The sequence below is a fragment of the Phaenicophaeus curvirostris genome, chromosome 1 (genome assembly GCF_032191515.1).
Source record: "Phaenicophaeus curvirostris isolate KB17595 chromosome 1, BPBGC_Pcur_1.0, whole genome shotgun sequence".
Lineage (NCBI taxonomy): Eukaryota > Metazoa > Chordata > Aves > Cuculiformes > Cuculidae > Phaenicophaeus > Phaenicophaeus curvirostris.
The window spans coordinates 27,884,749-28,028,927 of record NC_091392.1 but is presented as its reverse complement, the minus strand read 5'-3'; the positions used below and the strand labels follow the sequence as shown (position 1 = coordinate 28,028,927).

The following is a 144,179-nucleotide window of genomic DNA, read 5'->3' as shown; positions in this document are numbered from 1 at the left end:
ATGTGGAGGCAGGGGTGGCTGCCGAGGTTGTACAGGAAGCAGGAGCCCAGGCTTCTCTTCAGCTCATCCTCAAGGTGTAGGAGGAATCAAAGCTACTTCAGAACATAATGTCCGTGCCGCTGGTGCTCCTCGATGGAGTGTTGCTCTGGACGCTGTGGCAGAGTGTCTTAGGGGCCTGATTTCTCCTCCCAGAAACCCTCCTCAGTCTCCTCCTCGTCACTGCTGGAGTTTCCGTGCTGGCTGCCACTCTCCCTGGGCAGCCAGTAGAGCCCAAAGAGTATGAGCAGGATTTCGGCACACACCCAAAACCACAAGTTATGGAAGATGGCGATGAACATGCCTTGCAGGGCAACTTTGTCTGGGTCTGGGCTGCTCTGCTCCATCTCCTCCAGCCAATCCATCATCCAGTCCTCAGGCTCAAACGAAGGGTCTTCAACGTCTGCAGAGGTCTCATAACCAGCTCTGATTGCATACGTCACGACACTCATCAGGGTCATGACGTGGCTGACGTCCAGAGCCATGGCCTGGAGGAGGAGAGAGAGAAGAGGCTCAGCAGGGCTGGGTGGGAGGGAGATGGCAGCTGGGGCACTGGAGACAGGAGACCAAGGGACCTGTGGAGGTCAGGGAGATAGGGCAAGGGTGCTTGCAGGTAGCAAGCAGAAGGTTTGTGAGTGCTGCGAGGATGGGTGCACATCCCTGCAGTCCCCTGGGCTCCTCTACACCAAGCCCCGAGGATGGCCTCTGTCTTGCCCCAAGCGCTCTCCACAGCGGCTGTGCCCTCATACCAACCTTAGAACCCTCCCCAGGGGCCGGTGCTTTTTCCCTGTCCCTCGTCCAGCACAGCCTTCCCCACAGCTGCCACACTCACTGCTGGCCTGAGGCGCAGTGCTGCAGCGGTGCTGCTGGCCTGCCTTCCTGCTGGCGAGCCTTGTGACACGCTGATGTCACGGGCACCGGTGTCCCACGACGACACTGTGCCCAGCAGCCATGGCCACTGTCCTTGGCAGCGTGCAAAGCACAAACCCCGGGGCCACAAATCTACCCCAAAAAGAGCAGCAGGGGTGCCAGAAGGGCATCCCTGGCTTGCACAAGTTGCTCCACACGCAGCTGAGACACAGGATCAGGCTCTCGGCTGCCTCCATGTCACCAGCAGAAGTAGCGAGGATCCTTGGAGGAGTAGTTATTTCTCATGATTTCATACACGTCCCTGTGGCGTTCCCACTTCTGCTGCTCCAGCCTATGGTAGACAATTACATACCTGCATTGTAGGAAGGGGCTTTTCAGTTCCCAGCCCAGCAAGAAAGCACAAACCTATTTGTCAAAGGAGTTTGGGGCCATATTTATTTAGTGGCCTTATTACTACTGTGGAAATAAATTAATGAGAAAGAAAAGGCAAAGCAGACAGTTTTTCCTGGTGAGCAGCCCACCCTAGCCCTGCTGCTGGGCTCCAGGTCCCAGCTCCCTCACCAGCTGCAGGAGAGGCAGAGAGGAGCCTGTGGCACAGACAGAGCAGAGCAAGTTCTGCCCTTGCCTGCCCGAGGTCTTTGCTCCTTGGGAGCCCTGCAAGCCAGCTCCTCCTTGCTGTTCCCCGAGGTCCCCTCCTGCTTGGGTAAGACTTCGTCCATCAAGCCCCTAGAACAATGAGGAAGAAAAAGCCTTTCCCTGGGCAAGCATAAACTGTGCTGCAGCCCTGACTGCAGGTGTCGACTTTTCCCCTACGAGGACAGACCCAGGCCTGAGAGCATATGCCGAGGCACCTGGCTCTGGGACACCCAGTGCTCCTGGGGCAGATCCTCTGCAGCTCCCAAGGGGCCCGACCTGACCTGAGAGGAGAAGGGAACCTGGGTAAGGGCCACGAGCAGCCTGCAGTACCCTGTCTGAGTGTGGCACTGTCCTGCTGGGCTTCTGCAGGGCCAGGGAAAGCCTTGTCAGACAGCGGTCATCGGGAGAGAAAGGAGACGACTGGAAGCTCCCATCATGGCTGGGACTTTTCCTGCCTTCTGCTCCATATCCTCCCTCCCATCCATCTAAGTCATCATGCAATCCTCTTGCTGCCACAGGGTGGGCTCTTCAGCATCTCTAGAGGTGCAGTGACCCACCCTGAGTGCAACCTGCACAACGCTCAGCAGGGTCAGGACGTGGGTGATGCTTGGAACTATATAGTTGGAACTATATGATCTTTAAGGTCCCTTCCAACCCAAACTATTCTATGATTCTATGATTCAATCCACATTTACCAGCAGAGGTACTGCAGAGTTCAGAAGCTGCATTGACTCCAGTGACTGGTTTTTGCAGTCCTTAACTTTACCAGTTACTGTTACAAGCACAGATACCTGGCATCTTAGAAGCGGCTTCAAAGAAGCTTTGCAATAAATGTTTCCAAACAAAATCTTAGGTCAGAATTTGCCACTTTGTCATAATTGCTTTATTGCTTTAGAAGTTAGCTAGGTTTTACTTACAGAAATGGTGTAATGTAGGAATGAACAAGATTTATGACTTAACCGTAACCTTGTTTTCTCTAATCTTGGAGCCACTACGTTTAAATTGGACCGTGGTCTAATTTTAGAGCAGATATGATGGATCCTGAAGGAAATTTTGATGAGAACTGAATTGACTTGCGGTGTCCCAGGGTGAGACCTAGAATTGATATTAGCAGCAGATGTTTGCAGATCTCTGAAGAGATTCTGTATAAATCTAGAACATCTAAATTCAGATTTGCAAATTAAATCTCTGATAATTTATGTGGGATTGACTACTTGAAGAGGAGGAGAAGAAAATAATAGCAACCCTCTCCCTTTTTCTATAAATATACCAACGTTAGAATTCTACCTTCATTTCGATGAAATGCTGTTTCACCATCTGGTAAGTCAGTATGCCCAAGACATTGCCTATTGCTGTTTCACAGCATGATTACAACTTTATAACACAATCACAAACTCAGAGGCAAAACCACAACTGTTCAAGCCCATAAAAGAAGTAGCTTACAAGAAAAAAAATAATCAGTGGTATTAAGTATTTTGTCAATTTTGTTAGCAACTGAAAAATAGAAAGGGGGGCCTTTTTGACAGGAGACTGTTTTTAAGATAATATATTTGCATAATGCTTGTCTTTTAACACTATAAAAAGCAACAAGACATCATAAAAGAGATATATCCATTGTTCATGAATTAAATAATCTGACATGCATGTGGAATATTAGACTGAGCTAGATTTTACATAGTCATAGTGTTTTGGTTTTTTGTTTTTTTTTTATTTTTTTTTTTTAAATAGAAGCAATTATTATTTGGGATTTTTTTTAACTAATCCTGTTTCTCTGAAGGCTGATTCATGGTATGATTCTGCAGTCAGTAAATTAAATGTTTTCTTATTAACTTTGCTGTAATTGCCACCTTATATTACTTAGAGTGCTGAGAGTAAACAACTCAGACAGAATTATCCTGTCACATCTGTGGGGCTGACTAGACTTAAACGTCAGTCATGACAATTTAGGTTTCTGGTAATGCATGTGGCTTCTCCAGGTCCCCCTCTGCTAGAAGCATGGATGTTGACTGAGACTGCTTACCAGATCTGTGTTTGTTTTGAAAGACAAAAGTAATTCAGAAAAAGGCTAATGTTTTCTATTCTTCCATCTTGTTTTTTAGGCAAGAACTGTGTATCTCAGCACAGAATTAGTGACTGGTTATAATCCTCAATGGAAGAGGCATAAAGCAGACTATCCATCTACCTAAATAATGCATGGAAAAACCATGCTACAAAAATAATACCTGAAACTTGGTTAATTAAAATCACATGGATCTCTGTGTTTCTTCAGCTCTCCTGAATATGTTCCAGGTACTCTTTCTGTAGGCTTTACACCCCCTTCCTGAACATAAACCTTCCTCTCTTTCCATGAAAAATTGTGATGAAGGAACTGTGTTGTTCGGTGCAACAGCTCTGCAGCTGCAATGTGCAGCTCTGGAATGTAGATGAGATTTTGTTGCATCAGTTCTAAAGCTCTGTTGTCTCTCTCCCGCAGCCCCCTCACTGAGAAGTTAGAACATCTCTCTCTCTTTCAATACTAAATAGGTTTTTCTTTCCAACTCTTCTTTAAATGGAGTTTTTAAAAAAGTCGCAACTTGACCAAGCTGCCTTTGTATTTCTTACTCTATATCTTCATTTTTCTTAAAGATTATGGTGTATTTTGGAGAGAGTGGGTTATCTAGTAATAGTGTTAATGTAGCTATGATAGGCTGAGGATGTAAGAAAATAAAGGTTTATAGGTATAAGTAACATCTTTTAATTATTTTATTGAAACATTCCATGGAGCAATGAAGGCTTCTTTGACATTGGTCTGAGGCAAAATGGTGGATGCTGATACAAGACTTAGTTAATATATATTTAAAGGAGGAAAATATAATGCTGATTTATAAAACTTGATGGAAAAAAATTACATTGTTCATTGCAAAACAGATTCTTCCTCACCAATTTAATATTTTTACATCTTACCAAAGATATTTAATCTTTGCTTTCACTGTTGATTAACTTTGTTGATTAACTTTCTTATTTTTCTTTGATCAAGCTCAATTTGAGCTCAGAAAGCACTGATTTTTAACCAGTGATATGATCAGGGAACTTTAAGACAACCTACACAGACCCTTTGGATCTTGTTTTGGCTTTCTGGCCTGTTACAAGTAGATTAGAGGTCAAGATTTTTATATTTAATACTGTTTAAATATGTATCTTACTGTGGTAGATAGTATTATGAGTCAACTACTAATCTAATTACACAGTCTAGAGCCCATTCCATTTTAATTCAGACTGCTTCTGTAGATTCACTAATGTAAGTGCAATTTTAGATTTATTTTTATTTTTTTGTAAATTTCGAACTTGATCAGCAGTTTTGTAGTCACTGTCTGCTAATCTTGTAATCCATGAAGGAATTCACTTGAAGAAGAACGAATAAGGTATTTACTTTACGTAAAGGATGCTGATTCAAGTTGTGTTGTCCATGTGTTGGATTCTGTGATCAGACCAGCTTCTCATTGTAGTTCTGTGGAGCATTACGTATACTGTAAGACTGCTTCAACATGAAGCAAAAGGGCATTCAGAATTCAGCTGAGGTTCTTTACAGTTGCCACAATCCAGAGAGAATATAATGGCAAGCACTAAAGGAACATTAAATTGGAATAGAAAGACATGTAGATGATATTTATAAAAAATATATTACATTTTCTTTCTTGGACAGAAGCATTCAATTTTCTGTATTTGTGTATCATTTTTTATCCCTCTATAGTATTTTTACTCTTCTCTGAATCAAAGTATTACAGTCTTTTGGTTGTCTTCTTATATAGATGCCTTTCACAACTTTGTTTTCTAATAATTCTCCTGGCTGTCCTTGCACTTGTATGTTCTTTATGTGTTCTTTCTCTAAGTCCAGAAACATAGGAGAATCATAGGAGTATCATAAGAGAACACCTCAGTGATGTATAAAAAATGTTGAAATGCGTTCTTATTTCCTTTCAGCATCTTTATGGTTTCTAATACTACTTTCATTATTATTTGCCACAATCCATTGAACTGTGGTTTTAAACTTAAACTTTTGGACTCGATGATCCGATGGGTCTCTTCTAACCTTCTTATTATATGATTCTATGATTAAGACCTTTTCTTTGGTGAGAGGTACGGTTAGTTTAGAATTCAATGCATTGTTTCTTTCTGCACCCATTGCCTTGCATTTGCCCACACTTACTGTTGTCCATTTGACGTGAGGACTTAGTCTGATTTACTCTCTCCAGTTCTCCAAGTAGCTTTGATGTTGCTATAGGAAGCATGCTTATCCTTGATTTACTCTCAGTTTTGAAGAATTAAGCGATTTTTCGAAGACAATATACATTCTGGATATACATACACTGATACTTGCAACCTTACATTTGCTTAACAACATATTTTTCCCTGAAAGTAAGAAGATTGTATCTTCGGGAATGCTCTTAGAAGTGCTGTGGTAAGCAACCCTTCTTGGAAATGTCAAATGTTCTACTTCATGTCTCGGCCCATTCATTTTGAATGTTGGAAAACTCAGTTCTTCCCTTTTCCTGAAACGTATTTGAACTCATAGGTCTTAACTCCAGAAGCAGGTAATTTTATCTCAGGGAAGGAGTGCTCTCAATCTCTGCTTGAAATTCCTCCACTTTTAAATGGCATACTTAAATATTCTGTGGCTGGAAAGAGAGATTGTGTGTTATAAAATGAGACTCCAGAATTAATCCCCAATAATTTGTTTGTTTTAGTATTTTCTATCAAGAAAAACTGCGTGCATTGCCTCTATTGCTGGAGATGTGTAGGTCTCTTGTTTTGACTGTCACTGCTGGATTTAAGTACATGTGTTTGATTTAAATTCCACTTTGGACACCTACATCTTTCTATGAAACTGGAGTTAAATGCTTCCTCATGTTGCCAACAACAGAACAAGCATTTTAAGAGCTAGATTTTGGACCTTGGCACTGAAAACACATGTTGGAGGTACTGAAGTACTGCAATGGTTGTCTTGCACACATGAATGAACTTTGGGGCTATTTATAGGCTTATGTGTGTTTTTTTTTTTTCCAATTAGCTCAAGCATATGATTTGATTAATCATCATTATACATTTTGATTCCTTTACCTAACTTCAGATTTGAGAAAGCTATTGTAAACTCACACCCTCTCAGCATATGAACACCTTGTTCTTATTTCTTTTTAAGTCAATGTCTGTAGGAAAAGGAATGTTCTCATGTGGTTTTTTTTCACATTATGAAAAGTGTTTCTTTAATGTTAAAAAAAGGAGATTCTTGAGCTCCTTTAAATTGATTGGGTTTTGGTGGCTTTCCAGTGTATTTTTCAAAGTACCTGTTTAAAGGTTAATAGACATAACTCTTAGGAATTATGATCTAAAAGGAAGCCTTTGTTATCTCATCATAATATATGCTTCCTGTGGGTCAGGGTTAGATGATAATCCATTAAGTTCATCAAGTCTGCATTTTCATTTAGATGCATTTAGTTATACAGACGAAGAGGAGAATACATTAGCATTTGTGTGCTACAGTGCCAGCAGTCATGCAAGATGATAATGCAGCTTTTCTAGACAACTAGTTTCTGAATTATTTGCATGGATTATCTGATGAAGTGAGACAACTAGACAAAGTACCCTGCTGGACCTACTCTTCAGGAAGAGAGAAGGATCTGCAGACAATATCAAATTGTTCAAATGTGTTGATCTGGCTGAGGGAAGGAAGGCTTTTCAGAGGCATGTGGATAGGCTGGATTGGTGGCCTGAAGCCAACTGTATGAGGTTCGACAAGGCTAAGTGCTGGGTCCTGCATTTGGGACACAACCCCCCCCCGCAATGCTTCAGGCTTGGGGATGAATGGCTAGAAAGCTGTTCAGTAAAAAAGGACCTGGGGAGGCTGGTCCACAGCCAGCTGAACAAGAGCCAGCAGTGTGTCCAGGTGTCCAAGAAGGCCAACAGCATCCTGACTTGTGTCATAAATGGTGTGGCCAGCAGGAGTAGGGAAGTGATGGTCTCCCTGTACTCAACACTGGTGAGGCTGCACCTTGAATATTGTGTCCAGTTTTGGGCCCCTCACTACAAGAAATGCATTGAGGCTCTGGAGCGAGTCCAGAGAAGAGCAACAAGGCTGCTGAAGGGTCTGGAGAACAAGTCTTACGAGGAACAGCTGAGGGAATTGAGCTTGTTTAAACTGGAGAACAGGAGGCTGAGGGGAGACATTATCACTGTCTACAGCTACCTGAAAGGAAGTTGTAGAGAGGTGGGTGTTGGTCTAGTCTCCTAAGTGACAAGTGATGGGATGAGAGGAAACAGCCTCAAGTTGCGCTAGGGGAGGTTTTGATTGAAGATTAGGAAAAATTTCTTCATAAATAGCATTGCTAGTCTTTGGCACAAGCTGCTCAGGGGAGTGGTAGAATTACCATCCCTGAAGGTATTTAAAAGATGTGTAGATGTGGTGCTTAGGGACATGGTTTAGTGTTGAACTTGGCAGAGCTAGGTTAATGGTTGACCTTGATCATCTTAAAGGTCTTCTCCAACCTAAACAATTCTATAATTCTGTGATTTTTTTTAATATTGTGGAATTGTAGGGTTATAAATGATTGCACTTTACTGCTCAGTCTAGTCATTACTAGGAAAATAAAACAAGTTTCCTGCAGTAAAATGTATCAGTTTTAGTTCTGGACTGAGACTGTTTTATGCTTAGCCACATATCAGTTTGAAATGCAGTTTAATGAGCCTAATTCCTTCCAAATTTAAAGATTTAGCTTCTGACACATCCAGACTTTTGCAGAAGTACTGGTCTGAATTTTGTGGCCTGTAGTTACAGCTAAGACTTGAAGTGATGTGGAATAGCAAAAGTTCCTCTGAAGTCTCTCAGTGCCATACAAAATTGGAATTGCAAGCATGCACCCCTGCATTGAGGGAGCAGGCTTCCTGATTTATGATACAGTTACTTATCAAATAATTGAAGACGGATTGCTGTCCCCGTATCTTGCTTTTGTTTAGTTTAGCAGAGCTCTGGCTGTCTGGCGTAGCTGTTTAGAACACTTTTCCATCCATGTAAAAGTTCAGACAGTCTCACTTTCCATAGCAGTCAGCAGCAGACTCGCAGTGGAGAAGCAGTGTTTTATATTGGAGATGTGAAGAGTCTATCTTCAAAAGGTATATTATATCTATGTGTCTGGTTAGTATGCATTTTGGTGATATTTGCACAAGTTATGCTTGCTAAAAATTAACTTAAACTATGTTGCAGCTCTTGATGTCAAGGCTTATCTAAGCATCAGAGCGACAGTGCCAGTACTTATTCATTTATGAGGAAGCCAATTCAACTTCAGTGAAAATTTATAATCATAGAAAATTTCTTTAAATACAGTATATTTTTTTTTACTAGAGTATCAAAAAATATTTTCTATCAAATAACTTTGAAATATTTGAAAAGAGGCTTTGTGTGGTGGCTTTTCAAATAATGTTCCCCTATACAGCTTGCATACTTTTATCACAAATATAGCAGAATGGAGGAATGCATAAAGTGTCCTTTGCATGACTTTTTACTTTTGTATTTAAGGCATTGACACCTAAATTGTACTTCTTCTTTTGTGATCTGATGCATTCTATTTAATTAAAGCGTGTATTAAAATACTTTTATTTTTTAAACTATTCTCTGATTTTGACTACTGATTATATGCAGAGAATTAAAAAAAAAATTACCCTGTGGTTATTTAGGAATTATTTTTGTTCAGAGAGTGGAAATCTGTTCCTCACCTTGATTTTTGTAGGACTGGAAATCTATTACATTGTCACCTATAAAAAGGAAAAGCCTACTAATTCCATTGGTGCTTCTTTTACTTTCTCTGGGGCAATGATTATTCTGTAGACAACAGAGACCACATCTAGCTGCTACTGAAGCCAGAAAAGTCTTTAACTTTAAATCTTATTGGACAGTGAATTGTGTTTCACTAGAATGGATGACAGCTTTTAGATCAAAAGTACCCATATGCTGCTGGGATGAAGATGTGTATTGACACCCTGTTCTGTCCATTCTTTGAGTGGAGAGCACTGCTATAATGTAATAATCCAGTCCCGCAGCCTCAGTCTGCAAAGCCAGTACTGCTACTGATTAAGCATCCAACCAAAACTGAGAATTTCTGAGAACGCTGAGATTTCAAGAACTTTGTGTTCTCGTTAAACAAAAAAAATCAGTATTTCTAGAGTTCTTTTCCATTTCAAAGTTATTTAAAAATATGTTCCATTTAGAAAGTGAAACTTTCTCTGTCTTCTCTCCTGTTCCTGATTCCAAACTGAGATGAATGCTCCCGCTTCCTGCAGCTCTTGGGTCTTATTCCTGGAGTAAGAAGATCTCTGTTCCACCAGGTTATTCCCTGGCTGTGACTGGAGGCAGTGTGACTATAACTTGTATGAGGGCTTCAGCTGAGGAGTTCCTGTGAAGTATTTGCAAGATAGCAGTAGCTGGGAGAAGAAAACTACTTGAGGTGCTACAGAGCAGACAGCAGTCAGCATCCTCTGGGAGGTGCTACTGCTTTACAGAATTGCATTCCCAGCTCAGACAGTGTGGGGCATATCTTCCTCAGGAAGCATGGAATGCTATTTATTCTTAGTTTGCTTGGCGAAGCTGAGGTGGAGCAGCCTTGAAAAACTGTCCTCTTAAAAGCATTATACTTAAAGCAGCAACACGTTATATTTACTCATTTTAGACCAGCTCTCTGCGTGGCACTGTGAGAGTATTTAGAATTAAGGCTAATTTTAAATATATAAATATATGTAATCCTTACAAATGTCCCTTTTTAGTGCAGAATGAAACATTTTAACCAGAACGCAACATTATGTCTACATTTAACAGTCCTTATGACAACACACACATTTATGATGATACTAAACAAGAAAAATACCTCACTTCTTTTTATCCAAGCCTAGCTGCAAGTAACTTGTTTTAACTGACATAATTATGACCACAATGCAGCAAAATCTGAGGTGACCCTCTGTTCCTTCAGAAGAGAAATAATTTAAAGAGAACAGATTTACCAGCAGTAAAGTAAGTCTCCTCATATTTTTCTTGCCAATCTTTCAGATGCTCAGGACTTACTTTAGCTTGCCAAAAAGAGCCATTATTGCAGCACTATAGTATTAGATTTTAATTTTCTCAGTGTAAATATTTAAGATAACTACTGTGGTTACCTTAGTACTTGCTTTTGATCCCACAGGGACAGTTACTCTTTGCAGGTCTTGAGGAGCATTCTGCTTACGATACTGTCAGCCTCTAGCCTGGACAGGCGCACACTCTCCTGGGTGGAAAACTGCATCACTTCAATCCATCTCAAGTATTTAGCTGCCTTTTAAAGCAGCACTAAAATTTTACAGTAAAAGGACTTTATCTTAGTATTATTTTTAAGTTTCCGACTTTAATTGAACTTGTAGCATCATAATACTGTATTTTAAAAACATTCTCAAGAGGCATTTTTAGTTTACATTGAAGTTCCTTTTATCTTTTAATGGTATGATACATTAATGCTGATGTTCGTGAGATTTTTTTTAAAACTATGGTTATCTAAAGAAAAAACTACTGAATATGTGACCCAGTTCTCAACATTGTTTTATAGCCGTAGTGCCCAGAAAACCCAAGATTCCAAAGTTTGGTTCGGAGCCTAATTTTAACAAATCTATTAGCCCAGGGAGTTTCCAAAGCTCTTGAGGTGAAGCTAAGCTGATTTTTTATGAAAGCAAAACACACACAACTCTTGGGCCAACTAGTGTCTGCATGCCAGCTTTCAGTCTGGGAAAATATAAACAGCAGTAGAAATAGGAAGAAATATTTAGCAGTTGCATAGCTTTGTGCAATTGCATAACACATTACTGAACCTTCTCAGCATAACAAATTGCTTCAGATTGAGGCATGGTGCTAACTCTGTAGGTCTTGGTTGCTATGTCTGATTACATGGCCTTGCACTGTGCCCTGTTGGTGGCAGCTTTACTGCCCTGATTCACTGGATCACTAGGTTCTTCTACAAATGATGTGGCATTTTATCTGTTCGGGTCAGCTGAGCAGTCAGACATCTCTTGAGTTTAGCTACAAGACATATACATCTTGTCAACGTCTAAAAATCTTTTAGCCATGCCCTCCTGCAGCGTGCCCTGCGTATCCTGTAATAAAATCCTCTCCGATCTCCTGTTGATTTACTTAAATTATAGGATTCATACACTAAAGATTTTCACTCTGCTCCTTCAATAAGTAGAAAACCCGTTTGCACTGGGATATTCCCAAACCCAATGGTAATACAGGAAGAGCTGGTCTTTACTGTTTGGATTAGGGTTTTGTTACTTGCAGACTACAGCCCTTGATTCTAAGAAGGATTGTTTTCTCACATGGCAAGACCGGAACAAGACAAAGTGTTCTCCACCAGAATTAAATACACTTTAGTGTATAAAGTATATTTCAGACAATATCAGTAAAACAATTGAGATGTGAATCCTCCCAAGAATACTGGGTAAAATAAAGGTGATTCTGCAGCACTTGGTTTTAGGCATTTTATAGCCGAAACCACACTCTGAAGTAACTTGTGTGCCAACAGCTGAGCCTGGGCTTTGCTGTCTTGTCCCCCAAAACTTAATCCAGAAGGTTGTGGCTACAAGCCTTGACTTCCCAGACAATGCACACATCTGTTACCCAGACCTAGCCAGTAAAAACAGTGAGTTCTTGTGTTTGTGAAGGATCACTCCCCTGCACTTCAGGGTCTCTCCACATTCACCCAGGACTTAAAGTGGTTTATCTCAAATAGTGAGTTACCTGGGAAATACCTACACCATGCAGTGGAGCCTGCTGCAGAAGTTCTGGAGTTTTTCAGGAAACACAAATAAGCAAGATGAACTTCGCAGAGAGATTTCTAAGCAGTTATTTTGTATTCTTATAGAAGTCAGAAAGGATATTGAGAGCTACACAAAATAGTAGAATTTACACAGCTAATTTCCTCTTGAGTGTTTTTGAGGGATTTGATCTAGACCTGGACTCTTTTGACAATCAATATAGCTCTGCTGCCTGAGAAAACTTGTCCTTTAAGCCTCTCATCTGAAGGTTTAAAATCCAACTCTGACACTTGTTTTCACACTCTCAACCTTAAATTTTCTTTTGTATCTCTGTGGAAAACACAAGGAGAAGCAATTTTCCAACCTAACTCCCTGTACAACTTCTTCAGTTATTGATTGTGTCATAAAGAGAGGATCTGGTTCCCAATTTTATGTCCTGCAGCATACTAGTTCTGATTTAAAAAAGCATTCTAGAAAACAAAAAGGACAAACTTTGGATTGCACACGTAACAGAGAGTTCATAACATGGAGATTTCATAGCTTTAACATCTGGAGACAGCGAGTCTGAATTTTGTTGGAGGTAAAACTCTATTCAGTACTAGATGGATAAAACCAAACCATCAGAGTAATTTTCATTTCAATCAATAGAAGAAAGTGGTAGGCATGAAGTGGTCTTTGTTTATTTTTTGTGAATCATATCCTGATTTTGTGACATCAGCAGAAGAAAGACCTGACTGTATTAGAGGTTGCTGGTATCACAGTATGAAGTACATCTAGCTGTCTTTCTGCATGTGCCAGTTAATGCTTTAGCATTCTACCATGACATGACCTGCTGGTGCGCACCTACCTCCTAGTCAGCTTCACCTGTTCTGAAGATCTCAGAGATATACCTGTGAAATTTCAAGCTATATCACAGCAATTGTGGACAGAATCTTGAGTCAGCCTGTTTAAAAAAAAAAACAAACCAAAACCAAAACAAAAAAACAATAGTAGGTGTGTGCTCGGCTTGTCTAGTATAAGAAGGTAAAATATAATAGCTAATTTAAGTTAAACCTATGGCATTAACAGTCTTAAATTTAGTCACTAAAACATGGCGTAATTTTAAGACATTCTGCAGACTTATTAAGAAAATACTAATCATATTTGTGGTGTAGAAGAGGCATTTAAAGGAATATTGAGGACAGTATTTCTTCCTCCTCCAATTCAAAATCCATATTTCAACTTAGATGCTTTGTATAGCCATAACAGGGGACTTGCCTGCCTCTCATGTGCATACAACTGAGTCCTTACAAGAAAGCTCTCTGTTTAAAAGGCTGGGGGGAATGTTGCTGATAGCAAAAAAAAAAAACCCAAAACCAAAAAAAAACCCAAAATACCAAACCAAAAAACCAAAACCTCCAACAAAACGGAAAGCGTAGGTAGAAGAGGACAGCAAAATACCAATTAGTCCAAAACAGCATGGGGAAATTGAGAGACCCCTTGTGACTAATGACTTCAGGAGCAGCTTTGACTCAGTGCAATTACTAAAAACTCATTTTAATTCAAGGTATTGAAGTCTTAATAGCAGTGCAGTTTACCTTATCGGCTTTAGCAGATAGTGGTGTGTACTCCAGAAAAGTCTGTGATTGTTATTTACTTCACTGTAGTAATTTGTTGTACCTTTAAACAAAAAGAAAATTCAGACTATGATGAGATCAAGTAGAATTGTTCACAATGCACCGTGCCAGCTTTACAAGCATCATAGAATCACTAGGTTGGAAAAGACCTTTGAGATCATCAAGTCAGGTCTTATGAGGAGTGGCTGAGAGAGCTGGGGTTGTTTAGCCTGGAGAAGAGGAGGCTGAGGGGAGACCTCATTGGTCTCTATAAATACCTGAAAGGAGGTTGTAGAGAGGAGGGTGCTGGCCTCTTCTCCCAAGTGACGGGGGACAGGACAAGAGGGAATGGCCTCAAGCTCTGCCAGGGGAGATTTAGGCTGGACATTAGGAAAAAATTTTTCACAGAAAGGGTCATTGGGCACTGGCACAGGCTGCCCAGGGAGGTGGTTGAGTCACCTTCCCTGGAGGTGTTTAAGGCATGGGTGGACGAGGTGCTAAGGGGCATGGTTTAGTGTTTGATAGAAATGGTTGGACTCGATGATCCGGTGGGTCTCTTCCAACCTCGTTATTCTATGATTCTATGATTCTAAGTCCAACCGTACCTGTCTACTACTATACCATATCCCTGAGCACTTCATCTAAGAGTCTTCGGAATACCACCAGGGATTATGACTCAACCACCTCCCTGGGCAGCCCCTGCCAGCGCTTGATAACCCTTTCTGTGAAGAAGTATTTCCTGATGTCCAGTCTGAACCTCCCCTGGTGCAGCTTAAGGCCATTTCCTCTCATCCTATTGCCTGTCACTTGGGAGAAGAGACCAATACCCACCTCACTACAACCTTCTTCCAAGTAGTTGTAGGCAGTAATAAGGTCTCCCCTCAGCTTCCAGGCTAAACAACCCCAGTTCCCTCAGCCGCTCCTCATAAGACCTGTTCTCCATCTCCAGCCCCTTCACCCTTGTTGCTTTTCTCTGGACACGCTCCAGGACTTAAATGTCTTACTGGTAGTGAGGGGCCCAAAACTGAACACAGTATTCGAGGTGCAACCTCACCAGTGCTGAGTACAGGGGCAGAATCACTTCCCTGGAACTGCTGACCATACTGTTTCTCATAAAGGCCAAGATACCATTGGCCTCCTTGGCCACCTGGGCACACTGCTGGCTCATGTTCAGTCAGCTGTCAACCAGCACCCCCAGGTCCTTCTCTGCCCAGCAGCTTTCAAGCCACTCTTCCTCAAGCCTGTAGCACTGCTCAGGGTTGTTGTGCCCCAAGTGCAGGACCCAGCACTTAGCCTTGCTGAACCTCATACCGTAGGTCTCAGCCCATCGATCCAGCCTGTTTGGATCCCTCTTCAAAGATGTCTTCGAAGATATCTTCAAAATGCATGTATCCCTTTGGTCAGTTTAATCAAATTTTTCATTGTAATGCAGAGGAATAGTCATGCTCCTGTTTTCTGCTCTGCTTCTTCCACTTTTATTGTTGTCTCAGATGTGTGTGTCACAGCAACTGAGCCGTTACAGTTCATGGGTAATCTTTGTAAATCTTTGATATTTTAGCAACTGTTGTGTGAAGAGCAGAGGCATTGCTGAAGCAGAGGTAAGAGCTTCTAAAAGATTGAGGTCACCACAACAGGAATTCCTATGTAATCTTTGCACATTCATGAATTACAGCTATTAGCTTCACCTGGGGATCATATTACAGCGCTGACTTTGATAGAGTGAAGTTGATACACCCTTCAAATGTAGACTGGCTCTTTTGGAAATCTAAATTATACACATGTACTCAAGACTACCTTGAAACCTGGCATGTCCTGTGCTGATGCGCAATAGCACTTGTGACTCAAATTTAGGCAAGAGTCTTGAAATTCATGTTTTGTTTCACAAACAGGTATTTCTTTAGTGCTAGTAAGTGAATCTTTTGGGAAGATGTGACCTACAAATGAGTAATCTATTTATATCTCAAATGTTCTTAGTTACTCAACACTTATCCTAGTCAGAGCAAAGCACCTTGTCCCCCTCTGAGGGACCTTTATGGAAAGCTTAGTTTTCTTGTTAGGGAGACTGGAGTGGGGGCATCTCCGCAGACAATAAAATGTGGCATTGTGAAGTTACCATTCGAGAATGACTATGGTGGAGACAAACTGCTGCCACTGAACAGCAACATCATCCAGCCTGTGTAAAGTTCGTGCTCCTCATTGACAGAAATCAGTGTTGAATTTAGAAATGACTGTTGGAGGAAGCTGTACTTCTATTTACTTAAAGGAAATACCTTATGACATTATCTGCTTTACATGGTTTACAATTTAATAAATTCAGAAAGGAGATGATGTTTGAATGTTTGTCAGGGACAGAGATTATAGAATGAAAATCTGGTAAGGAAAAAACTTGCAATGAAGAGAAAGGTAAATTATGAGAAATCGTGAAGTGTTGGGGCAACTCTGGGGACCAAGTGACCAGGATAATACTGGAGAAGTAGGAGGAACTGGGTTGATGTGGGATAGAGGTCAGTTGTCTCTTGCTGGATCTTGAAGGAACTCATCTCTTGTGAGCCTGTGAAACTGGAGTCCTGCGAGATCTGACATTAGGCCTCTTACTTAGAGGCTAGGAGAGCCACTTGCCACCTAATCATCCCACTTTTCTCTTCCCAGGCTCCATGTTGAGCAAGCTGAGGGGGGCATTAGACACCACAAAGCAACTTTCAACTTTTGCCAGCCATTTTTTTGGGTTTTTTTTCAGTGAAGAATAATGCTGGCAGGCTCCAGCTTCCTGCTTCCTCTGCAGGTGCTCAGCACAACAGAACACAGCCAGATGGGGGGCAGAGGGCAGGGGTCTGCTGCTGAGTTATAGGGGCTGTTCTGGGCTCTCCTGAGCTTTGACTGTGATATTGCATCACCCACACTGTGAAAATTCACCCTCTGAGGGTACGTGTTTTGTTTTGGCTGAGTTGTTTCGTTGGACTGCCCCCCAAATGTGTCTTGGAGGTTACAAAACAGTTTGAGAAAGTGGTATAGAAAATGAATGCTTAAAAATAGCTATTTCCCTGTGACACTGCAGCAGTTTGGGTAAGATGGCAAGTCCAAAACTAAAGATATGTCTTCACAGGGGTATTTATTTCATGTGCAGCTTAGCTACTGCTCATGAACAGCTGCATTTTATAACTAACAATGCAGAGTAGTTAGTGTAGTGACTGCCAAGACAATGTTTGTTCCTGAATCTGTTTTGAAGGTGCTTTAAGTTCACTACTTATGGATATACTACAGACAAAGGTACATTTTTAATGTATGGCAGTCCTTCCACTGTGTTTCATGCCAGGACCATGTAGTCCTTTCGCCTTCAGGCCTTATCCGGCTGGGAACAAAACTGTGGCCATCTGGCATCTTCATCATCAGAATATGGCTACTTCAGTGCCGTGTCAGCCAGCAAGGGAGAGATCTCTGTGACTTGGGGAAAGAAGGAAATGTTCAGGATAGACCTGAGAGGCATTCCCTGGTTTAGGAATACCTGAACCAGGAGGCATCTGGGCTAGCCTGTTTTATTAACACAGTGATGTAAAAGTGAATTGTATAAGAGTCAAAGAACAAACAGCAGGTTTCATGAGCAGCAAAAATCAAAGGAAATTAGTTATCTGTGGATTTGAATCTCTCAGCTAGATTCTCTGATGTTTGATGACGTTACCCATGATTTACACTCCAGCAATAAGGACATAAGTCAATTCTGTATGCAGTAACTAGCAACTGAAGTAGTTTCAGCCTTTCATTCAAGAGAGACGTTTGCAGGAGGTCCCTCTCCATCTCCTCTGCATACTTTCATGAAACTCATAGGAACCTAACATCTTTAATGTCTCTAAGCTGACATAAAATGAGATTGCTATTCATCACTGCATTAAAAAGTTGCTGGGAAGGTAAGCATGCACACGCACAGGGTTACTATCTGTCATCTCCATAGGGAACTGGGCAAACCCCAGACTCCCTGCTGTATTTTTATTGTATCCTTGTTCTGACAAGCAGGATGGTGTTTTATCAGAGAGCAGCCTGCAGTGAGCCTCTCTCAGCTGCTGACAAATCCAAGCCTTCTGAGGGAAGGGCAGCTTCTGGTTCACTGGACTGACAAAAGAGTGGTCCAAGAAGATTCTGGCATCAGCAATCAATCTGTCTACCTTGGCGGTGTTTTTAGTGTGCCGCATACTAGATTTAGGTTAATAAAACCTTACTGTGAAATGAGTTTCTGGAGCAGCCTAGAAGTGAGACATCATTTAAAGCCATTTGATTCAGTTTTATCTTTGGGTTGTTGCGATGACACTTATGACAGATGACTCAGAGTTCTCTCATGGCGACAGAGCATTTAATTACCTAACAAGGCAATTCTACAAGGAAATCCTACAGGGGTTATTATAACCAGTGAATGAACTTTGTACCTATCTGCAGGATGAACTGAAGGTACAGCTGTAACATTGCCAGGCAGCACTCCCTTTTCATCTGCTCCGCTACATCAAGCTACACCCTTACATGCAAACAGCATTTTGTGAGGGAATCAATCTGCTTGTGTCTTGCTGAGTTTCCATTTGCTTTCTTAAACAAGTACATCTGTGCTTTTTAATACTAGATGTAGTCTGCCAGTGGAAACCACTGTACAATGTTAGCTTACTTCCTGCAGGCATGCAAAACATGAAATTTCTTCCCTGGCTTTCCCAAGTCTTTCCCTGCCAAAGTTTTCTGAAAACTCTTCTTCCCTCTCCCATTGCAGTGATGGAAATCATTGCTGCTGACAGTCAGCTCTTCTTAACCAATTGTCTGTAGCAAAAAATCCCTGACTTGCCCCCACTGGCCACACGTCACAGGAGCACAGAGAGAACTTGGGGAAAACAAGGAGAGGAAGCAGCTTTTTGTCTCCAGAGTAGGAAGATGTGTGAATCTCCTAACTGAAGTATGTGGGTCTTTTAAGTCATCCAAATAAGTTAATCTACCTGCCTTCCACAGTAATGGAACATGAAGTATTAGTGCCGTCAAGGACAACTTCCTCCTTCCTCACAATTCTGAACAAGGAGAAAAGGATCATAGAATCACAGAATCACCAGGTTGGAAAAGACCCACTGGGTCATCGAGTCCAACCATTCCTATCAAATACTATACCATGATCAAAGGAGGAAGGTTTGAAGAACATCTAGTAGTTTAAGAAGGCTGACAGCAAATGTTTTCAGGACTGTTTTGGGGATATCTGAAGGTTGGAAAAAGAAAGATGAGGGGTTAGCCACATTACAGCTGAAGAAAATCTCACCATAATCAACAATGTTTGGGAAAACAGGGGTGAGCAAGTATCACTCTTGTAGATAAAGAACAGGCAAATGGCTTCAGTGGAAAGCAGACTGAAACAAGATACTCATTTTTCTTTTTTTAAAAAAAAAATTTTGTTTTCCTCCTGTCAGCCCAGAAGCCCAACCTTATCCCACGCTGCATCTAAAGAAGCATGGCCAGCAGGTCAAGGGAGTTGATCCTGCCCTTCTACTCCTCTCTTGTGAGACCTCATCTAGAGAATTATGTCCAGTTCCAGAATCCTCATCATGAGAAGGATATGGAGATGTTGGAACGGGTCCAGAGGAGGGCTGTAAGGATGATCAGGGGGCTGGAGCACCTTCCATTTGAGGACACGCTGAGTGAGTTGGGGTTGTTCAGCCTGGAGAAGCAAAGGCTCCAGGGGAGACCTTATAGAGACCTTCCAGTACCTGAAGGGGGGCTACAAGAAAGCTCAGGAGGGACTGTTTACAAAGGCCTGTAGTGATAGGACCAGGGGCAATGGGTATAAACTGGAGAGGGGCAGATTCAGAGTAGACCTAAGGAGGAATTTCTTCATGATGAGAGTGGTGAGGCACTAGCACAGGTTGCCCAGGGAAGCTGTGGCTGCTCCATCCCTGGAGGTGTTCAAGGACAGGTTGGATGGGGCCCTGGGGAGCCTGATCTAGTAGTGGGAGGCGTCCCTGCCCATGGCAGGGGGGTTGGAACTAGATGGTCCCTTCCAACTCAAACTATTCTATGATTCTGTGATGATCCTGTCACAGCTTATGCTCTGCATAAGGCATTAGAAATGAAGATTTGTTTTGATGGCTGTATGAAACAGGACATCCCGCTGAGGGTTCTTCTCCCACACAGCCTCCTGCTTCTCAGGGTATCTGAAACAGTAAAGTTGGAAACTTGTTATCTCTTGGACTTTGACAAATTCATGCAATAGTTTCTGTAAGCATCAAAATATAATGACTTAAAGACATTAAGTTTAAAAGATTTCTTCCTTGGTGTAATTTTTTACAGCAAAATGATTTTTTAAAAATATTTTACATCTATATAATTGAAAAAAGTTCTATAAAAGCATAAATCTCCGCCAAAGAAGTTCTACTGTCATATTCAACTATTTTCATGAAATATCTAAAGTACTTTAAAAAAGCTCCCTGATGCTTTCATGAAATATAGATGCCAGTGTATAAAGAAAATAATCAAGACCTCCATGAAATATGTTCTAATTTAGGCAGACTTCAAGACAACACACACAGAGTTTTCATGAAATTGAATGTTGCATTTCATGAATTGTTCACACCCCATATTTTATAATATTCATTAAGTTTCATAGCAATATTCATGACATTTAATAGCAAAGTTCATACAATATTAAACAAAGCATAAAAAAACCATCACAGCCACAAGCTTAATAAATCACAGGAGTATAAACTTCCTTCTGAGCTGCAAGAGAACAGTCTTCTCACTTCATTTTTCTTAGGTTTCATTAAAGAAAGACAAGCAACATTTCATGGTAGATTCACAAAACAAGTCTTAAAATTCTCACCAGCCATTCATAGGCTAGCCGTTCAAAATTACACAAAGCACGAAGACAGCACAGCCATAGCTTCACTGGAATTTATTTTAAATTATTAATAATAAAAAATAGCCCCCTCCTGTCATAGCAGGAATGCTGCTCTGACAGCCTTCATCAGAGACTGCATAATGTTCTTCTGGAGAAAGTAGCTTTCTAGTTGTTCATAATTTCTACCTCTGTGTCTTGAAGCATACAATCTTAACAATAAAAGGCTGTTAAAAAGAAGTCTTGAGCCTTGCAACTTGCCTTTCAGCTTTCCAAATTCATACTTCATCCTTAACTTTACAGCTAATTAGACATTAGTTCACCAGCCATTCAGGAAAAGGCTTTGTTGATCAGGAAAGGAAAGCAAAAGATAAAGTGGGTCTCCAGAGAGAAGGCCATCAATTCTACCAATTACAGCAGCTGTGGGAAGAAGGAGATGCTTTATAAGCACAGTGCATTAATGCTGACAAACACAGCACTGTGCTAAACCTTACCTTGGAGCAAGTGATTCCACTAACAAAGACAGACACATAGCATAACAGCAAGGAAAAGTAGATAAGGTTCTTTAATCACTTCCACCTTGTTGAAAATATATCAGGTCCTACGTGCAGCAGCTGTGCTTTCCTTATATCAGCAGAGCACAATCCCATCACCAGCCAGCCAGCAAACAAGCTGCTTGGGCCCAGCTGATGGCTGAGGAGCAGAGGCAGCAGGTTTCTGGGCAATGCTGGTGACTGGCATTTGCAGAGATTGGGAATCTGGTGTTAGTGCGCTGCTTCTCCAGTATTGTTGGTTGTTTATCTTATCTCTAGGCACATGATCTGTTTCTTGATGAGTTTCTTCGGTTAGGGCAGGTCTGGGGAAATGCATGCCTCCGCATCTGAGAAAATGTTTTCTCCCTCCTTAGTGTTGAAACTGATTTACGCTACATCAGGGGCATCCAGGAAAACTTGTTACTGGACACCGGTCTGTAGCTCCTCTTCTATGATCTCTAGAGCTGTCAGCAAAGCTGCTTCTTGTTGGCAAAGCAGGGTGGAGGCTGTAAGGAGCAGGCTGTCAAGTGGAGCTCAACAACATTGTGTGGGCATCAGCAGGGCTGTGGAGTGGATCATTGCACCTGACACATACACTGGTGATGACCTGGAGATGATTGGCTTCCTTGGGAGGAGAGAGGTCATGGAGATGTGTTAGCAGCTTTTGAAAACCACAGCTCAGTGAAAACTAGGCCTTCTTTTAAGTAAGGCCTTAGGTAAGAAGGTAAGAAATCTCTTCTGGGTTGTTTCTCTTTATTTATTTGTTTTTCAATGTTTTGCTCTACTCAGCTATTGGCGCCTGTGGATGGCACCACAGCACAAAACATAACTATTAGTGTGTGTAACTGCTCCTGAATAAAAAAATACTTTACCTGCAATGCTAAAGGACTCGAGCAGTATGTTTTGCTGGTGCAGGGATGTGTTGTGCATGCGGAGCAACGGAGAGAGACATAGGGAATTCTTCTAGAGTTTATTCAGTGCCTTCTTAGGGAAAACTGCCTCTGATGGGAGTTTGTAAGAAACTAGCTAATAATTTGGCTCATGATGATTAAATTAATAGAAAGAAGGCAGTGCTTTGATCTAATTTTTTCGTTCCTCCTGAGAGGAATATGCTTATTTGTCAAGAGAGACCTTAGAACACTCTCATATCCTCAGCTCACACTAGACCAGTAAATGAAACCTTCAGCTTTTCCACAGGCAAAGAGCATTTGGGCTGAGTAAAGTCTTCAGGATAGTTTACATGAGCACTTGAAGCAGTTGAATCCCACGTGAAGGTTTTTCTCCTGTCTGCGTACGAATGAGAGATCTACTGTTGACATTTGTCGTTCAGACTCCAACACTGACCCTTTCTCTGTCAGCAGCAGAACTGCTTCACTATATAAATACTTAATAGTAGTGTTTAATATTGCCAGACATAACAGAGCTGTGACACAATATAGCGAAGCGACCTGCTTTTTGAATGTGTTTAGTGGTTGAGAGAGGAAATTCTTATGCTTACTACTTGGAGAAGGGTAGAACAAACTGACAACCATGTGTGTGGGGGAAAAAAAGTTGTCATAAGGTACCGGTAATGCTTGGAAAGTGCTACTGACAGTAGGATGTTCCTGTGAAGCCATTTGGTGCCAGCTCATTAGAGGGCTTTGGCAAGGATATTTGGCATAAAATAGATTTTTATTTAGAACTAGGGACTTTTCTGCCTTGCTCTTGGCAGGGAATGAACTTGCAAATTAAGCTGTCTTGTAATGACATTACCTTGTATTATGAATCATTTTAGAATTAGAAACATTGATTCAAGTAAGAAATGAATACTTCTTAGGAAGTGGAAAAAAATGTACAGCTAATATTCAGGGCCTGTACACATATGCATGTGAAGAAAGTGTTGCATGCTGTCCCAGCACTGCAGCAGCATGTGGCTTCTAAGGCTGTGCTCAACACCTGGGTCCTTGTTTTGCTAAGGTTTTTTGTTACTCCAATGGTTGCTACAGCGGTTATTTTTTTCTTGGGTTCAATTTCTTTAAAAACTTTTCTTCTTCACTGGATGTCTCAGGTGGCTTAATATTAAAATTTGATGCTTGCCAGGGGCTTAATTTTCAATTAGGACAAGTTTGAAAAGTCTAGGTTAGGAAGAAGAAAATTTTAAATATAGGGAGATGGTGGCTGGGCATGCGATGCCTCTCTAAATGTTTGATGAAGTACAGGGCTCTGTTCTGGCTGCCTATACTCTGCATGGGGCAAAACCCCACAGGGAAGGTTGTGCATTTTTGAAGCAATTCACTAAGTAGAAGTTTGGCTTGTTTCCTAAAATGAAACAAAGCAAAATAAAAAAAAAAATGCCAAAAAACAACAACAAAAAAAACAGGGAAAAAAATCCCTAAAACATTCTTATAAGAAATTGATACATTCTTTTTATGATCAGCATCTTTCTCTCAATGTGCCTCAAGCTCGCACAATTACAAGAGGAGAGATCTTCCTTGGTATTTCCATGCAAGTGTTTCTTTAAGATCAAAGACACCATCCAGTCCTCTGAAGAAAGCCAGGTTATGGACCACTACAGCTATTTTCCTCTAGCCTGAGCATACAGGAATGTAATATGCTTTCCTGCATGTCTTGTGCTTTAGCATTCATAAATGTCCTTATGAAAGCAAGTTTTGAGTCACATGCTGGGATACACTGCAGGGAAGAATAATATCAATTATACAGCATGCTTAATCATGAGAGGAAATGGATTTGACTAACTGAATATGCATATATCAATTCAAAACAAAATTATGAGCTTGTCCTGATGTGCAAAACGCCACTGGTGAAAAATATTTTAATATATTACTGCTTGACTTCTTGAATGTGTGGTTTATGAAGAGAAGAAAAAAAAAAGTAAGTAATTTAATTTCTTCTTGCATTGTATTATTGTTGAAGTTGCGGATATTTTTCTAGCTTGGAAAAGCATCAACATGAAGCTTTTAAAGCACATTTTGACATTTAAAATGCAGCTTCCTGTGCTTGCGTTCATGCATGGTTTCCTGCGACAAAGAGTGGTAAGTAAATACTCGCTGCTGGCTTTCCTGCATACGCTATGAGGCTGTACAGGATGGGATTTGTTGTACACAAGAACAAGCTGCTTCTGGAACCTCACACCCCCTTACTCGATTAAATCAACAGCTGTTTGGCAAGGAGACAGGAATTTTCTTATTTACCCAAAACTCAGTATTTACAGCTATTCCCCCATGGCGTGGGTGGTCACAGTACATTTCCCATGGCTGCTCAGTGAGAACAGCACCTCCCACCCGGTGTTAAAGTCGTCTCTGGTGCAGCATCTCTTCAGGTCCTCCTTGCAGCAGTGCTTCAATTCACATGGTGGGTACGGGCTGGCTCAGAGAAAGGTGATGTGCTGTACTTGAAGAGTGTCACACCCTTCTGAGTAGGGAAACCTAATCCCAGACAGCTTTAAATACTGTTTAAAGTAGCTGGCATGTTGAAGGTTGAGGCTGGGTTTCCAATGTCCTCAGCGAGTTCTGGAACCAGTCATCTAGTTAAAAGGGAATGTCTCTTTCTCCTCTCATTAGTTCTTGTTTGGAGCATGTTTGGACATCTTGTCTAATCAGAACCGCAAGGTCAGGCTCTGCAAGGAGATGGACAAGGAAAAAAATTAGATTTAGAGGTGTTCGTAACCCCAGGCTGGGTAGCTTGCTACACAGTCCCCTGCAGACTGTGGGCTTCCCGCTGGACACAGAAGCAGAACTGATGGGACACCAGCATTTCATTGACAAATGCAGGCACTGGTGCAGCATTCAGACCTGGGGGCTCTGGAAAGGTGAGGTATAAGCATTTTGAAATTGCCTTGAGGATCTGAACTTTGTACCCATTCACCGTAAATTGCTCTGACCATGACCTTAGCGCCAAACAACAGCCTTACTACTCATAGTGCCAACTGGCTTCTTGCCGCTGCCTTCTCTTTCCCTCGATATGGATTTAAAAGACCATTTTAACAGTGAAACAAGACTCCAGAAAATATCTTGGAACATTTAACTCTAGAATGGACTCCACAGTTCCCAGTCCCAGGCTGCTTGCCCAGCTGCAGCTGGGTTTTCAGTTGATGTTATTGACATTCATCAATCGCATCCTGCCTTGCTGGTGCCCTGGAAGGCCTGCTTGCAGACTTTGCCTTCTCCACATGTCTGGGGCTTGAAATCCTGGCTGTGGGGCAGCGCACACTGATAGGGGATGGAGACTGCAGCCAGCCAGCTGGCATTGTCCTGGCAATGGCCAGCAGGGTTTCTCCAGAGCGTGGCATTGCACACACTCAAATGGGCAGGCTTGCTGTGCAATATGTGTGTGAGCTGCAGGCAGTTCAGGTAAGGGAAGGAGCCATTTCTGTTTGCTGAGGAAACCTTAACAGAAGGCTAAAACTGGGTTAGATTTTCTTAGATGACAGGATGATGTTCACTGGAAGAACGTTGGCTGTGTCCTACCTTTGTATCCCCTAGAATCCAGAGGGTTTAAAGTATGTTATGCCTCCCTTTGACGTGTCAGTAAATAAACCAATGTTTATTGGAATGTAGGATACCTGGACTGGCAGACCCACTGGCTCCCACATGAGTGCTGGGATGCTTTCATTCCGCAGCCTGCAAGCTCAATGCTTATTCCCCAGCCCTCTGGTGGTACCATTCTCATTACGGCTTCAATTGAATGGGGTTTGGGACACATCTGCTGCCTACAACAGGAGCTGTATCCGAGCTATGGCACTCTAACTGGAGATTTCTGATGTGGGAAAGACAACACATAAATAAATGAGAAGTGGAAGATGGATGAGCTGGAACGAGCTGTGAACTGACAGCTTTGTGACTGGTTGCAACTTATTTCCTTTTTGTGGTCTAGAGCTGAGTGCCTCATAAATTCTGAAGACACCAAAACTGTAACTAACGCTACTGAAGCCGTGCTAGGATCCCTGGAAAGATAAAGAGCAGCCACTGTAGCTAGAAGAGAAGACATTGAATACAGAATAAGTTCTCTCCCCCAAGTAGTTTTTGGGGAATCACTTGATTTTTGACATTACAGGTTGAATCGGCACGCTGGCACAATTGTGGGAATTTGGGGTCACTCAGTGACCATCCTACAACCTCATATAGACCTAAAGATGAAAACAGTTTCACAGTTTATGGCACTGGGGTATATTACAAGTGATGTTAAAGATCCCGGGAGCCTTAAATAGATGGCTACTAACCCTCTCACGCTCTGTCAGCCATGAGGTGATGCATGGTAGACACCACTCAGCAACCACTGAGCAATGTGCAGGGCTCAGGGGCCACTTTATGGTTCGCTCACTGAGTAGACAGGAGAGCTGCAGGTTTTTGGGAAGGAGAAGAAAGTAAAATGAAAGCAGCTGTGTTGTGTCTGGTTAGAGCTCCACCCAATCTGGCACCATGTTTCTGAAAGTGGCCAAAAATAGGGTGAGCCATAAGAACGGGTCAAAGACTTTGTAGCTGAAAGGAGTCCTGAACTTGGGTTACTGTCTTTATGTCTCGGAGCTTGTGGTACAGTTGTCTCCCATGAGTCCATCCCAGATCTTCTTAATCCACATAAGCATCTGCAACACCCTGGGGCAGGACTCGCAGCTTACCTCTCTATGAAGGTTATTTAGTGAAAAGCTGGGGAAATAATCAGAAAATTAACTATGGTAACAGTACTGCAGTACTGCAACTTGATATCTAATGTCACGCAGCCAGCAACAAACCTCTCCTGGGTACATGCAAGTGAGAGCTGCTAATTTTCCAGTGGCAACAGCTCACTGTGCAATTGTGCGTGACCCGCTTCCCAGCTGTCTTATGCTCCTTTTGTTGTTTCCTCAGAAGAGCCGCAGGAATTCAAGTAAAGTACTAGCTTTTCAGATAGTTTGGCTCTGGCTTATTTTGCCCCTTCACAGAAATTCTCTTCAAATAATAAAATTTTATAATATTGGTTAGAAGGTTTGGAGTAGGTTCCCAAGAACCCCACAGTTGCTAAGAAGAAGCCTGGTATCCCCAGCAGGACAAACTGCTTACTGAGAACCGGAGATGCCTGAAGACTCTGTACATCTATTACAAGTCTCCAACAGAGACACTTTCTGTATTTGTAGATGAGGTAGGCTTTAGGTCAGTCATCTGAATCCTTCTTTGTAGTTATCTTAGCTGCATTATTTTTATGCACCTATGCCAAACAAGCAGACATTAAAACATATTTGACCTCCTGCCCTAAATCAAGCAGTCTTGTGGTAGCTCTGAGTGCAAGACGAGTAGGATGTTGTTCTTTCGCAGAGCTTCCTGCTCCCCTTCCAGACCTGCTTTCCATCCTTCTGTAATTTGGGTACCTTGTCTGTGCGTGCCAGCACTGTATTCTGTCTGAATTCACCAAATCTCTTATCAGAACATGCTTGATCTTTAAACAATCTCTTTCCCCGAGTAATTTTAGATATAAGAAGCCTACATCAAATTCAGCAAGGAAGATACCAAGTTTCCTCATTCAGAGAAGAATTTGGAGACTCACTTGAGAGTACAAATGCAACAGAGGCGGAGATCTGGCCTAAGTGATCAGAGCCATCAGCGATGGCAGAAGACAGGGAACCTTCTTTAGTTCTGCAGCAGATGTTTCATGCACAGACACCACCGTGGGAATATGCCTGGTGATATGTAACATCCACTGTTGCCTTCATATTATAAAATACCCACTGTTTAGCCAACCGTAGCTGTACAGCATTATCTGCTTTCACGGACTGTATTAAAACTACAATAATCATATTTTTTTATGAGCTCAGAATGGATACTCGCCCGACTATCCTGTTGGTCTGTTAGAATGGGCCATGGCATACTTCTGGCTGGGCTGATAGCCTTAGCTGGCAGTGCTTGTGAGCTGGTGTGGGATGTATTCTGTAGGCACTTTGGATGTTGCTGCCCTGGTTTAGGAGCTGAGACAGTCTGATAGTACACATAGACCACTTCTGTAAGAAACAAAACTCACCAGCCTCTCTCTAGGTCTGGGAATGCTCTTCACCAGGCCACAGCACTTCCAGCACTGCATCTGACTCATCAGATCATATCGCTCTTCCTTTTGGCTGGTTTGTTTTTTTCTTTACCCCTTTTCCTTTTCTTCTGTCCTTTCCTTCCTGGGAAAAGAAGTAACCTTTCTCTAAGGATAAAAAAATCTTTATACTCTATGCAAAACAGAAGAAATCATTAGGGCTTTCAGCTATATAAACCTAATTTGTCAGTGTTTTTCCCCCTCCCCATCTCTCTTAATGGATCTCTTATGCATTTGTAATGCACTTAGTACCATGGTATCTAGGGACCTTATACACAATTCATAAAGCAAAATTATTTTTTTTTGGCAAAAAAAATTCTACTTCTCTTCAGGCTACTGCCAATCTCTGAATCAGGCTGATCTGTTTGCAACAGAAGCCAAGTCATCTGTTTCATACCCCCAACACAAACTGTCTTACAGTATCTTGTCTTTGCATTTGTGGGATGGCTAAGCTGGGTTCACATTGACTTATTTTAGCAGCTATTAAGTATAGAACTGTCTGCAATCAACACACTTGGCTGCATTTTGTTAACAGAGAAGGTCTTGTGGGAGATGATGGTTGGAGGATGGCTGGGGCACAGCAATCACGAGATGATAGAATTCTCAGTTCTAGGAGAAATAAGGAGGGGGTCAGTAGATTGGCCACCTTGGACTTCCAGAGGGCAGGCTTTGGTCTGTTCAGAGGGCTGGTCAATCAAGTTCCATGGGAGACAGTCCTTAAGGGCAAAGGAGCCCAAGAGGGCTGGATGCTTTTTAAAAGGAAATCCTGGCAGCACACAGGAGGTTGTTCCAGTGTGCCAGAAGATGACCCAGTGGGACAGAAAGCCAGCTTGGCTGAGCAGAGAGATCTGGATGGATATCAGAAAAAAAAGGAAAGTATCTGAGCTTTGGAAGAAGGGGCAGGCAACTTGGGAGGACCTCAGGTATTAAGTGAGATCATGTAGAGAGAAAATCAGAAGGGCTAAAAACCAGCTAGAACTTAGATTGTCCAATTCTATGAAAGATAATAAAATATCCTTCTACAAATGTATCAGTAAGAAAAGAAGGGCCAAGGAGAATCTCCATCCTTTACTGGACACTGTGTGAACAATAGTGACAAAGGATGAGGTTAAGGCTGAGGTACTTAATGCCTTCTTTGCCTCAGTCTGTAATAGTAAGATAAGATGTTCTCTGGGTGCTCAGCCTCATGAGCCAGAAAACAGGGAGGAAGAGCAGAACAAAGCTCCTTTGATCCAAGAGGAAATGGTTAAAGACCTCCCGGGCAAATTAGATGTTCATAAGTCTATGAGGCCAGGTGGGATCCACCTGAGGGTACTAAGGGCGCTGGCAGATGTGCTTCCCAAACCCTTTTCCATCACCTTCCAGCAGTTCTGGCTGACTGGGAAAGTTCCACTTGACTGGAGGCTAGCTGATGTTACATCCATTTACAAGAAGGGGTTGAGAGAGGATCCAGGGAACTACAGGCCTGTCAGTCTGACCTCAGTGCTGGCAAAAGTCATAGAACAGGTGATCCTGAGTGCTATCGTACAGCACATGCAAGAGAACCGGGTGATCAGGCCCAGTCAACATGGGTTCACAAAAGGCAGGTCTTGTCAAACTAACCTGATCGCCTTCTATGACAAAGTGACTCGGCTGCTGGGTGAGGGAAAGGCTGTGGATGTGGTCTTCCTGGACTTCAGTAAAGCCTTTGACACAGTTTCTCACAGCATTCTGCTTAGGAAACTGTCAGCCTCTGGCCTGGACAGGCGCACACTCTCCTGGGTGGAAAACTTGTTGGATGGCCGGGCCCAGAGAGTGGTGGGAAATGGTGTGAAATGCAGCTGGAGGCCAGTGACAAGTGGGGTACCCAGGGCTCAGTGCTGGGTCCAGCCCTGTTCAATGTCTTCATCAATGACCTGGATGAGGGGATTGAATGCACCCTCAGCAAGTTTACAAGTAACATTAAACTGGGAGGAAGTGTTGATCTGCTGGAGGGTAGGGAGGCTCTGCAAAAGGATCTGGACAGACTGGACTGCTGGGCTGAGGCCAGTGAGATGAAGTTTAACAGGGCCAAGTGTCGAGTCCTGCAGTTGGGACACAAAAACCCTGTGCAGTTCTACAGGCTTGGGGAAGAGCGGTGGGAAAGCTGCCTGGAGGAGAGGGACCTGGGGGTGTTGGTTGACAGCCGACTGAACATGAGCCAGCAGTGTGCCCAGGTGGCCAAGAAGGCCAATGGCATCTTGGCTTGTATCAGAAATGGCATGACCAGCAGGTCCAGGGAGGTTATCCTGCCCCTGTACTCGGCACTGGTGAGACCGCTCCTCGAACACTGTGTTCAGTTCTGGGCCCCTCACTACCAGTAAGACTTTGAGGTCCTGGAGTGAGTCCAGATAAGAGCAATGAAGCTGGTGAGGGGGCTGGAGAACAAGTCTTATGAGGAGCAGCTGAGGGAACTGGGGATGTTTAGCCTGGAGAAAAGGAGGCTGAGGGGAGACCTTATCACTGTCTGCAACTGTCTGAAAGGAGGTTCACAGAGAGGTGCATGGCCCAGCCCTGGCTTGTCAAGAGCAATGCTGGCAATGTTTCACGAGAAGGGAGTGCAGGAACCTCCCTGACAGTTTTTGAGAGGAGCAGATGTGCAGATCTGACCTCCTTAGCATTCATCAGTGTCACAGTATTGTTCTGCTTCCTTCTCCCAGGCTTGATCTCACTTACACACGAACCTTACACTAAATTTAAAGACAGATTTCACTGGAGATGACAAATTTGACTAAATACAAATTCTAATGTAAATTAAGTCTTCAATTAAGTCTCTATAAAATAACATCTCAAAGCATAAACAACATTTTTACTAGCTTGTTGACTAAGTGATAAAAATGACAAGGCAAATGCTGTACTAATAATTTAAGCTAAATTTGCTCATTTTTGTTAAAATATTAAACTATGGCTAATTTTTACGAGTATTTTCAGTAAACTCTGTTGCAATTCCTAGCTAAAAAAGAAATGCCCTGAAATAAGAAGACAAAACCAGGTAATTCAAGTGGGAGCACAGAAACTTGGGAAGAGACCAAGGCATAAACAAAAACATGAAATGGAAATGAGTATCCAAAACAGCAAAATGTATTTAAGCAATATCACAAATACAGACCAAAAAAATCTATTTACAAATGTAAAACCAGTATGTCCTGTAAAAAGCCTCCCACAGAAAAGATATTTCTAAACAAGAGATTCAACCAATACATTGTCTACTGCTGGCAGCAAGCATACTTTACACCTAGTGTAGCATTAGTTATCCCTTTGCAAAACAGAGAAAATTTAATAAAGGTGAAGAAATTATTTCTGGGAAAAACTTGAATGAAAGGATGGACAACAATCACAAGGCATACAAAGCATAAGGAACCGCAAATTTGTAACTCTTGGTAGTGCAAAAATGAAGAAGAATGGGACGTTAAAGATCATCCAATTCCAACCCCCCTGCCATGGACAGGGACGTGTCCCACCAGACCAGGCTGCCCAAGGCCCATCCAACCTGGCCCTGAACACCTCCAGGGATGGGGCAGCCACAGCTTCCCTCAGCAACTTGTGCCAGTGCCTCACCACTCTCATTGTGAAGAAGAAAAGCAGAGAAAAACACTACTGTGAATTTGCAATCTGATTTCCTGTTAAAGAAAGACTTGTGTTTGTAGGACTTTGAGAATTTGCATGTTTCAGCAAGGCTGATACAATATAGGAGGCAAATGAAAGAGTCAACATAAAATTACTGCTGTAATATAAGTTTATAACAACCTTTATAACAAAATGTCTGAATATACAGTACAGAGAGACAAGCCTCTCAAGAAAAAATTCAGATTTTCTCCATCCAATTAATTCATAAGCCTGTTACCGCTAAAGAAAAACAACTTGTATGTAACTGAAAACATAGGTAACATTCTTTGGGATTAGATTTAAATTTCTCTTTCAAGTTCGCGGGAACTGCAGAGGGATAACTCCCCACTGACATTAGGAGCTCCTGGTGTGTTGTCTCTCCAGCACGTGCCCAGGGCTGGGTGGAAACCAGTGGAGGTGTGTGAGTGCCAGGAGCCAGAGAAAAACTCCAACTGGGAACATGGGTCATGGGTAGACACCTTGATATTAGTGTAGAAGCAGAGAATTAATACTATTGATTCCTGAGAATCATCCCACACTCTGAGATTTATTGTGTTTTTCAAAAACACACAAGACAGTCTCTCTGTCCAAAAAGGCCTCACAGTTTTGAATGGTTGTAAACATTTCTTTTAGTTTAAATCAGCACTTTCACCATGCCTTTGCCCTTTAAAAAAAAAAAAAAGATCAAAAATAGGAATAGCTTAGCTCCTGTTAAAACTATTTCAAATCCAGAAATCTAGAGTTCTTTAACTCAGGAAACTGAAAAAGAGCTACAAACACGTTATTAGTTTTAGAGTCTTTTTGCTGTATTTTTGGCTGACTCTTTATGTAACTTTCCGCAAACTGCTAAAGATCACCCAGTCTATTCTACAGAAAATGTAACAGTTCGATAAATAAGCTGGAACCATTCAATAATGGCAAAAGATCAGTATCAACTGTTGTGTTCGTTCTGCCCAGAGCTAGGTCAACCACTGCACTGCAGAGCAGATACTCTTAGTCTGCTCACAATATCAGGACAGGTCAGGAATCCCACTTTTCTGGTTCCCCTTGATGTACAAAAAGAAAGATAAAGATGATGTCCATAGAAATCTAACAGTAGCAAGTACAGAACAAGATTAAACCATTATAATTAGTCAGAAGTGTAACAGTTGATGTTCAAAGCTTTTCCAAACCACAGAGGACTAGCTCACTGACTCTCAAATGTTCACAGGGTTACAATTAGTAATTACGATTACAGTGTTGCGGTAAAAGGACTGCGTTAAACCTTTCTAGTGCTCTAGTTGGAACAGCTTACGATGCTTTATGATGAACTTTTCCTGAAATAGCAGGCCAAAATAATGGTGATTTTACAAACCACATGATTGCCTTTTACACAATCTTTTTTCTCTATGCTCAAGGGTTGTTGCCCAGAAATAGCTAAAAATGCCTCCTGCAGAGGCAGCAGCGCTGCTTTTCTGCAACATGATGAATGCTCATTCACCCTAACTTTAAGTATACAATTTATGTGCTTGAACGAGGAGTTGATGTACCCAGCCCAAGCTCCAGAGGATGACTTAGAATAGAAGTGTTCTAAGTTTATTAAACATATATAAAGGATTTGTTTGCCTGACCTTTGGCATATAAAAGCAGACACAAAACAGACCTAACAGGCACAATTACAGAAAAATTCATCCTAAAACAGAGATCAAATGAGTTTTCCTCTGGAAATATTTATTTATCTTTGTTAAGTACCAGTAGAGAGCACTTTGGGTCACTGGCATGGATTCAGATATTGAGCTTTCGGAGATCTGACTTAAAATGAGATGACTCCTACATCAGGCTTCCACAATAGGAACCTAAGTTGGACACCTGAAGCTAGATGGTGTGATTACCCTCTGTCCTTACTAAGAACAGCAACCTCTTGAATCCGTGACAGAGGTGCAATCACACCATTTACTTAGAGAAGACACAATGGAACTGAGTCTTGGTAGGACACCTCATTTCATCTCTCATTTCTTTACCCTCTTTCACTTTATGGAAGCAATTGAAGAAAGGCAAAGTGGGGCTGGGGTGCTGTCTTGCTAAACAAAATTGTGTAATACACACTAATGAAGGAACTAACTGGCTGTCACTTGCAAATTGTACAGAATCACCATTTTGAGGTTGGTGGGTACAAGTTACTCTGGCTATTGCAGATCTCACCATTTAATCACACATTTTGCTTCCAGGAATTACTAACATGTATCAGTGTTAACAGATTCTCTAACTTAGCTGACTAAAAAGTCTAAACAGAATTAGAAAAACCTTTGATGGCAAAAACTTAAAGACCTCCTCAAGTATTCTCATCTATTTAAATAAAAAATTAATAAGTTATATTTTAGACAAACATCAGCTAATGCCTAACATTTTTATTAAAATACTGATGGGAACTGGAAAAAAGTAAACTCTAGGTCTATTGCATTGCACACAAATATGTAAAAAAAACGTACCACAAAGTGTACTGTCTTAGCTGCTTAATTGTTTCCCTCTGTATTTTCTGCACTTGAAAGAACAAGATCAGAAAGCTAGGCAGCTTTTCAAACTGAAGAGGAAAGGCTGGAGTGGGATTTCTGAAGTCCCATCCAGCTCTGTAAGCAAAAGGATTAAGATTAGGACCTTGTGGTGAGAAGAACAGAGTTGAGGAATACTCAGGATTCACTCTTGTCCTAAGGGCATAATCTATTCTTTCTGATAAACTTTGCTCATGGTTTTAAGAGATAATGAATTAATCGGTCCAATCCTACATTCAGCATTTTACAGAATCAAGGTCTTAGGCACAGCAAAGACTTCAGATAAACATGGAAGCAAGGCAACACTTGCATTTCTGTTTTTTATCTACGGATTATTTTCTTTGTTAAATACCTTGGGTTTTGTTTCTTTTTCTTCAGGGTAGCTTTTCAAAATACAGACTAGTAAGAGCCTGGAAAAGACAGAACTACCCTAACATGCGAGGGAAAAACTCTCAGCACACTTTTTATTCCACATATGTATTATCTGCTGGGGAATATTAAAAAAAAAAATCACCAGCAAGATCTTGAATTTCAAAAGTAACACTGAAACCTTTTAAAATTGCACTCCATAAAACATCCACGCAGAATCAGAACAGTACAGGGTTGTGTGATTTCCTTGTTTTCTGTGGCAAATTTCCACTGATGGCAGTAGAGAACTGAGGCAGGACCTGAAGATGTAAAAGCAAATAAACCTAAAAAATCTTGATAGCTACTTATGTACAATGGCTATTCATTATTCTATTTTTTTGGCTCAGTGCTGTTTTATAATACCCTTGACACCACCGTATAATTTCATAGAATTTCAAGGACATATATATTGATTTGAATATTAGCTTGGTTCCTTTCTGGTATTTGAACCTTACAGTGAATATAAATGATAAATAAGCGTACTATAACATTCACAGGAGCTGTTGTCCATCAAACTGGTGACTCCAAATGAAGGCTGCTTTAAATAACGCATATGAAGACGCAAACTGTCTCCAAAATGCATGGTCATATTAAACGTCTCTAACATATAGGGACCAGTAACAAAACTCAAATCTACCCTCTTCTGCTTAGGATCACAGTTTCTAACTGTTGCATATACTGTAGCTGCTCAAAGAGCTGAATAAAGTGAATGTAGAAGATTTTTTTTCAAAGAAAAATAGTCATATAAAAAATTTTAACACGGTAAAGTGAGGAAGTTCCCAGAGCTCTCACTTAATTTCCTCTTTGGTTCCTAATTAGGATTTGACGAGTTTGAAACCTTGTCCTGTGTCCAGCACTGTGGGAAGAAACCAATTCATTTTCAATCTTTTCAAGCACCTAAAGCACGCTTTACAGACCCAGAACAGATTGAGACCACAAAACCAGTTTGCCAAATGTACTAATGGATAGGTGATACGTGGGAAGTATATCATCCAGTGTTTGGCAACATCGCTTCCTGTTGGCAGATGCAAAGTGTAGTCGCTCCAGTGTTTTGACACACCGTACACGGCTTTTATGGTACGGCCCTTCTCGGACCAGCTGATGTTGCTGTCAGGATTACAGTTGTACTCAACCCATTGCCTGGTGAAGTCACCGAGCTGTGGAGGGTCTGCTTCCTCGATGTCTACAACTTTGGCCATTTCTGCTCCTTGCACTGCAACATACTGGTCATTTACTTTTCTTACTTCTTTAACCCAAGGCCGGGAGTTCTCACAGTCTAAAATGATGATGAGTCGAGAACAAAAGGTGCCGTTCTTCTCTCTCCACCACTCCAGAAGTGTGTCAAGTCTTAAAGCATCACCTCCTGCCACAAGGGAAAAACATTTAATGTTAGCAGGAAGAAACACAAATCTCTGTAGAATTTTGAGTGCAGGTTCCAAGAATCTCTTATTTCAACACACTGGACAGGAATAATACTAGTTTTCAACTGATCCTCCCTGCTTGTAGATGTTGCAGATCTCCACAGAGGTATTAAATGATTCCACTTGACTGGCAGTATCAGATGATTTCTTCACAGGGTGAAAGAAATTACAGCCTGTTGAAGAAGTTTCTCCCCCAAAAATGTAAAACTGGAAGATTTCCAAAGAAAATCAGGAAATCTTAATATACAAACCCATAGTAACGACTTGTATTGGTACATGGTCCCCAAATTGCTGTAGTTACTTACAGCAAAGATTTGTATAGAAGCAGTTTCCCATTCCTAGGTAAGCCTTCTGCATCAATGAGCAGTAATAATTTCTTTATTTGTTCAAGTTTTAAAGCCTTATAAATAAACTTCATTTTAGTGTAACTATGCACAAGTGAGGTGATTTCAAAACAGAACTGGATAGAACTACCCAAAGAAAACCATCTCATACTTCATACACACGCACAAACACACGCTCAGCTGCTAACCCTGGTGACCTGAAACACATGGACTTATCAGCCGGCACAAGGTTTAGGCACCAAGCTGTGTACGAAATCTGTATGTCTGGCCACATCTGGCCCTCTGGCAGGTTTTGCAGGCTGAAGCTTCAGCAACAGAGACAAAGCTTCATTAGCCCAGCTCTTGCCTTTGCCTTCACTCAAAGAACACGACCTCCCAGGTCGTCTGACTGCTCATACTTCATGCATGACTGGTTAACAGTTTCTTTTATACACCACTGTGTTACATCTCAGCTTCCAACAACAGGGAAACATCATTAGTGAACTAATAAATCCAGTAAGCCTCCTTTTAAAGGTGTCATAAAGCAAGGACTATGCTGCTAACTGCTGTGATGGATCATGTCAGAAGCTGTCAGTAAGACACTACTTTGTCTTAGATACAAATGTTATATTTCATTGTTGCCATCTCCATCCTCTTCACAGGCTGGAAGATGGTACACATTACTAAGGCTGATGACCAAATGTTCCATCTTTCATGAAACACCACTCTCCAGTACCTGTGGTACAATTATACAATCAAACAGCCTTCATCTTTTCAGTTTATCCTTCAAGTTACATTTAGGAACAGTGCTGTCTGGAAGGAGTGTCAGGTTGTGCTCCACGATTTATCTAAAACTAATCACAAAAAGAGGATGCAAGATGTGGCAGCTGCCTGTTCCTCTCCTCTATGTAGCTATACATAACTCCAAGTAGAAGATGAAGTTGTCATAAGCACAGAACTGAAACGCAACTTTGTGAGAAAGTTGAATGCCGCTGCACTTGCACACTGTACCTTTAAGTATAGAAACTTCCCTTTCATTCTGTGGGTTACCTTGGCCCTTACCCTAAAAGTAAAGACAGAACTTAATTTAGGCTACAGCTATTTGAGCAGATATACAGAGATTTAAGCTAGCATGTCACGCTCCAGGCTAGCCAGATGTAAGCCAGGACTAGGCTGGAAGCTGTCTAAATTTTGCATTTAGCTCCATATATTCTGTGTGTGCTGTCAGCTGGAGCACGTGTAGGAGGAAAAGTTTCACTGCTAGCCTGCTCCACACAATGTGTGGACACACTTGGCAGCCGCACAGGACAGCATCTGCTCTTATGGACAAGCCCACTCTATTCTTGGAGAAGTCATTCAGCTACTCTGGTGTACATAACTTGCGCTCAGCTCTGGATACAGCTGTGGGTTTTTTAAATCACTGACAACAAGGCCTTCGAGAAAAAATATATGTTGCTCGTCAACAGGCCTAACGGTTAAGGCACAGAATTGCACCAGAACAGGTACATGGCCTCCAGATTAAAACTGCCTGTGCCTGAACGCCTCAGCACGACTGCACAAAAAGCTCAAATCTGTCAACACTGTACAACAGCAGATGCTCCTGGAGAGAGGCTGCTGACAGCCAGGAGCTTGCAGGCAGAGCTCTATCCATTACAGTGGCTTCTATCCCAGGAAGAAAAAGAAGTTGCAGATTCTCAACATATTTACTAAAAGATTCACTTTTTGCATACAGCAACCTCAGAAGCCCAGTTCCATACCAATGATTTGAAAACTTCAGTAGGTTCATCAACAATTTTCGTACAGCTGAGATAGAACTGACCATTATAAACAGTTTAAAAACAGGGCGGCAAAGGGGGAAATGGTGAAGTCTATCAACATATGACTGGGCATTTATATAGGGGGTTGTAGTCTCGAGGCTACACTGTACCCATAATGACTCCCAAACTCCAGGATGTCAGCAAAATGTAGGTGTTTTTATGATACACAGTTTGTTGCATGTTCGAAGACCTGCTTTTCCATGTATACCTGCCTCCTAATTATTTTATTAATTCTATCTTTCCCAAAAAAAAAAAGTACATCTTAAGGGCGTTCATACAGTCCTTCATGACAACCTAGCTGACAGTGACAAAGAATGCTGTATTTTTCACTCAGAAGTAGGTGTGTCTGTCATGTCCAGGGAATGAGAAGAGATTATGCTTGTTCATTACAGGGAAGAAATATTTCTTGAAATACAAAGGAAATATGTCTTTAGAGCAGAAGGGGATTATTTCCGCTTTACTTTTTTTTGTTGAATTGTAAGGAGAGTAAGAAATCATGCTCAAACTTTTAAGTGTACATCTGGGGTCAACAGTATTTAGACAATTTTGAAAACAGCTAAAAGAATAGTTAGCTGCGAAAGGATTTTTATCCAAGTGACTAAATACTAAAAATTACATGGAAGTTCATACAGTAACATACCCGATTGTCATACAGAGCAAGGTAAGAAAACAGTTGCTTCTTTAGATCAAGTTAACTGCATACAAAAGGGGCTTCGCATTCCTCCACACTCTCCAGTAGCAGAGGCAGTCAGCTTGCAACCTTGCCTATTTTGATGAGTCCCTGTAGCCCCTGAATCTCCCAACAGTCATGTTCTGTATATTACCCTTTCCTCTCTTCCTTCCCTGCCAGGAGATTGTATGAACCTCTTCTCCAAGACTGGTGGCTCTTTGCCATGCTGGACTAGCAGATAATAAACACAACCAAAGGGTCACAGTTTTGCATTACAGTCTAATTTTTTTTAAAGAAAGAATTAATTGCTTTGTAAAGTTTATCAATACAAAAACTATTTATAGAAAAATCCCCATAACAGTTACCTGCCAGTGCCCATTCACCAGTGCCATGTGAGTGACCACTGTAATATAAAATGTAGGTATCATGTCTGGGTCCATCTACTGTCCGAAGTTCAAGGAAAGACTTGATCTTGGAGTGAAGGGTATCAAAGGTCAGTCCGCTTGTAGAGTAGTCACAACCATATGTTTCAATCATGTGATATGCAAAAAATCTTTGGATGGCATTAAGCATGCCAGTGGACCTCAGATTTAACTCTTGCACATGCTCAGGTGGAAGAAGAGTTGGTTGGCCATCAGGACTAAAGAGAACAAAAACAAGTACAACTATAATTTACAATTATTTCATGCTCAGTGGACTCCAGTAATCAGTGATTTTTTTCCTTGAGCTAAATTCAAATTGACTTGAAATGTACAATCCAAAATACTGTATTTGAGTGAGGGACCACTATCTCCCTCTCCCGTCACACTTCTTCACTTCAAAGCGTAGCCTCTACTCAACCCAAAGCTATTTCTGCAGCTGAGAGAGAGAGAGGAGCTGTGACATGAAAATGCTGGGCTTCAACAATTTCTTTAAGTCCCATGAGAGAGCACTGCCCTCACACACAACTGGAAGGAAGGAAAAGCGAGTGCTAATCTGCACAAAACTTCAAGCAAACTAGTCTCCACAAACAGACTAAAGAGAAATCCAAGTACATATTTTGTTCAGATATTTTCAATTAATTTCTCTCTATTCCAAACTAGCCTTTAATTCACACAAACACAGTTCATTCTTACTTGTGCATGCTGTTGAGATGCTGATCTCTGAGCATAAGAAATAAGTTTCAGATAACGGTATTCATAGCTTAGAATATGAAAGTTCTAAGAAAACGAAAATCATGTAGAAATCATGTACATATATAGATATACGCATGTATATAAATGTGTGTGTACATATGAATATGCATATATATAACAAGTGTCTCTGGGTTCCAGTATTCATTTTATTTGTAATTATCTATATATTCTATATAAAAGTATATTTATATATAAAAATATTGATATATTCTCTATAAAAATATATTTATATACAAATATAAATATATAAACATACATACTTATTTTTTAAAATGTCTATGTAGCTATTCATTAATCATGCAAATAAGAGATCTGGTCTTGCAAGACATGCAGTTTTTGGAAGCTCTCAAGCTATATTTTCAGAAAATGAAAAGTATTTGTCCCTCTCCAGTCAAAGTAATAATGGTAACAATAAGGAGCATAACTGACAGCTGTACCAAAGTGGGCTGGTTTATGTTCAGTTACAGACACAGCAAAGATTTGTGGGTAAAAATACGGAGACGGTCTTACTCTACTAATACAAAATACAGCTTCTGTTTTTTATATATATGCATGTGTATATCTGTCCTTCACACATCTTGTTTACAAGCCAGCTTTTAAAGCTATTTTGTTTCTTTACTGGTCTAACTCATTAAATTTTGTACCTTCTTCTCATCTGTCTAGTGCCTTCATGAAGGCTAATGTTCCACTTCTACAATTATATTGTGTGCATCATCATTAATTTTTGTCTCAGCAAGCAAAGACTGGGCCCATTATTGAAGCAGTCAGGCTTTGTTAACAAGGAAGTTTAGTTCTGTCAGGTCCTAAACAGTTGCTCAAGAGTATCTCATCCACTCCAAAATTAGAGGGAACTGCCAGAGCCAGAATAATAAAATGAAAGAATTAAAATGTTGCCATGGAAACAAAAACAATTTACTTTTATTGCAATGTAAATTTGGAAAAAAAAATATCACTAACAACAACGGAGTACTGGGATTTCTTTATAAGACTGTACAGCTGAATACTGTACATGAGGAGCTCAGAGATTTTGTTCTTACAGTATTTTACACTATTTAAGATACTGTGATCTAAAACCAGCATGCCACCCTCTGCTTCTTTGCTGGTTAATTTTTTTCCCTATCCACTTAATCCATTATCCATACACAAGCTGGGCAGTTCTGTCTTTAAGCCTTTCATTTCAACTACTCTGCCCTTCTTGTAACTCAAATAGAAAATTTGCATAGTTCTTGTTTATTGTTTACAAAAGTTCAGTACACACAATTTTAATTATAAGGCTAAAGCAGTATTGCCAGTTTAAAGCTTATAAGAAAAACACATAAATGCGCAAATAATAATAGTACATCCCCCAGCATTTCTCATGTAGTAACATTTATATTGGAAGAAAAATCATCTGTAAATTCACAAATCTAATTTCAACATCCTTTAAATGCAGACACCATCTCATTTAAGAGAATTCAGAATTGTTTTGAACTGATCTGTTTAGTTTATTAAAACTCCTCGTATAAAATATCTGCATTCGGTCAAATTTCCCAATCCACCTGTGTGTGAGGTATGGATTGTGGAATATGCCTATCCATCATGGGTGTGTAAAACATTCATTGGCTTTCTAAAATCAAATTAAATACATATAACAAGGTGGAGATGTAGTTACTTGTTCTTTTTGGAAGGTGAGGAAAAGGAAAAATACAAAAGCTGCCTATTATTTACATTTGTATTTAATTATTGAAAAATACAAGCAACAGCACTGCGTTGCCTGTACAAGCTAACACCATACTTGCACTATGGTGAAGCTGAAATACATGGCACTATACCTGCAAAAGTTGGTGGGAACCACAACAGCGTACCCAACACACGTTCCTCCCAGACAGTTTCCCAGCTCATGGAAAAGCCCGTGAGCCATAGACTCCAGAGGTAAAACGATGAGAAATGCACTCATGAAGATTCCATTAGTTGGCTAAAAGGAAAATAGAGAGATTTAGGTATTGCATGAAAAATCCTTCCTGTCTATTGGTTACAGTTTTATATATAATTCCATGCATTTGATCACACACAATCGGGTCGTGACACATACAAATTATATGTAATGTATACTTATTTTTCCACGTGTTACATGGTGAAGAACTCTAAAGACAAATTAAAGACTTGGGGAGAAGGTGGCTGGTAAGCAGAGATCACTCTTCTGAAAGGAATGCATTTGAAAACACTAACAGCACATTTTAAAAGCCCTGACCATAGCTTAGCTTTACCCATTTAAGCAGGAAAATTAGATGCCACAGAATTACTTATGTGCATAAAATAAGTACATCTCTATACATCTCCAGTATCAGGCCTTAATAAGTAAAGTACAACACAGAATAGTAGGTACCTAGCATCAGATGACAGCATTATTACCAATATAGATTTAACTATTATTGCTTTTTGCACCAAGAGCTATTAAAATATTTTGTGGAATACTGTGTGTCACACAAAAGATGACTTCTGAGAACATTTCTCAACATTACTGCAATTACTGAGAGAGATCATTACCAGCTACATAAATACCAGACGAGAAGGGACAACCACTATGGGACTTTGCAGCATTCACAGAATCATAGAATCATAGAATCACTAGGTTGGAAGAGACCCACTGGATCATTGAGTCCAACCATACCTATCAATCACTAAACCCTGCCCCTCAGCACCGAGCTTTCCTGTTTTGTAGGTAAAAAGCAGTCTTGGAAAAGATTACGCTCATGAACACACAGACAGTTTCTGTGAAAAAAGAAGCTTCAAAAGTTAAGTCTCAACCACCAATGTCAGTAAGATAAAAATGGGCTTCTGAAATGCCAGCTGTCAGTGAAAGGCAGAATAGATACAGATTCATTTTAATTATTGTAATATGATGTGAATGGGTTTAATGAGGCACTAAATGCTTTAGGAAAGGTAGAAATAATATTAATTCATATAATTAAACAAGAATTTTAATATCTATGGTGCATTTATTGAATATTAATTTTTATTATGTAGCAAAGGAAATAAATTCATGGCTACAGGTTTCTGACTTGTGAAGAGTCCCGTGGCTTCTAACCACATCTATGTTTTATTCACCTTCTTTTCATAAATCTACAATATTGATTTTTTAAAAAAATCTGGATATTGCCTTATTATTTAACACTCAGTGATTTGGTGTAGACTGGTAGTTCAGCATTACACATAGACAAAGCCATTAATAATTTGAAAAGTAAATTATATTGAAAAAATAACACCTAAACCAAGTCAGTTCTTGTTGGTACACGGCACTAATTCAACTATATTCAGTTTTTAAACAGGTAAATATTATATGATTTAGTCTGAAAGAACATCCTTACCCACCTAATGCGGTTTTAAAAAGCATCTTGTTATACTTCTGATGAAAGGATCTCACCCATGTGTCCTTGAAATTGCGACAGCAATACTCCTGGCCATGAATAAACACCAGAATCTGATATTAACTGATAACTAACTGATGGCACTATTATCAAATAACTGTTGACTGTTAACTAAGAGGATTATTCTCAAATTCCAACACCTCAAACCACTATAAAACTATATGCAGCTCCTACTATGCTTTGTACAATTCATAACAAATGAAAAGTTTATTTATTTCGCTTCTAGCTTATAAGGACATGAGGACACGACATTGAGCAGACATCAAATTACGTTACAGAAGAACCATGGAGAACTTCCCTCTACCCACAGCCCTGCATACCTTATCGCAGAAGCGCAATTACTATGCTTATTGACTTGCTAACATCTGAAGCACAAAACTGGTTTGTATATAACCAGTGCATCAAAAGGTGATAATACTAGTGTTAATACTGCAATCTGATTTTATGTAATATAATGCAATTTGATGCTTTGGTACTGATAACTTGAATACACAAAGTGTGCAACGTGTGCCTACAAAGCACATATACATTATAGGAGATTCACAATCCCTTTTACGTACATAATTTTCTCAGCCATCTCAGGAGCTGCCTTGCATTGTTCCAGATACAATCCTTTCCCTGTCCCAGTCTCGCCTACATTCAGAGGGTCAGGATCAATGAGTGAGCGAGCCGATGGAATGTATTTAGGACAAGTGCAGAAAACCATTCACATAGTCATTGTTGTTTCAGAGAATAAGGATTTTCAGAAAAATTACCCCAAATCCATACAATTACGTGAAATCAACAGAAGACAGGAAAGCTCAAAAAACTCTAACAATTACGGTGCAAACTCAACTAGTTTCATCATCAATAAGGACTAAAAATACTTTAACTAAGACAATGTAATTTTTATTTCAAATATATCAGCAGAAAGTCCTCATTTTTGTTGTTCAGTTTCCCAAATGCACTCTGAAAACGAAAAGGATTCAGAGCCGCAGCATTAAAAACTTACCAAGATTTGGTTAGTTTTCACTCTACAGAAACTCTGCAAAATTTAAGATTTTGATGCAGTAGTGAAGCTTTAGCTAGATTAGTTCCAAGATTTGAAGACTCAGTTTTGCAGCTGTAAATACTAGAAGGATAATTTGTTTTAAGTTACAAAAAAAAGGACGATTTGGATCCTGTAAAAATTTAACAGTTTGTCTGGAAAAGCTTCCTATTCATGATCAGTTAGTTTGAGGATTTTCTAAACTTTGGAAAGACTAAATGCATGGACTAGGAAGTATTATAATGCATTTTTTTATAACAAATTCAGCTTTTCTATAGTATTTAAATACGGCATACATAAATAGACTATTCCTGGATCTTGTTAGAGCAAACTGCTCTTACACTGCCTTAGTGTTTTGATCAAGTGAACATATTACAAAATAAAACCCACATTTGCCAATAAAAACTACAGCTAAGATAACATCATAAAGAATTACATTATATTATTACTTTGTATTAATTTTATTGTAAAAGTTTTGTCGCAACATCATGTTGTTTGAAACACTCGCTGCACTTCCCTAACCCCCTAAACTACATCCTAGTTAAGCCTACAGTGTTCTACAATAACAAAACTTGAGATCATCACAAAGATTAATAGTTTTCACCAAACTTCTGATTGAGTTTGACTTCTAAAAAACATTTACATTTCACTGTTGAAAGTACTCTTACTTTCAACATGAAGACACTGGCAAGAAAATTCACAAATAAGGAGATAAGGATCCTATACAGAAACTGTAAGGATCATCTTAGCAATCCATCCTGCTCTATATCTTGCTTTGACTTTAGTATTAATGAGGAATGGGAAATACGCTCTGTAGTGCTATGAATCAGCTCATCTCCATCTGAAATTTCAACTTCATCTTCATTTAGAGACCATCTTATTCTATACAGTAGGAAAGTATTGTTAGCATGGATGTTTTACACATATAAAACACCTATCTAATGTAAAGACTTTACAGCAATTTTCAATAGTTTTTATTTAGAAGAAATACATCACTAACAAATTTAAGAATGATTGCTTATGTTTAGGGTAGTTCTTTAGTAAGATAATAAAATATTTTAATTCAGCACTGAAAAAAATTACTGGGGGCATTTTAAAATACCTGAACTACAAAAACTTGAAATAGATAAGAATACTACCTAATTAAGTTAGTAATTCAGTAAGTCTGAAGATAGGTCCCTCTCTTAAGATAACAGCTAACGTGCCAGGTGGAGACTCTTAGTGCTTTATTAAATCCAAAAGATTTGATGACTGGTCCTTAATAGAGCAGATGGCAGCGGATGCATAGGCTGAGCCAGAAAGTGATTTTGTTCCTTCAGCTGTTCGACCCATTTTTATTCTGTTTCTGACTGTACTGGCAATTTCATCCCGCAGTATATCCCCATACTCCAAGTGCCCATCGATTCCAGACACGACTGCTCAAAAAGCAAACAGAAGACAAGGACCATCTCCACAATCTCACTGACAATATGAGAAACTATTTTATTTCTTTTGGGGTTTCTTTCGCCTTTGTCTACCTTCTTCTAAATGAATATTTAGGAAATACACAGCATGTTCTCACTTCAAATAACATAGAAAAGGCATAAAAAATACAGTTCTTGCCTCTGATGACTGAAAGACAAGCAATAAAAGATGGTGAGATTTATGAGTAGTATAATCTTTCCACTTTCTTTAGCTTTTCAAGCAATGTTTATCGTTAAGTGTAACTGTTAAAACATCCAAAGAACTTGGAGATATTTTACAGCCAAGACATTTTATACTCAGAGATAGGACAGCTCCAGTCTCGAGGATAAGTTGGAAGTGGAACAATTCTGTATAGAATGCCCTTCTGATTAACACAGAAACAAATTCCTAAACAGATGTCAACCAAGATGGTCAGACAATCACTGAATGGCTTAGGCTGGAAGGGGCCCCTGGAAACCATCTGGTCCAGCCCCCTGCTTGAGCAGGGCCAGCTAGAGCAGGCTGTCCAGGATTATACGTAACAGGCCAACAACTAGTGAGGCTTACAATGATGTGTATTTATAAGCAGAAATTCTACCCTGCTTTCCATTATCTAAGCTGAATAATGTTTACCGAATTCTATATATCCATATGCACACACATGCATAAGAAAATGTAAAATAAAAAAGTCTGCTTAGTTCCTCTGCAGTGACTCTGCAGAACCAAAGAAGTATACGCTCTGTGATGGAAAAGGCTCGGGAGAAAAAGGATAACATGGTAACCAGTCTACAAGTATTTAATAGATAGCTTATTCCAAATGAAAATAAGATATACCTATTACAGGTAAAAAGAAGCTTAAAGGCAAAATTTGTAAAGTTACAATGTAGATCAGCTACCAGAGCTTCTTTATAACAAATTACTGAATGAAAGAATACTCTCTAGAGAACAATAAATAATCCATTACTTCTGACTATTAAAACAGCCCTAGGAAAATCTAGAAAATATTGTGCAGAAAATAGTTGTCACGTTCCCTGGCAGAATGATTTACTGTGTTGTGTTTCCCATCCCTGATTCCTGTTCAAACTGCAGGAAAGCCTGTGCTTTAGTCATGTGTATTTGTCCCAGCAAAACCGTAAGTGGTTGCCAATTTAAAAGCGCATTAAACGCATTTCTGATTTAATACAAAATTTTGAATTCAGAAATCAATGAGATTTTGACAGCAACCTTAACACATAAATCGGATTCTTTAGATTAACAATTGATAGTTTCTTTCTCTTGTCAGCAGAGATCCCCTTCATGACCCAGGGCCTCTGGAAGCAGTGGTAACAGAAGCAAGGTGTGCTGCCACTGTGGATGTGAGCAGGCAACCTGACATAGCCCCTGGGACAGGACTGGAAACAAAGAAAGCCAAGGAGGGCTGAGCACCTACTGCAGAATGGAAGAAATAAACAGGATATACTGCGTGATTCTGAGAAGAAACGATGAGCACTGAGCAAGAGGGAATTAGGATCCAGCTTAAGAGATGACGCAATAGGGAAGAGGGAATAAAAGTATTAAAAAAGAAACCAGATGAGTAGCATGGCTATTTGAGGAAATATGGAGAGAGGCCAGAGGATTCAACAGGACCCCTGAGATGGGGCTGGAGGAACTGAAGAAAAATAAACTGGACAAAGCCTGAGAAGGACTAGATTAAAAATACAAGTCAGGAAGAAAAGCTGGGGGAAATGAAGAATAAAGACTGGATAATAATTTGCATTCAAAACATTATTTGATTTGCGATGTTAACAGAAGTATGTGCAAATAAATATAGATGTTACTTAGAAAACTTCTTACTATTCAGAAAAAAATCCTGGTTTAAGAGAAGTTAAAAAAAATCACTATCTTCAGTTTTATTAAGGCATTGTAAATTGAGCTGTCAAGAACCACCAGGCAGTCACACCACAATAAAGATTACAAAATCACTAACTCTTCCCTAAAGAAGAAAACACTCATACATACAATAAACTAACTCATCTTTCATGAATAATTCACGTTCAGTAGTACTATTCACCTATGTACAAGTATACTTGCATATCATGACAAATATTATTTCACTAACCCATAAAATTAACTAAAACCAAGAATAATGTACTGAAAGTACTTAATTCCATTACTTTACCTGTCTCTGACATAGTTAATTTTTCTCTTGGTAATATTAAATACAGGTCTTCCAGGGATAATAATTCTCTTTGGCCAGTAATTCAGAAGAAAAACTGTACTGTCACCTTGGCACAGAGCACATAAAACTTCATTTTAAGTTGCTCAGAAAAAGAGTCCTCAAAACCTTTCCAAGATCCTTAATCTACAAATTTTTCATCATTATATTGCCTTCTGAAAGAAGTAGTGCTTGAGTCATTTGCATGACTTCTGCTGGATCTTGTCTCATCCATGAGCCTAATTATGGACTGGCACATGAGGAACTGCTGAAATGAGTAAGCTGGAGATAGAGAGTCCATTGATCTGACCAAAATTACTCACACAAAGGGAAAGGGAGGTGCAGAACACTCACGCAGATCTTGCAAGGATAATATCATTGTACTTCTACCAACAAGTCAAGGCATTTTACCCCCCAGCTAAAGAAGGGATTATTCTCAGCGGCAGACTATTTCCCAGCTGATATGTGCCCCACTGAAAAGCTGTTATTCCATTTTTTAATACAACCAGCTTTAATAAATGACTTCTCATGCCTCCTGAGCTCATCCTCCAGCTTCAGACAGACCTGACAACTCCGCTCTTCGCATTTAAAGCCTAATCTGCTAGAAAGAGATTCCGCTTTCAGAAGCCGCAGTTCTTCCCAAGCACATACCAGGAACTGAGATTTTTAACTCTTGCCTTATTAGAAGGGCTAAGATCTCCTTAAAGAATGGTCCTTGGCTAACTGGGACTTCCAGTCTCAACAGTTCTGCATGAGTCAGAAAACTACTGTAACAGCAAGTTATTATAACTGACTTCACTTTAAAGGCCTTTCCACAAAAGATTTAATATTTTTCTGGCAATTTTAATCAAATGGGATACTCCTAGCCACCAATTAGCAGACAACTGTCTCTTTAGCTCTTGACCTTTCATATACTTGAGATTTATAAGATGCATAGTTATTGTAGTTATTAAAAATGTTAAAATGGCAGATATATTGTGCCTGTAACAAAGTTTCCCATGAAACAGAACGCCTCTTGTCCACCACCCCATTTCTGTTTATAAGTTAACACTCACAGGTGAGCCTGATTCTTTTTTATACACTAAGGATATTTATTTATAGCTGACTGTTGCCAAAGTTTAAGTTTTTAGCCAATTCTGTTCATTACAGGCGGTCAAATGGCAGACCATGAAGCAATTTCAAGCTACCTCTCTTATCAAATGCAGCATCATTAAACAACCTTTCAATACATCTTCAGAGAACAGAAAGTTACAAATAAAAAATGCTTCACCTTCTAGGCGGCACTTAACAGATTTCAAATGTAATTAGCTCTTACTAAAATGACAACATAAAACCCAAACTGCAAGTTGCAAAGACTGAAAACCGTTAATCTTACACATATGAAAAATGTTTCAAACAATTTTAAAGAGCACAAACATGTTTCCAGGAGCTGGTAGGATAGAAGGGAAATATATGTTGAACATTTAAGCAAAGAAAAAAAATCCATAATATAAGAAAATAGGCATTAGGCTGCATCAAAAGTCCATCTAGAAGAATGTCCTGTCTCCAAAGAGGCCAAACAGATGCCTAGGAAAGATTATAATGGCAGATCAAGCACATACGTTTCCTGAATCCTCCAGCCACTGGTGGCTCAATGATTTTCTGAGTCAGAAGTCATTTCCACATAGCAGGTAAGCCTCAGTGAATTTGTTTCCATGAACTTGTTTAGCTTTCTCCCAGGCCTCTGTAACTGCTCAGCATACACAGCATGTCATGAGACACAGACCCAGAGCTGAGTGCTTTATGAGGAACCATGCCCATCTGTCTGGCTCCAACCTGCTTCTTGCCAACTTGATTTCTCTCAACTTTTGTACTGGAACTGATTGACTATTGTCTCTTACTGTTTACCTTCTCCTACATCACATATGATATTTTACATGTTCATCATATTCTCACTTAGTTTTCTCTTTTGCTAACTGAAGCATCCTTGTTTATTCATTTCCTCCATGTAAACTTTTTCATATCTATAATGAATTTCATTGTCCTTCTCTGAACCTTCACTTCTCTTCTTACCTATAGGATGGCAAGTAATAATCTCCTAATAATTCCTAGTATTTAGTTTGCTTTTTTGACCTCTAATAAAGATTTTAATCTGATGCTTTCAGGGAAAGGCATCTAACACAGCCCTAAGACCTCTTTCTCCCACATACTGATGTCACTAGGTTTTTTTCTGCAGCAAAACTTTCTTAAAGAAACAAAATCAAACCCAACCCAACCCAACCTCTGAAATCCCAACCCACCATGTATTAAACAATAACTATTACCTTTAAGGAGGAAAGGCAGAGAGTGTTCTGTCAACAGTCTGTCTTTTTAACTGTTACAATACACGTAAATCACCATAAGGAAAACATGTATTCACTGCAGGAGATTGTTTGCTGCATTACTGTTGATCTTGTTAGATCTCCTGAAACTGAACTCAAAATCCACCACAGGATTCTAAATTAGAGTCTCGAGCCCTTGCATACGCCCTACATATAAGAAAAAATACTATTTTCCTTAAACCTCTAGAATTAAAACAAATGCCCTGCAAGAAGGTAAACTGTGTAGCTAAGCTTTCTTCTAATTATTTTCTAACCTAACACTACCCAGAAAAATAAAGAAAAGGCCACAGTTTCTGGCACTCACTGCAATAAATGACACATCCATTTATTAAATTATGCTCTGACCAGGTCTGATAAAGCATTTCATTTTCTGACAACAGATGGAACAGACACAGTGATCTGCAAGGCAAATATCATTTCTTCTGAAGCAGAAATTATTTTAGTTGTACACAACTGCATTCATAATCTTAAGCTAATTCATTACTACAAATACATGATGCAAGAGATATAAATCTACTAGAAGAAATGTAAATGTAATTATCTACTAAAAATAAATCATTATAAGAAAAAATTGGATTTCCTACAAGGATTTTTGTTTTGGTGCCTTTCACTTTTGCCACTACACTTACTTCTCTTCCCACTGAATAGGCAAATACACAACCTCTCAGACAGACGGGAAAAGCAACAGCTTATCTTATTTACACACAGGACACTACAAATTGAAATTAGCCTCCAGAAGAGACCACTTCTCTCCAGTGACTACGTGGCCAACTTACACACTGGATTTGTTCTGACTGCTCAGTTAGATGGAACCAGGTGGAGTTCTCCATCCAAGTAATTTTAAAACTATGTAATTATTAACTGATGTGTCTGAGGATGCTAAAGGAGGAGAGTAAGGATAGAGAAATTACAATGACTATCTGATAGAGATGGTAAAAAATTGCTTTTACCAGTCATCTAGCATATAAAAATCATAGGCTTGCATTTTGATAAAATCACATAATACTCAGAAGAAAATGTATGGAAGTGTGGGATATTAGCATACTGATATCCCATCTGTTGTTTCCACCTCCCAAACCACTTTTCCATTTCTTTTGGCACATAAGCACATTTACTTCCTCAAAATACATTTTGGGGACTTTCCTTTTGTACTTCCTTTTGGATCTATTTCTTCCTATTGTCCTTTTTGCAAGTCCAGACTAGTTATGCATGCTGATACTTCTCCAAAGAAAGAGCAAAACTACACAGTCACAGAATCACTAGGTTGGAAAAGACCTCCAGGATAATCAAGTCCAACCATTCCCATCAATCATTGAACCATGTCCCTCAGCAACTCATCCACCTGTCTTTTAAATACCTCTAGGTAAGGTGACTCAACCACCTCCCTGGGCAGCCTCTGCCAGTGACCCTTTCTGTGAAAAATTTTTTTCTCATGTCCAGCCTGAACCTCCCTTGGCGGAGCTTGAGGCCATTCCCTCTTGTCCTGTCCCCTGTAACTTGGGAGAAGAGGCCAGCTCCCTCCTCTCCACAACCTCCTTTCAGGTAGTTGTAGAGAGCAATGAGGTCTCCCCTCAGCCTCCTCCTCTCTAGTCTAAACAACCCCAGTTCCCTCAGCCACTCCTTGTAAGACTTATTCCCCAGCCCCTTCACCAGCTTCGTTGCTCTTATCTGGACCTGCTCCAGAGCCTCAACACCCTACTTGTAGCGAGGGGCCCAGAAATGAACAGTCTTCCTCTCTGGCTTGCCTGTCAACCTCTTATGCTTGTCATGAAAAAAAACAACAACCCTCTAACTGAAAAAAAGCCACAAAAGCAAAACCAAAACCATATCAAACAAAAAAACAACACACAAAATCTCACAAAATAACTGTAAATTTCCTTTTCCACCAATTTCTTTAACATCTTGCAGCCTCAAGGTTATTTAATCAAAAAAAATATGCAGGAATGGGCAGCAAATTGTTTTGGAAACAATTTCTGTAAAACACCTGCCATAAACAATATAATTTTTTTATATACTATTATTATATATATGGAATTCATTTAAGAGCTGCATGAGTACAAAAATGATTGTTGTTGGTTTTCAGATCAGCTTAAAAAAGAAAACAGACACTAAGCTCCCTTCACATCTGCAACTGTGACATCACAATATGTACTTTAACTTGGACACTGAACAAGCATTTTGAGAGAAACGTGTCTTTCTGCTAAAGAAAATGTTCTTAATTCAGAAAGGGAAACAAAAATGAAAAAATGCTGTGTAATTGTAGCAACCGGTCTTTCAGAGGATATATCCTGCGATGCAAAATCAGATTTGAAAATGAGACACTTAGAGCACATGCAATACCAATGATTTACTGGATATCTGCTGATCTCTAACTCCACATTAGTGGTATAATGCAAAGCAAAACTGTTCAGAAAAACATTCATAAAATGTGAATTTGCTTTGATGCAATTAAAATAGCCCATAACAAAAGCCCTCTATAATGAGCATTACTAAGGTTCAACACCATGACTTACTTTGAAAACAAATTTTATGACACAAGGAATTCAAAAGCTCCTGAGAAGGTAAACATAAAATACTTTGCACACTCCTTCTGCACTGGAAGCATTAACTCTTCCCATTCTGCCAGCGTAAGAAAGCTAGTTCTGGCAACCTTACCAAGTCACAGCCAAGGCAGCAGAAAGTGTTAAATTTGAAGCACATGCTGGAGAAAACAAGGGTACGAACTTTGAATTCCTGAGCCATAGCACACCATCAAAAGTCCCAGGAATTTTAAGGAGCCAGTTCTGAGGAACATTTTCAACAGGAAGGTCAAGATAAAGAGATTATTACTTACCTGCCAAGAAACGGCTCCCAAAACAGCAGTCGCCACAAGGCTGAAAAATACGAGTTGTTCCGAAATTAAACAGAAGTGACGCATTCCTTTAGATGCCATAACTCTGTCCAGGCTGTTGTTTTCTGCACGGTGGGTATAGTATACCTTGTGACAGTCATTTAGTTTCGTGTGAAACCCCCAAAGAGTTATAAAAAAGATCACATGACAGATCATCCAGAAAATTCCAAAAATAGAAAACCCAGGTATCACAAAATACCAAAGATCCAAATCCCATAGTTTAAAAGCTGCAAGAATGAAAAAGATCAGTTCAATGACTGCAACTGAGATGACAGAAAGCCTTCTGCAAATTTTACCACGGTACAAGTAGGGTTGCCATCGTTCAGTAACTGAAAGTCCACTGAAGTAAACGTCGAGAAGGGGATCTGAAATCAGGCAGCTGAAGAAACATGCCAAGGCAAAAGGGTTTGTGGGGATTTGCAGTGATGGAAAAAAGAGTAAAGACGCAATGGCTCCAAAAATTGCCAAATTTGGAATTGCCAAAAAAGACTTCATACGTAAATCAATAATCAACATGGCCAAAGCTATGACCAACAGAATGATACTCATAGATTTTTCTACCAGCATTGTTGTGCTAGCAATTGCAAATCCAACTAACTCCAAAAATTCAACTGTTGTCAGGAGTGTTGGTCGATGATGGATACAACCACAAATCCTCTCAACAAAAGCACACAATATCCTTAAAACGATAGCAGAGAGGAGCAAATACTTAGTAGCTTCTTCCTTCACATCCGTTTTGAAGGCAGAATTATTAAGAAAACAGAGAAGGCCAAGCAAAAAGCCAAACCACAGATTTGAAAGACTCAAACTTGCTGTTTCCATTGAAAAATAGTAGTACAGTATGCTGGCAATTCCAAGAACAAAGAGCCCCAAAATAAAAATTACCAAAATCAGTGCATCCGCAGTTTTTTCCCATCTGACATAAAGGCCCATGCAAACGGCAACCAGCAGGTTGATTCTGGCAAGATAGCCAAGGTATCTGATCGATGAATGCATGTTCACTTCTTTGTTGGCTTCTTCTAGTCTTGCCATTGCTGCATAGAGACAATGACTAACACAGTAACGTAGTGACCTACACATGTAAACAGCAGTTAGGGGGTTTTACCCACTTGACTGAATGTAAATACTTAGGTTTCATCCAACAAACACGATGCAATCGCCGCCTTCTGTAATATCATTTCAGTAACATTATTTCAGTAACATCATTTCAGTAACATCATTTCAGTGGTCCAGAATCACTTAAGTCCTGGAAGAAAAATTTAAAAAGTTTTAATGCCAAATAATTTCTTTTAATCATACACAGCATGAACATGACACATTCTTTCTCACCGAGGAGTTTAATATCTAAATTAAAACACATAATAAAGACCAAGTAAGTGTGTTGTTAAAGGTCACTCAAATTGGATTCATTATTAAAAACAACATAAAATGTGTTCTGCATAAATCTTATTTCATAATTTGAATGAGAAGAAAAGGTAAACCCAACCTGGCCTGTGCAGTTTTTCCACAAAACCCATCCATTAGGTCTCTCTCTGAGCCATCCATGAGTATCTGAAATATTCCTATAACATTCATTACTTTCTAAAATTGCTAAATATTGTTTTAAAACGTTTTACTTAGTCATTACATTTGCTAAGTTATCACTTTTCACTAAACCTTTTCAGTAGGCTGTGCAAGATTTCTTTTTAGTAGTCAAATAGCTACAGGATTGACAAAAAGAATTCCATCGTCAGTTAATGAGCTTAACCCACACTAGATGATGAAAGAGGATATTACCATTATCTCCATTTCACCCAAGGGGAGCGGACACAGATTTATCAACTGCTCTGGCAACACTTCCAGAGACTTTTCTCAATGTGAAAATATAAGCCTTCATTTTCACCCTTCTATGCCACTTCACCCCCCCATCCCAGAAAAAACACACAAAATGATTGGGATAAAGATTATATTTAGAATACAGGATCTACTCAGATCCATTCGAACAACGTGTTTTTCTTTTTAATGTATTATAGGAACACAAAGTATCTTTAGGAGAATTTTGTAAGAAAATGTGCCTAGACAGCTCTTGCTGGAGATCACTAGCATTTTACAGGATAAGCTTCTTCCTGGTCTGAGTTCAGTCTTGACACACGAGGACCACTGGTGTTTAATCTTACAGAATGTACACATAAACAATACTACTAATTGCTATTATTAGGAAAATAAAATTATTGAGGAAATCTCCATTTCACTGCACTTGCATACTGTTCTACTTATCTACTTTGAAGTCACAACTCTGCTCTGTATGTAAAATGTGTGGTGACTAAGATAACTGATAGGAATTACTCATAGAAGCAGCTTTCTGTGAAACTACATGTAAAGAGAACCACATGTACTTCTGATTTTTTATTCTTTTGTGCCTAGAAACTCTATACCAGAAGTCACTAACAAATAAAACAGAGCTACTTAGGCCTCTAGAGAATATAAGGCAGAACACAACAGGTGGATCACTAAAAAATACAGAAACAAGAGAATAATTTTTTTGTCTTTAAGTTTCTTAAGAAGTGTCACAAATGGCAAAAAGTCTCAGAACAACCAGTTGTCCAAATTCCCTTACTTAATGAAACCCTGTGCAGTGTTTATATTTAGGTACAATTTGTATTATTAATGAAAAGTTTATTTCAGAGTATGATTATACAGGTCAGGGGCAGAGTCCTCAACAAGTAAGGAGACTCATATGTAGCCTCTGCCATTTTTGCAGTAGTTACCTCATCACCCATCTCAGCAAGACTTCTGAAGAGTAAATAGCATGAGAGAGCAGCCAATGTCTCAGGAACACGCAGAGCTAGGTTATCACTCCCTGCTTTCATTTATAATGCTTGGAGAAGTATGAAAGGACACTCTGACTGAAACTCAAAATTTAAGACATTATTCTCTCTCTATTTTTAAATTCTCATTGTTTTAAACCACTGAAAAACAAAAGAAAAGGTGAATTTACTGATTTTCCCATAAGCTTTGGCTGATTTGAAGACTGAGGCCCAGTGTAAAACTGGTGTAGAGACAAAATAGGCCTAAGTAATCTTCTTGTCTAGACTATTTAAGTTTGATAACATACGTTTTCAAATTATGCAAAATACCTAACAACATTGCAGATATTACTTTGGAAGGAACTGTGCCTTAAAAATCTGTTTAATTGAAGCAGAATATGCTTAAAGCAAATGGATACTACACAACGCTCTTGCAAGTTAGTCCACTGGATTTCCATTATGCCTTTTCATAGCATTCATTATTATTGTTTAGTACATATAAACTTAATGCTGAGTTGCTTCGATGCTTAAGATCTCATAATATTTCTCCCCTCACTTGTTAATACACTCACTGTTTCTTTCAGCCTTTCATTTGTTTCTACTTCATACAGATAACAAAGCGCAATGTTAGCTATCATATTCCAGGCTGCAGTATATCAGGTCTCATAGCACTGTCCACACTCTCACTCTTTCTCCTACTGCAATCAACATTCGCTTCATGGACAACATGAGCCATTTATGTCAACCCCTACAGATGCTCTTCCCTCCCAGTTATCCCTGGTTCAAACCATGAACAGAATCACAGTCAGCTAGGTTGGAAAAGACTTTTAAGATCATCAGGTATAGAGGGACGATTTCACATCTTCTACCAACTCAGAACACTGACACATGACTACTGCTACGCCAAAGCACATCTGCCATCCCTGTTACCTTGATTCCTGAGCTTTTCTGGAACCCTTCCAAGTCAAGGAGCTAACACTGCACATATTCCCTCGAACAACAGCCTCATGGAAGTCAGCAGGTCGGCTGTCACACACAAAGGGTGGAAGCTCCTGCCTAACACCTGGCTGAAAATATTGCTAGTGTCACTAGCAAACTATTTTCTGGTACGATTGTTACACCAGCAAACTCTTGCAGGCAAGCAGCCACTCACAGAAAACTACTCTGGTTCAGCTCGTGCCAAGCAGAGTTTTGTGTCCATCGCACTGGGAGAAATACGGAAGAGAAGCTCCTCTGCTGCTGCCGCAAGCGCTGTGCCGGCTGCCGGGGTGAGGAACACGCCTGTTCCTAGAAGACACCAAGTCAGCACGAGCACAAAGTATTCACAAAATGAAAGCTCCAACCATGCATGCAACCTCCTCTTCATGATCTTCTAGCTAGTTAGGAAAAAGGCGTGCTACTAAACCACACTATTAATCATTAGTTTTTTTCTAACCAAAACACATGTTCAACTTTTTCGTGAAAAGAGGAAAAGGCAGCATCTTCATAGTAAATATAGCCCATCATACAAACATTTCCAAATAAAAGTAATAAAAATTCAGACAATTTTAATGAAAACTTTCAGTATCCAATTTACTCTTTAAAACACAGCTATTTGTTACGAATTTCATGTAAGGCTTTGGCTATTTAGAGAAAGAATGCTCAGAGTTGGCAATGTATGTGTTGTTTGGTTTTTAAACTAATGGCCCTTAAGTTTCGGGTTCCAACACCTCAGTCACATATCTGAACAAATCACGTTCAGCTCCAAAACAAACACAGTAATACATTCATAAATATTCAACAACTTCTGCAAACACATTTTTAAGCAAAACCTGGAGTCCAACTATAGATTTGGACACTGAACTATCCAATAGTTTACCTCCATGTAAAGGAACAGCATTCCCAAAGTAGTTTTCATCATAATTTGTAGACAAAAGAACAAAAGCCAAAGACAGTTTAGTAGTTCAACGTAGTCGATAGTCCAGGTGAGGCCTATCTAAAATACTGGACGCACTTCCCTTCAGCTCTACTCACAGAATCACACAGAATCACAGAATGGCAGGGGTTGGAAGAGACCACTGGGGATCATTTAGTCCAATCCCGCTGCTAAAGCAGGTTCACCTAGACCAGGTTGCACAGGATCATACCCAGGCAGGTTTTGCATATCTTCAGAGGAGGAGATTCCACAGCCTCTGTGGGCAGCCTGTTCCAATGCTCTGTCACCCTCAAAGTAAAGAATTTTTAGTAAATATTCAACTGGAACATTGTGTGCTCCAGTTTGTGCCCCCTGTCCCTGCTCCTGTTGCTGGGCATCACTCAAAAGTTTGGCTCCATCCTCCTGATGCCTGTCCTTTAGGTATATATAAGCATCGATAAGATTCCCTCTCAATCTTCTCTTCTCCAGGCTGCACAGACCCTATTCTACCAATTTGGTCGAGGTTTTTATAAAAAGCAACTCTGTGAAACTTTTTAAAGCAAAAACTCATTTACTAACGTATTAATACAGGAAGTGTAAGACTTAGCTGAGCGACTCTGTCAGTTCTCCACTGTTCCCAGCACACCCACATCTCAGGCTAGTGGTGTGGGACAAATGGAGAGGCCTTGTCTGAAGCACCAGCTGCCGGGAACAGGCATCTGAAACCTGGAAGCCCAACTGTATCCTGGGATGCATCTAAAGAAGCGTGGCCAGCAGGGTGAGGGAGGTGATTCTGCCCCTCTACTCCTCTCTTGTGAGACCTCAGAGTAAACTGTGTCCAGTTTTGGAATCCTCCACACAAGAAGGATTTGGAACTGTTGGAACGGGTCCAGAGGAGGCTACAAAGATGATCAGGGCTGGAGCACCTTCCCTACGAGGACAGGCTGAGAGAGTTGGGCTTGTTCAGCCTGGAGAGGGCTTCAAGACCTAATAGAGACCTTCCAGTACCTGAAGGGGCCGCAGGAAAGCTGGGGAAAGGTAAACGCGCATGCACTGATAGGACGACAGGAAACGGCTTTAAATTGGAAGGAGGCAGATTTAGACTGGACATAAGGAGGAGTTTCTTCACCACGAGAGCGGTGAGGCCCTGGCACGGGTCGCCCGGGGAAGCTGCGGGCGCCCCATCCCTGGAGGTGTTCGAGGCCAGGCGGGACGGGGCCCGGGGCGCCTGGTCTAGCGGGAGGTCCCTGTCCCGGCCGGGGCCGGCCCTGCCCCCTCCCCGCGGCCGATGCGGCCCCGGCCCCGCGCCCGCCCCGCACTCACCTCGCCGGCCCCGCAGCCCCCGCCCCCACCGGCGCGCGCGGCCGGGCGAGGCTACGGGGCGCCGCGAGGCCCAAGCGCCGCCGCCGCCCGAGCGGCGCTGCGGGCGCGGAGCCCTGCGGGCCGGCCGGGGGGAGCGGGGGGGGCTCTCCTTCCCCAGCTCCGCGCCGCCTTCCTCCCCGAGCTCGGAGCAGCGTCTTCGCGTAGGAAGAGTCACCGGCATCGGAGCCGGGGTCGGCGGGACAGGGCGGGGCCGTGGCAGTGCTCCTGGACATTTATACGTCTATGGGACCAGATGAGCTGCACCCCAGAGTCCCGAGGGATTGGCTGAGGGGGTGGCCGAGCCATGTTTGAAAAGTCATGGCAATCAGAAGCCCCTGGTGACATTGTCCCCATGTTTGAAAAAGTAGAAAAGACAACCCTGGGAACTACTGACCTGTCAGCCTCACCTCTGAGCCTGGGAAAGTCATGGACCAGCTCCTCCTTGCAGGTCTTAACGAGGAGCGGCCGAGAGAGCTGGGGTTGTTTAGCCTGGAGAAGAGGAGGCTGAGGGGAGACCTCATTGCTCTATAACTACCTGAAAGGAGGTTGTAGAGAGGAGTGTGCTGGCCTCTTCTTCCAAGTGATGGGGGACAGGACAAGAGGGAATGGCCTCAAGCTCCGCCAGGGGAGGTTTAGGCTGGATATTAGGAAAAAATTCTTCACAGAAAGGGTCATTGGGCACTGGAACAGGCTGCCCAGGGAGGTGGTTGAGTCACCTTCCCTGGAGGTGTTTAAGGCATGGGTGGACGAGGTGCTGAGAGGCATGGTTTAGTGTTTGATAGGAATGGTTGGACTCGATGATCCGGTGGGTCTCTTCCAACCTGGTTATTCTGTGATTCTGTGATTCCTAGAAGCTATGCTAGGACGGAGAGGTGATTAGAGAGGAGCCAGAGCGGCTTCTCCAGGGGCAAATCCGGTCTGATCAACACAGCGGCTTTCTATGATGGGGCAACCACAGAGGTGGACATGGGTAAACCAACAGATATAATCGATCTGTATTTCTGTAAAACCTTTAACACAGTCCCTCACAACATCCTTCTCTTTAAACTGTAGAGAGATACAAATCTGATGGGTGGACTGTTCGGTGGATAAGAAACTAGTTGGATGGTCATATTCAGAGAGTAGTGGTCAATGGCTCAATGTGCAGATAGTGATCTGTGACAAGTGGTGTCCCTCAGGGGTCCTTATAGCGACATTCCAGTACCTGAAGGGGCTACAAGAAAGCTGGGGAGGGACTGTTTACAAAGGCTTGTGGTGATAGGACAAGGGACAATGGGTATAAACTGGAGAGGGGAAGAATTAGACTAGGCCTAAGGAGGAATTTCTTCATGATGAAAGTGGTGAGGCGCTGGCATCGAGGTTGCCCAGGGAAGCTGTGGCTGCCCCATCCCTGGAGGTGTTCAAGGCCAGGTTGGATGGGGCCTGGGGCAGTCTGATCGAGTGGGAGGTGTATCTGCCTATGGCAGGGGGGTGGGAACTTCATGTTTAAGGTCCCTTCCAACCCAAGCTATAGAATCATAGAATAACCAGGTTGGAAGAGACCCACCGGATCATCGAGTCCAACCATTCCTATCAAACGCTAAACCATGCCCCTTAGCACCTCGTCCACCTATGCCTATGATTTGATCTGCACACTCCAGCCCCACAGCTCTTTTGCTCTCAGGGAATTCAGAAGCAGCTAGACAATAAGCAAGAGCGAAAGCACATTCTCCCCTCCACATGCAAAAATTTCAAGGTTAATAGGCTGGAAGAATGGAAAAAGCCCAACCTCCAAGCCTCTCAACACTGTCAGCCAAGACATGGGACACAGAAGTATGAAGGCAGTGTTTCAGCCTTTGTGGGGAGAGGACTCTGGCGCAGGACTTAACCGTGCTTCCTATACAAAAGCTTTCACCACCCTCACATTATATAGAAGCCGCACTTCCTTGACCATCAGTGTTTCATAACACCTGTGTTGGAAATTAATGTTTTGAATTGGCCCTTGCATGCAGCTGATCAGTAGCAGGCAGTTTCTGGATTGTAAAAGCGCTATTGCTTACAGGCAAAGGAATAGGAGTTTGAGTTTGATAGAAGTTTAGACAGCTGCTGCAAAGGAGCTTTTTGAACTGCAAGAGGGCCAGCCTGCTGCAGATTTATGTTTTTGTTTCTGTAATTCCTTCATCACGACCAGCCCCTACACCCCCTTACTCAATCACTAGTACAGACCTGCAGCAGCAGGATACTCAAAACAGCTCATCTTTGACAGTCTGTCTTTCCCACCTCAATTACTTAGACAACTGATTCACAAGAACCTCAGTTGTCTCCAAAATCCTTACCCTTCTTCAAATTTTATATAAAACTGACCAACAGGCCCAAGAGTTACTTAGGGTGAAAAAAGGTGAAGAGGTTTCCCTTTAACATGCAGAACAGCAGAAATATCCATTTGCGCTGTAACCGTCACCTGCTTCAGATGCTTTACCACCATCATGGACAACACTTGGTCCTGTATCTGTACAACTGTGATTTGGGAACACTCTTCAAGCAACTATTTGCTGAACTTATCTGGGACTATTTTACTTAAAAAGTAAAACCAACTAAGTTTCTGTGCAAGTTTGTGAAATGTAGCCCTTCTAAAAACACCTTCCTGCTATTCTGCAGCTACAAAACTATGAATTGAGGAAAACTGAGGAAATCAGGAGACACAATTAGAAAGACTTAAAATGATCAGTTTTAAAGGCAAGCCAGTATGTCTCCCTGAAGAAGAAAAGGTCAAAGATTCTTTAGGAAGCAATATGGAGAACAGCTGTGAAATTACATTTTCTGATCTTCACTGTCAACTAAGAGATCAGAATAGATCAGCTAGGCTCTGCAGCGCTAGGGACACACATCAGTTCCACTGAAATCTCATTTTCTTAGAATCTGGATCTGAGTAGGAACCTTGCATTTTCAGGTTTTTGTTTTGGTTTTTTTCCCCCATTTTCCCAACACCTCTCAAAATCATCATGTAGAAAAATACAGGCCCCCCCCAAGGGCCAACGTACAACGTGTGCTGCAATGATTCAGCAAGATAATTGAAAACATCTAGAGAAAGAAGAGAGGAACTGCTTTAGAAAGAGCTCACATCCTAAGCATGCAAGCAAATAAACATGATACAGGATGAAATGGAGGAACTCCAAAACCCCTTCTGTAAATCAAAGACCGCAACTAAGATGTAGAAGCTGAAACTGAACTACCAAATTTAACATCTTTACTATATAATTCAGTTTATAAAATAATCCAAGCACAACTATTTTCTTGACAAAGAAAAATAACTATGCATTGGTTTTGCTGGATTTCAGCAAAAAATTGACTGCACGGGAAAAAAAAGACATCTCCACCTCAAAGAAACACTTTTTAAAGGTTTGCATTTTTTTCTTTTTTTTTTTTTAATAAATGTGCTTTATTCACAAAAAGTAGTGACATAAAGACAACAAAAACGCGAATACACTTTTTTTCCTTTTCCTCTCCAGCACCTTGAGAACGAGAGATCTCTTGCACAGTCATAATTTTCAAATATTCCATAACATGGAAACTTTCTTCTTGCACCAAAGCCAAATATCCAACATCTCCTGATATCAGCAATTTATTGTTCACGGAGATATAAGTAATTTATGTAAATCCCACTTTCCTCCTTCACAACAATCTATGTCCCTTGTTAAAAAAAAAAATAAAAAGAAAAGAACACTTCAGGTATTTAGAATGAGCAGCAAGAAAACCGTGCTATTATGAACCTCAGGTCCCTAAACCACACATATAATGGTGTCACCAGTCTGCCAGAAAGGCTTAAATTTTAAATGTAATATCTTAAACTATTTTGGGGAGGGATATCTCTTGGCCTGATTTTTTTTTTTTTTTAATGATTCACAAACCAATTTACATTAACCAATGCCACCATACACGTTATCTGGTATACAACTGTTTTTTTAAAAGGAGTACTAGTTAAAACGTTAGGTACACTTTGAAGTATGCACAGATTAAGTTTCCATAAACAACTGACTTTACAGCACCAATATTTTAGCTTTAACTTGAGCACTGCTGGAGTCAGTGGTTAATTGGGAAGAAAAAAGGCTGGAAATGACAAACACTTAGTGAAAATGAAGTGGTAAATCATTAGATGCAAATGCTGACATAGCCAACTTCGAAGGCTTTGTGTATTTCATTGGAGAAGTATTCTCTGTAAATAAGTTTTTAAAAGTCAACCATGATACTTACATGTCTAAACTTAATTTTTCAATTTTTTTAAACATGTAAGAATATAATTGCTTGGTTTGTACGTAATTAATCATTCAGATTGAATAACTAATTTGAATCATTATTAGGGGATGCTTTAAATTTAAGAATTGAGACATAAAAGCTTCTATTTAACAATAAAACATTGGAGTCCAATTCATGTTTGAGTGTTAGCCAGACCAATGCAGGATGACTCTTTGTAGGAAACAGTATAAAAGAAAAATAGGTAGGTCAATTCAGTGCAAAACTTCAAAATTGAGAGAGTGAGTTTTGGTTTTGTAGCAAATACAGTACAACCCACACTACAACTTCAGTTTATCTGGTACCTTCTGTATTGAAAATAAAACATGGAAGGTTAATATGGTGTAAGGTATATTTCATTACGACCATCTTTGAAACTATATATTAGTATTTTTGACCATTTTGAAGTCAGTCTTAAAACCACACGTGGCACCTAGTTCCAATCATTTATTAGGCACTTACATATAGATTTAACAGCCTAGCATTCAAATTTGAAAATCCTGGCCATTATTTTCAAAGGGAGAGAAACCTAAGCTAAACTAATACCGAATCCTCTGGTTTCACCACTGAACAGAATTGTTTTTTTCCCGCAAAACCTCACAGATTTTTAATTAAAAAAACCAAACAAACCTTAATAGATACGAAACACTTTTGTTCCACCTCCTTACAATGCAGGCCAGTCTTCAGACAGCTATGGAGTTTTTATGTAACTAGACAGAAGATTTTTGGGTCCAAGTAAGCAAACAAAGAGTATATGTTACCTTCGCTTGTGTGGTCTGAATACATGGCTTCGTGCAAATGTGTATCCTTGAAAAGCTTGTGTAATTATTTCCTTTTTTACAAAATGGGTCTGTAGTTACTGTATAACTTGGGAGGTCTACAAATAAGGACAACTAAAGAAAAAATGTATTTAAAATGCATAAATAATTTACTTTAAAACATGACAAAACCCACCCTGTCCCCATAAAACACAGTTTGAAGAGAATACAGAATCCCATCATTTGGGAAATATTGATACACGTTCGTGCTTGTACACTTACAAAATTGCAAAACCATGTTCCAGCTTTGAAGTGAAACATAATTGTCTAGACGTACCATACTCCTCTGGGAGAGATAACCTCCTCAGAAATCTCATGTCTAACTAGTATTTATGCAATGAAATTACACAGTATGTATAACTATGGATGAATATATTCCAGTGTTGTGGCGTTATCTCAATTTGGTGTTATCTCAAGAGGGCTACAGTAAACAAAATCAAAACGTGCAAGCATTAGTTTCTCCAGCCCAGGCTTAACCAGAGTGAAACAAATTCTGGAAAAAAGTTTTGTTCCATAATTAAGAAGGGACGTGTGTAATCAAGTGTCTTAACCTATCTGCACATTAAATTAAAGTGCAAATTATTTCTTCCTACATACTCTTCTCAGAAGCCCACCAACTCCAGTGCCTTAAGCTCAACCACACTGAGTTAAAATATTGAAACAACATTGAGCAAATTAAATAGAATTCACACGTCACAGCACTAAAGAAAAGAATGGTACCTTCCTGGAAAAAAAAAATTAGTGATACAAATCTAAAGAAAGTATAACAGCAATTTATGCTATGACATGAGTCATTTGCATACAACTTGTGGTTTTTTTCACTTTCATATAAGAATAAATTTTAAAATTCAAAAGTAGAAAAAAATAGCAAACTCTGTAAACCTTTGCATTTTCTTTATGCAAACCATTTTTGTGTGTTGAGCCCATGTTAGTATAGCAAAATTAGTTAAGCAAGACTGAAAGGGCATTGCAACGACTACATTAACTGAGAAGCAATATAGGATCTTCTAACTCATAGAAAGGAATTGAACTAGACTGGCTTTCTCCAGAGTCTGAGTCATAAGGAGCATCTGGTAGCTCCATAAAACCATAAGCTAGTTGTTCATCTTCTGTATCTGATCGAACGTAGCAGGAACTGTTGGAATACTCCTCCTCCTCTACGCTGTTGAAATCCTGGGGGATATACAACATTCCTGGGTAGTTCCTGCTAACTAAGTCACTTGTTGTTTGCAGGGAAGTTTTCCTAAATGCCATCAGATGCATGTGAGAAAACTTGGAATACTTGAAGCGTTTAAAACCCAAGGACTCTATGGCAATTTTCCAGCTTTTCATCATCATAGCCCGGCGATTCTGATGAGATGAATCAGGAGTTATTACAAGCAACAAGCCATTTAATACGAGAAGTTCATGTGCCTTCTTGCAGCATATCCATCGTTGATAGGGTGATGGAAAGTAAGAAAGGAGAAGTGAGAAAACTACAACGTGGAACAGTTCTCCAGGCAGAGAATCAATGGGATTTTTCAGTTGCTTAAGAAAGGCATCTATAGCATCTTGTGCCAGCTGGAGAGGTTGCTGAATTTGAAGATTTAAGAAGTCACATTTGTATACGCTCTGTTGGAGTAAGAAAAACAGAAAAACTCAAAACAAAGATGAAGGTTAGTCTAAAGAGGAAATACAATTCAAATCTACAGAATGATCAATGATACCTCTTCATTCCCTTGAGGAAAATTCACACCCGCTGACCATCCACCCCTTTGTTATTAAATCAAACAGTCAAAACCAAAAAATTAAAAACAGTGCATACTTCCAGCTCTCACAGTTGCAGAGAAAAATTTTAGATGTGCAGTAATTTACTGGAGATTTGATAGCTGAAGAACGTTCATTAAAAAAAAACACAACAAATTAGCCTGAATAGAACAAAGTGTCAAATCAATTGTCTCACAAATGATTTTATAAGAACCCAGATAAGCCTGTATTGCCTTTGTTTCTCCTGATGCTGGAAGCTAAAAGAAACCACTATTGACTGCCAAAATTCCATGCTTTCCTAGTATACTGTGCAACTGTCTTGACAACGTATTGCAAAATGTGGCAAGAGCATGAAAAAATAGAATTGTTAAAATGTATATCTAAATTGTGTGGTGGTTTGCTTTTTTGGTTTTGTACGTTTGTGGGGTTTTGGTTTTTTGTTTTTTTTTTTTTTTTTTTAATAAGCCTGAAATCAGTAATTGGAGAATTTGATAGTTCAGTAGTTCCACCAATTCTTTTAAGAATCAAGGAAACTTTGCAGTTTGCTCACCTGGAAAAAAGTGACATTCCTTACTGGCACAGAAACATAAAGAAGGCAAGATACATTAGAAAGCTACAAGCACACTAACGGCTTTGCAGCAGTGATGCAGGTCAATGTTTTAATCCTGCAAAGCATAGTGGTGCACACCTGAGCAGCTATCAAAGCAAGGCAAGGGCTTTAAATTCATTGTTGATCATTTGTGTGCTCAAGCTAACAAAGATGGGAAATGACACCACAATAAAACGTAAAGAATAAGGTCTCAACATCTGTAAACACTGAGCACTCAAAAAAATAAGAGTAACAGAATGCTATTCGCTATATTTTCATTTTGAATATTCATAAAAAACTGGGCTGACTTCTCCCATAAAGATGATCTAAGATACAAGGGTTCAGCATGAAAGCAACAAAAATTGTTACTAATGCCTAGAAACTGTGCAGTGAGGGACAGGTTTCAAAACAGGAAAGTAAAAATGAAAGCCGAGACAAAACACTCTATGGAGCATATCTGGAAAGTGTAGTTATATCTGTTGCATTTTCATACTTTAACTCTATTGTAAAGGTATTCATAAAGCAACTGCACAACAGTTTCCAAGCAGAGAACATTATTTCTGTTTATATAAAATCTCATTTGCTTCTGAGAATATGCAGTAAATTGATTACTTTTTCTAATGTTCAACACTGCCCCCCCCGCCCCCGTGATTCACTTCTCAGTAGCTTTATTCTTGGCCTCCAATTCACAAAAAAAAATCAAGAAAGAGACTTGTGTTATGGGGCTATAAGGCTATAATCAAGAAATTTTAATTGCAACCATTACACCTGCAGGGCTATATTCTGCTTCCTTGTAATATTTAGAACAGGAAAACAGTACTCATTTCATGATACAGAATCATAAGTTTTCAAAGAAAGAAGTGTTTTGAACAATAGTTGTTCAGAGTAACATGCTAACTACACTTAGCAGCAAGACTCAAAGTTAGAGGTTATGTATACACAACAATTTAGACCAAGTATTACTCAGTAGTGGAAAAATAGTCCTAAAGCATTATTCAGAAATAATGTTGAAGAATTTCAGAACCAAATTATGTTTCAAGTAGAATTTGAACTCTAGAGGCAGTTTTAGGACAAAAATGCTGCTAAACTAGTCACTGCTACTGGACTTTAGATATACAAGTCTTGAATGGATGTTAAAGTCCACTGAAACAGCAAACAGTCATATTTCAGTGCATCCACTGAAATATAAGAACATAATCCTACTTCTTTTTTTCAATCTTTTAATTCCAGGACTCTTTCAGGCTCTGTTTTTGTCTCAGACTATATTTGTTCCAATACAACAACAGGTTTACCAGCAATATGAAATTATATTTGTATTTTCCCATAGTGGAGAGTCTCCCTTCATTCCAATTTTGCCCCCCCCCCCCCCTTTTTTTTTAGTGTAGACAAATCAAACTCTTCCAATAAAATAACTACCGCTAATTATACTCCAGACTATCTGTGTTACAAGCAGACTGACTGAAGCAATGGCCAACAAAAACACCCAGTCGAGAAGAAACTTGCTTTGCTTATACTGTCTCAGTTCCTTTTTCCTAGTTTATAATACTGTGCGTTTCCTCTCAGTGTACCTTACACCAAGACACTGGAAGGGATAAGTGAACAATGCCTAATCAAAGAAAACACCAATCTTTCCTTGGTGCAGACCCACCCCAATTAAAACATAAAACCAGATTACCATATTCCCATGATATTCTCATAATATTCTCATATTCATGGTTCTACAGTTCATATTTTTACTCTGAAACATACAGATTATGAACATAGACATTCATTCTTTATATAACATTTCAGCTCCTCTCCTATTTTTTCCACAATTACATCCATCTACTTCCTTGAGTTAGCGGAAGTATTTTACTCAACTACTTAGTCTAAATCCAAAGCATTTAGATATGCAGAAAGTGGATTAAGCTATTTTTATTGATAAATAAGGAATTATTTAACCCTCTATCAGTATTATTCAAGAAGCTGACTACCTAAGAACCGTCTATGCTTCAACGTATTTCAAAAAGTATTTTGGTATCTTATCTAAAAGATCTGCTAGATCAGAATTTTACCAGTTCTTCTGCTTCCAGTTTCTACCACTAAGTTATCAGATCCATTTTTCATGTCAGAAGGTGATATTAAATACTGTAAGAACCCTCTGGCTGATATTCTGAAGCCTTAGATCAGTGCAGGCAACTGCACTAAAGATAAATTTATTCAGGAGGTTATGGTGCTGAAGCAGCTCAAAGTAGAGTCACCTTGAATACATCAGGGCGTATTAATTCTGTTTTGGAGGTGGGCCTAGGCTTATTCCAGCAGATGAGCAAGGGCAGAAGTTGTACTCCATATCATTCCAAGGACATTTGCTGGCTAGACTGCAAGGTGCCCTCAACACACCAAAGTATCCCAGAGGATGAAAGTAAGAGAAGCTGGTGAGTCCAAGACAGGCCTCGCAGTAACTACTTTGGCCTGTACAGTAGCAGTCTGAGGAGCTCCTATCTTTAAGCTATGCTACTGTGTTAGATGACAAGAAATCAGTTGTCTTATTGTTCCCTTGTACTGGGAGAAAGTCTGAAAAACTAGTTAGTAGATAGAAATTGCAGCTACCTGACTACTCCCTCTCCTGTTGTCTGGCCTGGATTACTCACATTCTTCCTTTATATACACAGAAGTAACCTTTCTGAGACTCTGCCAATAATGATTTTGGTCACTGTGTATTTAAATTGATTTTAATGAGAAGAAAACTAGATAGCAAATTATTAAGTATCAATACCCCCAAATTAATTGTTAGATTCGGTTCCTGTAATTTCAGCTGCCTATCCTCCCACTAAAGTCACTGGAGTCACCTCACCACGAAACAAATTTTTGTTTTATTACATTTAATAGATGCCTACTGACTGTAATTGGAACTTAGAACCCCAGATGTAGACACCCATGATCTATGTATCTCAGCTGGAAATTTACTGGCCATTTATTGCCAATTTAGGTGCGACAGGCCGCCAATTCAGTCAGATGTGTCTCCTTTACATCCTGCGTCATGCCAAATAGATGTCCTACAGCCTCTTAAGTGGTGGAAGGCAATCATGTTTGGGCAACTGATGCCTGTCCTTCAAATTAAGCAAGACAGAGTCCACTCAGAGTTTGTTTTAGATAAAACTTTGCTTTAAAAGGCAATTTATCAGACTCAGATTTTTTCCAAGAATATCCTTCATTATCTCTAAGCATATATGTAAAAATATAGATTGTTAGTGGACTAAATGTGGTGACCACAACAAAATACCATGCATTAGCACGTAAACCACACTGCAGAAAATAAGAGAATGTTACTTTCAAGTTAACTGTATTACTGTACTCATACACTTCTCTGTTGCTAGAGAGGGTTATCCTCAGCCACTGATTTTAATAAAGCCTGATTTTAAACTGTAAGTGGTCAAGACTTTCAAGTGGTCAAAGGCTTTTCTGTCAGAAATGCATTCCTTTCTGTATCTTTTCCTTTTCATTCCTCTTTGTGGTTTTGATTGGTTGATTAAGGCTATTAGGACTGACAAAAGTTGGGTCAAGAGCAAGAGACAGAAAATGTATGACTACAGCAAAATGAATGCATTTCAGAACCTTACTATGTAGAGGAAATCAGCAACTTACTCCAAAAGTGCTGACAAATCTGTCCTCAGGATTGTGGAAGTCCAATAATACTTGTAGCAATAAACTGAAAAGCCTCCTTACTCCCAAGAAAAACTCACCAAGTACAGCCTGGAGAAGAGAAGGCTTTGGGACCAATACCTATAGGGGTGCTACAAGAAAGCTGGGGAGGGACTTTTTAGAAGGGCATGCAGAGATAGGTCAAGGGGGATTGGCTTTAAAACTGGAAGGGGGAAGATTCTGATTGCCTAGGGAAATTGAGGATGCTCCCTCCCTGGAAGTGTTCAAGGCCAAGCTGAATGGGTCCTTGAGCAACTTGGTGTGGTTGGAAGTGTCTACGGCAGTGGGGAGTGGAACTGGATGATCTTTAAGGTCCCTTCTAACTCAAACCATTCTGTGATTCTAAGACTGATTATTTCCTTCTCTCGGTGAATGCAACTTACTAGAGGTTCATGCCCAAGTGTAAGCCTACTTAGTTTTTGTTTATGCCTTTTAAGATGCAAGGACTCATATGAAATGACATTAAAAGAGGGCAACTAAAATTTTGCAGTTTTAAGATTCACAATTGCATTATGAAGGCAGAACTACCATTTATAGCCTGTTCATGGGAAAGGAAATAGCAGGAGGGCAACAGTTCATTTAACAAAAATATTTAGGATACATACTTAACTAAACATACTTTTTTACAGTAATTTTGAAGCATTCTGAAATACCCAAGAATCAAATTTACATTAAATTCAGCAAACATTACATACCTCAACAGCTGGAACGATATCTATGCCAACTGTCAGAAATTCTTCAAACTTCAGGAATGGATTAAAGCAGCTACCAACATCAAGTAATCTGATCTTCCCCAAAGAATGGAGCAACCTAAGAAGTGGCAAGAATTCAGTTTCATCAAATGTTATTTTTGAAGTTATATTCTGAAGTACAATTTCAGATAACTAATACAAAAAAATTCTCATAGAACACCACAGTAGTGACTAACAGAAGTGAACGCCTTACTTACATTGCTGAGATACCTAAAAACCAGGCTCCATCAGTAAAGCAGATGGTCCTCAAATGGAAGAGCATGTTCAAAGCAGCTATAATACTATTACCTTGTTTCTTTAGTTCCTTACTACAAGTGCACTAAAATGGCAGTGTGCGTGCCTCCATTACTTTGTGTTTCCCACTTACCTTTCTGTGGTATTTGCTGGTGTTGAAGTCGCACAAATTACCACAGTTAGAATTTGAGGAGTTTAAATGAGAAACTGACAACATTCCATGATCTACCTACTCATTAGAGCATCTGAAGTCAAGTACCATAATTGGTTTAATAAAGACAAGAGAAAACATAGTGGTATTCCAAGGTAAATGAAAAATATAAAAAACTGAAAGCATTTAGTTATTTTTCGCAAAAAAAAATAATTATTTGCTTTATGTTACCTAATAATTTTTAAAATGCTGGAAGTTTACTCCAATTCTATTTTCAATGGATGCTGTGAAAGACTTGGAACATGCAGCCATAAGCCACAAACTTAAAAACTGGATGCTCAAGTTGTAGGGAAGTTATTCTAAATATCTGAGTTAATTGAAGTATTCCCTTATTTTTTTTCTCAACTACTTGAGAAAAAAGTCTTTTCCATGCCATGCACTCAGTTTCCTTTCAGAGCATCCAAAAACTTTCTAACGACAAATAGTCAAAAATAGCCACCTGATTTAGGAAAAAAACTTCTAACTGGAGAACTTCTGAAGTACTCAAAAATGAAAATGTATCCCCATTAGAATTCTGAAGAACAGTTCAGTGAGCTAAAAATCCATGTCCTTATCTGGCACTGTGTGATGAGCCTACTATTCAAGGTAAAATTATAGATAAGAAAGTCAATGCCTGTAATGCTAAACACTTAGCTATGTCACCAAACAACAAAAGGTGAATGATAAATAAAAACGGGGGCAGGATTTACCTTGAGAAATCCTGACACACTGCTTGGACTGACAGAAGGAGGTTGACAGGCTACTGAGGACACTAACACTTTAGTTCCACAGTGGTGCAGAGATGCACATACACCCTTCCAAAAACTTCATGGAAAAATGAAAAATAAAACCAAACCCCAAACAAACCCTGTTGAATAACTGGCCCATCACCTTCTCAAACAGATTCCATAACTTCCTGGAGTAAAAAACAACTGGAGGAATGGGAGACAAAAGAAAATGGCAGACAAGAAATAAAGAAGACATTTTGGTGGAAGCTCCCATAACAGCACAGCAAAAGATATGCTAGAGGCTGGCAGATGAGATTTGCCTTTTCTTGGGAAGCTCTGACATCATCTGTGACTGACTGCAGAACCAACCTGAAACATCTTTATGAAGATAAAGACATCATTGCTCTTTTCCTTAAGTTAAAAAAAAAAACAAAAACAAAAAAAAAGAAGATATTTGGCAACTTTTGAGGATAGTGACTGCTGCCACCAGTTAATGCCAAGAAAATGTATACCACTACTAGCATCTAATAGTTTGAGCTCAGTCGACTGGATCATTTACAGGGCTGCATCTAGGAATTTCCATCACGATTCATAAGATTTTACAATACCCAAAATCCATTAATAGAGGCAAACAAATATGATCTCACAGCATTCATAGGGAATTCACAGGGAGGAGAATAACAAATTTCCAGCAAGCAAGTGTTGCTGTTTGCTCCAAGTTTCTGTAGCCAATTCCAGCTCTAGAGGAAAACATAACTGCAAAAACTCTCAGAAATAGATCTGCAGGGCCAATGGAGTTCAACAAAGTCATGGCTGTATTCATAGCAACAACACAGCAGTAAGGAATAATGCAGAAAAAAAAAATCTTTTAAGCAGCAATAAGAGATTTGGGCTCTCTCTGCTCCTCCTGAACTCCTGGTCATCTACCATGGAGAAGATGTTGGAGAAGCTCAAGCAGACAGATTTCTTGTGGCATTATTACTCTGCCAAATTCGAAGTTTAAGCGTTTTGCTTCAACGTTGAATAGAAAATATCCAGGGGATACGTCTATCAAAATACCAGCATAATCAAGGGAAATAGTGAAACAATTATCTTTAAGTTAAAACTGCACACATTAGCAGTCTACCCTCTAAGTCAGTCAGTACTGAGTGAGATTTCAGAATGAAGATGATGGCAATTCTTTTTCCAGCTTGGATACCAGTCGCAACGTAATCTGTAAAACAGGAATCTGAATACTGCAGAGGGACCATTCAGATCCCAGTGACCATATACCACAAACACGGGCTGGTTTTCCATGTAACTGGTATAAGATTTCTCAGACCAGCACATCTCCTTGTCTAGCAAATAGAGATAGAAATAGCAGATTCTCTCATTCAAACACAAAAATGTACGTCAGTATGAATGCTTACATTCTACGTAAGAGTGCAATGATAAGAGCAAAAGAACAGAAGACACACAGGACCACAGGAAATAAGAGGGAATGTGACTCTAGTGCACAGAAAACACCCCTCTAGAGATTTTAACACTTTCCATTTAACACATTCAATTAAATACTTTTTCAGGTTAGAATTAAGCAGCAGCACCTTGAATCTTCTAATCTCCAGGAGATTGCATAGAAGACCTATAGACCACTCCACAATTCTTCTTTGAAGTGTTACATTACCAGAAAGCAGTGACAGTATTTGAACAAGTGAGGGACAGGTTCCCCACTTTTACCAAGGTCTCACCAAGACTCAAAGATTTCACTAAATCAGCGTAGAAATAGTAGAAAAGCATCTCAGGAGAGAAGTATGTTGTGTGTAATACACAATCCCTTTTCATTGTCATAAACTTTGTAGCTTCTTCTATAAGGCATGGAGGAAGAAATGGAATTTTGATTCTCTAGGCAGTAACTTGGAACAGCCATGCCTTGTTGCTTTAAGGTCTGTACAGCTACTAAAAACCTTACTGTCATTTGTTGCTTACTAAGTTAAATGTTATAAATCTTGCCTTTGCCAGGCACGTATTTATGGATTTATGTATTTTTAAGTTTTGAGAATGAAGATAAAAATCATCATCACTCACTATATTAACAAATACTTTTGAAGTTATTAGCTAAAAACCTCTCCATTAACTACTTTTTAGACATAACAGTCAGAAGAAAAGGTAAGGCTACAGACTACTGGTGGCAAGAAGAAACAATGGCAACAGCCATTATGAAGTCTGTACAAAGTATGAAGACACAGACCAACTGTATCCTGGGCTGCATCAAAAGAAGCATGGCCAGCAGGTCGAGGAAGGTGATTCTGGTGAGACTCCACTTGGAGTACTGCATCCAGCTCTGAAGCCCTCAGCACAGGAAAGACGTGTTGGTGCAGGTCCAGAGGAAGGCCATAAAAATGATCAGAGGGATGGAACATCTCTCCTGTGAGGAAAGGCTGAGAGAGTCAGAGTTGCTTAGCCTGGAGAAGAAAAGGTTCTGGGGAGACTTTATTGTGGCCTTTCAGTACTTAATAATGGCTTATAAGAATGATGGGGACAAAATTTTTAGCAGGACGTGTAGTGACAGGACAAGGGGTAATAGTTTTAAACTATTGATGAGGGTAGGTTTAGACTGGATACAAGGAAGAAAGTTTTTTAGCACAAAAGTGGTAAAAAACCCCCAAAACAACCGAAACAAAAAAAACAGGCACAGGTTGCCCAAAGATGTGGCAGATGCACCATCCCTGAAAGCATTTAAGGTCAGGCTGGATGAGGCTCCGAGTAGCCTGATCTGGTGGAAGATGTCTCTGATCACAGCAGGGAACTGGACTAAATGCCTTTTAAAGGTCTGTTCCAACTTAAAATATTCTATGACTCTAAAGAGCACATGCAAAGAAAGAGCTAAAGCTTTATCATGACAAGGCTTCCCACTGGAAGATAAATCAACTTTAAGTAGTGTATGATCAAACCTATTGATTTAAACAAACAAGTATCAACAAATTACTGTGTTAAACACCAGCATTATTGAGATGTTATAAGGTACTAGTATCTCATCAGATCTTTGTGCTGAAGTGCCTGACAGTTCTCATTAAAAACAGATATTCATTTTGAGGCTGACTTCGCAAAATGAGCACTAAAAAGAGTTCTTTTGGAAAGAGCTTGAGAAGCCATGAGTTTCATTTTGGAAGCACCTGTTTTGTCTTGTCATGATAGGACAACAATGGGGAAAATGTTTTTGTTTTGCATTTAACTATTCAACTACATATGCATTCAGGATCTTTATGCCTTTTGCAAGTTACATTACAAACATGAGAAGCCACAAAAGACACAATCTGGTAGGGACAGAAACATCTGCTAATAACACTGTTAACATGCTCACTCCTTTTGTAACTAAAACTATACCTAACTTAAACTAAGTGCTAATCATAGAAGACATGCTACAATAACGAGAAAAATCTCTTCACAGAATGGAAAAAATTCTATTGCAGACAGCTGTGGGAACTGGTCTATAAAGAGTATGACGCAAGTCATAAGTGTAACATTTAATGATAATATGCTTATGCATTCTTTATTCCATTATACTTGCAAAATATTAAATTCTTTCCATCACACATGGAATAGCCACAATCATGACCCATACTATTTAAGGGGAAAAAAAAAAAAGGCAGGTGGGACTTAAACTCAAATAATGAAGTTAGTCCTGAATGCCAAAAATAAAATACTTGAGTGAAGGTCAAAAACAAAATTAAAGCTGTTGTTAGGAAAACACCTCAAGGATACTACAACTTCTGCAGAGCCAGTCATCAGAAAGCTAGCGCATTTAAAATTAAGGGTTATAATTCAAAATTGCTTTTGAAGTGTATAATTGGAATCAAGAGTTTCTTTGCAATTATTTATGAAGAGAAAGTTTTAAGTACTCTCATATTTACATTTGGCACTTTGTACTTACATAAGCAATTGACTTTTCAACAATGCTGAACAGCCATTAGATTCTAACTTAATTAACGTCTCCCCCATTTAACCTCAAGGTTTAATATAAATTACATTGCACACTGATGACATACAAAAGTGAAATTGCTTTAACACTTAAATGAAGATGACTAGGTTGTTATTCTCCAGCAATTTTTTTATGGCATCCACCAAAACATACTACAACATAAATACTACTTGTAACATGTATATATTTCCACATGAAAAAGGCGTTTCTCAACTATTAAAAACACATCAGAGTGACTAATTTGTTACGGGGAAAAAATGTCCAGGTAACTCTTATTACACACAGAAGGGAACAAAAACATCTGGAAAAAAGTAAAACTTACTCTTCTGCTATAGTTTCATGACTTGTCAAGCCAGAGTTTGGTAAGGGATCTTCAATCTTGGGAACCTGTGGAATATCTAAAGCTGGAGTGGTCTTAGAAGCAAGAAGTGCTCTTTTTTCGTCTTTTTCAAGTGCTTTTCTTTTCCCACCATTCTGAAAATATTCTCGGCATACACTGAAAAGACAAAAAGAAAAATCCCCCAGAAAACCAGAATGCTATTTTCAGTCATTGGTATAGGTAAGACACAAGACAGAGGTGTAAGAGGTACAACTGCAGTTAGCTTTTAAGCAAATCTCGGTTTTACTGCAACTTTGGTAGGTCAGCATTAGGAAAGATGCAATGCACCCAAACACATACTTGAAATTGAGTGGTGTTTCAGTTCCCAAAACTAGGCATTAAGTCATAGCTGAGTAAACAGATTCAAAATAGTTTTGTCTGACTTTTAGAGCAAGACAGCAGAAGTTTTTCAGAGCATCAACAGAGGGTAAACTTCAACTGCCACTCCAGTACCACAGTTCTCCACTAAGCAGCTCCCCATAAATGCAGGGGATTTTGAAACATTTGTGTCTTGCAAGGCATGTAACTGGGGGGGGGCACGGCAGAAAGAAACATAACCCAGGCCTATGGGCTAACTTACAATCACCAGTTTTTAATTTTAATTGAGTTCACCTGGGTATTTTTTAAGGACAAGGTATCTGCAGTAGCTATATTATTGCAAAAGACTCATTTTAGTCTTCAGTTTTTCCCCATACTTAATTATTTTGCTAATGGGAACCAGAAAAAAAAATAATCTGGTCCAACTTGAACAGAAATGATAACCAGTTTAAAGGCTTAAGTGTTATTAAAAAAAGTTACATTCTGCATACTTCAACCAGTAGTCATTGTTAGAAGCAAGCACTATATTCAAGAATAACTGAATTTTGTCCACAAAATAGAAGCAGAATTGGAAACAATTTGTTGCTGTGAAATTAAAAAGCCTGACTCACCCTGCACAAAGCAGGATTTTTAATTAGATGTGTCAGCCAAGTATTTGCATGGGAAGTTTAACAGAAATAGTACTTCTTGGAATGATGTTTTCATAACAACATATTTTATGATGTTTTTGAAGCTCATTCTAACAAAGCTGCAGCGGTTTGAAGGAAACATTCCAGAAAACGTAAGTTCAGGTATAGTTTAATAACATGTGATGCAAAGTAGGATCAAGATAACATAGTATTTCATATCACAGACTTGGGAAAGGACATGTTGGTATAATGCTAAGTTTAAATCACAAATAGACAAGGACTTTGAATACACAGGCCTTTTTAGGTTGAACCCCTTGTCAGACATGTATGGGTAGTTTCAGGAAAAGTCAGTATGAATACATACTAATTTGTTAATGCTCTCCAGCAATGAGCTTTGTTTTTGAATACAGTGACCAAAACCAAGAGTTTCAATAGAATATAAAATAAAAAGAGGAGGAATCGCCAAAGAAACACCACATGAAATTTAAAAGCCATGAAAGAATCAGTAGCTAGTTCTTCTCATCAAGTAATAACGAACAACTAGTTTAAGGCTGGTGTGATCAGTTTTTATCATGGCAAAAAGCAGTTTCTGATAGCTATTATCAATGCACAAGGATTTCAAGCAGCCAGTTTCACAGGCTAAGAACAGATACAGTCTATCTCTTTCCTTCTGCTTTACAATAAGGAAATGGTAAGCTTGACTTATGATCCTTACAGTATTTACTAACCAAAACAATAAGGAAATGGTGAGCTTGACTTATGATCCTTACAGTATTTACTAACCAAAACTTAATATTGAAGATGAAGTTCAGTGATAGCACAGAGAAATAATATATGACCCTTCAGAGCAGAAGTAAAGTCTGAACTTCACATCATGGTTTGTGCCTGCAAAATGTTTCTTGCCTCCTCCCACACATGGAAGAATTCATTTATTAATATCAACTGACAGAGCTGCTGCCCTGGAAAAAAAAAAGTGTCAACTCTTCTATGGGTTTAACCCACCCACCCCCAATCTCCAAAGAAGATCAAGGAAGGGAGAATTCTCCATTTCCCTTGTACACAATAACCATACCTAAAAAAGCACAAAAGTTTCCACTGGACTGGAGAATATTTTACTATGGTCATGTGCACCCTGCTTTAAGTTAAGGAAATGCTGTATTCAACATAGTTAAAAGCATTAGGTTTCTCAACGTATTTTTTTTATCACCATAATTATATTTTGTTAAACTTTGAGTTCAGACTTGTATACAGTACATTTTCCCTTTTTATTTTTCATGTTTGATTTCGGTTCTAGGGTTTTGAGACATTCTCCTTTTGAGAAACACAATTGGGTCTCTAATCAGTGTTTCTCTGGTGTTGTATTTACCCCTCTACCTCAAGCCATGTTCTGGAAGCAATGTCCTCCATTATTAGAGGATTCCAAGAACTTGAAAATAGCCAGCAGGTATCACATGATCACTGTTCTGATTAGCTCTCATGTTCAAACAGATACACTTTTGTCAGAACAAAGTATTATTTTAGTGCAAAAGATTGTCATACAAACATGAATGTTACACGAACGTTTTTCTATTTTAAATGGTTTCTCTTCACTCTCTTAATTCCATCCTGCTGACAGTGAATCACACTGTATTCATCAAAACAGCTGCAAAACAGTTTTGAAGGGACTTCAAACATGCATTCATTCAATCTTCCAAACCCAAACAAGATCAGCTTTTCAGTTCTAGCAGAGACCTATTATTCTCAAAGATCCTGTAAGAGATTGCTTAGCCTTCTCTTGACTGAAGAGCTCCATTTTCTAGAAAATAAAAACAAACACCCGGGGATTTTGTGGGAAAAAAAAGTTTTTTTCCATGTAGTTGAGCTGTTTGTTATTTTTTGAGTACAGTAGCCAAGGTGATATTTTGGCTAAGAGCAATACTAAATTAAGTCAGAGGAGTAGTTTACATATCTTGTAGACAATCTAATTAACACACTCCAGTATGATATTTGCCTTTATTGCAAAAGCATCCCATGACTGTTTCATATTCAACTTGTGGCCTGCTACAGAATCCAAATGCTTTTCCAAAAGACTGACACAACCAATTACCCCTGGTCTGTATTTGTATAGTTGATAATATTTGCTATAGTTAAGAACACTGTTAATTTTATTCCTGCCCTCAGAGTAACAATACTTCTCTTCAGTCTCATTCGCAAATTTACTAAATGGACTTTTAGCACACTTCTAATTAAAATACTGATTAGTAATGGATGCAGTGACAGCGACTGACAGAGTCCTCCTCAGTAAATCACGTTTAAGATAAGCTTCTACCATCTATTTTCTGCCAGTTTTTCTAAACAGCTCTGCACTTACCTGACACTAACTTCATCAAGACCATATTTCTTTAGTGTGCTTATAAAATAGTCAAGACTTTAAAAAGAATGCAGGTCTAGATAGTGCTTTGTCATGATAGTTAGAAGTGCAGATTTTGGGTTTTGTTATTTAAAAAAATAGCCAAGTCAACAAAAGTCTTAACTCTGATGCAAAAGCAACAAAAAGAAGTAAAGCTGCTAGTCTAGCCTATCTAACTAGAACCAGAACAGGCAGGCATTCATTTTCCATACAAAGGTTCACCAGCCTACCTACGTCAGCAAAAATTAATTATTCAGTGTAATCATCATCTTACCCTAGTTTGGTTTAAGTTCTGTGTCATAACAGAAATGAAATTACATGAAAGAGAAACAGAAGTGTTTATTTCCATATATTATTTGTTATTCTGTATTCAGTTTTCCACAGAGACAAAAAGAAAGCAAGAGGAGGACATTTGAGCATTGCCCAGGCTTTTTAAAGCATCACTCAGGGGATCATTAATCTGCATCTGGGATGGGACAGAGCTTTAATTCCCTCTACCCCCTGCCTCTCTCCCCAGTTAACACTTGCACAATGTTGTCCTGAAACAATAAAACAAAACTGGCCCTATACAATGCAGTGTAAGGTCATCAGCACAGTTTATCATGTACTGTTTTCCATCTTTCATAGTTTCTCAAGTCCGGATTTGTGCCTGTTTACATCAACAACTGATAAAGTAGTAAAATACTAAGCTTTATGCCACCTGATTTAAGAACTAATGTCGGAATAAACATTTTTTCAGTGCCTTCAACTAAATACCTAGAAAGACTTCTGAAAGGAGGACCCTTCAAGAAAATCATTCTTCATTCTGAGAAGCAGACATGGCTTCTCTAGCAGTTATTCTGCATTCTCTGACTTACTTTACAGATACTTGCTTATAAAAGAAAATGAAAGAAAGAAGAAAAACACCACCTTTGTTTTTCAGCTAGTGGAAAAAACACTTCTCAGTTTCAGATCTCTGAAAAGATGCTACTTCAAAGAAAAACAAAAAAGCTCACACTATCCCTCCTTCAGCAGGGATACACCAGTGGTTCCCAAGTATTGTCAGCATTCCACTCCCAAATTAAACTTCATCCGATACATGAGCTAACTTTCTGCTGTCATGGCGACACAGTCAAAGCATTGAGCAAAAGCTTTCACTGAAGTCTCATGCAGGGCAAGCTCTCTGGCACACAATTACGCAGCCAGACACAAGGAGGAGTAATGAACACAGAGCAGCCATCTGTCCGGCATACCTCTTGGCCCTTTGAGAGGAACAAAAAATTGCAGAACGCGAAGTCAATCTGATATGTTCTGGTATCTAGCCATCCAGACTTTGGTTTAATCCAAGACAGAGGTGAAAAGTACTCCTCTTTCTACTGATGTAAAACTCTTGACCCCTTTTCAGTATGCAAACTGAAAAGGACATGCTTTGATAGTGATATAGAGCATTTTACTGTCTCTTACTGGGCGTCTCTTGAGTTCAAGCTGCAAGGCCCAAACTGGACATTTATTTAAATATGTCTACTTCGTAAATCTTGTAGGAAATACAAACAGAAAACAAGTGAGGCACAGAGCCACCAACTGTTCCACCCCTGTCCACAAGGAATAGTATTCTGTCCTACGGGGTGACAGACAAGCTCGCCCACGCTAAGAGAATACTGTGTGGCTGAAATTAATGTAAGTGTGCTCAGCTCTATTGAAAAAAAGCTTTGACATATTAGTTGCCAACCAAATTGCATGAAAATATCGAGCAATGATCCATGAAAATCTGTCCTGGGTCAAGTAAAATTGTTTTTTTCACAGATAACCTGAACATTGGAACAGAACATTGGAACTCCTCTTAACTGATCTGTGAACAATTCCAAGCCAGAAGAGGGGTGTGGGGGGAAGATTGCAGTATTAGAATTCATCATACGATTCAAGAGAGTGTAATTTAGTAAAGAGAAGTAATGAATACAATAAATACAAGAAAACAACTAGTAACTGATGAAGCATGTTAAAAAGAAGCAGGCAGTTGTGGATCACAACAGAATATAAATCAATGCCACACCAATTAAAAAAAAACAAACCACAGAAAACATGCCAAGCCCAAACAAACAAAAAAACCATAGAAAATCCAAACAAGGTCAACAAGAGTTAACTACAACCTCAACAGTGTTTATTTTATTTATTCCTAAAAAGGCCATTGGAACACTGTGTCTATATCTGGCCATAGTTCTGGGTATAGTTCTTCAAAACAGATTCACCCCTCTTATAAGTGATAGAAAGACACATAAAACATGTCCAGAAATGGGTCTACAAAGAAACACTTAACTATGTACTGCTTTTAAGCTAAAGGACACAAGACTGATATAAAAAAGAATGGTCTTCAAATATTTAAGAGTCTATGGCACAGAAAAAGGAAACCTGTTTGGTTTTACTTGCTCCATTCCCAGGAGCCACAGAACAGCTCAAAATCTAGACTACATGTTGGTGGCAAACAACTGTTTCACAGTCATTCCCTTCTCTTTTTTGTTTGTTTGTTTTTGTTTTATGGGCTCAAAGGACTCATTCATATAATGAATTTAAATTTAACAATACTACATCTGCTGTTCTTTGCTGCCTTTTGCTCAGCACTTTACAACACTCACCTGCAGTACCCATGGGCTGGCACAACATCACTTCTTGTTTGCCTAAAGTCATTCCCAAAGGCAGGACTACAGAATAATTCTCTTACCAGTTAGATTTCAACAACAGTTTGTTTTATTCTGCTGCACAGATTACATACCATTTCACTGTATGCCCTGGATGCCAATTATATGCAGGAACCCTGAGTGATCGAAGTTTCACCTTTTTAAGGAGTTTATTTTCCTCAAGGATTGAAATAGTTTAGTTGAACTCACTTCGTGACTTTACAGTTAGGATAACCCAACAAAAATCACGTGTTTATGACTTATAGAAATTCTAAAGTTTAAAATCCATTTTAAAAAAGTTTCATCGTGAAAGTCTGTTGCAGGAGATTAAGACTTGAAAGTTAATCACCAGATCTGCATTTAGAGATCAAACACTATTATATGCACAAATCAAACCAGAGCCCTGAAAATTAAACTTGAGCTACACTCACTGCATTTGCTGAGATTCAAATGCTGAGGTTCAAATGTATGGAAAATTACTTCACAGGATTACTTGCAAAGAGCTTCAGTTATTTGAGGGAGAAAAGAAAAGGTTTTTGTTGAAGGTACTTATAAAAAAGAGTCATCTTATAACAAAACATTTCATAAACTATATTTTCTTAGTAAGTTCAAGCAGTATGAAGCTATTTGTTTTAGGAAGCAATAAATAATTAGCATGTTATAGAACAAATGTTAAAAACTGGCAAAAAAGCAAAAATGCTTAAGCCTTGTATTGTACATAATTGCAAGTACGACTCTGCAATTGCATCTTTTCAGTATGTTAAAATTTACCTGCAGCACCATTCAATTCGGCCTTCTCCTTCACAAGTTTTGGCCCAGTGTTTATCTGCAAGGTTTTTCATTGCCACAGCATATTCACACAGAGTTTCCTCATCCTCACAGTGCTCACGCCAGATCTTATCAAAGTCTCCCACTAAACAAAACAACAACAGAAAAAACTGCAGATTAGATACAAGGTGCCTCATTATCTCCATGGCAAAATCCCCATCTTCCAATTAAAAGAAGTTACATAACCCATCAAGAGATTACTTTACCTGCATGTAACAAAAACAAGGTCCCCTTTCTCTAGTCAAACACACAGTTCCAGGTTTTGGATAAGGAAGTGGCTATTGGGTACTTGAGAAACAAGCAACATTCTCAGTATATTGATTTTGCTCAGTTTGTTCTGTGAAATTCAAGTCTCTGGGAAGTTTTACTTTCAGGTTTCTGTGCATGAAAATTAACATGACAAACATATTGGAAATGAAAGACTGAAAGGCTTCCTAGTAGCATTCATATTCACGGCACATACTGTAGATGATATTACATGGAAAAATGGCAAAATGGAACCCTATTATAGATTTCTTCGGATACACGGGAAAAAGAATTCAAACTTTCACTGATGTCTGCCTAACCCAGACAGTCTCAATGAGTTTGCTTCTCAGGGACAGCACTGAAAAATCAAATCAACTATGGTCAGAAAATCACAGAAAAATTTGTCTGTTGATCTCCAAGGCCAGATTTATTGTATTTTCACGCACTTCATCTTGCCAAAAAAGAAGTCTTGTAGGTTAAATTCTGTGCTTTGAAGTAATTAAACATGATGATTTCCTCTCTTTTGCTGCTAAGTACTTACTTCTCCTAGCTTGCTTTACATAAGGTACTGCTAAACAAAAACATGATAAATGCTAGTAGTGGCTAGCCACAATTTCTATTGTGGTTTCTACAGTGTGCAAACCCTTGATATACCTTTGTAAAAGGACATTTCTGCCCTAAGAAAGTAAACTCCTGTGTACTGTATGATCTTCACTAATTCCTTTTGTTTCTTAATGACCAATGTGAGCACATCTAGTTTAAATATATATATGTAAATCTGTACAATAAAAACTACCAGCTGATTTTGCACCTACAAGCTGACAGAGCTAAACCCAAGTTTTTAGTTTAAGCTTTGACTTAGACAACCAACATACTTTTCACACAGTTCCAGAACGATTTTTTGTAGTGCCTTCATACTACAAAGAAATATTTTAAACGTCTATCAAGCATAAGCTAACTACTAATGTCTGCAAGCCTGAAAGTAGCTTACAGTACGACCTGTCCTTCAGGTCGTTCAGGAAAAGCACAAAAGGATAGCTTCAAAGTAAAAAAAAAAGTTATTTCTTCATGAAATATGTATTTAAGCTTAAAGTTCACATAGCTGGGCAAGCTATGGGGAAGAAAAATCTATGACAAACTCCATATTCAAAGATGTAGTTTCTAACTTGGGAGCTTCTACACCATGAAATCACCTAATGACAAGAATGGTAAGCAAGCCTACAATGACACTCCAGCACCACTTGTCACATTCTTGTCTAAACATCTGCTGTTGACCCATTGTCTGTACTGGGTTTGACATGATGCTGTCTTGTCTGCCCTTTCATTAATATAAATTCCAAAACAACTGCAGATAAAGGACTCCCTGAAGATACTGGCACCGTTGTACAAGGGCTTTCAGAGAAGCACCTGAGCAAGTACCCTTGAGAAAGTACCAGGGTAGTGAGTTACTTTGGGGTTTTTTTGGGGTTGTTTTTTTTTTTAACTGATTCTTCTCCCAGGTGAGCTTTGAGAAGGCACAGATGCACATCAGATTTACAGGAACCTGAATTCCAGAATCATGTCCCAATACTGCACTGAAAATCCACATAACACTTCCTATCTGTTGAGATTTTGAGGCAGTGACTACAACAGGTCTTGCAGCATGCAATTTCAAGCTGATACCCAGAACACAAGAGGGCTATGTATTAAATTATTTGAACAATACATTATAATTCATGTGCAAATATTGCGCTAACTCCATAGTAGAGTTAAACATTTATTTATGAATTATAGCTTGTATAACTAAAAAGGCAGTAAAATATGCAGGATGGTTTCACCGCAAAACTAACAGTTACTAAAGAAATGAATAAAATCTTCTGCTAAGCAATCAATAATGCTGTAAATTAAACAGATATTTGTGGTAGGCTAATCTAAAGGAATAAAAAAAGTGTCTTGCCTCTTCATTCACATCCTGAAGATAGTATTTCATTTTGTGCCTTAAACTTTTCTTCTCACACACTCTTGACCATGCCATAATATAAACTATAATGCTACTCAACACTGTTATTATGAACTTGTAGATCACCTTTTATGCAATTTAAAACCTGTTTTGAGTACTGCCTCTTCAGAGATCTTCACGCGCCTCAGTTCTCCACCAAGGAACCAGTTATGCCAATGTCCAGCTGAAAAGTGTGATTGGGAAGACCAGCTCCTAATTGGAATTTCAAACACCTCTCAAATCACCTGAGTGACATTACTCTAAAAGTATTTAATATTTACTCTCCTCTCCATCCAGAATTGCCCAGAAAGTAAATTACCTATTCTTCACCTTGCAGATTAACTCTTCCTTCAAACAAAAATAGCCCAATAGCCTACCTCTTTCGAGCAATTCTGTCAGTGAACAGATGACTGACAAAATTGCAGGTTCTTTGTAACAGTCTCTTCTAATGCAATTACAAAAATCCTATACTCTTTACCTAGAATGGATAAATCCCTCTAAGTAGTTCCCACCCATATTAATATTGCCCACAGAACAGCCAGATCATATCCCCAGACTCAGCCACAGAGTAATTAGCAGTTAATGAATCCTGTCACAGAAAGAACAGGTCAGGCACATAGAAGTTTTTTAGATGAACCTAATTACAAGATAGTTTTAATTGTGGGTAACAGCAATAGACACCTAACGTTAGCTGTAAATTTCAACAGCTGAAAAAATTATTCATAAAGAAGAAAATCATACAAGCTCAGCAAGAACTCCCCTCATTCCACAGTTATGTACAAGATCTCAAAGGTCCTCAGCACAATGCAGGAAGACCAGGCCAACCTTTCTTGGTGGGACAATCCCATACCATAATTCTCTCAAAGCAGTCTACTTTTAAGCACAAAACCCCAGCTCTCTTCCATCCTATTTTCTGTTTGTCTTTTTTATTTTTAAAAGACAATTCTTTATAGAGTTTTAAATGGAACTGTCATTAAAGATACGTTTATGAAATAAACAGAATAATTAGTCATATCTATTGTTATTTTAAACAAAACATGAGTCTCTGTATATCAAAGAAATGGAATTCAGTTTTGCTAAATGCAGTATTTTTCATCTAAGGATGGGATAAACTCCCAAACAGCTGATTTGAATCATTTTGTTTTAACAAGCAATAAAATAGTTCACTCACGCAGAGTTAAAAGTACTATCTGCACCCAAAAGACAAGTGTTGTAATTATTAAAATCACAGGAATCGTTTGGGTTAGAAGGGACTTCAAAGATCATCTAGTTCCAAACCCCCTGCCATGGTCAGGGGCACCATCCACTAGATTAGGTTGCTCAAAGCCCCATCCAGCCTGGCCTTATTGATTTTCTTTAGTTACATTGGTGCTCTTAAGAAAAACAGTGCAGTCATCTCTGACAAGCTCAAAAACAAATAGAAAATATTTCATCCATCACCGAACAAGATCATTATCCAAATTTAGCTGACATCACGGACTAATTCAAGTAGATAAAATGTGGGTTTAGGTTTAATCAACAACTGCCTCCAAAAGAAGCATTTTCTTAACACATTAAGAAAAATTAATTAGAACAGTCATTATTCTTTGCTACCAACATGGTAACTTGCAGTGAAAAAAAATGCACATTCAATTCACTCCCTTTGCAATACTTTTTAACAGCACATTGCCTTCCTGTGTATACCTTTGATGGCTCTGGTAGAGAAGATAATAAGCTCAACGCATTCACAAACAATGAAAGACAGAAGCAAGAGTGCAGATGTTTATATTTGTACATCAGTTATTAATAAAGCCCTTTGAATTGCTCATTGTAAAAAGCAAACCTTTCCCCACACTTAACAAGTGTCCATGACAATGCTGGATAACTTCAGGTGACAGATGCCATAGCAATGCCCAACAAGATCTGAGCTTTCTTTTTGTGTTGTTGAAGGCAATGCACCGTGGAATGAAAAAAATCTCATTTTTAGCTTCTTCAGACCATCTCTCACTTACTTGCTGGAAACAGTATCTTCTACAATATGCTAAACAGTAAATGGGAAAAACAACCCTACACTGTCCACTAGACTAAATCTGAAATCAAACCTCTATGAATATCTGACAAACTTCTTCATCAACAGTGAGATGTCAGTCAAAATGTAGCTGTACTAGTAACTGTCTGGGTACTGTAGCAATGATTAATGAAATAATTACATGAGGAATATCAGCTAATACTATGCTATTTACAACTTTCAGTGTATACAAGATACATGAGATACTTACTGAACATCTGTCATCATATCTAGTATTCCTATGAAAGACATGAGGTATTTTTAGCCTTGCTATTTTCCAATTTTACATGTTTCGGTACAGAACATGAACTTCGACTCGAACAAAGTTCAAGCAATTTGAGCTAATATTTTTCTTCTCTAGTCTGACTAGCGATTGCTTTATGTTTCTTAGGATCTACTGAAATATTTCACAATAACATCTACTAAAACAAGTGCAAGAATCTGATTTTCTCAGTTTATCTCAATATCAATGTTCCTGCCTCCTACTCACACAGAAAGTATTCATTTGACCAAGCACACACCTCTACATCTGACCTGTCAGGTAAACTTCCCACCTCTATGTTTACACTAAACAGACTCCCAGGGTACAATTCATGTGCTATTTAAAGCGCCTACTAGGAGTCAGCTTCAATCACTGAAGAATGATGTATGTCTCTGATCTGCTATAAATCTGACAGCTGTCACACAAAAAGTGGGGAGCATATTTGTGATAGTTTAAGCAATTACTGCCCCCAGCTGTTGGTTCGACTCTGTTGGAAACAATCACCCTTCCCTCCTCTTCCCCAAACCTGACTACGTGCTGTAGCCTAAGCACACCAACATAAATACAACACAGCAAAATTTGGAAGCAGGTGAGGTCCAGGTAAGAGATTTTATTACACTGACCCTGCAAAAGGAACACCATCTTCCCTGCCAAGGCAACAAATGAGCAGGGAAGGAGGTTATGTACAGCTCTTTGTTCAGTGGATGCAAATCTGTGCTATAGCCAAAAATCTGTGGGCTAAGTGATACCAATCATTAAATTCTCAAACTGGAAAATACTACGGGATTTCTAATGATTTTTTTGGTTTTTTGCACTGAAAAACTGGTGTGTAAACTGTAAGGGCAATCATATCTCAATACTCATGTCATAAAAGAATGTCAATACTAATCTTAATGGAATGGAATCTAGTTTTTATTGCTTGAAAATGAAACAGTATTACAAAATGTCTCCCTCTTCTAAGAAATTAATGCAAATGGGGAAAGACAAATGGAGATCTTGAAAACCTAGGCGTATGGCTACAGTGAACTCCAAAAAGGAGTAACAGCTGTTAATTTATTATGTAGAGTTCAGTGACAAAGTTTTCCTGTCCTGTGAAAAATGCCACTATTTCAAAATGCTTCCTGTTTCACATCAGGAAGAACTTAAGCTCTCTCAAGGTCTTTCATGAAAAACATGTGAGAGGAAGGGATGACAAAGCAACCAACTTGAAAATGACACTTTTCACACTAATGTCTAAGCCACTTAGTTATTCAGGCTACTTATTAACATCAAACAGGGTCCTGCAAATTCTTCCTAATTTTCTGGATTTGAAAAATCTTCAAATAAAATTATCCATTTCTTTGAAGTTTCAACAAATTATTCTTTTAAGGAATCGCAACCAAGGAATCTTTCTATAAGCTTCTCTGATACAGTAACTAGTATCAGGATAAATACCAGTTCTGCCTAATTCTAAGCCTGAACAGTCTAACAGGTGCACAGAACAAGAAATGAAATGTTTTAGTGAACATACAGCAAAATATTTCATAAAATACCTTTACAGATACCTCAGCAATTATTTTCCACTTGTACTCAAAATAGGATTTCCAGGGAGAAGCAAAGGGTCATGTAAATCATCTTTCCAGAATATATTCAAAACCATCTATAACTGAGGGTTACTCTGCACAGAAAATGTTTACTTGATGAATACAGCTCTGCATGACTACAAAGGTAACAAATAGGAAAAAAAAAAGGTTGCCTCTGTATCAGGGGAAGGGATTTTTATCACAGTAAAAATTAAAGCTACTTGGCTGCTACAGGTAACTAGAAACAAACAAATATCACAGAGCAGATGTTCAGTTCCCTATGAAGTACTAAATCTGCTTTCACAAGCCTGTCTGTCAGGCCTGACAGACATCAGCATACATGCAATACATGCAGCAGACATGAATATATGCAATTGATGCAACATGTTCTGGCCCACAGCTGCAGGTGCCCAAAAGATGCATAGAGGAAAATAAAAACTCAACTTGTAATATCTGGGGTCACCTATGGTACCAGGCAACAGAACCAAGAGCAAGAGACTAAACCAAACAGCACTTTTTACCTACCCCCATGTTGTAACAGGCTGGTAGGAGAAATTCAAATCTCATGAAATCCCCTAATTTCTATACTTGAAGTGCTTGTGTTAAGCATGCATAATCCTGAAGTTTCTTATAAGTGAATAACTGTGCACTTGAGATCCCATTTCAGCTTCTGGATTCTGTGCTGGTGTGTAAGGTAATTACGATTAAACCAATCCACTTTGGACAGGAAACGGGAACAAAACTTCACAAAAACAGGAGTCTTATGCTAGTAAAATACACTCCAAAGTGAACATGTTACACCTCAGTGTGTTATGTTCTCACTTGAGGAAATTTCCTTCATGAAGACAAAGTTTATAGGCTAACCTGAGGAATTATGTATATTTTTAGGAACCACTAGACAGGTTTTGCCTCTGTTACTGTCTTAAAGTAGTCTGAAACAACTCACTAATGATTAATTTTATTGACATGTTCACTCGATATGGACGAGGACCAATCACCTCAATTAAAAAAAAAAATACACTTTTTGTTCCCCCACTGAAAAAACCCATACTCATTTGTCAAACTTTATTAAGCCATTTTAAAAAAATACAACATACAATACAAACGTAGTATGCACAGTGGAAAAAAAAAAAAGTATCTTGCAATTATAAAATACCAAATCTGCCACGGCACTTATGATTACATGCTTCCCTTCAGTATTTCCTAATTAACAACAGAGAGGGTGTGAGGCCAAGGGACGGAAATCAAAAAGGATGAAAAGAAAAGTAAAAAGGAGGAAAAAAAATATTCCCACTAGAAGTCATACTATATTAGTAATATCCCTAAAGTGGAAAAGGTAAGTCACACAGTAAAAAAGTTAAGGGTGTTAAAGAAAAGAAAAAAAAACTTCAATGCAGGCTTAAAAGAATTAAAGTTCAACCATTTCAAACATGGCAAATGCTTGTCAAACACGCTGGCATGCTCTGCGGCTATATGACATAAGCCACAGTACAGTAGTATATATAAAAAAAAAAATCTACCCACAATATTTACAAGTAGAAGGGATTCAACAAATGCAGAAACTAAAAAAGAAGCCAAGAACCAGCTTTGACAAATCTCAAGAGTTAGCTTTTCACCAGAAAAACACCATCAAACCATTTAGATGACATGATGCTGACTAAACTTTACTCTAGTGACTCCTTAGTAACTAGAAAAAATTGCTGTGACTCATCCTTAGTTAAGAAATGCTGCTCTTGCACTTTGAGAAGAACGCAAGGTCTTCAGAAACATGTTAGCTTGAAGTTTCGAAGCATATGATCACTGCTCATCTTCAAAAATAGAGAAGAATCATTGTGGGAATTGAAACAAAATTATAACAATGGTGCCAGTCATAAACAAGTCAGATAATACACTGGCTTGTCTTTTACAAGTGCTTGTTGAAACTCATGGCTTGCTAACACTAGCAAGGCAAATGAATTCTTAAAAAATCAGCTTATTAATATGAAGCCTGTATAACTTCAATCAACAAATGTCTCAGTGTCTCAAGGACACATCTGTTTCCCTTCAACACCTCTAACAGAAGACTGTAACTTAAGATCATACACCCAGGACTTTTAAACTTATCCACCCTGTGTAAGGGGAAAGATTTAGATTAGACATTAGAAAGAAATTATTCATGATGAGGGTGGTGAGACACTGGGAAAGCTGTGGCTGCCCCCTCCCTGGAAGTGTGCAAGGCCAGGTCAGACGGGGCCTTGATCAGCCTGGTCTGGTGTGATGTGTCCCTGCCCATGGCTGGGGGTGAAACTGGATGACCTTAAGGCCTCTTCCAACCCAAACCATGCTACAAATTCTTTGCAACAATCACATAGCTTTCAGAAAGATACTCAAAATACTTTTTTCTTCTACCAACAAAATTAATATGCAATTCTAGTACTGTTCGCTTATTTAGACAAAATGGAATAATAGAACCGTAGTTAACATAAGAAAAGACAGAATAAACAACAACAAAAAAAGAAACAAAAAACCCCAACAAAACAAAAAGAGAATATAAGATTGTGGAATACATATAGCCCTGTTTCTGCATTATATGGAAGTGGGAGCATTGCCCTATGGAGACAAGAGGTCTTCCCAGAGTAATAAGCTGTATGCATATGACTAAAGATGCATTTCTTAACTGCTTTTTCATCCCCAAGTTATAAATCAATCTATACTGAGAAAGTACAGATGATTTGCTGCTTTTGTTACTTCTCTTCAGCGAAGTGTGAACTTCAATTTTGTCAGGGTATGTACTTGCCAGACAGTGCCTCCAAGTATTAGAAAACAAAACAAAACAAAACAAACAAGAGAAGAACCTTCAGAGGTCAAGAATGTACTAGTATTACAATTTCAGAACGACATTTAAGGCACTGTGGAAGGAGATTCTCAAGTGTGCTTCTAGCAGATGAGATGTAGGGAGATCACGTACAGAGAGATGTAGGGGAAAAAAAGACTCCAAAACACAATAATTCTGAAGTTGAAACAACCTAACCTATGAAGTACCAAAACTACTAATCCCTAGTAACTTGTAAAGACCACCTACTATTGGATAGCAGGTACTGGTGGAGCTCTCTTCATTGCAAAGACTTGATATGAGGAACTGCTTGTGTTTTAACCTTCTCCAAGAAAATATATATGATGTTACTACTTTAAGAAGAAAAAAACCACAATCAATTTTTCACTAACACATGAATTACACGACATATAAAGCAAGCTAAGACCACTACATACTCTTTTGTTTAACCAGTTACACTAAAGTGAAGATAAAACACAACTTACCCTCGCATACTAACTTGCTTTTTGATGAGAAGTAGGCTTACATAGGGTTCCATGGAATTTAAGCTCTAATCTAAGAAAAAATCATTTGTTACAGAGATTGCTCACATTTTTTTAAAAGTTAGCAGTACCAATGTTTGCCTGTCTTAATCCACAGGCACTATAACAGAGAAATACAAACTGCTCAGACCTGAGCTTTTTTGCCAGGATTTGGCTGCTAAAACGTACTATGTCCCTTCACCTAAATGTCAGGAGAAGAAGGGAGATCCTTCAGTTTTGGCTCACCAAGGCCAAAACAAACAGTGACTCTTGATCGGTGTATGAGCCAGCACTGTGCGCCCACAGCCCAGAAAGCCAGCTGTATTCTGGACTGCATCAAAAAAAGTTTGACCAGTAGATTGAGAGAGAAGATTCTCCCACTCTACTCTGCTCTCGTGAGACCCCCACTTGGAGTACTGTGTCCAGTCTTGGACCCCTCGGCACAAGAAAGACATGGACCTGTTGAAACAGGTCCAGAACAAGGCCACAAAAATGCTCAGAGAACACCTCCCATCCAAGGACAGGCTGGCAGAGTTGAGGTTGTTCAGCCTGAAGAAGGGAAGGCTCCAGAGGAGACCTTACAGCAGCCTTTCAGTACCTAAAGAAGGTCTATAGGAAAGCTGGAGAGAGGCTTTTTACAAGGATATGTAGTGACAGGACAAGGAGCAATGGTTTTATACTCAAAGAGGGTAGACTTAGATTAAGTAAAAAGAAATTATTCACTATAAGAGTAGTAAGATAGTGTAACAGGCTGCTCAGAGAAGTCATGGATGCCTCATCACTGGAAGTGTTCAAGGCCAGGCTGGGTTGGGACTTCGAGCAACTTGGTTTAATGGAAGGTGTCCCTGCCCATGGCAAGGGGCTGGAACTGGATGATCTTTAAAGCCTCTTCCAACCCAAACGATTCTGTGATTCTATGAGGGCCTACACTGGTAGATACCTGTGCCCAAATCCAATGAAGAGGCTCCTGGGCAGACTTCTGAAGCCCAGAAAGTAGAACGACCTTGTTCCTTTAACAGTAGGGTCACATGCAGACACAGAGGACAGGCAAGAAGAGAGAGAAGGAGCTCTTATTTTGTAGATGTTCCTTTTGAGGTATGCACCAGATTATTAAGGATGCACTGGAAAAAATGGATGAGTGATTTTTTTTGTAATCTGCCTTATAAAGATTGGCTAGATCACTACAATCAATCAGAGGAGACCACAAATTTCAGCAAACAAATCTCAACTCTGACATTCAACTGAAAGCATTTCTGGGAGGGTTAAGCATTCCAATACGACCCATACAGGCATTAAACTGATGACAAAGTAGATTTTTCAAGGACTCGGCACAATTTATTTTACTACAGCTTTTCCCCAGCTCTTTTGCCTAGTGCTCCAGCCTGAACTATTCCTCTACAACTGAAAGGCAGGAGGCACGAACAATTCGGAAAGCCCTGCACCTCTCCCGATCGCTATTCAACCTCCCCCGGCAGTCACGACCTACTGTCCTCCTCGCTCCCGCGGATCCTCAGGCCGGCGAACGCCGCCGGAGCCGCGGGGGAAGCTCCTCCCGGAGCCCCTGGCGTCCCCTCGCAGCGTTCTCCAAGGCACCGCGGGAGAAGCTTCCGGAGACGCGCCGCCGGCCCCACGGAGAGCGGCCAAACCCCGGGGCTGCTCGGGGAGGAGCGGGAGGCGAGACCCCCACCCCCCCCCCCCCACGCCTCCTCCGGCCCGGCTCCCCCGCAGGCCCGGCCCCCCGCCGTTACCTTCCCGGTACTTCTTGCGCAGCCGCCGGTGGACGCTCTTCACCACCCCGGACAGCTTCTCCTGCTCCAGCTTCCGCTCCTGCTCCGGCGGCGGGGCGGGAGCGGGAGCGGGGGGGGTGGCGGCCCCGCCGGGCCGGGGCTGTGGAGCGGCCGCCATGGCGCAGCCCGCCCGGGGGGAGGCGGGAGCGCCGGGCATGCGCGCGCCCGCCGCGCCCCGCCCCGCGCGCCCCCGCCCCGCCCCGCGCGCCCCCGCCCCGCGCGCGCTCCCGCTCTCCACCCCCACCGCCCCCCCCCGCCGCCCCAGCCCCAATCCTTCTGTGATTCTGTGACTGTTCATTCACCAGGCGAGGATAATATTGGATAATATTGAAAATATCTTGACTTGGAAGAGTGGTGACGTGTTGGAAGAGGCTGCACAGGGAAGTGGTGGAGACTCCGTCCCTGGAGGTGTTTGAAATAATGTGTAGTCCATAGAATCATAGAATAGTTTGGGTTGGAAGGGGCCTTAAAGATCATCCAGTTCCAACCCACCTCCCACCAGACCAGGCTGCTCAAGGCCCCATCGAACCTGGCCTTGAACACCTCCAGGGATGGGGCAGCCACAGCTTCCCTGGGCAGCCTGTGCCAGTGCCTCAGCACACTCATCGTGAAAAAATTCTTCCTAATGTCTAGTCTAAATCTGCCCCTCTCCAGTTTATACCCATTGCTCCTCATCCTGTCACTACAAGCTTTTGTAAAGTCCTCCCCAGCTTTCTTGTCACCCCTTAGGTACTGGAAGGTCGCTGTAAGATCTCCTCGGAGCCTTCTCCTGTCCAGGCTGAACAACACAAACTTTCTCAGCCTGTGCTCAGATGGGAGGTGCTCCAGCCCTCTGATCATCTTTGTAGCCCTCCGTTGGACCTGTCCCAACAGTTCCATACCCTTCTTATGTTGACATTCCAGAACCGGACACAGTACTCCAGGTGATGTCTCACGAGAGTGGAGTAGAGGGGCGGATTCACCTCCCTCGACCTGCTGGCCACACTTCTTTAGATGCAGCCCAGGATACGATAGGCCTGGGCTGTGAGTGTCCATTGCTGACTCATATTGAGCTTCCCATCGATCAACACACCCAAGTCCTTCTCCACGGGGCTGCTCTCAATTGCATCATCCCCCATCCTGTACTGAAAGGCTCTTTGGGACATTATTTAGTAAGCTTGGTGTTGTTGGGCTGACGATTGGACTGGATGATCTTAGAGATCTTTTCCAACCTTAGTGATTCTATGTTTCTGTTCAATGATTTCCAGAAAAACCTTCCACAGCCCCACATCTTGTGGTACTTAGTAAGCTATTGGGAGAAATTAGGTGAAAAGCACATTAAGGGTCCAGGGGCCACGTGTCTTGCAAGGCACCACCGCAGCCGGGCTTCCCTCTCTCCCTGCATTTGCCCTGTTTGTGTGCTGGCCCAGAGACCGCTGCGAACAATGTTGCTGGAGAGGGAGCAAAACCTGCAGCCAGCAAAACTGCCCCTTGCAGGGGAAGCCCTTCGTCTGCAGCTCTCTCTGCCCAGCTTCAACCTTTCACTAAACCCCTCAGTACTTCAGTTCTCCTTATCAGTCGTCATTGGAAATGGGATAGATAAAACTACTCTTCACAAGATCCTGGCAGGGAAATCAGCCATGAAGCTGCTTGCTCATTTTACTTTGCCAGAAGCAGCGATAGCTAATTGTCTTCTCTGAAAATGTTAAAAAACATTAAGGAGGTAATTGCAGCTACAATTAAATTGGTGACAAATCTGACTTGGGTAGGGTCAAGATTTCATCCTAGTGAGAAGTCAGTGACACACGCAGCTTCATGCAGTCGGGTGTGTAACGTCCTTATCAGCACTGTGTCAGTCCTGCCAAAAAAAGATTTTGAAGCTAATCACAGAGCACAGTGCTGTTCTGCTTTTCCGATGAGCTTCTTTTTGAAGGTGCAGTTATCAAGACAGAACAGCAATGCAGAAACAAAAGCTTTTCATTGTTATTGACTGCAAAGATATCTCTTTCTCACTTCACTCTGAGTGACACAGGCAAATATTGCATCGCAACCATTGCCATGACAGTGTGTTGAACATTATAGAATCATAGTATCATAGAATAGTTTGGGTGGGAGGGGACCTTAAAGATCATCCAGTTCCAATCCCCCTGCCATGGTGCAGGGACATCCCACTAGATCAGGCTGCCCAAGGCCCCATCCAACCCAGCCTTGAACACCTCCAGGGATGGGGCAGCCACAGCTTCTCTGAGCAACCTGTGCCAGTGCCTCACCACTCTCATGGTGAAGAATTTCCTCCTAATGTCTATTCTAAATCTTCCTCTCTCCAGTTTCTACCCATTGCCCTCATCCCATCATTACAAGCCTTTGTGACCAGTCCCTCCCCAACTGCTGCTAAAGGTTTAGCGTTTTCAGTACTGTTATTTTTCTGTAAGTGCTTAAACAAGTAAGTGTAGTTTGGATCTTCCATTGCTGTATTTACATTCTGCTATGTAGTTCATTGTCAGGATATTTAACGGGTTTTTTTTCCTTAAAATTTAGGAGAATGATGGAAGGAGGATTTAAACTTTTGCTACTGACATCAGCACTAAGAAAGGGAAGAGAAGTGTAGTGATTGAGTTATTCTTTCATTTATATTTTCCTTTTAATTTCAGAACTGAAAAAAAAGAGCATGTGTTAATTTAACAAATGCTAGTATACATTAATTTGACTTGGCAAATATCAAAAAAAAAATCAGCTTATTGTGTTCATGATTGCATTTCATCTTCACTGAACTGATCCAGGAAGCAGGGAGAAGACTTGCTGCTGGGGTTAGTGATAGCTTTCTGAAATACTTCTAGTTCTAGTTTTTTATGTGAGGCCACATAAGATGAATTAACACAGTGTGAAAAAAGATTGTATTGATAAGCACTAGGAAACTTCTGGTTAAGGGGCAGCCTACATGATGATTAATCTTCCTTCCACTTTCCTATTGTGCAGGATTTGGGGAAGCACAGAGTGAAGAGGCAAAGCACGAGCCAGTCTTCTGTGTGCAGCATGATACTAAAACAGCACTGAGGGAGCCTTTCTGGAAGAGTCGGAGTATCAGAGTGACAGGAAAGAGATGGGTGCATTTGGAAGATGCCTAATAGATACTGCTGTGGCATCCACCCGCTGCAGGCATGAGCATCCAGACTCAAAAGTGTTGTGCATGCTGCCAAAATATGAGTGGTCTGAAAAATCAGATATCTAATTGTAGAACTGGAAAATCAAGGGGAAATTGCACTTACGTGAAACATACGCTCTCAGAATAATAATAAAAAGTTACTATTTGAATGATGTTACCTCTGTTGACTTTCTGTTCTTAGGAATTCTTTCTTAAGCTAGCAAAGTGGTTTTAAATACAAAATGGTTATAATTTAGCACAATTTTTTTCAAAACTTACCATATTAATATTAGGCATACTTTATTACTGTGACTTTACACTGTACAGTTTTAAACATTTCTCCTTTTTTAATAAAAGTTAATGATGTTGTTGCTTTGTATTTTCAGTATTCTGATTAGTTTCTAGTATTTTAGAAAGATATCAATGTGTAAATAGTCCAACTCAGTAGTTTAACACACAGACTACGTTCATATCTAGGGGTACAAGCTATTATTAATACATAGGACATAGAGAAGTACTGAATGTTTAACGTGTTTCTATATGAAAACAGACCAATGTATAAAATAGATTCTTCCTTCATAAAGAAGTAAGTTAGAAGTTCAGTTTCAGTAAGCAAGTAAGTGGCATTTACCAGAGGTAAAGTTTTCCTGGGACAAAAATGAAAGAATACTTGAGAAAGAGTTCTGGGCCCCTCACCACAAGAAGGATGTTGAGGCTCTGGAGCGAGTCCAGAGAAGAGCAACAAAGCTGGTGAAGGGGCTGGAGAACAGGCCTTATGAGGAGTGGCTGAGAGAGCTGGGGTTGTTTAGCCCGGAGAAGAGGAGGCTGAGGGGTGACCTCATTGCTCTCTACAACTACCTGAAAGGAGGTTGTAGAGAGGAGGGTGCTGGCCTCTTCTCCCAAGTGACGGGGAACAGGACAAGAGGGAATAGCCTCAAGCTCCGCCAGGGGAGGTTTAGGCTGGATATTAGGAAAAAATTCTTCACAGAAAGGGTCATTGGGCACTGGCACAGGCTGCCCAGGGAGGTGGTTGATTCACCTTCCCTGAAAGTGTTTAAGGGACGGGTGGACGAGGTGCTAAGGGGCATGGTTTAGTGTTTGATAGGAATGGTTGGACTCAATGATCCAGTGGGTCTCTTCCAACCTGGTTATTCTATGATTCTATGATTTTGTGATTCTTTATGCTTTCAGGACATACAGATACTGACCTCAGAATATATGGTGAGAGTCGGCTTCTGGCGACAGACTCGGAATGCAAGGCCGATGAAGGAAGCAGTTCCAAAGAGCGCTGCATGGAGATACAGCAGTGGCGGTGGGGCGGTGTGTGTGTGTGTGTGGAGCAGGTGATTAAAGTAGGACTGGTTCTGGCAGACCTGAAACTGATGACCCGGTGCTCTGTCAAGGTGGAGAAAAAACACCTGTTCTCAATACATTTCTTGAAAATGGTGCAGAAAGAGCCAAGGAACAAAGGAAGATGAACACAAATCTTGTGATTGTCCACGAGGCACAGGAGAAGAACAAGTGATGAGGATGTGTGGGCTTACTCCAAGGGGATAAGGCAATAAACTACTTGTGGGAGGATGATGGAAATGAGTAGTTGGGCATACTGTCTTGAATATGAATAATGGCCAAACTATCCTCTGTGTATTAGTTACTTTCAGAAAAAAAAGCCAGTTTAGGGTAGACTAGAAGAGTTTCTTTTGACATTTCTGCATATTTCACTTTGCATGAACAGCTTTAGAATTCGCAGGCCGGGAGGGGGAATAACCCCAACCCTTTCTAGTCCCCGAGTGGTTGGAATGTTCACCAAGGATGTGGGAAAACCAGTTCACATCCCTGCTCTGCCTGAGGGGATCTGAACCCACATCTTCACTCCAAGATCATACAAAGTGGAAGTGCTCTTCCTTCTTCAGGGAAAGGTGACAGCAGCCTATTTTCAGTCTTTCTTCACAGGGGAACTGGAAGAGAAATAACATAACTTTATGAGCTGTGCAAGTCAGCAGTGCTCTGCTTCCATCTTTGTTTCAGTGGTACTTCTGACAATCAAGTCTTCATCCATGCTACCTTATAGGTGCTGGTTGTTTGAAAAGGAACCAAAAAAATCACAGCAAGAAAGAGAAGAAGCCTTTGTAGACAACACTCTCTCTCTCTCCAGTGTGATGACATCATCATAATGCTATGTAATCTGTAAAAAATGTTACCAAAAGTATGTAATGATTTTAAAGGAATACTGAAACAGAGTGGTAATTTAGAAGTGCTATAAGGGATTTTGTTAGATGTGGAACTGGTTTTGCTATGTGTATCCAAAGGGAAGACAAACAGGCAGCAATAGTGTATTTAGTTTGAATTTAAGATTTTTTCTTCTTCATTAATTGTGGAATCTGATAAGCCACAAAAATAAGATAATTTGATTTAAAAAGTGGGAGTCACATGCCTGAATTTGCACTGTGGCAGTTTTTAAGAGCTAGTCCATTATTACATTTCTGTAGATAACACATTTTACTAGTTTAGTAATTAAAATGACGTAGTAATTAAAAACTGCTACCCCATAACAGTATTTTTATAACTATAGATCCTGGATTCCATTCCTGGAGGCTGACACCTCTAAAAATAAGTTTACATCAGCAGTGCCGTTACTTAGTCCCCTGTGTATTTTAATGGCAAAATACCTCTGGGACTGATGGATTGACTTTGACTTCTATCTGAAGTCCCAGTATCTATGGAAATAAACATTTTACTTCTGCAAAACAATTGAAGGGCCAATTAAAGTTGCTTCTTAAGTTAGCAGGGACACCCACCTTGGAGAAGAAGGCCGAAAAATCCTTCACAGATCGGGGCTCATTGTGGAGTCCGGTTATATGTCCTCAAGACCACGAGAATTAGATATTGATAGGAGATTTTTATTTATTGAAATGGTGTCTTTTGCTTGTTAGCTTGTGTTGCAATAAGGTAGGAATAATTTTAATAGTAGTCAGTATTTCTGATGAACAATGCATTCACTGCCTTCATTGTGGCCAGCACACAACAACTGTGGGTGTTTGTGTTCTTTTGTCACAGGAGGGAAAAGTTAAGACATGTTAATCACTTCAGTCTGTCACTTATTTAACAGTAAAATGGGAAATAAATTCTGTGGATCCACTGAAATGTGTACTGAAAACGAGCAAAGTGCTTTAATCTAAGTTATTCTGAATGCTGCGTTAGGTGTAGAAAGTAAAATGATCCTTTAATGCTGAGAACAGATAATGCATTTTTCAAATAAATGCTATACTTCATTGTACAACTTCTTTGCAATGTAAGCACTGCAAATATACTTAACACTCTGTTAAGAAAAAGATCATTAAATATAATCATAACTTATTGAAAAGTAATCCCAAATTCCCTTGAAAATCTGTTTTTTCGTTGATTTTAGTCTGAGCACATTCCTTTGTTATTTGGAATGTATGAATTATTAAATTAAGAGGGTCAATATAATGATTGCTTTAACTAAGACTACTAGCTACTCTTTCAAGATTTTCTTCTTAGCTGATTTCTTGCTGCCATAAAAGATTAACTCATAAAATCACTTTGATTTAGCAAGAGATGTCAAAACATCCAGCCCGTCTAACTGGTTTTCTTCCAATGTCAGTTAAAAGAGTATGTGGTTTTAGCAGTGATTCATGTTTCTGTCAGCTGCTATGCATGAACTTGCTGACTAATCAATTCAGACACAGTAACTTCAAGACAATCAGTGCTAGTAGGAAAGCTTTTGTGTTTGATTATTTGTGCATCTGTGGAACCTGATAGTCTTAAAGCTGTTATAAATTCTTGGGATTCAAATTCTAGTCTTCCTGCATGGGTCAAGTGTGTATAATTTAAGTTCATCTCAGTAGCAATGTAACTGTACATTAGGTCATTTTCAACTTGGGAAATACTGTAGTATCCCTGCAATCTTGTATTGCAGGTGTGATAGCCTGACTCATGAACTTAGATGACCTCACAGTCTGATTGAAGTTGCAGGTGCTAAAAAACACCCAGAGAAAGACTATGTTGCATGTGAATTTTTGAGACAGGAAAAAAAATCTCTGGAGAATAATCACTTTCTGTGATGCTGTGGATAGATCAGAGTATGCTGCATCATTCTGCTTTTCTTTTTCTTTCCCTTCTTAACACCTGAGAGAGTGTGGGAGAAGATATTTTTGGTATCATTAGACATGACCTATAAAGGAATACATCTCTACTATGCATAAACTATTTTTGTCTGTTCCAAAGATTGCCCAACTCCTTTTAATCTCTCTTGCCTCTTGAGTACTGTCATGTGGTTTATTTGGGACTCTGCTGAAGTTCGAGTTTTCAGTTAAGAAGATGAGACAAAAGCAACAAAGTCTATCCATATAACATCAAACAGAGCTCTATCTTCTCAACAACATATTGCAGGTGGTAGAATATACTTCAGGAAGAGCAAGAAATACCAAAGCTCTTACCCTGCACAGATGGTATTTGGTGCACAGTTCATGTATTAGGTTTGGTTAAGTCTGGCCTCAGTGACGCTAATGCTTAAGATATTATCAGTAAATTAAAAGAGTTAGTACTCTCTTCATTGATTTGAAGGATCAGGACTCAGAAGCCTAAAGAATGGTGATAGGGCAAGTGAAACCATGAACATGGATACCGTTTCAGAAGTTTTGGTAGTAAGTACACAAAGGCGCTTAATAGTTTTCCCATATGAATACCACAGATAAAAATGATCTGTTGTTAGAAAAATGGTTTCTCTTTTCTTCTCCAGAACATCTAATACAACAACTGTGACAGAAATACCATGAACAGAGAGTTCTCCATGCTAGATTTAAAAAAAAAATATTATCTCATATTCCTATGGATTAAGAATGATCTGATAACAGCTGCCCTAAGGTATGAATGAGACTACAGTCTGCAGAAGAGAGCAGTTCTGAAACACTTATTTGAAAGATAGGTAGAGTTGTGATAAAATTAAATAACTGTTTCAATGTGTTGAGGATACGCTGATAAACTCTTATGTTCAAAACCTAGGAAATAGAACAGAAAGGTATTGTAGCAGTTAATGGAGATATACATTTCAGACTGATAAGATTTTTATTTAAGACATGTAGTCTCTCAGATTTCTGGCTAATAAAAATGTCTATAGCTTCTCTCTACATGTAAGAGTGTTCTTGCACATTAACCATCTTATTAACTCCTAGAAAAACTTTAGACTACTAATCTTCCATGATTGAATGCTATAATTATGGATGGAATCTTAAATCTTTTTGAAATAATGAATTCTCACATGCTGAAAATGTTTCAATAATAATGTAAAGTGTGCATGTTTGAGTTACACATAATATAAATCATTACATTAAATGCAGGTTAAAAGAAGAAAATTGTCAAACAGCAAAGAAATACACATCTACCTTCAAACATCCCTTCTATCTATTCCCATTGGATGTTCCATGTGCAGAGAGCTGCAGCAGCACCTCTGCTCCAGTCCTGCATGAGACCAGGGGCTGTCATGCAGAGTTTTTTGTTGTTCTAATGTGCTTTCCCTCCCCAAGAAGGTCCTGTCTGGTTCCCACCACCTTCTACCCCTGAGCCCCTATGACAAAGGCACTGATGCTCCAGCCCCATCAGAACCCTCCAACCCCCTAGTTGGACTTCTGGCACCCATTCCTGTTGCATTTTCCTGCTTTCCCATAGAATTTCCACAACTCCCATCCCTTTGTCAGACTTACTAAAAGTGGTGGAGGTTGGCAACTGTGCTGAATCCTGGCCTCACGGAGAAACACTGAAGTGCTGTAAACCCATATGTCCAAAATGGCATGTGGCAGCCCAGTTGAGGAGGAAGGGAAGGAGGGAAGGTTGTGATCTGCCTCACAGCCAGGTTAAAACTTCCTCCCCTAGGAAAGCTGGCAGTGCTGAAAACACTTAGCTGGGGAGGATGAGATGACGTGGAAAGGCAGGAGGAGAGATGCATCCAGGAAATTGGAGGAGACACATTGGTGCAGACACACACAAAGTGAGGGTAGCCACCACGAAGCATAAATCTTTGGACTCTGAGTCCTACAGTGCTTGTGTCCTTTCTCCTCAGGCATCTTCAAAACATTTCAGAGCATGACTGTAATCTCACTGGCATCCTAACAGGAGGGGGAAGAAGCACCTCCGGACCACATGGCAGCCTGCACCTTCATCTGGCTTTGACCAAATCCCGGCTGTATGATCTGAATGGCTCCATAATTACAACCATAATATATTTCCTAGCCCCTACAGGTGCTGTATCTTTTTCATTAACAAAAAAGGGGGCAGGAGGAAGGGGAAAAGCTAACTGCCACTACTTACTTTCTTCAGAGTTGTGGCTGTCAAGTGGAACCTATGTCCTTACAGAAAATGTAGTTCCACTTTTGAAAAGCAGCTAAGTTTTGTTGAGGATCCACGATTGAAGTGCTCGCATTTGTCATTTGACTTGTTCCTTGAAACACATCACATGTAGAAACTCTGTCAGAAAAGTTTTCAAACTGGTGCAAACACTCCTTCTAAGTGTTGATGGCTTCATTACAGAAAAATGACATTAAGAATGCTTTCATATTAAAAATGTCTCTTTAGTCTAGTCCCTTTTCTGCACTGGTTACAAAAGAAAATAAATAATTTTTTAAGTGATAATGACAACATACTACAAAATGGGGACAATGATTTGCCAGCATGTTGTAATGTAAGGAGGGCATAAGAGCCAAAGGCAGAGCTCCTGCTTGCTGGAATGTGAAAGGTGCGTTTTTGCTGGATGAATCATTTAAATCCAGGTGAAATGGCTGTCAGTTCGCGATCATATGCTTAGTGGGAACATAATGTTATAAAGTTATAATATTTGCCTCTTTTGGAGCCTAAAGTGATCAGCAAAATGCAACATGAGGCTTATCACAGAGCCTAACAGCTACCTGAAGCATTGCTGTCCTTGCCTTTTCAGAACATAGAATGGCCTCTTGGAAACTTCTACATAAATGGAAACAGCCTTTACTTAGAAGACACAGAAATAATTCTGAAGCATCAAAAAAAAAAGTACTTGTGGGTCATTTCTTACATAACTTCTGACCTTTCAAGCTCTGTTTGTACTCATAAAGGTGAATTTTATTCATCGTTACTTAGCAGCCCCTGAACCAGAGCTAGAAGTGTGTCCCAAACCGCATTTTGAAGTAATTTTGTAGCCTTTTAATTAATCTTTTTTTTTTTAGTCTGAATAATAATAAAACCTGTGTAGTGGGAAGAAAATTTTGGTTTAAAAGTATTTCAGGTAAAAGGATACCTCCATTCTTGTACCTTTTAGGCTAAAGTCTGGAGACCCATAGAAAAAAAGAAAGATCTAGCTGGCCTTACAATCGTTGCAGGGTTGTACATTCATGTTGTGATTTTTAAAACTATTATTTCAGAAGAAGTTGCCTATATGCCTAAGTGTGTAGGACAAACAAATTCATGTTGATCTGTGAAGGCTCATTTATGAGAAAAGTAGCTCAAATTAGACAGTGTGGGTTATATTTGCTTTGGTTTTTGGTATTGATACTAGTTATATTTAAATTGTGTTTGGCAAGGAAGTCCTAAGGGAACTCAGCATTTCACCCTGTTCCCAGATACAACACAAAGCATCCTAAGAATTCTTGTTGGCAGAGTTTTTTCAACCTACCTACAAAGCCTATCTATTCAATGGCTTTGACATTGCTTAGGATGCTTTGGATTTCCTAGGACAAGGGTGCATTCTTGATTGTGTTTTATGCCTGATGTTTTTCTTTAATTTTAGTGTGTAATTTGTGGCAAAACAGCAGCTGCTTCAGAAACTAGCCTTATAATGGGGGCAGAAACCTTTGAAAAAGGGACACACATCCAGATGTGAACAGCAGCTTCTGTAGCCACGCTAGTATAACCTGCTGGAGCCAGAGCCCTAAGAGAGGAATAATCATCCACAATGGGAAAAAAGACAAATGGCTATTGTACTTTAAATTCACACCTGGCTTGTTAGTTTTGCAATAGCTTTTTCATGCAGATGAACATGAATGGGATCTTAGCCAATCTTCTTTTGCTGGAGGAACCTTTTGCACCTGGGAATTGAATGAGTCCATCTCTATTAGCAGTTAAGAGCGCTACATAAATGTTTCTCTGATGTGCATTACCCTTGCCTGTGAATCTCCCATGCTTGATGTTCTTTTAAGTTACATCACTTAACTGGACAGGAACTGGATTTCTTCCCAGTGAAGCTTAGCTGGCAATTGCACACCGGTGATTTTTCTAACACACCCCAAAGTTAATGGGAACATGTAATCTTTGGACTGTTGAGAAAGAATACAGAGGTTGATCCTGTTATTACTTTGAATTGTACTGTAGCATCGTTTCTTTTTTTATCTAGAATTAGAAAAATGCCAACACAAAGGAGAGCTGTTTGCAATATGAGCAAATCAATGATATTTTTGAAACTGTAAAGAGAGGGGCTTTCCAAAATGCCTGCGTTATTGGTGTGGCGCAAGAGACTTCTAAAAGAGTTACCTAATCCTGTGGTGAATCATGTTTAAAGTGGAATTTTCTTTTAAATAAACTATCTACATTTCCTCCACTCGGGGGTGTACACTCAGGGACTATAATACTTGCTGTTCTGATATTTCAAGTTACCAGGTCATCTGTGAATGTTTCTGAGACTCCTCTTCCTATAGAACCTGGCATTTAAATGAAGGTGACAAGCAAATGGCTATAGTCTGAGGTCTTCTTTTGCTACTGGGGATTACTGAATTCACATGTACTTGCTGGGTCTTTTTGATGACTGACATATGCAGCTACCACATCTGACAGCAGTTACTTATCAGGTATAAATCTGAATCTCTTAAACTTAGTGGCAAGGCTTGGGTGAACGTGCTTAGCGAGTGACTTGTGATCACTATTACTCCACATATTCTCTTTTTACAGTAGTTTTACAAACAATTGGCTCCAGACTAATGTAAATCTGCCTTTCCTCTAACAAAAAATCAGTAATGGCCATTTGATTGCATGTTGGCATCTGGTGTGTAAACATGCAAATTGTGACTGATAAATGGGCAAAATAGCTGCATAGTTTTGCAACAGTCTGTAATTGTCTGCAGGAACAGTAGTCAGTGTGCATAGAGGAATATTTTCTTATTTCAGTCCTTTACTCTTTCTTGTGTGATTTTATGCTTTCACATAAGCAGAAGTCTGATGAACATTGCTTTCAAAACATACTTGTAGAGTTGTGTCCTTAAGTAAGAAGACCAGAAGAGACTGTGATCAAAAAAAGATATTTAAATTGAATAAAGGCAAAAATAACGAACCATTTTTTCAATCTTACATATAAATTAATTGGCACATTACACTTTTTTTTATTGTTAATGTAATTATGTTGAATGTGTCATAACAGCTATAGAAGCAACTTGCAAACCAAAAAATTAGCATCCCAGCCAATATGTAAGACCCCATATTCACAATCATATGGCGGAGAGAATTCCTGATGTGCAGGAAGTTTTCTCTGGTTTTGGCCTCACTGAAGAACGACCTCTGCCATTTTACTGTGGCACAACCATAGCTCCACCACCTCTTATGCCAGCACAGCAAAGACAGCTTAGCCAGCCCTGTCTAGCATGGAGGTTACCAGCACAGCATGGAAACATTGTGCTGTAAATTGATGAAATTTGGAAATTATTGCAAGCAAGCATAAGGTGAAGACCCACTAAATCAAGATCACGCACAACCCAGAATATCTGACAAGTCCATGACCATATTGAGGTTTACAGCTGGAGAAGGATTAGAGCAAACCGGGCTCTAGGTACAGTAGAGCCCTAGATCAAGAGAAGTTTCCCTCTTCAGAACTGTCCTTTGAGATTATTTCCAGGCAAAAAAAAAAAAAAAAATCATTAATTGTATCTGGTTCAGAATTTGCAGAATTTTTTAACAGCAAGACTATATTTTAGATTATGTATTCTGGAAGAAAATAAGACATTAATGCAAATGCAGCATATCATAAGCCATAGCTAAATTGGTCTGCAGCATCTGTGGCTCAAGCTAAGTCTTGATCAGAATATCACTTTTAAGAAATGAGATTTCTTTAAGAGCAGTCAAAGGGAAATTGGGTCCAGCTCTATCACCTTTTTTAACCCAAGAGAACTGAGTAATATGTTTCTTGTCAAGTCACACACTTTGTGTAGTCAATTATGCAGTTTACAAACTGAGAAAAAACTAATCCTTTATGTTATGTAAGATGTTAGACCTACTATGTCTGAGGGCCTCAAGTTCCTTTTGCCACTTGGTTTCATTGTGGAGATGAAGCAAAGGCCATTTCAGCCATTTAGGCACAGAGTAGCCTCTTCTGGGGTACCACAGAGATACTGTAATTCCCAGGAGACCCTGCAAAATTAACCAAGGGGCTTAACCTGCACTGCAAGTTTTGAGCCAGCCATCTGTGAACAGTTGAGAAGGACATAGTTGCCTGCTGATAGACCCTCGAGGCAGAGCAAGGTAGTGAAAAAATGAGCCGTAACTCAGGTTTTTGGTCTTGATACTGCATGGATCCTAGCTCCCAATGTGATATTTTAATTGCAAAATCATACTTCATAACTGAAGACTGCGTACTTTGAAATGCTAACTTTAGCCAAGTATTGATTATTTTTGAAAATTTTACAAGATTTGTTGTACATGATGGGAGTTGACCTAATAAATTACGGAAGAAAAGCAAAAATTAAAACTTATACTAAGTGTATGCCTTCCAAATTTTACCAGGTTGATTTTTAGTCTACAGGCTAAGTAAAGATAATATTTGTGAGGCTGCAGATTCACAGATTGTTTGATTTAGGCTATTGAGGCTGGACTGTAGTTCTTGCAGATTTCCTCTAAGTAAAAAGTGTAGATTTCTTACAGGAACTAATTACCTGTAAATGCGAAGTGACCAAGCAAATGAAGCATGTAGAGACAGAAAACATAACAAAGGAATGTAACATTGTTCTAAAGCTCACAATGTGTTTAAAATAACAAAAGGTACTATAAGAATGGCCTGCAGTCAGAAAAAGATTTGTAAACTTATTTTTAATATTCTCTAGGAAGTTGAGGAATAAGGATGAACACTTGACAGGAGCACATTTTAATCAAATTAGCCTGTTAGATGATCAATTAGACAACACAGTAGGGGCAAATAGATCAATGGTTCTATCTTCAAATGAAAAAAAATGTGTTTACTTACCAACATTTGCATCTTTAAGATAACTTCCTTTCTTGTCAGTTAAAATTCCAAGTCTTGCTGAAGTTTTCTCTTTTTTCCCCAAGCAATTACTTTTGTATTCACTTGTTTTGCCATTACCTGACCTTGAGCAGAGGCTGGCTGTCAGGAAGGAGTCAATTCTTGATATCATAAAGCTCTTCTCAGACCATCCCTTGGTTAGAGTTTCATTCATAGAACTCATTTTCTTTTACCCCGAAGTAAAAAATTCAGATCTATTCTAATTGGAAGTAAATATAATTATTTCTTTATAGCTACTTGTCAGTAGCTTCTTATCTGCCAGGGACAGAAGCTTGCTTGGCAGCTAGGTCACTAACAGCATCTACAGGTTGTTTTGAGAGAGGTGGAAGGAGCCACCACATCCGCTTGGACTAACCTACTACCAGGAGATCCTGTGATATATATTTACTTCACAAGCATCCACACACTGTCCCACTTCACATGCAACTGTGAGTTTGCTGCACTTAAAGCTGAACTGAACTAGACTTGAAGTAGAAGGTCAGAAAGCATAAGGGAGGAAGAGACTTCTTAGGAAGGACTGTTTCAGCATGGAATAAAAGTACCTTTTGCAGAAACAAAGGACTTTATTCTTTAAAACGAGGAAGATCCCAGGAAAGAGGAAGGTGCACTTCCACTTCCTGAGCAGTTACTAGAATGTGGCCAAGAAGGATCCTTATCCAGAATGTAAGATTGAAAGCCTCCACCAACCCCGCATTAACAGTCACTTTAGTCCTTGTGCTGGTGACTTCAACAAGAAAAACTTCCAGTCATAAAGCCTGTGCTATGTGGAGATAGTTCTTTTTAGCCTCAGGCTGTGCAAAGGAGGCATAAGATGCTCTTGTTCTTCCTGGTATACAAGTGAGCAATAAAACGCTGTGTACAATGAAGACAAGAAAAAACAGGTTGTCATTCTCAAGCTTGAGAAATCTTGGGAATGCTTCTTAAATTATACTTCTTGTGAAATAACTTGTTTCAAAACCAATAAGTGATATGATTTGTGATTATGATGAAGCTGTCTACAATAAATTACCCTCCTCCTCTCAGAATCTAAGAATTGTGCAGTTTGTTCACCCCAGGGAAGAAAACCAGCTGGAGCCACGTTGCACTGGCAGCAGATGTCATTGCCTTAACATTCATTGCCTTTAGGTGTAAGATACTTGCAAAAACCTATTTACATGGAGAAGCAAGACACTAGTGTAGGGCTGTCTGAGCTACGGAGACTAAAAGTTAGTATCCATAGCTGAAGGTCAAATGAAATGCTATTCAGCTTTCCGACTCTAATAAATGTAATAGTAATTTTAGCTGATATACAAATCAACTGGTTCTGCAAAATGCAAGTCGAAGTTTAAAGACAAATCTTTACTACAAGACTTTGCCTTCCTGTTACTCTAGAAGAGCATGAACAGCCTTCTCTGGGTATATAAGCACTGTGAAAATGTGTGACATTCCAGGTGAAAGATGCCATCAATGCCTCAGTGTTTGCATGCAATTACAGTATATAATATCTGGATAACAATAAGTAAATTGCAGAATCATCCTCAAATTCTGTTTCCTTCTCCCCCTGTGAAAAAGCTGCCTTTGTTTAATCTTTAGGCTTGGTTTGCAATTTCTAGGTCACAAGGAAATCTACAGTTTTTGGTGGGGAACATAGCTGATAGAAAAGTACAAGAACACATATGCATTTTCTGGCTGGCAGCAAGTAGGAGTAAAGGTAAATGAGATCCAAAGGTGCTCTGAATTCTGGAAAGAAAAGTCTAGGGAGAGGCTCAGCTTACTGCAATTCAGAACAGCTGTGGGATGTGAGAGTTCTGGGATCTTCTCAACCTGCTTTCCTGCCACTTGGATTTTAGCTGCTTTGCAAAGTCTGTGTTTCAGTGATTGCTGCCTTCACTTGTCATTAGTCTTATTGTCAGACAATGAAGAATCTAAGGTCCCTCTTTCTGTCCGCAGTTGCATGGCCCGGGTCAGAGCATGGAAGGTGAATTTGCTCAGCACTGACAGGAGCAGCATGCAGAGAGTTCATTACTTGCTGTGAGTCACCCACCCAAGCTGCCACAGAGAAAAAGATCTTTTCTATTTTCTGCCTGCTCCTGGCTCTTGTTGCTGTTGTGAGACAGGAAAAACAAGTCATCCTTTGACTCTGTTTTTATATTTAGCTGCGTTTTCTCCTCTTCTCTTATTAAGTATTTGACATGTAAAATGCAGTGGGATACAATTGACTTTTCTGCTGCTTTCACAAACCAGATTTCTGGAAGGAAACTGTGGACATCATCTACCTCACCTTCTGCTTGAAACAAAACTCGTCCTGGATCTAAATCAGATCGGCCGTGGCTTTGTCTAGGTGAGTCTGGAAAAATTCCAGGGATGAAGGTCTCCTAGCTTCTCTCAGTATGTGCAGAGTAACATGAGTAGAAACAGAAGCTGACCATAGGCTTTCCTTTTTTACAAGTTTGCCACTTGGTAGGAAACCAGTGAGCAGAGGGAGAGACTGAGTAACCTGTGTTTCAAATCAGGAAGTTAATCTTGCAGCAGGTAAACGTTGTTGCTTGGTTTTTGTTTTATTTTGGTGATTTTAATGAAACATCATCTTTTAGAATCATATCAACAAAGAATATCATCTTACTCTGCTTTCTGTGGAAGTTTCTGGTGATATCAATTGCAGAAATGTAACGTGAAATGTAGCTGCAGCATACTCCCAGATTAAGTAGCCTATAGCCCTTTTGCCACAGAGAAGAAAATGTCTACCTCCTATCATGCAGGAGTTTTCCAACTGTGTGAAGCTTTGAAAGAAACCAGAGATGGTAGAGAAATGCTTCAGAGAGGTGCTGCCAATGGAAAGATGCTGGAGCAGTGGTAATTATAACAAAGCAGCAATTCTTGTTTCCACCCTCAGCTGTAAAGAGTAGTAGGCTCACACCTGGTGCTGGAAGCAACACTTACCTTTCCCTGATTGGACTGGAGCCTCTGGCACAGTTTTTTATTTTCTTCTCCATTTCCTCTCAACCCACAGAAAAGGTTTTCTAAAAAGTAATTTTAATATGATTAGTGTGTGGTGGGAGTAAATGTGCTTATTTGCACTGTGACACTAAGATGGAGTTAGGAGGGTAGAGAAATGTTCGGTTGGATTATCTGAATTCTCAAAATTCTGGGTAAGGGCTGACTGAGTTGGTTATTTTTACTTAAGGCCAGTTCCCTAATCACAAGTTTTAAAATGCAGTAATGCAGAGGAGAACCTGAGGGTGATGGAGAGCAAATGAGACAGGAGTTCACAATGTGATGAAGTTGCAAAAAATGAGTACTGTACCAGATATATAAATAGGGTATGACTTTTAAGGACAGGAAAATAATTCTGCTTCATGCAGTTTTGCTGACACTTGGGAATACTGTGTCCAGGCTTAAAAAGATTTTGAAAATTTGATGGTATCCTAGACAGCCAACAGTAATTCTAAGGTTTGGAGGAATCATTCCTACAGGGATAACAAAAGAATTTAAGTCTAGAGAGAAAAAGCTGAGGGTATGAGCCATTTCTTGGCCTGGAATAACTTGTGTCATTGCAATTATGTGAGACAATTGCTGGTATAAAACAAAGGGAATAGCCTAAAATCAAAAGTATTGCCCCATTATTTAATTCTAAAGGAGCTTTCAGTGATTTGCCCTGTTTCTAAAGTGGCCTTATGTTTCAGTATAAGCAAGTGAAATATTTCCTGCATCACAGAAGACTGTCAGATGCATCAAAACCAGGATTGTGGTAGGCACTGGACTCCCCCATACCAGCTTGTCTGCCAGCATGTCTTAAAAATAAAAGTTATTCTGTCTTTTCCAGAATTTTACAGCATGTGAGTTACTACATCTGAACAAACATAAATGAAGAATTGTGTTTCTTTCCATGTATAGCCATGCACAGAGATAGAAGTATTTCAAGGATAAAATATGCTATATCTAAAAACAGGCCTAGTAACGAGTATTAGTAGACTAGTAGGTTACTATGGACCCATATGTTGACTAGATAAAGATGTCTGATCATTTGCTTAGTATAGTAAGATGTCAATGTGTTGGATTAAAATGAAGCAAACAGTTTATGATGTAATTAAGAATTGCTAGAGTGGATGCATCTACTAACACCAAACAGTTTTCACAAGTTGCTTGTTCACAGTGGTTTTAGTATGTACTGCATAAAAATGCTGATTTTGTCTGTAACATGTGAGCCCCCACAAAAGATGCTTTTTTTTCTTTTAAATGCAAGCATGTGTTTGAATTATTTAATCTCTATATTTGTCCAACACTGTTGCAACTACATTTGTGAAAATCAGACCCTTACCTAGTCTGATCACTGTCCTTGGATGTTACATCTCTAACTTATCTTCTGTAAATACAACATCATGGATGTCACATACCAACAGGATGTCAGGTATGTTTTCATGCTGCTTTAATGTATGAGTAAAGGCTAATGACAAGAAAAATATAGTCTTTAAATTGCATGATATCATAAACCAGTGTTGCTCCAAACCTGGAGGAGACTAAGTAGCTTGAAGATTTGGCAACTGGAAATAAAACTTTTTGCTTCTATGCGTAAGTAGTTACTAAATCACTACTAACTCTTATTAAATATCTAATGAGAGAATTATAAGACACTATTTCTATGGGTCTCTACATGAGAGAAGCAGCAGCATGTTTCAACAAAGTTAAGACAAAGTTGAAAAGCTGAACAAAGTTTAATTTACTGACTGCTTCTTTCAAGAAGGATTCTTTTTTCCCCTGGGAAAAAATATCTATGAACGTAATCGGAGGCTTTCTTTTACATTATTTGTAAAGAGAAGCAACGGTAAGTTAAGTCAGAAGTACTCAAGCTCTATTGTCATCCTTTCCCTAGCATTTTATTTATTACGCAAAAGTTACAAGAAAGCCATGGACAATCCTGTGAAAGGTCTCTTTCCAGTGATGTGATTGGGAGTGTTGCTACTCTTCAGTGTTTTGTGCCCTCCAGGTACTTTTCCATCCCTGCTGAAGGCTGAACCCCAGACAGGGGAGTCATTTTATAATGCAGGTTGGGTTGCTCTCCTGACTTCTTCAGTGCTGTCATAAATATATTACATCAAGTAGGAAATTTCCATGAGAACATAACCTGTCCTGTCTTCGCAGTCTTACTTGTCTTTGTGAAGTATGTTATGTACTTCTTCTATAAGGCTCTTAGAGATATTTTATGATATGCATCTGGGTTAAGACAGAAGCTGTCAGCTCGGGTACAACGAACTTGACTATCACAACAGAAAAGTCAGGGGCTGAGGCAGCGTTTTCCTGAAGACAGATTCAGGATCACTTCTGATCTCATTACTCTCCATGCCAGGTAGAAGATGAACTCGAGACCTGCCTTCATGTATAAAAGCTCACAGACTTGATGGTGAATGAACTCATATGCACCTTTTATCAGGAAAAATACAATGCACTCTGTACATGACAGATGCTGTGTGGTGAGGTTGTTTTTTTTTGTTGTTTTGTTTGTTTGTTGTTTTTTCTTTTCTTGCTGTGTTGTGATTTGAAAGCATGGCATGAAAAGTGACATGGAAACCTGAGTGGTGCTGCGTAACCAGGGCTACTGCTAATGCGAATGGTCTGTTGCGAATGACCTGATCCAAGGCAGAAATAAGGGGTTTAATACACATACGTATATAAATGTATAAATATATTCTATGTATGTAGATATATCTTTCCTGCAATGGCTCCTGTTAAGTAAAATTTGTGCCATCTGCTGGGTTGCTTTTAGCCCTTTGGTTTCCCTCAGCCTTTAATAACGCAGAGCTAAAAACCATCAATGCATCAAACCATTGCTCTGCAATCAACTAAGAAATCAGAGAAGCCTATTGACTGGACTGGCTTAACTGCTTACCATGCTGGCTTTAAACTTGGCCAGGAGTTTCTGTTTCAAGCATCATCACACATGGGAATACTTAATTACTCCTTCTTTTATTCTGAATGGAAGGTACTTCCCAGCCCTCTATGAGTAATGGATTTTGTTGTGGGGCAAGCATAAAAATCAGATGTAAAATTGATTGGATTTACTCCATGTTAAATGTATCATTCTGACTGGAAATGATAATGTAATTTTGGAATGAATTTTTTTAATTAAAAAAGTATTAAAATTATTCACTTAACTCAATCCAATTGTAATTCTTTCCAGATTTGCTGTTCTTCAGCATAACCTCTGATCTTTGAAAATATCTTCTACTACTAGTGTTCAGAATATCTGTTTACTTTAACTATGCTGGAAAATTAATAGCAGTGTTTTTTAGGAAGACTGAAAATAAATTTTTTGGGCATCATAGGTTCAAGGTGGTTTTTTCCATCCAACATTAATTTTTCAATTTTTTTTTTTATTTTGGGGGTTTATTTTCTGGTTGCTTCTTTCACTGAAAGAAATTTGCTCTCCCATTTAGTGAGCAGTGTAGAAAGCTGTTTAATGCTTTTTCTCGGCACTTCATCCAACTGTGAAGGCCCTCATGATTTTCTTCACTTGTGTTTATCTACTTACAGTCACAGCTCATCTTCTCTTACCACATGCTTAGGCTTCCAGACTGTGTTCAATATCATAGTAATTTTTGAATCATTTTTTTTTTTGAATACTTTTTCACATATGTACTTGGTAAAGCTCTTCATAAACCTCTTACCCATTTGTCTAGCATTACTAGCATGGTTTTTAATTTTTTTGTTGTTCTTGCTCTTTCTGAAGTCCTCAGACTTTCTTGGAATATAGCCATTTATAATCAGAAAAATATGTGTTCATGTTATGCCAAGAAAACTGTGAATTATTGGAATTATTTCTTCAGAAAGGTGGATTCTCCCATGCTTGAAATCTCTGATCATAAGATTGTAGCCTGTGTAATTTAGTCTTCTCAGAGCTCCACGTTAGCTTTGACTCATGACCAGAAAAAAACATGCAGTTGGATAAACCACACCTAATAGCAATTTTCACGAATGTCCAAGGAAAGATGTGATTTTTAGGTATTTTAATATACTAGATTGGGTAGTACTGAGGCACTAGATAGTGCCTATGATGATACAGTTGTGTTTACTGGTTTCTGTTGATGGTCTGTTGGTGGAGCCATGGAACCTTTCTGATATGCAGGTGAACTGCTTCTATTTTGATTTCTGAAGTTTTACATAGTTTCTCTTTTTATAAGTGGTTTAGCTATGTTCTTTGCAGATGTTATCTAGTACCTTTATTATGCGCTCAGCGAGACCGGCTTTGGGTCACTTTGCATGCTAAATTCTGTATAATCTTAATGTACTCTATAAACAACTCATAATCTAAAAAGAATTGAGGCGTACAATGTTGATGTATAATTCATGCATTCATTTACAGAGGGTGCAATATGCACATGCTAGCATTTTCCTCTGAGGCCTGCAAATGGAACTGAAAATTGTTTTGACTTATGTTCAATGTAGTGTATAGAATAGTAATTCTCCAAGATATATCTTAATTGTCAGAGGAAGAAGTGAATTACAATCCAAAGTAGAAAGTAGGACAAGAAAATCTATGTCATGCCACAGTCATTAGTCTGATCAGAATATTTAACAAAGAGGAGGGACCATGGAAGTGCTACCTTTGTCAGTCATAAAGGAGAACAGCCTCAAAACTGAGATTAATCTCGTAGTGACAATTTAGATGTTACGAATGTTTTCTTTTATTAGATGTTGTCATCTCTTAAGTGTGGTGTCTTACAAAATATCTTAGGGATTTTATTGGATGATTGGCTGGGAAAAAGAAGGAATAAAATCATTGTGTGTTAAAATCATATCAATTTAGTCTTCAAATCCATGGGACTAATGGAAAAAGCAATTATCAGTCCTATCTTGGTATATTTTTCTGGGCTTTTTATCAAGGAAATTATCCATATTATACATGTATTTGATTAATCAGATTCATTGGGAATGAGCATGAAGTGTTAACAGGAAGAATCATGAGTAGTGCTGTGGGAAAGACTGCTTGTAAATGTTTGAGGAGTTTTTTTTTTCTGCTTTGTGAGTTTGGTTTGGTTTCTTTTCTTTTTTAAGTTATTTGAGAGTGTTGATTTTCCTCAACCTGTTTGGTGGCTGGTTGTTGTTTTTTTTTTAAATTTGTTTTTTCCCTTCTGGAAAGGCTTTCCTTTCTTGGCCTTTTTCCCCCCTTTCTTAGCTATTTTTTCATGTTTTTTTTTTTCTTGTCCCCTTCCTGGTTTTGTCTTTCCTTTCCACTGTAGCTACAATGCCTTGAAAGGTTCTGTAGCAAACCTCTTTGAGGTCAGGCATGGCCTTTCTTTTTACCGCTCAGTATTTGTAACAATTCAGAAATACTTAGATCCTCATCTTATCCATCAATACTGAAGTCAGTGATAAGGGTATGATACTGTGCCATAAGTATCACATCAGCCCAGTGTTGGCAGGTGCCTGTTTTGTAGCTGAGGACTCTGGAACAGGAATTTAATTCCTTTGGTCAACAGCAGAGTCCAGTCAGAGCTGAACTTGGCATGCAGCTCTCCCTCACTGAAGCATTAGTCTTTATTCCTTTGGACTGATCCATGTCTTACACAGTTATGATCACAAAAGAGGTTGTGTACAACTGCAAGTGGCTACTGGCAGCTTTAGCAGGGAGCATGTGGTGGCATTAACAGCTCTGGAAATTTCAGAGTTGCTTTCAAGCTGCCTCCAAGAAGTGGAGAATCTGTCACCATAAACTGCCCTTCCTGATCTGCCTGGCTAAGAAAACTTAAGAAATTTCTGGAGATCTCTTTGTCTATTGAGTACAGAATATTATGAGAAGACTATGAACATGCCTGGAGGGAATTCCAGCATTTCTAGCAACTCCAGAGTAGGAGAGCAACTGTATCCTAAAGGTCAGCTGTGAAATGAGCTGACTGGCTTGGGGAGGCTTTAGGACACCAGCCTCCTCTTTGGTGTTCACAGGTGAACTGGCACAAACACCACAGGCATTGGCCAGGTATCCTACACTGCAGTGGAGTGCAAAAGAATATATCTCAGTGCTTTGGAGCCATATCTCTGGGAAAATCCTGTCCCAGTTCTGCTTCTCTTATCATTGTGGGGCGTGCGAGTGCAACTACTACAATGATTCAAGAAATAAGATCCAATTTGTACACTTTGCTAAAGGGTTTCTTTTGACCACAGGCTTTCTTCTTCATGCTCATGACATCACTGGCAGCATGAGACTACTGGTATTAGACAAATATGTTAGTATGGTGCATAATGAGATGGTGAATTTAGGGCAGCAGATGACTACTGTAATTTGGATAAGTTTGGAGATCTGAACCACTTTGCTGGAGCCCTGTCAGGCTGTCGCTGTGCCCATGTTAGTCAAGCACATCTAGACTAAAGCCAGAGCTGTGCTGGCTCGCGTCCAGTTATGTCAGATCTTCGTGTCCTGTATCCTATGTACTTCTGCCACCAGGGTGAGCGTGACGGAGGGGAGCGAATACAGATCTCCCTGTACCTGTGAAAGCAGGCACAGTCTGAGTGAGCTGTTGGTTGCAGTTGTCCATTCAAACACACCTTGAGACTGGTCCACAAACCCTGTTCTCTGCAGGGGAGCATCTGACTACAGTACCCTTTGCATAAAGAAATGGTAGATGGTAAAACCCCAGGTATTTCATGACTGTAGATCCCTTAAATCTACAAACAACATATATTCAGCCCTTGTCCTGTAAAGTAAACATTTCCCGTGTAAGATGAGGCACAACACAGAAATAAAACGTAAAAGTGTAGGGAGCATAAGCTGGCAATGAGAAAGTGCTATTTAGCCTGTTAGACAATGGTATGACCATGACCCAAACCTGATGAGTTCTGTCCAAGACCTGTCTGAGTTTTTTTAGAAGACTTTGCAGACTTTTATACTGACATGTGCTTCACTAAGGAGGAAAATTTTCAGAAGATTTTTGAAGACTCAGCAGACTTTTGTACCGAAATCCACTTGTGCATAAAGGATGCAGGGGGGGAAAAAAAACTGCTATGTGAACTTGAGACAGAGCTGCACAAATACTGCTTACAAAGCTAAGAAAGGGGGGATGTAAAGCCCAGGCACAGTGGTAGTGCAGAGGGGTTCAAGAATTTAGCATAAAAAGGATGTTAAACAGGGGAAGAGCTGTCATTTGTTCATCACTTGTTGTCTGCCTCTGTCATAGGAAGGAGGGCAGCAGGATGCCAGCCCTTGACTGCCAGAGCTGTCCTGCAGGTATGCTAAGGACCAATTTTTACCCCATGACATGGCAGAGGAGAAGCAGGCAGGTGGTGGAGGGCTGCGTTTCTTTCCTCTCCTCCTTCTCTGTGCTCTCCACAGCAAGAGCTCAACCACATTTAGAATCTGCTCTCACACTGACTTTGTTTTTTTCACCCAACAAAGCCAATGTGATGGCCCCACCACCTCGGAAGGTTTTAGCAAGGTATTTGCTTGCAGCTCTACCTCCAACAGCAGTTGTCAGATACTTTCTTGCCCCTTTTGTGATCCCGTGTACATCCCTGCAGAGTTGTGTGAAATACTGTCAAGCAGAATAGCACTTTATACCCACTTTGCCCAGATGTAGCAACTCTGTGAAGTCACTAAAGTCCACAGGAGCCGAGAACAAGTACACACTCTTCCGAAAAGTAATTAGTCACTGTATGCAAAATATCAGTGAAGCCTTTGAGGGAGAAGTTGCTAAATGAATCAGTCTTGAAAAAACACACCCATTTAATCAAGTGAATTTAATAATCAATCTGGTTCATCTGATGCAAATCTCTAATGCAGATTTACATTAATCCTTTTAACCCTTACATATATCAATTTTGCTTGTGTCAGTAAGTTACTGATGGAGAGCAGATATAATAAAGGGCTTAGTACCCATGAATTAAGTGCTGCAGTGCCTGAATTCTAAGTGCCTGGAGTAAAGTGCAATCATACAGTAAAGCACACAGGCTCCCTGTACAGATGACAGGAAGAATTAAGTGACTGGGAAGGGGTTTGGACCAGCCCTTGTGCAACAGGAATCTCCTCCCAAGTTAGTGGTGTGGGCTGCTAAGTGCAGGAGTATATCTGGATATTTGCCCCTTTTGTGGAGTTTTAATACCTGGCCTGAAAAATAGGGTTGTGAACCTGTGTTAAAGCTTCAAACCATTCTTGGATGTCTGAAAATACTCAGTTTTAGAAGCTTGGCCTTCTGTCTGGTTCTGCCTCCCATCTTCTGCATAACAACTGAGCAGATGGAGCAGGTGTTTGGGGCTGGGGAGCAAGCTTAGGCCACCAGCTTTCCTCAGCCTGGGAAACTCCTTCTGATAACTGCCCATTTCACCAAGTAAGGCATCTCCTGCCCCTTCTGTGGATGTGGGATACCAGGGAGCAAGGACCACAGTCATCATGTTTGTAGGGCAGGTAGGTGAGAGTCTAGGGTGGTGGCTTATGAGTGGGGTGTTTTCCCAGGGCAGGGAACTTCTCATTCCATAGCAAAGTAGTGGGGTTTTAGCCAGTGCATGTCAAACTACCTGTAACATATCAAGTTTTCATGGAGAAGGATGGCTGGGTCGTCCTTTGGAGACACCTGCCTCTCCCTGTGTACTGCACTGATGCCTCTATTCCTTATTCTGGACTCTCTTTAGAGGCAAGAGGTTAACAATTTGTTTTAACATATCCCCAAGTTTATTTGGGCTGAGGCCTGAGGTGTTGTCCATGTGGATTTTTGGAGCTGCCCTTTCTTACTCCTCCTCCATGTTAATGTTGTTTTTATATGTTCAGTAAAGCCCTACTTCTGCTTCCAAGCAGCAAAGAGGGAGTGCGCAAAAGAGGAAACATGGGGCAGATTGCTGAAACATAGCTCAGAATTGCTGCTACCTGATATCTTGAGCTTCACTATGTCTGAGACTCAGTATCCGGGGAAAATACAGGGCTGAAGGGAAAGAAGACAAGAACAAGGTCAGTCTCATACTATACCAAGCAGATCAGCAGAATTTCTGGGTCAGGATGGATGAGGTGTCCACGTGCCAGGCTGAGAGGTTTATAGCATAAACAATGAGGCAGTGTTTGGCCTTCAAGGAGAAAGTTTAACTCTTCTGATTATTGTAGACATGCTATCTGACCTCAATCAAGCAATTCTAGTGCTGTTTTCATCAAGCTCATGGGGAGTTTTGCTTAGAGGCCCACTTGGAGAGTGCTGGAGTAGGCTGACGTCTAATTGAGTTACCTGAGTCTAATTTTATTGTTGTAATTGCCTGGGGGAGGCAGAAAGGGCTGGTTACCAATTAAGATTTTAATGTTATTAATTTAAGAGTGTTTGAAGGGTATATGTAGTCTAAGGAATCTATCTAATTGATACAAAAACAAGTTAAGTATCCTCCTGCCTCAAATTCTAGCTGCGTTATCTGTCCAGGGAATTCAGTTTTCTATTTTTACATTTGAAAGGTCAGGTCTTTGCAGCCTGCGGGAATGTTGGCATAGCCGTGCCATGAGAAGCTGAAATCCTAGCTGCAGCTCTGACTCCCCACAACGAGGGGCTGAGTGATGAATGAGGAGACACCCTCTTGTGCACAAGAACAGCTGTAACTCGTGTTTCAGCCTGGTGTGACATCAGTGTTTAGGTCTTCCAAAGTTGTACCTTCTGTCTTCTAGTGCAAAGAGTAACAGAGAAAACAACCTATCAGGAAGGAATAGTAAGGACTGAAAGATTGCTTTTTGCTTCACAGCTCTTTATTGAGCAGAAATGAAGCATCTTCTAACAATCATATGATAAATGCTACGCAAAATCCTTGCTACAATTCCCCATCCAGTTCATCTTTGTGAACTTCAGCTGACAACTGACCTGAAGTACAGAATACTACATAGTTACAAGGAGTACTGCTAAAATCTGGCAACCCTCCTTTGGCAGATGAAGATTGTTAGATCTTAAGGACTCAATGGTTGCTCTAGATGTTTGTGATAATAATAATATTAAAAAAATATTAAGCAAGCGCCTGTTACTTTTTTCCTCCCATATTTTTTAAATGAAAGAGAGGAAATGTTGTGTTTTGAATGACTGCTAGAGCATGTAAACCCTTGCCACTTAAGTTATGTCAAGTTACATAAAGTTATATAAAAAATAATTCCTCCAGTATGTTTTTGGGTTTGTTTCTGCCAGCCCTCTAAAGAGCCCCGGTACGGTCAGTGTACTCACTCAGCCTAGTAAGTCTTACGGTGCCTGAGGTGGATCTCTGGATGCTGAGGCTTGTTTCAGAAAGGTAGCACTGACTTCCTAAGGAACAAAATGACAGTTTATAACAGAAGCTGTGGAGTTACATTTCCTGGCGTTTGACATAGGGCAGATCTGTCTCTGTGATCTAGAGGGACTCTGCTCGTATGACCTGGAGGGCAGATCATCCTCTAACCATCTTCAAGAATAAGGCAGCGGTATCAAAGCACAGCTCTGTGTCCTTAATGGGCTCTTTGAAGTTGCAGTAGCAGGGAAGGTGAAGTACTGCAACTCCCTCCCTCCTTCTGAAGAAAAGCCAGCACAGCATGTCTCTCTAGAAGTTACCTGTATAAAGGTAGAGAAACTAAATATGATTTTTATGGAATATGCTGCTCTTGGGGAGTTCCTGTTTCTGTTGAGCTACCTTATTTGTCACTGAAGCTTTAGTTGTAAAGCTGCACGCTGCTTTTGATAGCACTTCCCTGGTCTCCAGGTGGAGGTCTTGTGTTTTCTCTGCCGCTGCAGTCCCTGTGTAGTACCTTGCACAAACAGCAAGTGATACTTCCACTGGTGCCGCTGTGATGTTCACATAAATGTGTACACAAAGTGGAGAAAGGAAAGATTAATTTGACTGTACAATGAATAAATGTTGGTGAGGCTTTAGCTACTCTGTTAAGAAGCTCATTTAGCCTATTTTCATATTGTTCTGGTTGTCGAATTCTGCAAGGATAGCAAGTAAGATGACTAGTAGAAGTGATTGCCAAAATGGAGATTAACCAAATATTGAAAAATATTGGTGAAACACAGTACTGAAGTTTTGTCTTCACAAGGACAAATTTATTGTCTGATTTACATCAGAGCAATCAAGTTTGGGGTTTTTTTTTAAACCTCAACAAAGCGACATGACTAATCTAGTGAAGCAGTTCATTTTTAATACTGACTACTGGCAGCAAACTACTTACTAATAAGGCTCAGGATATGAATTATTGTTGAAATGAATCCTTGAATAGTTTTGTATAATGTGTTGAAGAAAATCACAATCTGTTTGCAACATATTTCAAAGTAGAAAGAGATTAAATTAATTTCACGTTATATTCCTCATGAAAAAGCCCTTGGCCCTAAGAAATATTTCCTACTGGCATTTTTTCTTCCCTAATAAGGGAAAACCTAACTAAAATAGAAATGGAATAAGCAACTGCAGTGAATATTCTACTAAGTACTACAATCATAATACGGCTTTTTTCCTTTGAGAAAGGAATTCTGTTCATCAGTGTAGGTCTGCTCTCATGTATAGTCGAAGATAAATCAGCCACTGATAATACTGTCACCAAATCACCATTTTTTTTGTGATTCTGTCAGTACCACCTTTACTCATTTATAATGATCTTTTACCTAGTGTTTAAAATGCTAGAACTTATTTTCAGAACTGTGAAGGAAAAAAAAAGACTGTTCCGTTTTCTCTCTGGTTTTGTTTCAGCATGGCACAACTTCCTGCTTTAATATAAAAATACCTTGCAAGTTCAAAAGAACCCTTTGAATTATGTTTATGCCTGCAGACTTTATGCTGGATGAGATAATGTTTGCCTGTGCTACGGTGGTGTGAGCTGTATAAAGACCTGGAGAATAACTTCTAGCTTGACTTGCAACCAAACTTGAAAAGTTATCCCTTCAATTAACAGCCGAGGAACCAAAGTGCCTTTGGGAATGTCAGTACCTGCCCAATAGCATTACTGAGCACTCAAAGTTTACTTTGAATATTGTGAAATGTATATGCCAACAAAATACATAATATTACTGTGCTTTTTTTTGGCAAATGGGAGTCTGATGTATCAGGATACTGTATTTCAGACTGAAGCTGCTAATGTTAATAGTGATGGAGCACAAACATTTATAAAACACCTAAATGCCCTGATGGTCAAAGCTGTGGCAGGTAAGCACCTTGGAGTCAGTTGCTTCATAGAAATCACCTTCATTTAAGTGTCCATGTATGCATTGACTCAGAAAAGAAACACAGCAGCCAGCACACGTGAGTGTGGACATGTCTAAATCATCCAGTTAGAAATTCACAATATTTTGCTTTCATCTTTGGCTTGGACGAATTCATATCAGTTATTTCTCTTACGGCAAGAGAGTTCCTGTATCTCCAAGCTGCATGGTAGGGGAAAAGGAAGCTTTGGTCTGCTCAGCCAGCATGACTCAATAACAACTTATTTCTTGCCTACACCTGTCGTTGGTCAAGGAACCGTAGGTGCCATCTGTACCACCTGACAGAGTGGTGTGTTGTGGTTAGAGACTGCTACACATCCACTTCGCCCCTCAGCCACTTCATCCCTCCTGCCGCTCAGGGAGATGCCCAGCAAATGTGCGAATGTGACCAAGCTCTAACAGGACTGTGCTACTTCTTGCTGGTAGGGGCAGGCCCTACGCAAACAGCTTTGTTGGAAGACCCCAGCACCACAACTATCCAAAGAGAAGGTAAAAGGAGATGACTGGAATCAATGACTAACGGCTGGCAAAGAATCTCAGCCTCCCCAAGCCTGGAGCAAGGGTGGGGCAGGGGAAGCACCGTGGGATGTGCACACAGCTACTCGGGCAGGCTGCTGACACAAACCCTGTAAGATCTTTTGGCTGATATGTTGCTTTTAGACTGTCTCGGATTTGGGTCATTTAATACATTTTGATTTGGCATTAGAAATGCTTCAGCCAGCTTCATCAGTGAACTGCAGCCTGAATTTGCCCACCTGTAGAGCACCTGGGCACCAACTGCAGGGCCATTAACAGCAAGAAATCCAGCTCACGACTCAGCATCCACAGATTGTATGTTACCTATCTTTCTGTAGATTCTGGGCCTCAGAGCTATTTGCTTTCCTCTGTTTAACAAAAACCTGCTGGTTTTGTGCAGAAACATATTCAATTTGCTAATACATTTTCTGTCTTTTACCACTCAAGACTGACAAGAAGTAACTCTACTCAAGTTCTCTGGTTACATAATGCTTTCATTTTTGTTTCCTTTAATATTTCTGATTGTGCACTAAAGCCAAAACCTACTTGTAATTTTCTCTGACTTTGTAATTTGTTATTGGCTCTTACAGATTATTCAGCAAATTCAAATCGCTTTTTGTCATAATTGGGTCTTGTCTACATTCTGCCCTGGCCAATTTTCAGACTATCACCTACATTGCTTTCTGCCATAGTAAGATTAACTAGTTGATACAAGGTAGTATAACATTTATTTTGTACCTCATATTCCCCTCAGCTTGCACAGAAAAACATTTTAGGATTAACATATTTTGCAGTTGATTCTAGTGGTTGCTAGTGTCATGGTTTAGCCCCAGCCAGCAACTAAGTAGAAAATAGCCGCTGGCTCACTCTTTCCCCTTTGGTAGAATGGGGAGGAGAATCGGAAAGAAAAAAGTAAAACTCTTGGGTTGGGATAAAGACAGTTTAATAGGATAGCACTGAAAGAGAATAACAATAACAACAGCAATCATCATCATCATCATCAACAGAGTGATTAATGCACAGTGCAATTGCTCATCACCTAGAAACTGATGTCCAGCCTGTCCCCGATCAGCAATCCCCAGCCACCCAACCAACTCCCCCATTTATATACTGAGCATGATACCCCTTTGGCCCATTTGGGTAAGTTGTCCTGGCTGTATCCCATCTCAGCTTCTTCTGCATTCCCCACCTTCTTCTTGTCAGGCCAACAAGAGAGAAGAAAATTAAGTCTATCCCAGCTAAACCCAGGACAGCATCTACCCACTCTTCTATACGATCTACATCATGCCTGAATCCTACACTTTTCAATTAATCACCACCATTTTTTCCTGTCCTAGATAGATAGATAGATAGATAGATAGATAGATAGATAGACAGACAGACAGATATGACACACACAGGTGTGATTCCCTTAGTCTATGAGCCATCCTTCTAAAACATCCATTGAGTTAATTTAATCCATGACTTTAGGTTCCATCTACCATAACAGTTTTTCAGGGCAGGAGAGATGGCATGTGATATTGGACTTTTGCACATTGCATCCACAGCTCGCAGCTGTTGTATCTGGTGTGACACATGCCCATGGTCTGTGAGTTGAAGGTGTTCTCAAGGAAGTTGCTGGATGCCAGTTGCTGAAGCCAGTTCTGGTCCCATCACTGCTGCACTTCGTTCAGTTTCACTGAAGTTCATTCTTCAGGAATTGAGGTGATTCTAACAATAACACCATTGATATGATGTGTAGCAACTGTAGCAGTGGTGACATACAGTGGGGAGGTTATTTAGGAAGTAACGTCATGCAATTTAATTTGTGGAAGATAACTTCCTGACACAGCTGATGAGTGAGGGAGGGGAAGGTGCCCTGCTGGACCTGTTGTTCACGAACAGAGAAAGACTTGTGGGTGATGTGATGGTTGGAGGCCACCTTGGGCACAGCAATCATGAAATGACAGAGTTATGATTCTTAGAGAAGTGAGGAGGGGGATCAGCAGATCTGCCATCTTGGGCTTCTGGAAAGCAGCTTTGGCCTGTTTGGGAGCCTGGTTGACAGACCACCCTGGGAGGCAGTCCTGAAGGGCAACGGAGTCCAGGACATTCTTCAAGAAGGGAGTTTTAAAGGCAGGAGAGCAGGCTGTCCCCATGTGCCAGAAACAAGCTGTCAGGGAAGATGACCAGCCTGGCTGAACAGAGAGCTCTGGCAGGAACTCATTAAAAAATGGAATTTGTGACCTTTGGAAGAAAGGGCAGATGACTCAGGAGGACTACAAAGATGTTGTGAGGCGGTGCAAGGGAGAAAATTAGAGTGGCCAAAATCCATCTAGAACTTAATCTGGCTACTGAGGTAAAGGACAATAAAAAATGTTTCTATGAATCTATCAGCAGCAAAAGGAGGGCTAAGGAGAATCTCCATCCTTTATTGGATGTGGGCAGAAACTTAGTGACAAAGGGTGAGGAGAATACCTTCTTTGCTTCAGTCTCTAATAGTAAGATCGATTGTTCTCTAGGTGCCCAGCCCCCTGAGCTGGATGACAGGGATGGGAAGAAGAATGGATCCCTGATAATCTGAGAGGAAATGCTTAGTGACCTGCTACACCACCTAGACATGCACTAGTCTGTGGGGCTGCATGAGTTCCACCCAAGATAACTGAAGAAAATGGCAGAAGTGCTCACCGAGCCACCTTCATTCATCAGTATATCTTTCTCACAAAAAATAACAGAGAGAAGACTTCAGGCAGGTTCTTCCTTCAATCATTTCTTCTTTTAGCTGTTAGAAATACCATCAGTACTGTATATTCCAAACCTATGGCAGGGGGGTTGGAACTACATGAACTTTAAGGTTCCTTCTGACCCAAACTATTATATAATTCTATGATATTCATAATGAAGAATATATACACCTTTAAATTGCTGCACACAATGTACTTAAGTATATTTTTTTCCTGTTTATATATCCCTACAGTAACAAAATGAAAAGTGGAAAGTATCATTTTTAATGACCTGTAGGAAAGTACAAGAGTTATAATTGTATGGCCCAGAAACAGGATTAAAAGAGAGACCTAATTTTGTAGTGTTGATGCAGAAGAAACTCATGTCCATTTTCCTTTGACAGCCCACCATCTTTATGTGGATTCACTACAAAGTTATTAAACCACCACTGTGTTATTGAACAACCTTAAAACTGAAGATATAGCTAAGCTGTATTATTACTACCAGGCACTTTAATAGAATATAAATATAATATAGGATGTCATCACTGTATGTAAAGCTAGACATCCTATAAAGTAATGTATCACACCAAGGTGCTACATCTGTATATTTTACATGATCTTTCATATGCAAGCTTAAATTAAAATAACTTGTCTTTCTATAATTAGTATGTCAAAATATGTGAAAAACTGAAGTGCAACTGAGAGCAGAATTTCAAATATTATTTCAAATTTCTGTCACTGTTCTGAGTAAAAATATTTCATGTAAATATTCCTTTCCAATGTCGTCATCCCATCCCTAACCATCCATTTTCCATTTTTCCTTCTAGGCTTGGGAGGAATAGCATTGGTTAGCTGATGAGAAACAATGGTCCAAATTTCTCCTCCTACTTCAAACTAATTATAAAACTTCATGTTTTAACATACTGACAATGTGGCCCTCCCTTGGAAGGAGGAGAGATTAGATGTGATGTTGAATAGATGTGATATTTAATAGGTTGTTATGTGACCTCAATGTTTCAAGAAGCTTCAGAGTCTGTGGGAGAGAAGTCAGTTTTATCACAGTCTGCGTTGGAGCTGTGGACAGGAATTTTCCTTGCCTGTCCTTCTAAGTTCCTTTTTCAGATGACTGCATTAAGGAATTAAAGCTGGTGTCATTGTGCAGAAATTTCTTGTTGAGAATAAGATATGTAATGGCAATGCATCAGAGGATGAAACTTTTTGAATAGCTTAGGTTTCTGCTATTTCTCACCATTCAGAGTTCGCAGAGAAGCCATTTGCTCTGATCAGACCTATATCTCTGTTGTTGGAATCGTATATCAGCGTGTTGGAATGGTCCCCCCCAGGCTTCTCCTGTTTCTGCTTTCCAGCTTTAGCTCATGCAGTTATAACACCTTGTTTCATACCTTGGACATGGAACAGGGCGGCATGTAACTATATGGTATTTTAATCCCAGCTTTGGCTGCACTGAACTTAGAGATGTCCAGATCCCTTGAGCAATTTGGGGAAGGCACGTAGCTTGCCCTCTCTTTGCAGAGGCACCTGCCTGCCCGGCGTTTGGGGTTTAAGGGCCATTGTTGATCTGCAGATTTGCAAATACACATGTCTCTGCTGTTACTTTGCTTGCCCAGTTTCCCTCTGCTACTGTTGGGCTTGTGGTCTTGAAAGAATTTCTGGGTTATTTACTTAATTGTAGATCATTAATGGTAAGATAATTTCCTCCTGACAAGGATATAAACTGATAAGTTGGTTTGACTAATCATTATCTCTTACTCAAAGTTCTCTACTTTTCAAGTGTGAAACTAGATGTTTTGTGTACTGTTTTACTTACAAAAACACCTTTCTTTTTCCTAAAAAATAGAGACAACAGAAAGCAAAACTCACTAGTGGGGGTAAAGTCACAGCTGATAGTGTTTTACTGTGGGATTTATCATTAAAATAAGTCGAATATTTGTTTCCCTGCTCCCTCTCATCAAATTTCAGCTCTGTTACCCATCTTTCTCAAGCATATAATGCTTGCTTGTTACAAAATCAATGTGGCTTTACTACTGGAGCACTGGAAAAAATATCTGCCCTATTTAATAGCTGTTCTGTGGATGTTACTCTTTCCATGCACTGAATGAAAAGGCACCCCCTTTCTCCTTATTTGCATCATTGTTTATTTCTGATTGAATTGCTCCTGTCCACTGAGCCTCATAAAGGAATGAAAAAAATTAAATATCAATTGCATCTGAAGTGTATATAAAGCATTTGAACAAAAGCAAAAAATACTGATGTGTAGAAATAAATACTGCAGTAGCTACAAGAATTCTGGAGGGAATTTTTGTAAAGGATTTATTTTTCTATTGAAGATTGCAGTACAGTTTTAGTTAATTATCCTCAGACATCTTCTTTATTATCTCCTCTGTTTAATGACAGCAAGTGTCATGTGTGATGGTGTTAATTCTCCTTTTATTCCTGCAAATGTCAAGCCTACAGACTTTTCTTGGCTTTCATCCATTTTTTTGTTATTTTGGAACTTCTTCAGTGAGAATTGTAAATTCAAAGATTCTTCTTTGGCCCTGAGGACTGCAACACAATATTGGATGTGGAAGCAGTGGGGGTCTGACAGATCCCGTTATTGATATTCTGGAAATTGCATTGACTTCTCATCCTTCCTCTGGCTCACAAACAGTTGGGAGTAGAGAGGAATCACTGAAACAGGTATGGAAGCGGGATTTTATAGTACTCTAACTTCAAATGTGCTGAAGCACAGGGACACATCCTTTACTGAATTAAAAAAAAATCAGCAAAATAAAAGGAAAGGCTAAATAATTGATCAAGGGGGAAACCTGTTACCAGCCTACATCGCTGTAAACAGTTGAGGTCTTTGAAAGCAGTTACAGGACTGCTTGCTTATCTTCCTTGAGGTCTTTTTCCTGTCCTCCTTGTAACATGTGAACTCCAATAGAATTGTTTTGTTCAATTGATTTTTATACACTGTTATGTCTTGTTTTGCAAATAAATTATATAGAAAATATCAGGGATTCTAAGAAGTGCACATCTCTCTGCAAGCAACTAGAGCAGAAAATCTTTGTAGTAATTGACCTGCTGAGACTAATTCAAATATTCTGTGGCTCTAATGTGGCCTTACTTCACCAAAACCTGGATACAACAGTCTTCAGAAGTAGCTACAGGAACGGGTCATTTTTCTAGGCAATGATTTTTGGGTAAAGGTAGGGAGGTAGGAAGGACAGAGACAGGAAAATGTACTGTGCTTGAGCAGATTTCATCCAAGAACCATTTTGAAGCTTGTTTTCATTATGACACTTTGGGACCAACCTGTTTTGTGCTTGAGAGTTGCTGCTACATTTGTTTCACCAGTATTTCCTTCGTAAGAGGAAAATGAAAAAAACATGGAGGAGCACTTTGGGATGGCGTATCCCTGGCAGCTGCTGTACATCACTTCTGTACTTGCTTTTATGACTTTTTGCAAACCCTGAATCAAACATTTTCTTAAAAGAGTTTCTTCAGTTCTAAACCCAGTTCTATTTTTCTTGGTGGCCAACTTTTCTTTTTAAGGAAATTGCAGGTGAAGCATATTCATCGTCATCTCCACTGGCGCAGTCAATGTTTAAAATGTCCACTGGACATTCATTTCCCAGAGCGTGTGTTTAGGTTTTGGCCCCCAAAAGCATGTGTGAGGTGTAGGACAAACACAGCTGATGAAACCTGCTCTGGCCCTTGTCAGAGTCCTCATTTCCCTGAATTTGGTGATCATTAGACCTCTCTCTGGGCATGATCCCCTGTCCTGCCTATGCCTGGGGGCTGCTGCTAGCCAAACAAGCATACTCCCGAAGAGAGGCGTGTGGGGTGGTTTGGTACCTCTCACCAGCATGTGGCCCTGCAGTGCTGGTGATCCAGAAGCTAAAACTGTCTCTGTAGCAACCACAGTGCACACAGAGCCCAGGATGTGCTGTCCTGACTCCACGCCACCTCTGTTCCCATCTGGCATGACTTCTGTGTGGTTTCTGCTCCCATATGAGCCCTTGTTCCTCTCTTGTCCTGTCAGCAGCCATCTCTGGCTTTGTTCCTGTCTATTACCTCATAATCATTCTCTCTTAGGCCTTTTCAGATGCTGGAAGCACAGGCTGTGGCTGGAAATTTGAATTGGACAAATGTGCTTGCACCAGTACATCTTTCAGTGCCTCCACGAGACCCACCTCTGCAAAGTTCAGGATCTGGGCACTGGTTTGTAAGCTTTGCAAGGCAGATGCCAGAGAAAAGGTGAAATTTCCTCTGGTGCATGTTTGAATCTCATGCACTGAATGAAAAGCATACGGAACACAGCTTTCCCTGTACTTTTGCAGTTCCATGGTCTGGAAAATAAGCTTTTGTACACCTGGGGCTGGGTGACCCTATGCTACTCACACAAATCAGTCATGTGTGCCTATGGTTGACCTGTGTGCTGACAGTACTGCCTCTTCCAACTTCTTATGAAAAATCACACATCTAATAGGGGTTGCCCCATACTGAATAATTTCATCTGTGTCCCAAGAGAGCAGCTCCCAATTTGCTATATATTGACAGCACTGACAATCTGCAGACAGCCAGTCTTTGGTTGCCCAGCTTGAAGTCATTCACCAAAAACTTTCTGTGTTTTTGAAAATGACGAATTCCTATTTGTGCTCCGGGCAAATCTGGGTGTTTGGAGGCACTTGGTCTTGACAAGCTGCAGGAAAGGTTTTCCAAATTATTACGACATGATATCAAACATGACAGTAAGCATCTTCATCAGGTGAAAGGACCATGAGGTGCATGGATGAAGGGACAGAGGTGATATGGAAGGGATAGGAGATTTGGAAAAGCCACCTGATTTTGCACTCACTGAACTGTACTTGTAATTGATTTCTCTTTACTAGATGTGTGTTTTTCTTCTTGTTTCTATATTTTTATCCCAGTTTCATATGATATTTTCTGTTTCACTCATCTCCCCTTCACCAGCTTTTGATCTGTTGGATGAGTATTAGACACACTTGACAATGAAATAGGTTTAATGATGTTAAAGTATGTTGAGTTCCCAGGAGGGCCCAGCACACAGCATGTGTCGCTCACAAAGCCGTCTTGCTGAGATTAAGAAAGCAGTTTTCCTTGGCTAACATGGACATCCAAGGGCAGAAGGTCTTCAGTCTGTTCACCTGTTCCCATCCCCATCCCTCTACACCATATCCAAGTGCAACAAATGAGATATTTAAGAAGGAACAGAATGAAGGTGAGGTCAATGCAATTCAATTGTGAGAAAAAAAAATCAAATTCTGCTTCTCATAAAAGGTTTCTTTTAATTTTCCCTTATAAAAAAATCTCATTCATTTTTATTGTCTTCCCCAGCTCCATGTGAAATCCACAGACACAGTAATAGTTCTTTGTTTCCTCCTGTCAAACAGAAGGTGACATACTGAACAATTAAGGCTTTTTGTTCATAATAAGTTACAATGTCTAAAAGAAGAGAAAAAGACTCAATTTTAAAATAGTCTGGAGAGCAAGAGGACAATCTGCTGTCTCATAGAAACCAGCTTGTAATTTGTAGTAGAGTAAAAGTCTTATCTTCTTTAGGACTATGAAATATATTTTACTACTCACCACTTTTAATTTTCAGCATTAACACTTGCTGTGGGAGCTAATCTAATTTCTATTGTCCCAACCTGAGATGATTAGTGATATTTTATTAGCTAAGGCATTGTTTTTGCTATTAGAAATCCTATCCTCAATGAGTACAACCATTTCTCCATGAATCCAATCTCCATAATGCCCTGGTTCAAACTGCCTGTGCCATGTGTCACTTCAAAACCAATTACGAAGCTGTCATTGGGAGACAGGCTGTGAAACAAAACCACACATCTACTGGTAATTTGCTGCACCTCAGTACACTTTGTGGGGTTGGCTTCTTCAAAAATGTACCACAGGTAACCTGAAAGGTCAATTTTACTTATTGTTGGCTTACTTGAAGTCTTAAACAGCCAAACACAGTGGTAACAGTTTAAAAGAAGCTGTAATGTATGATTTATAGGAAATACTATTCTAGTGAACAGATTAGTCCAAAAATATGTTTTTAACTTGGTCATGACTATTTGGAGATGTCTTCCTCTCTATTTGAGCATGAAAAGAGGAAAAAAATTACTAAACTTGAAGTAACCTTGTATGAATGGCAGATGAGATGCAAGTGAAACATGTTGCAATAAATAAATCTACTGTTTGGGTTCTATAATTTTCCATTGCATTAATGTGCCCGAATATATTTAGATCAGTAATTTAGACTGGAAATTAAGGCTGTCTATGACAACTGCTGTATGCTGATGGAAATACCATTTTATGTGATATATTTTAAAACCATGTCATTGACTTTCGGAAACAGCTTCAAAGTTAAATGCACAAAATTACTTGAACAAAATAATGTTTTACCATACAATTAAAACATAAATGATTAAATGTTAATGGTCTTGAATATTTTATGCATAAGATTTAATTTTTCTAGAAGTAATTTTACTGATCTGGAATTACTTTTCTCAAAAGACACCGTCTGATGTAGTTAGAATATCTTAGCCAAATCTTGCTTTCTCACCATTCTTCCTTTAGGTTTTATTTTTGCATTTATTAATAATATGCTCTAACAATGTCTGGCATTTTAAATTTCCAGAGCCTAGCTGAACTGTCCTCTGGTTACAGAATAGAAACAGAGGTCTCGGGAAACTCTGCAGGAACCCTGAAGCAATGTTCCTTTCCTAGGAGAATGCATTGAAATGTCAAGTTTTCATGTGTAGTGTCCATGAAAAAACTTTTGAATAAGAGCATCCTTTGCCTGTGCACCCGCATTTGAGGGACATTTTTTCTCCCGACTGGCTGCCCATTTTGTGGTAAGTGACCCCAAAGTCTTCTTTACTTCTTGGAGGGGTCAGTGTTAGTTCCAGTTCTATTCACATCAAGGATGGATAGCCCTGAGTGAGTCAAGCTCTACCAATCTCCTGGGAGTCCAGAGCAATCAATGGGAATAAATGCTCGCTTCCTACTAGGATATCCTACCTCAAGAACTGTTGCTCAGCCTCAGGAAAAGGCAGATATGTTTCGCCTGCTTCTAGAGATGAGTAGCAGTGAGGAGGCAGGAAACAGGAATGTATGTTCCTGCAGTTCTTGGTGCTGGAAAAAAACAGGTTCCAAAAGTTGCCCGTGGTGGCAAAGGGGTGATTCTGGCAGGGATGTTGGGATTGTCTTCAAAGAGAAGAGCAAAAGAGTGGGTATTTGAGGGTAGAGAAAGAAACTTAGCATGGATAGTGAGGGAAGAAAGCTAGTAATTGGAATAATAGAACAGTAAGAATGAAACTTCCATAGCTGTAAAATTGTATGCTGTTTTGAAAGTAAGAAATAAAGCTTTGACATGCTTACAAATTTCTTTTCACTGGGAGGGAAGAGTAGAGTGGGGAAAGTAAATTTTCATTAAATACTGAGAGAGCTCTTATCCTGTATTTTCAATTGTTGAATCTGAAGGGGTGCTCAGAAGAAAATGAAAAGATGAACAACTGTGTGAATGCTTCCTGAATCCGTATCTCATATGTCTAATTGAAAATCATGTATGAGAAAGCCCCTGGCTGACAAGGGAACACTTGGAGAAGTAGGCACTGATTCTGAATGTCTCTGATTTTGATTGTCTCTTCTGATATAACTTACACTATGCAATAAAAAGAAATACATATTTAGGTGGGACTGCTAACCAGCATGTAGATCCACAAACTGCAAGTGCATGACAATTCTGCTCTTTGTAAAGGCACTATATTTTTTATCTGTTATAATGAGCACTACAGTATTTATGAAGAGGAAAATGCAGAGATCACTGTAGGCAATTAACAAATATGCCACTTTCAATATTTCCATTCAAATTTAACAAAGATGTTATTCCTCATCCTAAAGTTTTGTTCAAATTTTTTTTTACAGTGAGAAATCATCTCTGTATTTCTCCCTCTCTTCGCACACTTGGAAGCACGTTAAAATGACTGAACCTGTTTAAAAAGTGGTTTGATTATAATAATATGGAAAACTTAAACTAATGTTTCAAAAATCCTTAGGAATGAAACATCAATTTCTAACATATTAAACTGTCAGATTCTGCCGCTACACTTAAAAGCAGCCATATAATAAAATGCATTTTAAAAGCATTTGGAACTCCCTTAAGCCATGGTATTCCAGTTGAAAGGTTGTCCCAAAAGTTCGGTTTTGTTTAGACCTTCCTTCTAATACTTAGATCTGTGTTTAGATCTTCCTTCTGATTTCTAGGATGTGAGCAATTAATAGCTACTTGGTTTCGTGTCGTTTTGTGACTTGGTAGTTCTTCTTCCTTCCTGATGTTTATCATTGAGTCACATCCTCCCCAAGCCTTTGGCCCAATTAATTACTAAACCATTTTTTTCTGCTAGGGTAAGCTGGGCTTTCCTAGTCATCTGAGCAGTCTCCTCCACATCCACCTGGTTTAAAAGTGGCGGTGCTGATGATCCAGTGCCCACACATTTAAGAAGTTTCCATTTGGGACTTCATCTAGTCTCTTTTTATGAGCTGAATGTCCATTAGCAGGCAATGCAGTTTAAATGTGCCTCAGGAGTCTATCTTCCAGTTTAGTGTCTCCTGAATTAATTTGGTGCGTGTGATCTGTGACCCCCCTGTGATGTGAACCAAGGCGTCATCGGCAGTGACTCACTCCAAAATCACCCTCCTGGCCCAGACTGAAATGCTGCTAGAGACAATCCCTGATAACGCCATGGCACTTCCTTCAGGAACTGGAATTTATTCCAGTGCCCTTTTCCAAAACTCTTTATTTTCATTAGTATATTGAGAGTCATGTGTGCTGATTTGTTGCCACCCTCCACTACTATCCATTATAACGAGCACTGTGGTTTTTCATGGAAAGGAAAACGCAGAGATCATTATAGGCAACTAACAAATATGCCTCTTCTTACTTCCCCAAATGCCTTGATATTATTTTTTCTCATAGGATAAGTCAATTAAAAGAAATCAATTTTTAATAGGAAATAATTTTGAAATACAAATCCTAAAAGGAGTCATCATTTATCTACTTCAAATAAATGTGCTTCTGAGTTTTTGTTTAACAGCATCTTTGTATTTCTTTTTTTGCTATTCCAAAATGGCATGATCTTACTAGGACCTAAATGTGTTGAAAAGCAGATTAACCAAGAGACGGGAAAAAAAGGAGCTATATATAGTTTTACTGTCCCTTTAGGGAACCATTGCTTGAGCTTCATTAATATGCATTTTAGCACAATCTAATTTACTCATATGGCTGGCCCCAGGTGTTTGGAAAGGCAACCAGAGGAAAATCAGATCATACTAAAATTAGAGACAAGAAATATTGAATGCCTTCCCTTTTAGGTCCTTGAAAGGCACATATTAATTATAACAGGATGAATTTATAAAAACTAATACTATGAACAGCTCCAATAATAATTATTTTTGAATTTTTTTTCTACCAATAAGTGTATTCCAAACAGAAGTGCACAGAAAATGTCCTGCTAAAGAAAATACATATGTCGCCCTATTCAAAACAAATTTATAGTGTAGTGCCCCATGACACCCTTCTGCTGTATATATTTGCCGAAAACTATAATACAGAGCCTAGTTTAATATGTGCTGTTTCCCTGAATGGCTTCAAATGGGCTGAAAAAAAATACATCTCTGATGGGTTACAGAAAGCATAGGCAGCAACACTGGGGAGGAAAAAGTGAAAAAGTGTGGGGAAAAAGGTTGAAAAAAACCGTGTCCCTGTATGGTCTGATTAAGTGCCCTGTGCTTTTGTAAAGTCAATAGGAGACTTTGGCAAGCAAGAGTTCACAGCTGGTCTCTTAACTGCTAACGGGATGTAGTGATGCAATAAAGGGGCTTTATATATTAATTTCTGAAGTGTCATCTTGATTTGTAGCAGGGAGCATAAGCAAAACAATGTCAAACACATTAGCCCTGAAGGTGCCTTTGGAGCAGAGCTCAGCGGTCTGCCCTTGCCTGGGTGCTCTGAACTCTTCAACTGAGGAGGTGCTTGCCTGGAGAAGAGACTATTTCAGACTAAGTCTTTAGGGCTGAAACAGCCAGAATTACAGCGGTAGCAGGCTACTGAGGGATGTGTATGTTATGGAAACACTTAGTCATCTCCAGTGAGATTCTAATCTAAAATATCTGACCTTCCTACAATTCAAAAATACTGAGACACCAGCAGAGAGGATGGTAACCACACAAATAGCAGCACAGGGGTCCACATGACCTGTGCTTGGAGAAATAGTGCTGGCATCACCACCCAGCTGTTCCCACCCAGGAGAGCATCTACAATGCCTTGGAAGAGCTCAGCTCTCTCCAGGCTTCACGTATCTGGCCACAGGGTGTTCTGGAGAGATTTAATCCTATTGCTAGATATTTGGTAAGATACTGTATTTCAGCTTGGAGAAAAATTCACTTATTTGTAACGAGGCAAAGTTAGTTCTGTTTCAGACAGGGTGATTTCTGGAGACACCACACTGAAGCAGGCTCACATGCAGATCGTTGGATGTTTCTCAGATATCCTGTTCATAACACTCAGTGAAGCACTACAGACAAACATTACTTTGATGTGATAAGCAGGGTGACATTAAAGGTGAATACTAGAGTGTGCTATTAAGATGGATTTTAAAATGTACTTATGGAAAGGAATAGTCTCCACAGAAGATGCCTTTTAAAAACAGTCCATCTGAAGAACATTCTCCTAAAGTAAAACATCAAAGAGATGATAGGAAATATGTTTTAGGCCATGATTCTGGAAAGAAATCAAAGACACATGAATTTCATTAAATCCCCAAGGAGTTTAAGAAGAAGTTGATTCAAAATGTACATGAAAAATATTGCAGTAAGTAAGTGAGTGAAATAGGAAAAATAAAATATCCAGTGATTGGAGAAAAATAGAGAAAAGAAGATGTCAAAAAGAAGGATAATTCAGAGGTACCTTAGGGAAATACGTTGCATTGGTAGATGGAAAAACACACAGTAGATTTTGCTCCTATCTGACCTCAAAAACAAGCAAAAACTATTCCCATAACCAACCTCTACATAAACATGATCCTTCAACCTTGAAAAACTAATTATGGGACTTTTTATTAAACAAACAAACAAACAAAAAAAAAAGTGGTCAAAGCCTTCCCCTCTCTATACTCACTGTTTCTCTTAGACTGAGCCAATGAGCAAGTTTACAGGGATGAACACATACCCTTAATCATTTAACTACCTGTTAGCAGAAGTACCTGCTTTTGCAATATGTCAGTAAAACACCCTCCTCTGAGTGTCTCAGCAACATTGCTACATTAGGAGGAATGACCCTGGAGCTTCATGAGAAGGAGTTTTACTCTGCCCTGGCACTCAGACACCCACCCACGCACGACTGTGACCCGTGGCCACAGGTGCTGGCTGAGCTGCAGCTTGCGGAGTTAAAATCACAGCAGTGAAGAGAACCCCGAGAGGGAAGCCAGAGTCCTGGTGGCAGCCTGCACCATGCCTGGGGACTGGACTCTCTGCAAAAGGAACAGCGCGAAGCCAGAGCCTTGCAAAGTACCTTTGTACCCACTGCCTGCAAACCTGCAGTGAGACCCTCGCCCAGGCTGCGGCTTTTGGCTGCAGGAAGGAAGGGGAAAGAGAAAGAATCATAGAATAATCATAGAATCATAGAATAACCAGGTTGGAAGAGACCCACCGGATCATCTAGTCCACCAGAAAGGATGTGGGAATGAGGAGAGATCCACTCGGGGCTAGAAACTGTGGCTGGGCTGTAATGTCACAAGGTTAGAGCTTTAGTCCCAGAGAGAAATAAGCATATTTAAACACGCAGGCTTCCAACATGCAGTAGGTAGAACAGCTGCAGTGCAACACCACCTCAGTTTTATTTCCTGCTCAGCTCCTCCCTTTCTTATTTACATTACTTGCTTTCTATCACAGGTTGGAATGAATTTGTCTCTTCTTGTAGGCAGTACTTTGTTTCACCTCAGTTGAAAGCAAGGAGTATTTTGGACTGCACATGCTCTGGCTAAAGCTGCTACAAGACTCCTCAGAGGTGGCAAGTGGAAAGGAGCCAGCCTCTTCTTCTTGGCTGTGCTGTTCAGTTGGGTACTACAGGGCTTTTTTAGTGCCTTTGTTCAACACCATTAGTTGAAATGCTGCAAGAAAATACACGAGAAATGTTAATTATATCTATTCCATGTGATTATTTTGTCAAATAAAATCACAGCACAACAAAGGTATCATCCAAACTATATTTTGCGTGTCTTCATCACAGCTGTATGGTGCCGCTGAAATATGTGTTTCTGTACAAGAAAATTAGATGCAGTAATAAATACTTTTACCCAAGAATGTGTTGACAGCTAACGCTCAGGGAGCAGGGTACAGAAAATCCCAGATGAATCGGACAGTGAACCTGTGCTTACACTATCCTTTGATGACTGGTTAAGTGGATATGATCCTGCGCACTGTAGTTTTACCTAAGGATACATGAACAATGCATCCTCCACTTAAAAACAGGGAAATTTAAGGACATCATGATGTGGACAGTAAACAGTTATAGTTTCTATTTGCTCAGACAGCTGAACTCAGGGAGAGTTTAAGGGAGGAATTTGTTCTGAAACACTCAGGACAAATGCTGGACTGGTTACTAAAGAAGCAGAGCAGGAAGAAAAGGTGGAACAGATAGGTTGTGGATACTCTCTATTACTCATATAGGGAAAAGAATTTGTGCCTGAATTAGGTCATATTTAAACCTGAGTTGTATACATTTACTGCTTGGATAAGACATTATCTGTCTGGAGTTAACTCTATTTCTTGGTATACGTAACTGCATGATTTTGTCGCAGAGCAGGGAAAAAATTGTTGGCTTCTTGACCTCACTGGCCCTGAGGAACCAATGCAAATTTACATCCATAAATAAACTATGTACTTATTTATCAGCTAGATGTGCTTCATTGAAGTCTAAAATTCCCTGCTTGTCACATGCCAGTATGCTGTGAATGGATATTACTATGCTCAGCTGTAAACTTTGTGTCCAATACGTCTTTGCAGAGAGCATCTCTGCCCTTGCCTCATCCTGGAGATGTTTGCAAGGTCAGCCTGAAGGCACCTGAATGCAACAAACTATTTCACTTGGGGAACTATTTCCTGATGAACACCTATTGCAGTCCAGAGTTTGGATGCCTTACACATGCTCTGAGAATCCAAACACCTGGAAAAAAGGCACTAAAAGTGAGAGCTGCATCTGACCCACTGCTAACCCCAGCCTGGATGAGTTTGTATCTGCATCCAATATGCTGTTCAGTATTTCTAGCAATGGAGAATCTACTGTTTCCCCTGGTGAGTTGTTCTAGCATATAATTACCTTGCTGCAAGAAAATGTACCTTAATGTTTAGTCTAACTATCCTGTCTTTGATTAAAGGCTATTGTTTCTTGTCTTACCATCACAGAAATGATAATAGATCCTTCATACTTAGAAGCAGTCAGTCTTTGAGGTATCCAAGTTTCTGATCATGACTTCCAACAACAACCCTAACTCTTCCGTAACCTCCCTTGTAAGTTCTAGATTTCAGACTTTGCATTCAGTCTAACGTTATTATTGTTGCTGCATGTTTTTCTGTTTGGTTCAGGTCATTCACAGAGTATGGTGCAAATAGCACTGCACAGAATAGTTCAGTTCCGGGCTCCTCAGCATTGAATGTTTGAGACAAAATTCAGAGGCTTTGTGGACAATATTGCTCTTTAATTCATTAGTTAACACGGTCATACTTACACCTGCTATTTGGGAGCACTTACCCAGGAACAAGAAACTCTGATTTCTACCATTCCTGAGTTTGTAGGTGTTTGAATCCATGCTGTCACTGTATAAGGAGAATGCTCTGTTCTTCAGATGGCTAAGGTAGCTCTGCCTTCAGCCGTGTTGATCCACTCTGCAGCTAGAGAAAGAAGATTCACTTGGGCAGAGAAAAAAAACAAAACTCAGGAGGGAGAAATGCAACCAAATAGTCATGACACTGGGATGGAAATGACCTCAAGTGCTGGTGATTTTTCATAGCTGACAGTCCTAATTCTTTTGTGTTATCATTGTCAGTCTACTCTAAGAAAGCACAGTACAGGGCAAACTTAAGCAGGGCAAAAGGTGTTGCAAGGGTTTACTCTTCTCTGTGGGACAGGGACTGATGTGTTCAGGTTGCAGTTGCACCATTATTCTGATTCCACATAACCAGGAGCAGGCATGCCTCTATTTCATGGGAGCTGCAATAGGTATGAATCATCTAGAAAAATAACATTCAAGCATAAAAAGCCCATACATAGCCATTTACTGTATAAAGACCAGAGCATTATTCATAAAAAATCACGAGGATCACGTAACTGGAACTACCTTTCTTCAGAAGAACAGCCTTGCAATAAGAAATCACTGAACAAAAATTTCCATTTGAGGCAATGAAAAAATATGTCACACACATTGCGTACGTATATATAGGCAGGGAGGTATGTGCGTCTGAAAGAGACCTGAATTCTAACCTGAATTAAAATGTTAAAAATAGTAGGATCCTGTTTAGCAGAAGTGACATGAGACCTCCTTGATCTCCCGTTTTCCCAGTAATGCGTGCTATTGTTTAATGGCAGACTGCTCTGGTTTTATCACCAGTACATCACCATGCATTGAATCATAGAATCATAGAGAAATCAGGTTTGAAAAGACCCACTGGATCATCAGGTCCAACCATTCCTATCAAACACTAAACCATGCCCCTCAGCGCCTCGTCCACCCGTGCCTTAAACACCTCCAGGGAAGGTGAATCAACCACCTCCCTGGGCAGCCTCTTCCAGTGCCCAATGACCCTTTCTGTGAAAATTTTTTTCCTAATGTTCAGCCTAAACCTCCCCTGGCGGAGCTTGAGGCCATTCCCTCTTGTTCCCTATCACTTGGAAGAAGAGGCCAGATCCCTTCTCTCCACAACCTCCTTTCAGGTAGTTGTAGAGAGCAATGAGGTCTCCCCTCAGCCTCCTCTTCTCCAGGCTAAACAACCCCAGCTCTCTCAGCCGCTCCTCATAAGGCCTGTTCTCCAGCCCCTTCACCAGCTTTGTTGCACTTCTCTGGACTCGTTCCAGAGCCTCAACATCCTTCTTGAGGTGAGGGGCCCAATGCTTCTTATCTCATTCTTCTTTCATTCCTCTGCATCATTCTACCTTTTGGGCAAGTCAGGCTGCTTTTGCACTTCATCCTTATGTACTCAGCTGAGATGATTCATTCATGACAAGAGAAGGAATTGCAGCTTTGGTGTGGGTACAGAGCGTGACTTACCAACACGGTGCCCTTGTGAAAACCCATGTTACTAATCTGTGTACTGTAACTAACAAAACATAGTTGATCTGATGGTAGGAAAGTCAGAAATATTTTTATCTTCCTTTCAGCTACTTACTTTGGTGATGTCTACTTTAAAATCTGTAGTTTCTCTTGCTTGGCATTTTAGACACGATGGCATTGCTAGATGAGTGCAAGGTCGGATGTGCACAAGACAGGAAAAGTCTTAAGTGAAAAAAAAGTTGTACAGCAATATTTATACAGGAGCTTAGCCATCATTAAAGTGCCTTAATTATGTATGATAATTTTGGTTCCCATCAGTTTTCATAAAGTCGGGTAACAGGACTGTAATGGGTATTCTGTCATCAAATTCCTACCGTATTTGATAGCATTTCAGACACACAGAGACTGTCAGGCTCCACTGCTATGTGTCTAGACAGCACTTAGTGAGGGATGGTCTGGCAAGGATTGCAGCGGGTAGGCAGTGCACGTGTCTCCAATGGTGGGAAAAAGAAAACCTTTGAAGGTAAAAGTGAGTTAGTAGACATTAAGCTTGTCCCTTTATATAACCGGGTGATGTAAATTGCCCTACGTGAGAAGAAAATCCAGGTTTAATTCTCCCAATGTGCCCCTGACTTTGCATGTGAAACCAGAACTTTCCTCCTTCAGTCAGCAGCTCCCTACTTTTGGATTTGTGATGATGTTCTTTGCCTCAGCAGCCTGCCTTGAGACAAATCAAGACCCTTTGGGAGGTGTTTATACAGTGACAGGCTATGTGAAAGGGAAGTACGTAAATCAGAAATGTTTATTTAAAATAACATTTTTCTGCAGTCTTTTCAATATTATGCAGATTTAGCAGTAGTTTGTTTATTCAGTTGAACTGGTAGATATATAGCTAAAGGTAAGAAAAGGAGATCTCATAGCTCAAATAAAAACTTTATCAACATTTCCACCCGCCCAATAAGCTAAGAATCCACCAGTCTGCCTCTAACTCATTCATAGCCTCAGAAAAAAAGAGGA

At 39.8% G+C, this 144,179-nt stretch overlaps 2 protein-coding genes across 3 annotated transcripts; both read right to left on the bottom strand.

The window, feature by feature from the left end:
• Nucleotides 1-34,957: 34,957 nt before the first annotated feature.
• Nucleotides 34,958-55,518, bottom strand: TMEM168 (transmembrane protein 168). The gene is made up of 4 exons (XM_069851289.1): nucleotides 53,589-55,518; nucleotides 42,136-42,278; nucleotides 39,515-39,789; nucleotides 34,958-36,281 (listed from the first exon to the last, which is right to left on the bottom strand). The coding sequence occupies exons 1-4, from the start codon at nucleotides 54,723-54,725 to the stop codon at nucleotides 35,734-35,736; spliced, it is 2,103 nt and encodes a 700-aa protein (XP_069707390.1). The 5' UTR covers nucleotides 54,726-55,518; the 3' UTR covers nucleotides 34,958-35,733.
• A 7,845-nt stretch (nucleotides 55,519-63,363) lies between these two features.
• Nucleotides 63,364-95,186, bottom strand: SAMTOR (S-adenosylmethionine sensor upstream of mTORC1). 2 transcript variants are annotated; one of them, XM_069851107.1, is made up of 5 exons: nucleotides 95,023-95,186; nucleotides 83,790-83,931; nucleotides 76,975-77,148; nucleotides 71,486-71,600; nucleotides 63,364-66,385 (listed from the first exon to the last, which is right to left on the bottom strand). In XM_069851107.1, the coding sequence occupies exons 1-5, from the start codon at nucleotides 95,177-95,179 to the stop codon at nucleotides 65,756-65,758; spliced, it is 1,218 nt and encodes a 405-aa protein (XP_069707208.1). In that variant the 5' UTR covers nucleotides 95,180-95,186; the 3' UTR covers nucleotides 63,364-65,755. The 2 variants fall into 2 exon arrangements, with proteins under 2 accessions (XP_069707208.1, XP_069707218.1); XM_069851117.1 differs by lacking the exon at nucleotides 76,975-77,148.
• Nucleotides 95,187-144,179: the final 48,993 nt, after the last annotated feature.

Bases quoted from the DNA above. Each gene is read 5' to 3' on its own strand.
- TMEM168 (XM_069851289.1), bottom strand. From the start codon at position 54,725: ATGTGTAGGTCACTACGTTACTGTGTTAGTCATTGTCTCTATGCAGCA. The intron at 39,790-42,135 runs GTATAGTGCCAT...TGTTCTCTTTAG, and splicing joins GTTCCCACCAACTTTTGCAG to TCCTGATGGCCAACCAACTC. The intron at 36,282-39,514 runs GTAACTGTTATG...CCCTTGTGGCAG, and splicing joins TGGTGAATGGGCACTGGCAG to GAGGTGATGCTTTAAGACTT.
- SAMTOR (XM_069851107.1), bottom strand. From the start codon at position 95,179: ATGGCGGCCGCTCCACAGCCCCGGCCCGGCGGGGCCGCCACCCCCCCC. The intron at 77,149-83,789 runs GTAAATTTTAAC...TTGTCTTTTCAG, and splicing joins CGAATTGAATGGTGCTGCAG to TGTATGCCGAGAATATTTTC. The intron at 71,601-76,974 runs GTAAGTTTTACT...GCCACTTCTTAG, and splicing joins CATGAAACTATAGCAGAAGA to GTTGCTCCATTCTTTGGGGA.